Source organism: Podarcis vaucheri, assembly GCF_965113315.1.
Source record: "Podarcis vaucheri genome assembly, chromosome: 11".
Lineage (NCBI taxonomy): Eukaryota > Metazoa > Chordata > Lepidosauria > Squamata > Lacertidae > Podarcis > Podarcis vaucheri.
Window position 1 is genome coordinate 29,905,058 of NC_138749.1, and position 144,179 is coordinate 30,049,236.

The window sequence follows — 144,179 nt, forward strand, 5'->3', positions numbered from 1 at the left end:
GGTCAGATTCTTTCTTCCTTTCTTCCCTGTCTAAGGTTCGCTTTGGAGTTGATTCCTGACAGTCAAAATTATAATTTCATTTTATTCCCTGAGCTCTCAAGAATAAGCCTAAACCCTCATTTAAAATCACAGCCAGCAGTGTTATAAATGATTTTTTTAGTAGCTTCTCTGAGTTGGGAAGATCAAGGTGCAGATTTTTGATGGTTCGCTCTTCAGTGTTGCCATTTGTTTCCTTTATGCACCTTCAATAGAATAGCTGAAAAAAGTACAATGAAGTGGACAAGAGCATTAAAAAGGGGCACATTTTCCCTTCTATGACTCACCTTAACATTTTGCTCAGAAATAATTCACAATACTCTGTAGCTATTGCAGAGGTATAGAAACCTGCTTGTATCACACGCAGCTATCCAATACAAATATCTACTTTATTTACATTGCAATAGCCAACACTATATATTGATTAAAGGATTCCCTTATGTCTGAACCCTAAACTGTGCTAATTTGAAGCTATGGTTTATTGAAATAAGCTTTGATTTCTGATTTTTGTTAGCTGTGGTTTAGTGTTACATTCAAACCTGGACAAATCATGGATAGCTTTTGATCTTTTCACAGCCACCCTGGAGGAGTGTGTGAAATACAAGCCCACTTAGACTTGTTCACAAAATTACAAACCAATATATTATTGACAGGTTTCCAGGCATTGTATGATTCAAAAGCTGCTGTATATTGTGCCTTGTCTTCCATGCTACCTATGAACAAAGGAATCTTAGTGCAACCCAACATCGCATAACTTTTTTTAAGGAAATAAATTTACAAAAAGAGAGTAGGGATAAAATTACATATATTTCATATAACTTTTTTCTAGGTTTGTATTCCCATAATAGCCTTCACTCAGTTGCTTGCTCATATTACATTAGGCCTATCTCTAGCCGATACATCCATTTGTATAATTTCTCTTTGATTAAACTGTCCCATCTTCTCCAAAACCAATAAAAGATTCCCTGACACCTTCTGTGCCCATCAGCATATCAATAAAGGCTGCAACACTAGGCATGCTGCAGGATTGCACCACGATTCCTTCTGGGCAGCAGAAGTCCATATCGTTGCATCCAACTGACCTGAGAAACAGATCAAAGAAACAATATTACAAAGTCATAAGAGTAGCTCTATAGTTAAGGTGTCTGGCTTTTCTAACCTTATAACATTATGCAGTCTGAAAATCCTGCTCATTATAAAGATGCTTATATAGTCACTCATGCACACACACACACACACACACACACACACACACACACACACATTATTTCAATGTAAGTAACTTTTCCTTGATCTTTCAATCCCAATCCTTCACCTCTGCATCTTGGGGAAAATAAAGAAGAAGAAGAAGAAGAAGAAGAAGAAGAAGAAGAAGAAGAAGAAGAAGAAGAAGAAGAAGAAGAAGAAGAGTAGTAGTAGTAGTAGTAGTAGTTTGGATTTGATATCCCGCTTTATCACTACCCTAAGGAGTCTCAAAGCGGCTAACAATCTCCTTTTCCCTTCCTCCCCCACAACAAACACTCTGTGAGGTGAGTGAGGCTGAGAGACTTCAGAGAAGGGTGACTAGCCCAAGGTCACCCAGCAGCTGCATGTGGAGGAGCGGAGATGCAAACCCAGTTCACCAGATTACGAGACTACTGCTCTTAACCACTATACCTCACTGGCTCACTGGTTTGTCAATCTTTTGAAATATATACTTTTGAATTCTATGGGTGGAATGCAATGTAGCACCTAGTAGGGAAATGAGGGCCACTTAGTGGGTTTGGAGGTGCAGGGGAGGATGGGGAGGAGCAGAATTCATTCCATACATGTCACAACATAGCTGAATCCCACCCTTAGCTTTTTTATTCTGACAACCAACCTCCACATGTTGTAGAACAGGGATGTGTGTTTGTCATTTTCAGGCTGGGGGACACCTTCTAGACAGCTTTCCAGGGCCTGTATGCCAGTAATGACTGGCCACTTCAGTCTTGCTCCCAAAGTATGTTTACCAGAATAGGACAGGACTGAAAGATCAAGGAGAAGTGTAGGTGCAAGTAGCCTAAGCTGCAAGCAAATGAGCATAGGATGCAAGACTGTTGAGTCATTACAAGACACAGACAGTGAAGCACCTTAAAGAGTCTCTGTGCTTTTGGATACATAAGTGAATTTTGATTATCTTAATACTTCTCTTGCCCCCCCCCTTTTTAAGTACAACAATTTAGACAAACTGGAGGAAGAATTTGCTAGCTAGCAGCAACATGTCAGTAATATTCTACTTTTTAATAACTGTAATATGTACTGCATTAGTTTCTCCTAAATAGCAATTGTCCCTTTAAGAAACAAGTTAAAATCTAGCTTTGGAAGCTAAGATCACTTGAGGAAGTTCACAGAAGGAAAGTTCTTGCTCCCCTCCCCTGACAGACATCTGCACCACCTAAAAAGCTGTTTTGGAAGGTTATCATTTTGTTTGCTTATGCCCGTGATTTCCAGATGAAGGGCAGTATACAAATTTAATAAGAAACAAACAAAATATCCTTAGTGGTAGAAATTTGTTTGGGAAATTTAATCTGCAGAAATTCTTACCTGCTGCCATGCATTATAGCTTGTTGAAATAATAGTTTGATATCACACAGACTGCCTTCATGCAACAATTGGCAGACAATGTGTGGCAATGCGTACTAGTGGTCATCACAAACATCACTCTTTTAAGTGATTGTCTTCCCTTCAGCCTTGGCGGTTATTTCCTACAAAACCATCAGGTATGCCTTCTTTCCAGCTCCACCTGGTGATCAGACTGCAGACTGCACTCTGGAGCAGCTTCTTTCAAAATCAGGAATTATACGAAAGAAACTGCAGTTATAAAATGACCAGTGGCATGCGCTTCCACAAAGTGGGAGCATTCCCACTCATCTCCCAAATAACTTTGCACAGCCACGCCCCCTCCCAGGCCCCACATTCTCAAGCTCTGTCTGGTGGAGGCAGACACCCAAGGGGGTTACTGCTGTCGTTAAAAGGAAGAACCACAAGACTGTTTGTTGCTTTTGCTGCAGAAGACCACCCCCCAACTACCTTTCTGGAAGTTACTGCTAGCATGCATGGGGGAATGACCTACTTTCACAAGCGCCAAACTATATTGCTTCCAAATCATTAAAGAAACCAAGAGGGATGTAGAATGGACTTTGCCAGAGGCAACTAGTTATTTCCTGTACATGCAGATTAGAAAGATATGGGGAAATAGTGACTAAACATTTCCAGGGGTTAAGCAACATTATCAGGATCTACTGCTGCTGAGAATCAGGAACTCCTCAGCACCTGTGCTCTTAAAGCAATTTAAGCCAGAGAGCTGTCCAATCAGTAAACCTGGTTTCGAGATCTCGCAAGATCTCAGGAAGCAGCCTCAGAACCTCCATCCGTGTGCAACTATCTTTTTAAGCAGGTACACTAAATTAGTTTCTATTGGAGCCTATTCTGCCATGTACTAAATCCTGCACTGCAAGTGTACAGAAAATGGAAGTGGCTAGTTAGAAGAATTTATTTTTGTTTTAATTTAGACCATTTGTCTATGAAAAAAAGATACAGAAAGAAGTATACAACCACACATACACCTTTCTCTCCCTGGTTTCCAAAGTAAAGAGGGGAAACATTTTTGCACGTGCAGTAAGTACGTCAAAGTACCTGTGCAAATATATGTCACCATTTTCCCATTTGAATGATGGTACTTCAGTGACCCATGCACCTGGGGAAACAGCACCAGATGCACAGTTAAGCCTCCTGGTTTTGCAACGAAGGGACTGCCCTGAAGTTCCTCGTGGCTGCAGTGATAATGATGACGATGATGAATTGGATTTCTTATCTGCCCTTCACTATAAAAGTCCTGCAGGGGCAGCGCGTTCCATTTCCTAGCTTGAAGTGAAACAGGAAGTGCCACTGCATACTGCCATTGCTGCTCCATCCCCCCTGCTGAAGCATCCCTGACTTGGGGTGGCTGCATCAGAGATCTCATGCACTGGGTGAGATTTGGTGTCAATTTGGGTGAGATTGGGTGAGGGAAAGCTGAGGAAGCTGCTTCACCATGCCTAATGGGAGGGTCGGCTCTCAGGTCCCAATATGGATTCCAACAGTATAAAAATAGAAGATTAAAGTCAGTTAAACCACCTGCAATCAGAACAGTAGGGTGGGTTTCAGGATAGGAACAGCTTTTAGTATCACTGGCCCAGTCCTGTGGAACTCCCTGCCAATAGAGATTCTGCAGGCGCCTTCTATGCCAACTTTTAAATGCCCACTGAAAACTTTTCTTTTCCGCCAGGCCTATCTGTTGATGGATGGCCATCCTGACTCGGCCCCAGACACACTGACCAGATGTTTGGAAGCTGTGGCTGGATGGTTACGTGGGAGCCGGTTGAAGCTAAATCCTTCAAAGACAGAGGTCCTGTGGCTGGGACGGGGCGATATGGGATTGGGGGGGCAACTCCCATCTCTTGCGGGGGCGCAATTAGTGCCAGCACCGTCCGTTAAGAGTTTGGGTGTAATCTTCGACACCTCCCTTTCCATGGAGGCGCAGATTGCAGCTATAACAAAGGCGGCATTTTTCCATCTCCGCCAAGCTAAGCAGTTGGCTCCTTACCTCTCTCGCCCTGACCTAGCCACTGTGATCCATGCGACGGTCACCTCCAGACTGGATTATTGTAACTCGCTCTACGTGGGGCTGCCCTTGAGACTGACCCAGAAACTCCAGCGGGTGCAGAATGCTGCAGCGAGACTCCTTACGAGGTCTTCGCTGCGAGATCACATTCACCCGGTGCTATACCAGCTGCACTGGCTCCCGGTGGAGTACAGGATCAGGTTTAAGGTGCTGGTTTTAACCTTTAAAGCCCTATATGGCCTAGGACCCTCGTACCTACGGGACCGCCTCTCCTGGTATGCCCCACAGAGAAACCTACGGTCTTCAAATAAAAACATCTTGAAGGTCCCAGGCCACAGAGAAGTTAGGCTGGCCTCAACTAGAGCCAGGGCTTTTTCGGCTGTGGCTCCGATCTGGTGGAACACTCTGTCACAAGAGACCAGGGCCCTGCGGGACTTGACATCCTTCCGCAGGGCCTGCAAGACAGAGCTGTTCCGCCAGGCCTTTGGCCAGGGCACAGCCTGACTCCCTCCCTCGGCAATCTTCGCAGAGCTCTGGCCCAATGGTTGCTAGTGGCTTGAATTAATTAATTTTTATAATGAATGATTTTAGAATGTTGTTTATGTTGTACTTTTGTACTGTTTTATTGTTGTTAGCCGCCCTGAGCCCGGCTTCGGCTGGGGAGGGCGGGATATAAATAAAATTTATTATTATTATTATTATTAACCAGGCAGTTGTCTACATCCTTCCACAATGGTTAATTTATGTCTGTTTTAAACCTTTAAAGTGTGTTTTTTTATTGTAAGGTTTTATGTTCTGCTGCAGTAAACAGCTTTTATATAGTGATTTTTTAAAAAAAAAATGACACAGCAGAATACAACTTTATAAATATAAATAAATAACTTTAACATTTGTTCAGTAGCTTTTCAACAGTTGAACGCATACCCTTCCTAGATTGCTGGCTATCCTATTAACAGGAAAAATGAAAAGTGATTATGCAGCCCTACATAATAGATAGCTATTAGAGCCTGGCACTTCACAAGCCTGAAGTTTCTTGAGCAATTGTTTGCCCACACAGTTAATTAAAACTGAAAACTGCATTTGAATTAGTAACTTTTGGATCCTTTTGTAGATGAATGATGTGGCCTCTGCAAGTAAAATAAACAATGTTTGCTTAAGAGGCTTTTCACAGGGGTCGTTTAGCATGCTAAAAATTATAGAAAGTGATTGCGCTGGTAAATAAATACATATGTAAAGCAGTGACATCTGAAGTGTGCTCTGTTTATTCCAAGGGCAGCTTGGAGCAATTTACATTTTAGTATGTAATCCCTATGGTATAAATAAAAGGCACACCATAAACTTCCCACATTGTCTAGTTATGTCTCTTGTGGGGCATTTTGCAGATGGGATATATGAAAGAGATATGGGTTAAATGCATTTCAAAATAGTAGGGAGATATGCAGTTGAGGGAATAATTTCAGAACCCAGGTATATTTTGGACCACAGGATTCACAGCTCACATTGTCAGACCCTCCTGGAGACCAGAACCGGAAATATTAGTAGAGAAGATGGTCCAATCTTGATGCCTAAAAACAGCCACCCACAGAACTCACTTGGTTGATCTTCTTCCACCTCATCTCCATCTTCATCCAAGTTTGATTTTTCTTCACTGGGAGTGAGATTTGGGAATGTCAGCATCTGCTATGCTTCTTGCAAAAAAACTCAGAGTGATCTACTATCAACTGCTCCATGGGAAGGATTCCAGAAGAGAGAGAGAGAGGCAGGGAAGATCACCTCAGGGCACTAAAGTGATTTGTGTATGGGAGGTTAATTACTTTCAAAATGGCCGCAGTCCTGTAAAGTATTCCAACGAAGCTTTGTGTCCTCAATCAGGCATTTAAAATGTACTTTTGTAAATGTGTAAATGTCCAAACAAAATGATATTTATTATCCTTTTTTTTTGCAACAATGAAAAAGCAAACATTTAATTAGTAACACACCCAGCAGAATCTCATTTCAGAGAAAGCTTCTTTATTTGAATATAATGGAGCTCCTTTTTTCGATCTGATGTACGTTAAATATCTTTGCTTTTATTACATGACTAATAGATATCTGGCAGATAATAAATGTATACACACTTCCACATTTTATAGATTTACACTGTACATCATCATCCTACACAAAACATGCCCTTTCACAAGTATACAAACAGCTTTCCCCAGGGGACTTTATAAAAACACACTTGGCTTAACATTTTTTTTGGCAGTAGGCAATCTGACACAGAGGAGCATACCAGAAAGATGAGTTCACAATTGTACCAGCTGCATTTGGAATGAAAAATCCAGAAATCTGAAAGTGAGGTTTGATTAATGTACAGACATGTAAGCACACACACACACACATATATATATACACAAGTCATAAAACCAGAAATACAGGGAGGCGATCTTGCAAAGCAGAATTCTAAGGTGGAAGGAACTATTGCCAAGCTCCAATTCCACAGCACTTTGACCAGTGCTTATTCCTGTTTTTAGACGTACACACAAATTAGTGGAGTGCTGCAGTGTGCTGTAGCAGTTGGACTAGGACCTGGGAGACAAGGGTTCAGATCCTCACTCGTCCATGAAGCTCCCTGGGTGACCTTGGGTCAGTCAGCCTCCTCAGAGTAGCCTACTTCACAGAGTTGTTATGAGGATAAAACAGGGAGAGGGAGAACCATGTATACAACCTTTGCTATGTGCGTGGTGCTGTTCTGTCAGATACTTGCCTCCACCTATCCCTGTAGACAATTTAGAGTTATCAGTACCGTACAGGAAAGTAGCCTTGTAATTAACCCTAGAAAAGTATTTCAAAGCACCTATTTAACACTCCAGTGTTTATCTATAATCATGGCTTTGAAATAGCTTGATGTAGGGTGTACAAATTTAATAATCAACCTACTGCCTCCCCTAATTCCAAGCATTTGCTGATGTTGTAAGTCTTGAACTGCTAGTAAAGTTATATATAGGAATATGTACATATTAGCATGGCTTTTCCTTTTGGGAGTGCAAATCTTTATGCACACAACAGCCAGTGGCAATGTTTTGCTTTCATGCCTAGTTAGTTCCTGCACTTGCAGCGAAATCATTGGCCTTTTGTCCAAGGAAATAATACAGGCTCCATGGAAAATGTGAGAGGCATATCTGTTCACCACAGAGCAACTGACATCTTCCGACATGGAAAGAGGTAATGAAGACACGGGGTTAATACCATCATGGCTAGAACTGGTACTTGCAAGTCATGTAAACACAGTGCCGACATGAGCATTGGCACTTACAGCCATGGAATCCTTGCAGAATATGAATCAGCGAGGATCTGATCCTGTTATGGCACTACTAAAACTTGAGGCATCCTCCAGGAACCCATTCCTCTAGTGGGATAACACCAGTTGCAGGCACAGCTCAATTCTAGCTTGTGGTCCAATGCTAAAACCATACACGCACAAGACCCAGAAGTCTCAGACATCACCTTAAAGCTACACTTTTAACATTTATTGGTTCCTTGGGTAGACCTTTGGCTAGACCTGATATATGACCTAGATGCCTACAAGTCCATGGGAAGTAAATTGGCCAGGGCTGTGTGTCACTAGCTGCTTCTTTATTTGGCACTACTTCTGGTTGAGACAAAGCCTGCTAGTGCTGTTTCTTTAATGTGTTAATATGGGATAAAATTTGGAAGGGGGGGGGAGAGTATGCATCCAAGCCAATGTAGGTTTTACGTGGGCATTGGTATCAAATTTAAAACAAAGCACCCCTCAGATTGGTTCTTTATTGCAGGTGTATTCTGCAACTTGTCCTTGACACAGTAGTAGTGGATTTGTTGTGGGTTTGTTCTGCAGTTGAATGCTTTCCCAACACCACCACATGACTGCTGTCCAGAGGGACTATAGGGCAACAAAAGTGGGGCAGAAATAAACCAGAACATTTGTGCCATAATGTTGACTGCAGTGGGCTTGGGGGGGGGGAATGGATTGCAAACTTTAAAAGCATTTTTAAAACATTTCGTAGCACTGAAATTGGAGGTCTGAACCTCTTGTGAAATATCCGTTGCTGCGGTTAAAACCTTCTTCTTGTGTGAAAGCAGCATGTTTGCATTTGATAATCATATTCTATACCCACTGCATGAATGAGCCAGGGAGCTTCCTCTAAACTTCTTGTGCCACGTTAGCAGCTTTCCAGTTAGCAGGTGACTTTTCTGTCTCTGAGCCAATTCACATAACCACCAGCTGCTTGAACAGCAGCACTCTGAACCAAGATTTCTGCTAATGACCATGTTGCAAAAGCATAAACAGGAGGCCTGCCAGGCAACTGAGGAACATGGGTATCAGAACTTACTGGTCTGGACGGAAGGGTTCCAGTCCATAATTTGGGAAGGCCTGCTCTGGGTGCAAGTATCACAGAAAACACCTATCAATAAAAGTCTCTGCTTTAGTTCAAAGCTTTTTTGAACTATTTGCTATCAGCCCTGAAGTTGTTCAGGACACATCAAGATGCAACAAAACTCAGCTCTGGAGCGTAACCAATCACACAGCCTTGGTTCAAAGTGCTAAGTCCTTGGAAAATCATGTTCTACCCTTCATATTGCGTAGAGAATGCAGAAACTCCCCTCACCCACCAATCAGAATCACCCCCTACATGCATTATGCAAAAGGGTAGATTCTTCATTTGAACTTTAGTCCATAGGGCCTTGTTTATTCATGTGGGAGGAAGAAGAAAAAACTGCTGCTGACTCCCTTACTTCAGCAGTTAAGCACACCCACTCGGTCCTCGGTACACAGACAGCCTAAAGTCACTTGCATAAGGGAAAGGACGTGTGCAATGAATGTCAGAGTTTGAAATAATAAACTCACTTTAACCCCTGTTCTGTCTGGGTGTGTTTCCATTAAGCAACAGTAGGACTGCCAACATGCAACACTGATATACTGGACGGGGTTTTAGGAAAGGTAACAGTTAACTGAAAGGCAACTTGGCAATGGCTCTGTTCCTGTCTGGTCAAAGACCACTGAGAAAAGCACTAATAAGCAATTGCTAGCTGTAAGAACATTACCAGAACTACCTGGGAAGAAACAACTTAAATAAAGGACGTAAGAGACAGATATTTTCCCATATACTACACAGAAGCTACTTTCTGAGCTATACAAAGCATTAATTAGAATGTACATGTTGCATCAAATAAGGGGGGGGGGTATAACATTCTAAAGTCATATGTTTTTCTTACTTGGCTGGAACACAACTGATACTTTTTAATGGCCTGTTTCTTCATTGTTTACCAAAATGTATGGAGAATGATGTGTTCATGTCAAAAGATACTTCTTATCTATGAGGAGCTTTCTTTTTTGCAGCTAAAACAATAATGGCAAAATGCCACTAATGTCTTTGTTGCACCACCAGAGTTTCAAGGGCAAATTTGCATTCCAAGACTGCAAAAATTAAATGGTAATATGGATCAAACAATACCAAGAACCAGCCAGCCAAAGTAAAAGCACTTGTAAGTTTCATTGATTCAAACATGTGGCTAACTGAAATCAATGGGACTTAACAAGAGCTTATCTTTGGCCAGTTCATGCCCCTGATATATACACTGCCAAGGCAGGGGTCAGTCTATAAAATTATTTTGCTTGTCAAAGTCAAACATATGCACACAAACTTGAATGCATGTATGTACATATATAAAAAATATATAAAATCAACATACATATCTATACATCACATGTTCTTTACAATATACAATGTTTTATTATATGAGGGCTGTGACTAAATAATAGGAGGCTGGACAGGGGAGAAAAAATAAGTTCATGACAAAGAAGACTATTTCTCTTTTTTAAAAAGGTTCTGTAGGAACACAGGAAGCTCCTTCCTACCAGATCAATCCATTTGTCCACCTATCTTAGCACTGCCTGCTGTGACTGACATAGCTCTCCAAGGTCTCAGGCAGAGGAATATCTCCAATCACCTATTCCTGGAGATGCCACGGATTGAACAGAGTTGTAGGTACCACAACAGGTAAAGGCTAGATTTTGGCAGAACACAGAAGTAGGAGCCCAGGCTGGGACACCTCAGGCGCAGGGCCAAATGTGGCCCTCCAAATGTCTATTTGGCCCTCAATACTCTCCCCTGGCCATAGTTCCTTTTCCAAGGTCCCACCCCTCAGCAGCCCTGTGCTCTCCTTGAGTGCTTTTGCTTGGCTGGAGATTAAGAGATGTGGATGGGTGGAGGTGTGTTGAAACACCAAACCTTTGCATGGCTTTAACGTACCCTATTGCACATACAAAGGCAAGAGGCACAGGTATTGTCCTGCCCACTTCCACCTGCCCCTGCAGACACTAGCATGCAACCCTCCCCAGAGATGATTGATGAGGGAGCTGTGGTTCTCAGTCTGGTGTAGGCTCTGAATTGACATTCAGAATTGGTCTAATATAGAGGGAGCCATACCAGAGTGAGTCTCATGATGGATCTTGTTGGGATGGGGTGAAGGTGAAGGGGGAAGTTTCCTTCTGCTTCAGCACCAAATCTTGATTAAAATGCAATTAATGGGCAACCATACTAATGCAAAGAGTTAGCTCAGCAAAAAAAAACCACAAATGCTGTGCCAGGGATTATTAGGAAAGGGACAGGAAAATGCAAGATCAGACTATTGTAAGCAATTCTGGACACCCCAGTTCAGAAGAATTTCGAAGAGGGCTGAAAAACATACAAAGAAAAACTAAAACAAGGAGTGGATGAGATCTACTTCCTTAAGAAGGAAGTATTTCATTGCACAATTTACAACCAACCTAATGAATTTAGCACCAAAGGGAACTGTGATGGCTACTAATGTGTTTAAAAATGAATTAGATTGATAAATATTGTGGGATCCAAGAGCAACTTAAGACACATCAAAAATCCACACGTCAGCTTGTATGAATTTTGACTTTCCTCCCATTTGAATGACAGATCCCCCTCCATAGCACAACACAGAATGCTTTTGAAACTCAGTATGCCTTATACTTCATGCAAAGCTCTCATGATTGGTTCCTTGGATCCCAGCCCTGGTGAATATATTTGTGGCTCCTATGTGTTGCAGAACCTAGTCTCAAAAGTTGAGACATCTGACTAATATAAGTACAGAGATTGGTATCACCAAAGACCAAATTGGTGTACTAGGTTTAGTAATGTGTCACCCATTAACTAAATTAGTTGTGTTCATACCGTGTGCAAGAAAACAGAAATCACAGAACAGGGAGAAACGTTCAAGGAGAGCTGCTAGTAAATATATAGCTGCGTTTCCTGCTGTGTTTCCTGCCTGATAGGAACAGATGTTATTAATATGAAGCAAGGGCCTGTGCTTTGATAGTGGGGAAAGACAGGAAATTCAGGAGAAAAATAATATGAGTGATTTGTTTGCTCCTAGACTGAAATGATTCTCTTTCACTCTACCTACACACACACATTTCACTTACAGCAGCTTCTTTGAAAAGTTGCATTCTTTGTATTCTTATTCTGGTGACTCTTTTCTTCATGCCAAGACCTCTTTCAAAAAAACATTACAAAGCAAAAGGACATGTGTGCACGTGCAGGGTTTATGTATGCACTAATTTGGGAGAGAGCACGTGGGTTTGTTTGCACACAAGTGACACAATGCAAGATGTAAATAATGACTGGTGGGAATTGGGAGTCTAACAACCTGTAAAGGGCCACTGGTCCCTCCCTGCATTATTTAAAATATATAAACAACAAAGAATTTATGATAAGGCATTGGCAGAAAGGATCTCCAGCTTCATCCTTCTCACCGGAGAAGAAAATGGTTGTGGGCTGGACTAATTATGAGAAAGATTGCTGAGCCCAGTTGTACAGCAGTATGGGCCAGCATTCAGGCAGGAGCCCATTGTAGCTGTTGCTTGCCTGGACATGACTTGGCAGTGTGGTTGGGTCCACCAAGGTGCTCCACTGCTGCCATTCCATTGGTGCCACCATGCACCCAATCTTACTGGTATGGCCTTGACAGTGGCCCTAAGTAGCAGTGTCAGGAGGGTGACTCCACCCCACAACACATGTAGCTACTACAGCTGCAGTAGGCAGAAAGGGACAGTGTCTTCTACAGCAGTATCTGGAAAGCATAACTACTGAAGAGTGGTAATGTGCACTCAATGCGGGGGGGGGGGGGTTCAAAGTGATAATTAAAACAAAAATGCCTTATAATGTTGTAACACAGATTTCATACCAATTGGTTTCAGAATAAGCAGGCCATTAGAAAAGTGGTTCCTATGTTCTTATGTGGTTCTGCACCAAATAAGAGGACAATATTGAGATTCTTTGTAATCTGCCTTCCATTCGAGCGTGGAGAGGAAACCAGGTGAATATAACAGACTAAGATTTGCTGGTACTTCTTCCTGGCATTAAACACAGCAATATTTCCCCAACAGAAAATATACCTATAATTACACATGGTGAAAATGGGGTGTTTTAGCTATATCTAGCACAAGACAGAGGGATGACCGATTAGGCAGCAGCACTTCCAAGGAGGACTGACAAGCTGTTCATGAAAAACTGAACATGTGTCTGGAATAGAGTGTTGCGATATAAAGAAAGGCAAACCTTTTAAGGCTCTATTTACAGAATTGCTTTTTCCTAAAAGAATTCTTGCATGCTGCAGTTTAGAGGAGCTGAAGCACAACTGACATGTGGTCCTTATTTTCTGACTTCTGGTTTAATGTGAAAAATAGCACATCACACATCTTCCTTGCAGTCGGATGCACCATCTATATAATCTGTAACTCACCCATCTCCCTACAGGAATGATTCAAGACTCATAGTCTTTTTGTATATTACGCAGGAAAAGTGGAAAGACACGACAGACATTTGTGCATCCCTGCTTCACACTTGTTTACACTTACACGACATACAGTATTTTTTGCTCTATAAGACTCACCTTTTCCCTCCTAAAAAGTGAGGGGAAATGTGTGTGCGTCTTATGGAGCGAATGCAGGCTGCGCAGCTATACCAGGAGCCAGAACAGCAAGAGGGATTGCTGCTTTCACTGCGCAGTGATCCCTCTTGCTGTTCTGGCTTCTGAGATTCAGAATATTTTTTTTCTTGTTTTCCTCCTCTAAAAACTAGGTGCGTCTTGTGGTCTGGTGCGTCTTACAGAGCGAAAAATACGGTAGTGCATACGAGTTATGAACTGGCACGTGGCACCGAGATATAAACCATTCTGATTGCTCAGGGTTTTTATGAACTGAATGATAAGGACTATGTGAAAGTGGGAAGCACAGCTCAAGCAAATTTGGTTTTACTTATTCCATGTATAGCATCTGTACTGTTGAAGAGCTAATATTAGCAACTAAACATCTGCATCTAAGCCACAGCCTTGCATCCGGTTGGATTGTTTTCTCTTCTCCATTTTGTGTTTCAAATGTAATGTGCTGCAGTGGTGCACTATCCCCCTCCCAGCGTTTTCTAACTCTTCCTCTGCCGACTCAGATTATGTCCCTGACACTCGCTCTGCATTCTCTTTTACACTTTAGACATTTTCCCCTCAGGGTTGGCCCAAGACATGTTGCTGCCTGAGGGAAAGGATGAGATGGCACACGTATGTACCAAAACTGACCAGACTGGTTGCTGAATCTTCCTTCAACCCGGGGAACAGGACACCACTACACTGTAGGGTAGAAAAACAGGTTGGAAGGTGCAGTGGCACACACACAGCTGCAACATGTCATTACACCTGCCTGATCTCTCCTCTCCCAATCATCTGCTGCCTGAGGTGGTTGTCTCACTTTGCCTAATGGTAGGGCCGAGTCCTGTATTACCCATTCATGTAGGGAAGTGGGGAAATAGGGATACAGAGATGAAACCGATCTGCCAGTATCATGCATCACACAATTCATACAAAATGAATACATATGCCTTTGGTCATTTCTGTTAACTTCCCTCTTCATATCTTAAAACTGTTTTTACTCTTACTGTCTACATTCTGTCAAAGCTACATCCTGAATAAGAATGTCATCTGTTTTCAAAATATTATTAGATTCTGAGAAAGTAACACAATGATAACAGCTTTGGAGCTGGTGCTTACTTCCCCCCGCCCCCAAAGCTTTAGCTATGGCTCTAGATTTTTTTCGGTGATTACATTCATGAAGGCAGCAGACAAAATACCACATCAATTTAAGTGGACAGTGCATGTCAAAAGCATGATTTACAGCTGGCAGTTGATCATCACTCCCAATCTGTACAGAGGCTTCAGATTTCAATCTTAGAAGTCTTAATGAGGGTCCCTAATGACTAAGAGAGCATTGTTAAAAGGTTCCTCCCCTCCAAATGAAAAGAAAACTGTAAAAGATAAAAGGCTTTTTTTAAAAAAAACAAAAACCTAAACTGACATGAAGAGCTGTGATAAGGTGGAAATAATCACAGAACTCAACATAAACTTTGATACACTTGAAAAACCTGATATACAGCTAAAGCAATAATTCTGTGCTTAAATTAATATTACAACATTAATACCTACTTAGAAGAAAATCATGGAAATGTAAACATGATGGGCCCAATCCAGAGTAAAACTATTGTAAATCCCACCAAACTCGTTTGGAATGAAGCACATAGTTAAGGCAAGCATACATTTTTTTTCTGGATTATGCCTTATGTGTTTCTTTGGAAATATGTGATTATGAGTTTAGAGATGGGTTGGCAGTTGGGCAAAGGGCATTCTGCAGTGGAGGGGGAAAGTAGAGTATTTTTTCAGTGTGGGACCTGCTCATTTTTGTCTCTTTTTCATTGGTTTAATCCATATCTTACAGGAGGACTGTGGCTTTGGCTGTGTTTGCACATCACACTAAGCCAAACCATGGCTTACTGTGAACATGCTAGCTCCCAAGGAGGAGATTACAGTTGCTTTGTTCCTTCTTGCACTTTTTAGTTCAATGTGGTACAGCAGTTTAACCAAGGTTTAAAGCTTCTCTTTAAGCACTATCTGTAGCTAAGGTTTATCCTACGTTTACTGTAGTTAACCGTGGTTAACCTTAACCATGGTTAAGGAAGAAGGACCATAACTATAATCCCAGGCTTCACCACCAGGCTGAGCTAACAAGCCCAGGGAAGTGCAGAGGGGATCTAAGGTCCTCTTCAGAGGCCAATACAGTCACAGTATGATGTACTCTGGCTTATAGTGACATATGAACAAGGTCACCATCAGGACACTGGTGCGACAGAGTCTTTTATTTTGTAGCTTCTGCCTAGCTCAGGTTGCAATCACTCCTGTGTTGTCCAAGCAGGATGGAAGTATTACTGCAGCAAATCAACTGCAAGGTGATGGGACAGTTGAGAATGATGGCCTTTCCTTTCCCAAGAAATTTGTAAAGCCACCTGACCAAGAAAAAGAATGTAGTCACCCAATTTATATCCCACAAAATTGCAATTACCGTACTTTTCGCACCATAACACTCAGTCCCCCCCCCTTAAAAGGTAAAGGGAAATGTGTCTGCGTGTTATGGAGTGAATGCAGCCAGGAGGAGCCGCTCTTGCTGGCTGTTCGGCAGCCTCTCTTCCTCCTCTTGGCTTGCTGAGAAGCCGGCAACAGCTGAGCAACAGCTGAGTGTCGGGAGACAGCCTCTCTTCCTCCTGTCTGCCTGCTCTATGGCTTTTTGGCGAGGTGGGAGAAGGGAGGCAGCTCGGAAGCCAGCAAGAGCTGCACACAGCGTGTAAAAGCCAAGGTGGGGAAAGGGAGACAGCCTCTCTTCCTCCTGTCTGCTTGCTCTATGGCTTTTTGGCGAGGTGAGCGCTCAGAAGCCGGCAAGAGCTGCGCACAGCGTGTAAAAGCCAAGGTGGGGAAAGGGAGACAGCCTCTCTTTCTCAGTGTCTGCCTGCTCTATGGCTCTCCCTTACACAAATGTAAGCGGCTCTTACTCTGCTTTCTTTACAATGAGCTGGAAGGAGGGACAAAGAGGGCATCCCCTTCCGTCCCTCCCCCAGCACCTCACCGGAAAATTCAAACAAAGCGGCTTACAAGGCTCGTGTCCCTGAGTCTCCTCCTCCTCTTTTTGCTCCGGTTCGAGGCAAGGCAGCTGCACAAATGTGAGTTCCCCCTCTCTCTTCCTTCCCTCCCTCCCTTCCTCTTTCAACTTCAAAAAATATTGGGGGGACAGCCAGGTAAGCCCCACTCACATACCACAATGGGGGGTGGGGGATGACTCCCTCAAATATTTAATGGGGGGTGAAGGCACCTAGGCCCATAGGAGTTGGCTGCTTTGCCTAGGACAAATGTGAGCTCTCCATCTCTCTTCCCTCCCTCTCTCCCTCCCTCCCTCTTCCAACTTCAATAAAATATTGGGGGGGGGCAGGTACAGGTAAGCCCCATCTCACAGACTGCAATGATCTCAAGACAAAGTGCATGCACACTGGTACCTTATATGAATGGCAATGCCCATCAGCATGGGGGGAGGATGACTCCTTCAAATATTTAATGGGGGGGTGAAGGCACCTAGGCCTATAGGAGTTGGCTGCTTTGCCTAGGACAAGTGTGAGCTCCTCCCCTCCTCTTCCTTCATCACTGTATTGGAGATACCATACATTACTGACAGTTCCTTCATTCACGTGGTTACAAAGCATGGATCCACATCGATCCTTAGGATTTTTGCACTGGGTCACCCCAAATTCACCATCAGATCACATAGCATGTCCATGGCTACAGCTTGCACCAAAAAAAATCACGCACCCACTGTTGCCTGGGGCCGCAGTGATGCAAAAACGTGGTTACAAAGCACAGATCCACATAGATCCTCAGGATTTTTGCATTGGGCTACCCCAAACTCACCGTCAGATCACATGTCTGTGATCACAGCATGAACCACAAAAATCATACATCCACTGTTTCGTTTAGAATATTTTTTTTCTTGTTTTCCTCCTCTAAAAACTATGTGCGTGTTATGGTTGGGAGCGTGTTATAGAGCGAAAAATACGGTATTTGTTTGATTGCTTCCAACATGGGAAAGGGAGCAATGTTTCCATGTAGTGCAATTTTACAGAAACTCTTAACATCATTTGAGGAGCATGGCACATCCAGAAAACATTTCTGTTATTACACTTTTGCTTTACTTCCCTGTGAGGAGCTCAGCTGTGATAATGTAGTAAGTTATTAGATAGTTAACAGATTGAACAGCAACAGGCAGTTTGTGCCCAGCCTGAATTTGCATAAAAATGGTTTCTTATGAAAGTGGCAATGCCACTTCCCCCACAACCCCTTATTCTAAGAAAGCAGGAAATATGTGTTGAAGTACAGTCATGCAGCCTGTTCCATTTTATGTTGTATCTCCTGATGCAAGTTAGATTAACATTTACTACTAAGAAAGGCCTTGAAGTTTCTACTTATCATCAGCTTAATTAAAAATAGTAATATTCACTTGTGTGGCTTTTGGCACAGAAAGCATTAGTGTTAAACTACAGGGATAGTTTCATGTTGCAGTTTTAAAAGCAATTTTAGATGTGACATTTTCCCTACATGAGCAAACAAAACATTCATTCCAAAACACTTCTTTTTTTTCCTATTCAGAGATGACCTTGTTGTAGGAAAACTGTCACATATGAACTATTGATTTGTTTCAGCAAACTGTCCTCTTAAATCACTTAAAATAGATCGACTGGAAACAAGCAACTCTTAATGGGGCAATTCACATAATTCTTACCCTAGTGTTGTTCAGCTGAGGTCAAGGTGACTAATTCTTCACTGAACTGCCCTTTTAGCCTGAAATACAAGGGGCCATGTAGAATTTATAAAGGTTGAACAATAGCCCTCTTCAAAAGCAGAGGAGAAAGTGGGGGCATGCCTGCTTGACCTGCCCCCAATGTCAATATGTGCATGCCCGCCACACCCTCCATACATTTAGTAATTGTATGAAGGGTGAGCCACTATGCACACAGTTAAAAGTACTGTATTTTTTGCTCTATAAGACTCACCTTTTCCCTCCTAAAAAGTAAGGGGAAATGTGTGTGCATCTCATGGAGTGAATGCAGGCTGCGCAACTATCCCAGAAGCCAGAACAGCAAGAGGGATCGCTGCTTTCGCTGCACAGCGATCCCTCTTGTTGTTTTGGCTTCTGAGATTCAGAATATTTTTTTTCTTGTTTTCCTCCTCCAAAAACTAGGTGCGTCTTATGGTCTGGTGCTTCTTATAGAGCGAAAAATACGGTACTTGGGAATCCTGTACAACTAGAGAGTGGTATTCAATCACACAGAGCAGACTACCGATGGGGGTTTCCTTGCTGAATGTGTGAGAGTCAGAGGGTGAAGTGGGTGGGGCAAGCAGGCAGGGTACTGTCCCCCTGTTTGAATGAATGAAGAAGCACCTTGGAAAAGGGCTTAAATCTGTTACAGTGATTTCATTATGTTAGTGGGAGTTCTGCTATACAGTCACCTTCCATGCACTGAGAATCTGAAGCCTTTGCCCATCCAGCCAGGAGATCTGATACTTGGAAAGGGAGGAAAACAAACTGGAAATGGCTTTTGATCCACAATCCTTCCCAAGTTACATCAGCACTTGGGTTCTGGTGTCTGGGAGCCGAAGTCCTACCAAGCCTCCGCATACTAGAACCGAGGAAGCCAAGAGAATAGGAATTGATTTGGTGAGGATAACGAAGGAACCAAATATAAGGTTTCCAAGGACAGCTGCTGCTTTGCATAGTGCATTTAAAAAGCCAAAGCCTGTTGCCCTAAAAGGGAGAGAGAGAGAAAGAAAGAAAAGAAGTTAAAACCAGAGGAAAGAATAAAAGTTTTATCAGGGCAGAAAGCAGATGAGAGAAAAATGGTGCATTGGTTTACATACTATTCCTGAAAATGGCCAGAACTCAGAGGTCCAAGACTTTTCGCACTAAAATGACATGTGAAATATCCTTTGAACCTGAATATTTGCTTTGAGTTTTATAAAATAACAGAAGCCGGAGGGCGGTTTTCCTCAAAAAGGTTAGCTGAAGATGCAGCAACGACTAGAAAATTACTGAGCAGCCCCTAATGACTACAGATCTTATGATAAACAGGCACCATACCCTCCCACTGCAATTCAGTGACATCCTGGGATTGCAAAAGGACTATGGTATTCACTCACTTTCACGTCCCCTTAACATACCCTGTGTCAGCCGTGAGACTGATAAAGAGAACAGGGCCAATCCAGAAGCTCCTAGACCTCAAACTTGGAGGCTTCTTACTTCATGCCTTATAAATAAGTTGGGCCAGATGCTGAAAATTCACTTCCTCAGCAATTTATCTTAAAATAAGTTTATAAAGGTAAAGGTAAAGGTACCCCTGCCCATACGGGCCAGTCTTGACAGACTCTAGGGTTGTGTGCTCATCTCACTCTATAGGCCGGGAGCCAGCGCTGTCCGCAGACACTTCTGGGTCACATGGCCAGCGTGACAAAGCTGCTCTGGCGAGCCAGCACCAGCGCAGCACACGGAACGCCGTTTACCTTCCCACTAGTAAGCGGTTCCTATTTATCTACTTGCACCCGGGGGTGCTTTCGAACTGCTAGGTTGGCAGGCGCTGGGACCGAGCGACGGGAGCGCACCCCGCCGCGGGGAATTGAACCGCCGACCTTTCGATTGGCAAGTCCTAGGCGCTGAGGCTTTTACCCACAGCGCCACCCGCGTTTATACTGCCCTCCAATTGAGCTCCCAGGATTGTTCACAAAAACAAAATAATACATAAATAAAATATGACAAACATATTAAAATAAAAATTAATTCATTAAAAAGCCTGGAAGAATCAAGATATACTACGTCCATAGCATCCCCCTGATCCTCCAAGCTTGTAACTATAAAAAAAAAGGAAATGAGTTAGAGCATGTGCAGTTGCCACATACAATAATTTATATGGAGCTTTCATGCATTTTCTATATAAAAACCCATAACATAAGGATGGGGAACCTGTGGCTCTTCAGATGTTGCTGGACTCCAACTCCCATCAGCCCCTGCCATAAAGCAGCACTCAGAAGGTTGGAGAGAAAAGTCTTTTTAAAAAATGTTCAAAGTATTTAAGCTGCCATTTCTCCCTCAGCCTTTATTTAACTGACCTGTTAGCAAAATTTATTCTACATTGGAAGCAATTCAGCGCCTTCCAATACATAATAATCATATATATATATATATATATATATATATATATATATATATATGGTGTCTTGTTCCTTTATTTCCAACTCAAATTATAGTTTTAAAAACCAGTCTTAAATCAGAACACACTGATGCCCTTCCATGCTGAAGTCTCTTTCACATCTGATTTTTTAATTTTTATTTTGCAAGACTGCCTGATAAAAGTAGCCTCTGGCAATTAGGTCAAAATCAGAGGGCCAAAGATCCAGTTTACAGAACAATCTTTCAAGAAACAGAAAATATTTATGTCTTCAGGGGTCCACCTACTTAAGGGACCTGTGGAAATCCTGGTGAAACAACAGCCAGATAGGACATGAGCTTTATCTGTTCAAATGTACTTATATTAGGGGCTTGAAAAACCAGTACCAAGATGATGGAATATCCTGTACCCTTGTGAAATAACAAGGAATACGTGCTCTTTGGCAGTAAAAGCAGAATATTCTCTTCTAGACTCTTTCCTTTTTTAAAAAAAAAAAAGCATAGCTTTTTAAAGGACCTCCATGTGCTCACCTGCTCAACAGATGGCTGGAGACCCAAGAAGGTAGTATAAACTTAAAAGGAAGAGGTTCAAGTCTGCGAAACACTGCTTTAAAGGGGGGAGGGAGAGAATGAGGGTGACCTTATATTCATAAATACATGCAGATAAGAACAGGAAAGGCAAATATACTTCAGTAGAACTTGTTTACTTGAATCATTTGCACGCCTCTGAAAAAAGCTTCTCCCTGCTTGAATATGCAACACCTATGCTTTTATTCTCCAAGGAAGCATTGCCTCTGACTACTACTCTGTTTGGTCTCTATTGGCCAGTTGTGGATGACAGCATGGCAAGGTGCAAATGTGTCCACAGGAATCTGCCCTATACCAGGTGAAAGTACGTTTCCAGTACGTTTCCGAACACAATTCAAAGTGTTGATGCTGACCTTTAAAGCCCTAAACGGCCTTGGCCCAGTATCCCTGAAGGAGCGTCTCCACCCCCATCGTTCAGCCTGGACACTGAGGTCCAGCACTGAGGGCCTTCTGGCGGTTCCCTCACTGCGAGAAGTGAGGTTACAGGAAACCAGGCAGAGGGCCTTCTCGGTAGTGGCACCCGCCCTGTGGAACGCCCTCCCATCAGATGCCAAGGAAATAAACAGCTATCTGACATTTAGAAGACATTTCTAAGGCAGCCCTGTTTAGGGAAGCTTTTAATGACTGATGTTTTCATGTATTTTTAATCTTTTGTTGGAAGCTGCCCAGAGTGGCTGGGGAATGAATGAATGAATGAATGAATGAATGAATGAATGATTTGCCTATCTAACCCAGTTTTATCTACTCTGACTGGCAGGAGCTCTCCAGGATCTCAAGGAGAGGCTCTTTTTTAATCTCAGAATTTCTCAGATGCAGAAATTTGATAGTGTGCAGCACTTGATGTTTTTGGGATTGGCCAAGTTACTTAATATGAACTGTCGTGAGGATTTATCAAGATTTCCACCATCCAAATTTGCAGTTAATTTAGCATTAAGGAAGGCAAACTGCCTTGTAAGGCACCTAGTGAGTATTTATTTAGATCCCAAGGTTGGGGTTTGAGAGAAGTTTCTGGTTCCACATTCAGAAAACTGAACAAGTTAATAAAATGGGTTTCCCCTGTATTTTAAAGCCTTTAAAAGCTATACCTGCTGAGATTATCTGACACCAGCTACTGAGAGCGCAAGTTCAAGGAAGCAGATTGGGGGGAGAAAAATCAGGATTATATTACATATAAGTCTTCCCTGAGATCATATCTGAAGGAAAATACACTGCAGTAGCTTACAAATAAAGACAGCCAAGAAAGATTAGGAGAGCCGTGGACAGATAAGCAGGGTAAAATTCCACACTCTGTCTGACCAGAAAGAGAATATAATAAAATTTGAAAGAAAAAGAAAAAAAAAACCCACAGTGAGGGTGTGATATGATTCTTTAGTACTTCTAGTCTGAAACCACAGATGTGGAACAGAAGAAAATATGGCAATGTGTCAGCCTAGAATTTCAAAAGACTTCCCAAGACTATAGGAGGTGAGATGTAGAGTAAATGGAGGAAATAAATATTTTTTTATTAGATAACTAGCAAGACTGACGACGTTTTATATGTGTTTGGTGAAAAACTACAGCCAGGCAGAGCTTCTGGAACGCATTATTACAGCTTGCTTCACAGAGAAACAGGATCTGAGCGTTGCCTAAGCCATAAAAAGAGGCTAAAGTAAGGTTACCAGATGTCCCCGTTTCCCGGGGACAGTCCCCGGATTTACAAATCAGTCCCCATACAAAATCCATTGAAGTTGAAAAGTGTCCCCAGATGCATCGGGGGGAAAATCTGGTAACCTTAGGCTGAAGAATACAGGAGTGTCATCAGTTTTGGCTTTGGATAACATTATATGCCAGGAGTGGATAATATGATTGGAAACGGAGTTGGACACTCTTGTATTCCATCTCCACAAGGTGGCAGTAAAAACTCACAGTTCAAAATTATGACATTATAGGTTTAAAGACAGGGTTTATCATAGCCCATAAATAAATTTACAACCAAGAAAGGAGAATTTTTGTGGTGGTTTTTTAAAAAGAAGGTATTAAGGTGGGAGTGGGGAAACCAGATGTTGGTCTACCGATCTCATCAGCCCCAAACCAGCAAAGCCAGTGGTCTGAAAAGATGGGAATTCTAGTCCAGCAACATCTGGTGGGCCACAGTACTAAGAGAAGACTCCACTGAACAGCTAATACATTTGTTCTCTCCCTAAATCAAACAGGAAAAGGGTAGTCGTTGGGCCTACACCCACAATGAAAGTGTATCCCAGGGTTTCCAGCTGGTTTTAGACTACAATTTTCCAACCATCCCTAGGGACCCTAGCTACCAGGACCAATGGTTATGGATGATGGAAATTATAGTCTAAAACAGGTGGAGACCCAAGTTTGGGAAACCCTGGTGTATCCTAACACAAAATGAAGTGCAAAAACCCAATGCAAGTAGAGAAATGTGTTCAATTATTTAGCTTATTAAATGGTTGTAATAAAACACAAGCAAAATGCAGTATTTTTTTAAGTGCCAAGAGTCCATCAATTCATTCTCAAAACAGAATAAATGCCATGCGCCCATCAAATGGAGCTTGAGCTAGCCAGAAGAAACATGAAATAAATGCATCTGCTTGCTTCAATTCCCATTCTTGGACGGTTTGTGTTTATCATGTGAAAAACCATTTATGTATCATGGTTTATATCTGCAAGGGTCTATGACTTGCATCTGCAAGACAGCTCAAAATAGTTCAATTAAGGGCTGATCCAAACTTCCGCTTGTTCCACTGCTTTCCCCCATGAAAATCTGACTGTTACCACTTAAGCAGAGCAAACATCAATTGGGTTTGCTGCAGATTGACATTTGTTCCAAAGAAACTCTAAAGAGCGGGTTTTCCTGGGGAAAGTGGCAGGAGCAGCAGAAAACCGCTTGGACCCATGCCTGGGAAGCATGAGACAAGTAGAAAACATCTCAGGCCAGTCCTTTCTAGGCATGGGACATGCAGAAACAGGGATAAGTCTCTATTCTGTTTGTTTCATGAGCATGGCAAGTGAGCCTTAGATGTGAATGGATTGCAAACAACTCACATTTGGAAATATAAGACAATGGGCCAAGAAATAGACTATGGTTTTTCAAAAAGGTTAAGAGTTGAATGAGATACCAGTTAAAAGTTGCATGGCATGCCTCTACAGTAGCCTACCAGACCTGCCTAGTAATAGCTTCCTTCCCCATGCCTTGCCAATGGTGAGTTGGGGGTCAGTGGATACTGGTCTGCAGGCAAACAGGTCACTGCCTCACCAACCTCAGTCTGCCTACCTTCTTACAACCAGTGCAGAACGTATCCATGGCTACCAGCGTCCTCCTCCTTAGCTACAACTCTGCCCTTGTAGAGCTCAGATGGGGAGAAACCTAGAATGAGTTGACTCTGACTGTCATTGGTTCTGGCTCCACATGCTGGTGGCCTGTCTTCCACCCTGCTAGTCCCAATGGGCACCAGCCAGCACCAATTGTGGTAAAACAACAAATGAGTGCTGAGAATAAAATGACTTCTCATGTTGAAAATTGGCATATATCATTGTCACTGATGAAGAGTAGCTACTTAAAACATATTAGGCACCACATTTACCAAAGGGTTTGTTTGTTTTTCAAATGAATCAGCCTCCAGCACCTTGAGGTTTTCTTCTCCTATTTTGATGCTGAACTGTGTGAACATTTTTCTTAAATGAGAACTGCAAGGGCAATAGGGAGAGGAGAGGGGCTTAAGTGCTCCTAACTCTTTGATTGTGGCCATTATGTTCATAAATTCTAAAAAGGGAAAAGGCTCCCTTCTAAAGAGGGTTTATTTTAATACTACATTAAAGCTTGATAGTGGGACACTTTGAGGAAGTTTTATGATAACAAAGTGCTATAAAAGCAAAGTGCTTTTGATTTATAAATAACCACAGCACTACTAATCTGAAAGCAAAAGGTTGAAGTTTATCTGCTGCTGACTGTAACAATAGCTGCACTGGGGTTAATCCAAATTGTCTGTGCAGCTTAGTACATTGCCTGACAGTGGTCAATGTCAGAGGAAAGGCTTAGGAAATACACTGTTCACTCTAAGTCCAGATAATTTATGAATACGTCAAATAGCCCTGGTCCCAAATGCACACCATCAGGGGACCCAAGTACTTATTTGCCTCCATTATGAAAACTACCTGTTTATTCCTACCTATTTGTCTCCTTTAAAGACAAGCAAACCATTAATAAGAGGTTCTCATCTTTTAATCTGTGCCTAACATGTTTCTGAATTATGATTCAGAATGCTTTAGAAAGCCAAGTATTTAAGAGTATACCTCCTGTCTGAAGGATAAAGCTCCACAGTGATAACATCAAGGGAGTTCCACGCCGAGATGGTGAGGCCGTTGTACAGACACAGCATGCCTATCATCATGGATTCACTTGTACCAAACCACAGGAAGAAGCAGCTAATTCCAGAAAGAATCATAGAACCACCTGCATTCAAGGGGAAAGGAAAGAATCACTATTGATTTTGTCATGAGCCTTTCAAAGAAATGCCACATGGCTGTCATGACTCCAAATCACAAACAGTATCCTGGATATCAACGCAAAGTGTTGAGGCAGGCTGTGAGAGACAGAAGCACCTGTAGAATTACTGGACCTAGGCAAATAGCCCACGACATCAAGTCTGAACCCAACAGGTAGGAAAAGGCAAAGACCCCTAAATACAGCAATCCCTCAGCCAGATTCCCAAGGGTCCTGCACTCTTGTCACCAAGGTTCTTGCAGCCCCCAAAACATTGCTCATCGGTGCACCCCTCCCTGGCAGAAACTAACAGAGAGGTTACAGAATGCTAGGCTCCAGGCCAGAGGACTATCTTAACTGCCTTGGAGGGGCAGTTCATTTAGAGAGGTTATAAGGGCCCAGTTGGACCTAGGAACCCCAAGGGAACAAGTTCTGCGCCTTGAGAATGCTCTGCCCAGTCTGGAATGCCAAAGATTTGAGTACTAGTGACAAAGAGTGATTAGTTCGCCTATAGAAGTGATTTTAGAACCAATCTTTATATTATATATTTGTACTGTAAACCACACTGAGATCTATGGGTATAGGGCAGTATAAGAATAAATAAGAATAAATAAATAAAATAATATATTACATGCCAGACACCTCTGTAATAATCTCCTGGCTATTTAAAAAGGAAAGGGAGGAGGAGCCTGTGAGTTCGATCAAAGGAAAAGCAAGAAGGTTGTTGAATCATTTCCTCTCACCATTTTCCCCAGTCAATTACCCCGAGTTGCTTTCCCACTCACAGGAAAATGAAATACAAATATCCAAATCTTTCAGCATGCAAGTGAAAAAGCAACTTTTTTGGAATCGGCTAGTGTGGGCTGTGGGTTGCTATTGAATAGGAAACAAAGAAGAGAAAGACTATGTCTAGCTACCTGGAAATGAGTCCCACTGAACTCAATGGGATTTACTTCTGAATATACATATATAGGCTTGCACTGTTCATAGGACCATTCCCTGGCTCAGGCACACAACCTTCTGCAATTACACACAAACAAAACCATTGGCTTGTCCAATTTTACCCTGGACTTGTAAAGATAATTAGCTAGACTTCTTTCTGTTTATCTGCAGAGTTCATCAGTAGAGGATAGGGAAGAGTCACTCCCAACACCTGCGGCTATTGCTGCTTGATTGGACAGCGTCATGCATGTTCCAACTCTACAGGTCTTTGAGTCTGTGCCCCAGTGAGAGCGACAGATTCGTGGCAGTGCTTCTGTCAGTGCAAGGGCACAGCCCCAATTTTACCAACCACCCCAGTTCCCACCACACATGAGACTTCCAGAAGATTATGTTCAAATATTTTTGTAGGGTATTTCGAATACACCAATTAAGTATTTTTGAGGAAACAGTTATCCCTCCCCTCGCAGGAAATTCTTAAAAGTAGAGTTGTGAAGGATAATATTTTTTAAAACCCATTTTCATGCAAAGTTCATACCTAACATTGTTAAACGCCCAATTCTGTCCATCAGAAGAGCGGAGACAATATTCCCTGGTAGTACAGCTAAAGTCCCCAGGAAATTAACAAAGTAAATCCAATAGGCACTGTAATCATCGTCAAAGGATATTTGACATCCTGTCTTGTTGTGAATGAATGTGCAGTTTACAAATTGACTGCCAGGATATTTATATGGTTCAAGATCTATGGAAATGAAGAAAATGAACAATATCAGGAATTCACAATCTGTTCAAATTAGGAATTCATCTGTTTTAAAACATTTCAAAAACTGATAGAAAACAACAACAACAAACTTTTGTATGTGGGATAATGGACTTTTTTCAGATAACGAATTAGAGACTAGGGCCCTGCGGGACCTGACATCTTTCCGCAGGGCCTGCAAGACAGAGTTGTTCCGCCAGGCCTTTGGTCAGGGCGCAGCCTGACTCCCTCCTCTGGCAACCTGCACAGAATTTTGCTTAATCGGTTGCCATCAATTTGATTTTAACTAATTTTTATAATGAAATATTTTTAGAATGTATGATTATTTGATTGTTTATTTGATTGTTGTTAGCCGCCCTGAGCCTGGCTCAGCTGGGGAGGGCGGGATATAAATAAAATTTATTATTATTATTATTATTATTATTATTATTATAGATGTAATTGTCAATACTATATGCTTCCAGGAGAGTCATATGCAGAACCTAGTGGCAGATTGGTGTGATCTGCATCTCAGGGAGTAAGTCCCATTAAACTCAATGGAACTTACTCCCTGAGTAGATCTATATAGGACTGCACTGTAACATTATTCACACCCATCATTCACAAGTCACACTCAATGCCTTTTTGGGGGAGGATGTGCAATCTCCTTATTCAATGTAGGACTGCACATTCCCCTAAATAAAAATAAATAAATCTGCTGTTTCTGCTTCCCCGCCATGCCCCACCCCATCCTGCTTTTGGCCAACTAGAAGCCAGATATGCAATGCCACAAATTCTTTACTGCCTCACTGACCAGTACTGAATCATGTTAACTCTTTAGTTCTCTGCAAAAGTTCTGGTAAACCAAGGTTTTAATATTTTCATGGTCCCAATGCTTTCTCAACCACCCACAGCTGCTATTTACATTAGAAGAAAGGTATGTGCTGATTGCATTGATGTCCAGTTTGGGTCTCAAAGTGTCCTGCCTTCAAGAGCTCAAATGGATGGGGGTCCCAGAGAGGGCTTTTTCAGGTATAGGCCCCTGCTTATGTAATCCTCAGGCAGGCTGGAGAAGGCACCAATCCTGTTATGATTTAGATGACAGCTTAATACCTTTTTATCATCTAAGGTTTTGGATGAGTAACTGGTGGCTTGTCTTTCTGATTGTAGATACCTTTCTTGCTGCTGTTTATCTGTTTTTAAATTGTATTTTTGTTTTTTTAAGGAATCATTACTGTAAATTGCTTTGGAAAAGAAATGTGATATATAGACATTTTAAATCAAATCTTCTTGTGTATCAGAAGAAAACTGGGCTGGGAATTCCAGAAGTGGGGGGTTCTACCTCATAGAAGCCCCAAGTTCCTATTACTTTAAATGCACCTTCTGAAAGGAAGGAGCTCCCCAATAACCCAAAGGCACAGATGTCAGAATGTGCAGAGTGGTTTACACATTACACAGATAAATGACCACATACATGGAAGATAGATAGCTACACATTGCCCATTTGAAATCATGAATGTTCCCTCCCACTGTTGACTCAAATACTTCAGTGATTTGTAGCCTAATATATCTCTGAGCCTGTCTGAATTTTTGCAAAGGGCTTTGACCAGAAGCATAGAAGTTTGACCTGACCTGACCCAACCTGACCTCAGCTGCAAAGGTTTTACCCTTTCCCCATGATTCAATAAGCAGAGAGCCTCAGAAACTGCTTCATGACAGAGGGGCTCAGGGTTAGTTGGCTGGGTTCTTTCCTTCATTTTATACACTAGGTGCAGCTAAACCTCCCTCATTAAAATGGACATGGAAGCTTGGCCATAACATAGATGACATGGTAGAGTTTACAAGCCCAGATATCAATTCAACATAAAACACTTAGTAGGAACACAGAGAAAGTGTTTTTTTTTTTAAACTTGTTTTGTATTTCATTGCAATCATCTATAACCGCTTTACTCCTGGAAAGAAATGCTTGAGAAAATGGAACCCCCATGAATTTGGACAGCAAACAATGAGCTTCCTTCCTGCAAAGCATACCTGTGTTGAAGAAAATGCTCCTCACAAAAGTGCAGTTCCTGAAATACGTATTCAGCGTAGTAACATCTTCAAAATAACAGGTGTTAAAGAGAGTATCTTGAAATGTAACCGCTTTGAATTTCATCATTGTGAACCTGAGCAACAGAAGAGATTTTTACAGTCATCGTGAACAACAAGAGGCTATTCTCACCTGGTTTAGCTGGCCAGTCGAAGCCATTTCCTGGAATGGGGCCACTGTTGGATGCTGATAGCTTCTAGGAGCCACAGGTGAGAGCTCAGTGCAGGGTAGGGGCCAAAGGTGGACAAACTACCCCAGAAGGAGCACAATGTGTCTCTCACCAGAGGTATTACCCCTCCCCTAACACCTCATACACCCCTAAGGAATAAATACTACTCAAATATGGAGTGGAGTCCCTAAGACACTTGGATGGCACCTTGCATGCCTCCTTCTAGTAACTCCTGCAGCCAAGCTGGTGCCAAATGTATTGCTCTGCTTTCCTTTGGACCACATCAGTGAGGCTGAGATGGAAGTCTTGTGGTCTGGGCAGCCCAGGACCTCCATACACACTGCCCAGATTCACACCCCAGGGTTTACTTCAGTGCTACTGATGCAGCAGTTTGGCTTCACCCCAGAGGTGTACTCCATTGTCTCTCAAGACAGATGGATGCCAATAATTCATCACTCAATTCAAATGTTGCATGCTAGTAATTCAAACTATGGAAGTAGTATCTTCAAAGACAGCATGGTCAAAGGAACCATAACAACTATTAAGGATGAAGACTGATTGTAGGAGGATGGGGAGGAGTCTGGATATCGATGCACACTACTATTTCTTTATTTCATAAAGTTAATTCTGATTTAATTTATTTATCTCAACCTGTCATTGACGAATGTTCCATTGTAGTGAATCTGATTTTCCAAAGTAAAGTTGAAGTCAAAGTCTTTTATTATCTCATTTTCAAAACTCTTCCTTCTAGAAGCATACTCATCTGCTTGTAGATGCTTAATCACATCTGGAAACCAGACTGACAATCCATAGTATCTGTGAAAAGCAATAGATACAATTTCAATGAATCTAATGTCAAAGTGGTACAAAAGAATTAGATTTCTTAAAACTTCGCTGAAACACACAATACACTTGTGTTTTGTTGCATATACACTGATAAACAAGTGATGCTTTAAAATTGGTTGCATTTGGAAAAAATAAACTGCCATTTAGTGCTGAGAAGCCAAACTATTGGCTTGCACGTTGCCCCCAACATGGTCACGAGGAAATCTGAAGCTCAATTTCTATAAGAAAAACATCCATTATTTGACTATTGATCCAAACTCCCAAAATGTATTTTATATAGTTAACTTTTTACCTTTATCCTCTTTATACTGCATTTTGTTTTAATGCTATGGCTGGTGGCTGATGCAAATAAAGATTCATTAACCATAATTTAGCAGGTTGTCCAAACCTTAAACTGTGGTTAATCTTAACTCTGGTTAGTGAAAACAAACCAACTTCATCAAATATGTTTTGAAGTTGCCTTGTTTCTACTAACCAGAGATAAGAATAACGGCAGTTTCTTCTGGTAGGGATGACACAACAAAATTCAGCTAAGCAAAAATAAAAGCAAATGCTTCTGTATTCTGTCTCACAGCTGTGCCCCCCTCCCAAAGGAAGAACCATATGAGCCCAGTGCAGCCTAGGTATCATTCTTGTAACACTAAACCATGGTTTAATGCTACATCCAAAACAATCCATTTTGTGCTAATGTGTTTTTTACCTCATAGTTTTATATTGGAGGAAATGCTCTCTTTGATATCTGTAATTCTTTCTATGTTCTGGAGTTACTTTATACAACACCAAACTTAGTGTGTTTCAGAGAGAGGACTTGGTAGAAAGACTTCATATGTAAAAACATGTATGTTCCATACATGTATGTTCCAATAGAAGACATGATCTTCTATTGACAGCTGTGAAAATTTAATAGTTGACAAAAATTGCTCTATTTCTTTCTTTTCTGTTTTGCTTAATCAGTATTACAACCACTTCATGTGTGTCTTGTTGCTCTTACCCAAAAGAAAGAGTAAACCATACTACTGCAAGTTTGGTTGTACTGTCCTTGACGGGATAAGTGAAACACCTCATAAAAGTTGACCAAATCTGTGAAAGATGAAGAAAATAAACATTTATTTTTAAATTTCAATTTAGAGTACTATGAAAAGGATCATCATCATCATCATATATGCTAAATTGAAATTATTGGGAAGAAACATTGGATTAAAGCAATGTATTAAATCAAAGTAGACACCATCACCTTGAACATCCCTGGTGAGCATGGCAGCAGAGAGCATTTATTCATTCTTTTTAAAAACTAAAGCACATCGTCTTCAAATAATTTTTCTGAGGTTAACAACAATCTTCAATGGTTACATTTCTATAGTTCTGCTTTCATATTCAGTGCAAATAATATTTTTCAAATTAATTACTTACACCATCCAGCTCTGTACGCACTCTGACATAGCACCGCTTGTACCAGGTTCCTGTATCGCTTTCTATTTCTATAAACTCATCTATTTGCTTGGGAGTTTTTATCCTGTTAACCTATGTGAGGGGGAAAAAAAGATTTTTATGTTCTTTCCCCTTAGCAAACATTATTTGATATTATGCAAATAAGGATAGGCAAACAACTTCCACCTGTGATAGATATTCTTAATTGTCTTGTTTACCTTAAGAAAAAAGGGACACTTTCCATGCTTCCCAGTAACTATAACCATCTAAATTTTAAGTGATGTTGGGCTAATGAGGCATAATGGTGCAAATAACAACTTACTGTGAAAACTTTTTCAGGCTGACCACGAGCTCTCATGTTTGTATCATGAATTTGTTTGAGAATCATCCAAGCTTCATCATGTTTCCCAACCTACATATATGAAGACATTTGGTAAATGGACACATATATATTAAAATAGAAATTGAAGAGTAACGTGTGGGAACTGAGATTGCTGAGAAGTTATAATAGCTAAGCAGTTGACCTTTCCTGCCTCACTCACAATCATTATTCCCTTGGAAAAAACTGATAACCATACCTCCTATAGTCTCAGAATTCACCAGCTGCTCCCCTTTTTAGCTGACTTTAAACTGTGTGGTATGGTATATTGAGTGCTTGTCACATGTGTGAAATGGCATATCAGCTGCCACTTCCAAAGTCCTACTGGTTTGACTTTGGGGGACTTTGATGGATCTTTTTAAAAATTCCTCCCATTGGTTCAAATGCGCGGTGGGGGGGGGTTAGTTCCGACTTGCATAGGTGGTGGCCCCAATGCTGGGGTCTCTCTACCTTCTTCTGGCCTAACACAGGTGAGAGCACTGCTAGCAAAATATCTATGTCTTCAGAGCGTTCTGTGGGCATAGGTGGGGCTTTCACAGTATACAGGACTTCCTAAAAGGCAAAGAAGCACCTAACTCCCTCCAGCCAGCAGATCCAGGGGTTAGAACTTTTCTGGTGTACATAAAGCTATTTTACCTTTTCAGTTATTTTTATCCCATCTTTTAGAGCCATGCCTTCAGAAGGCAGTTTACAAAACAAGATTTAGAACCAAGAAAATTACAGTTTTAAAAAAATCCATAAAGTTTTGTGGAATCAGACCTTTAGAGCTCTTTTGAAAACCACCAAGGAGGAACCAAACGTTCTCCAGGGAGGGGGTTTCAAAGATGTGGGGCCACCACTGATGAAAAGACCCTGCCCCAGTCCCCATGAGTCTGATTTATCTTAATGGTCATCTAGACAGCAGAGTCTCCATGTCTGACCTGAAGCCCCAGATAAACTCAAGTTGTTTAATAATATAGGCATTTTACCTCAAGCAAGAACCTTGGACTTTCTGGCATGAAAGTAAGCGCCACCACGGCGGAAACACAGGGCAGAGCACACATAATAACAAACACTCTCCAGCTGTGAAACTGATAAGCAGATCCCATGCTGAAACTCCACCCTGGATAAGGGAGAAAGCACACGCACACATAAAAGGGCAATGCCTTAGAAACATGGCATATTTTGTATGGCTGACTTTGTTGATCATGAGAAATTTACTGATGCTCTGATATGGCTTATGAGATGTCACTTTAAAGAGAAGAGGAAAGCACCTGCTTTTTCCAGTGAGCCCACATTTTTGAAACTTTTTGAATCAAATATTACAGTATATCAGGAAATAAAACTGAAAATTAAAGGCTAGAGTGGTTTATCCCAAAATATCAGCATGCCCCCCTAGAAGCATTAAACAACTATGAAAGTTGCTGCTTAGTTGTGGTTCATAATTGCCATTAAGCATTATGTTGAGTTATGTTTGTTTCTCCTGTCTAGTGTTATCTCTATGCCATCACTTGCCCTTTTTCTTCCATGTACTAAGAAGACAAGCACAACAAGCTGAAAGCACAGAATGATTGGGATATACCGTATTTTTCGCTCTATAAGACGCACCAGACCATAAGACGCACCTAGTTTTTGGAGGAGGAAAACAAGAAGAAAAAAATATTCTGAATCTCAGAAGCCAGAACAACAAGAGGGATCGCTGCGCAGCGAAAGCAGCGATCCCTCTTGCTGTTCTAGCTTCTGGGATAGCTGCGCAGCCTGCATTCACTCCATGAGATGCACACACATTTCCCCTTACTTTTTAAGAGGGAAAAAGTGAGTCTTATAGAGCAAAAAATACGGTATAATAGCCATACCATGAATAAAACCGATGCCCTTTTTTGGCTATTTTGTTTCACTTTTCTTGAACTGATTGCAGTACTTTCTCAAGAGATCTCTCATTTAATATCCTGAACCAGAAATGAACAGTAAGCAGTGTTTCTCAACTGCGAAAGTTCCATGTTTTCCCTACAACTTTCCACCAGAATAGCTATTGAATCTTCAAGAAGAGTGAGCAACAGATAAATAAGACAACAATAGTTTATCAAATACTTTCCCTGTAGGTGTTATACTAGTAATGCACTGAATACCAATGCTAGAACTAATCAGAAATTAAAACACACCCAGACAATTATTTGTTAGATGTTGGTTTTGTTTAAAAGATGTGTTTGTGTGTGACTGAGACAAACTGTGTGTAAAGAAAAGGAAGGGAAGCTAAGAACTAGTTTAAAATAGGAGAATGAAAAATCTGAAGTATGTGAATGCGAAAAAGGAAAGAATTAAAACAAATGAAATGCTATTCTAGTGGGCTTCTAAATATCCTTATTACAAAGGCATGCAGTATTTGTTTACAAAATACATTGTTTAGCATCATCCAATGCTTCTAAGAATGCCCTTTTAAAATGCAAATGCTATAATCTATGGTACATTGTCATGCTGTTATGATTGTTCTGTTAATGCAAGCATTTCTGCTTGCCAGACAGATAATCTCTTATCTCCTCTCCCCCACCCACACCCCATGCACTGCTCTGGGGGTTCTCCTGATCCACCCCAGGCAGATTTGCGGGGTACAGGGGGAGGAAAGGGGAGGGAACATTCTGTTGCACTAGTGGGACTCATTGCACTGGCTCCCACTAGCAGAACTGTTTCATTGATTCCAGTCCTCTGTATTCATAACTACTTTGTTAGGATGTTAAACATCCACAGGGTCAATAGTTATTATTCAACAAATTCAACATATTGTTGCAGGGCACCCCAATCTCAGCTGAGTGGTGGTAAGATTACAGGGGTCTTGGCACTTTATCAGGGCTTGTGTTCCTTTGGAAGGAGGTACAGCAGAGGATGTAGTGTCTTTAAGAAATATGGTTTATTGACACACATTTACACCTGAATTTAGGTGGAGGGAGTGCAAAACATTACACCACAACAGCATCTCTCGTTGTTCCCATCATAGTTTCAGCAGGAAAAAGGAAGGAAGAGTACTCTTCCAAGCACTAGCATATGTAATGTAACGCCTGCCTGCCTGCCTGCCATCATGCAACCCAAGGTCTTTCATCCAGGCACTGACCAAACCTGGACATGCTTAGCTTCAGCAAATTGGATGTATAATGTGTTCTTAGACCACATTCCAGGCTTATAGTCTTTTACAAGATCATATTTGGTAATATATATGCTGTTTAGCTCATTCACAACTTCACATTCATTTTTTCTTGGCATCAGCATGTCATCACTCAACTAAAAGCAGCAGGTTTCATGCTGCATATGGTTTTTCTCATAGAAAAGATTGATTTCACTTTTTTCCCCCTTTTGTCTTCCAAAAAATTACTTCCTGCAAATGGAGATTGAAAGCTGTCTGGGAGCTCTGCATGTTCTGGTTTTTTACCATCATCCTTTAAGAAATTCAAAGTCAGGCTAAAGATTAAATTGACATACAGTTGCTTGTTAGTTGTCTGTGAAAAGTGAATCAATTATTTCTCTGCACGTTTGCCATGCACACATTCTCACAGAAAGTCTGATCTAACAAGCTATCATCAAAAGTGATAATTAGCAAAGATATTGATTGCTCAATCAGATGTGCACAAGAAAATGAAGCTGTCTTTCTCGTGCCAAACATCATATTAAAAATAAAGGGAATCACACTGGTTTACACACTAGCCCTAATTATCAATAAAATTAATCTTCATAGAAATGAACATAAAGGTTAAGTAAATTCTGAATCTGCAATATCTCTTTCCTGTGCTCAGCTCTTTGTAATTATTTAATAAAGGATAAGATCTAAATCCAGTCAATACTTTAGCTTTAACAAATCACGTTGCATGTACTTCTGTATCACACAGCCAATATGTACAAGTTAGCAAGGCTGTTTGTCCTGCAAACAAAATCCTATGGGAAAACTCTAAAACTGCAACTGCTACATTTATAGCACTTATCTTGGTTGCACAGGGAAGATATAGTCAGTAAAACAGAAGACCTGCATAAAATGTCTATTTTAGGCCCATGGTTTTCAGACCCACAGAATCCACAAATTCACTGGCACTATCACAGGAATTAGCCACACTGAAGTAGGTAAATTAGGATTATATCTGAGTGATTTCCAGACCAATCTTCATTATCAGGAATTTGCTGCCTTTGTTCATGCTAACTGCTTCCAGCGGGACGCATTATACCTGTCACAGACTTGCTGTGAGACATGGAATCTTTGTGGTAAGTTTTTGTTCTCTGTAGCATTTAAATATGTTCACTAAAAGTTGTAGTACCATCATTGTTTATGCCTCTTCTGCCACTGATAGAAAAACTCACAAAAGCATGAAGCCACATTACTGGGTTACATTATGGTCTGGTTTCTGTGACATGGTAAGCCAAACTATGACTTACTGGAATCATGCAAACTTGCTTGCACCCAAAGAGCCACTTGAACTCTGTTTTTTTCCTCCTTGGTCCTTTTAGCTCAGTGCAGTGTGGCAGCTAAACCATGGTTTGGCTTAGCATGTTGAGAGAACCTGGTCTCATGGTTAAGCTCCCTCTCAACCACAAGCTGTAGCCAAACCTTAGGAGTTCAAGCATTCACTCATCATCATGGTTTGGCTTATCATTACGTGTGAACACAGCCAGGGATTGTAAATAAACACTATGGGAGAATTTCCATGGGGCTGCCACACTGGTAACATTCCTCTATCAAGTCTTATTTCTATTTCTACTTTTAAGAGTGACTGCAGGAAAGAATCCCCTGCTGCTTCAGTATAGCTGGTCATACATTCTGATGCAAACATCGTAATTCATTCTAAAGCTAACACAAAGTCACAAAATGCAGCTAACATTCCACCTGACGGCAGATATAGAGAACATGAAGCAGTTGCAGATTTTTACCACTTCTTCAAGAATACCTGTTATTCCAAAAAGGCTTCGCTGTTACTAGACAGTATGATTTAAGAGAAAGTAGCATGGTCGTGAATATGTGGAAGGGTGGGGCAGGATGCAGGACTACAAGGTAGAGTGTGGTTAATCTTTAAAAATTGAGGTGTCATTTTTGTACTACGGAAGTTGGCAGCAACCTGGGATAAACCTGATTCCCAAAAGCAATTCCACTTTGCAAGCTGATTCTTTTATGTCAAGCAAGTTATACTGATATCAAAAGTGACTACAGATGAAAGCAAACAATATCCTCTGACTTCCTCTATAGCTCCACGATCCAAACAAATATAAAAACCAACCATTCAATACCTACAGACCTAGACACCTATAATTCCAAGGGCTTGATTCAGAGGATTCCTAATGATTGTGTCAGATGTTTCCTTCTTTCAGTTGTAATTAAGCTTTTGCTACGCTCCCAAGTCTGAAATGTTTCACTTGCAGTTTTGAAATAGTATAATTACACACACACACAAAAATCCCAACAGGGAATAACATTTGCCACTTATTCAATCCTGACAAGTCTGCTCTCCTTCATGTTTCCATATTACGGTAGGGTAGCGAGCCAGTGTCTTTTTTTAAAAGTGTTCTTTAAAAAGTATTTTTAATACAGAGAACCAAACATACATTTCCACAGGGTTGTGACTCTAGTCCATGAAGAGTAATAACAATAAATGTGTCACAATAAATGTGTAAGTCATTAAGGTGCCATAAGACTCTTTGTTAATTTTTGCAGCAACAGACCAACACGGCTGCCCTTCTTGAGACAGACATTTTAGAACTGATTCTAAAAATGTATGCCAAATGTATTTATTTGAAGATAAACTCTAGTGCCAAATGTAGATATGTTATTGGCTTCTGACCAGTTTGCATCCACCACCCTTTCACTATGACACAACAGGAAGATATATGTGTTCTTTGTCTGATTCATTTAGAAGGCAATGCAGCTCTGCAGACTTAAACTTCACCCTTGCTCTCTGCAAATGCTAAATTCCAAAGTCATTAATCTTGAAAACAGCAGCAAGTTCCAAGGGGCGACGGGTTGTTAAAACAATAGCCCAAGTGCATCCTGGGAACAGTTTTCTCAGGCTGTGCTGTAAAATAAAACCTACAGTAACTGCATTTTTCAGCCTCTGCAGCAGCTTCACATTGAATATCACCTTCTCACTCTACTGATTACAAGAAATGACCAAATGAATCACCTAACCTGCAGTGACAGATTACAGAATGGTATTAGCGTAGGACAGATCAATGGCAATGGGAAAATGTACGAAGATTCTAATTTACATAGAATCACTTACTTAAAACATTAAGCCAAAGGCTGTGAAAGTGGCATTCTCTTTAATATGGTTTACCCCACATTTTCAACACATTTGTTAAAACAGAGTAAGGGAAATTTCTGCAGAATGTACCAATATTTTGCAACAAAGAAATGGCTGTTACATGATTTCCGCAGATGAATATATGTGAAATTGTCATGTCATAACAGATCCAATTTAAATGTTTGTGCAAAGAAACCAAGATTTGGAAACCAATAACAAAACGTGGCAGCAAATTGCGGTTTGTTTGGAGTGATACCCACTTCAGATATAATGCTAAACCATATACAGTGGTACCTCAGGTTAAGTACTTAATTCGTTCCGGAGGTCTGTACTTAACCTGAAACTGTTCTTAACCTGAAGCACCACTTTAGCTAATGGGGCTTCCCGCTGCCGCCATGCCGCCAGAGCACGATTTCTGTTCTCATCCTGAAGCAAAGTTCTTAACCTGAAGCACTATTTCTAGGTTAGCGGAGTCTGTAACCTGAAGCGTATGTAACCTGAAGCGTATGTAACCCGAGGTACCACTGTAATTGCGACATTTTCCTCCAGTACGCTAGCAAGAAGGAGCTACCTTCACAGTAAAAACAAAACAAAACATTAATTATGGTTTAACAAGTCCAGCAAACAAAGCTATTGAATGATCTGTTAGGACTGTGCCAGAGGTTCTCCTGTGAAAATTTTCGGGGTTGAGAAAGGACCTTTGTGGGCTCTCAAAACATTTTGTGAAAGAACAGAACACCAAAGGCATAGGAAAACCAATAACAGCAATACTTCTCTTGATTTGGGCAGGTTAGGCTTTTCTGCACCTTTTCACACTAGCTTCATAGATTTTACTATACTTTAGATACAAGGCTAAATCAAGCCTGTGTGCCCAGGCTTGGAAAACTGGTCAACATCAACTGGTCAAAGCTGTTAGTACTGCTATTTTTACTGCTATGTACTTGCACGGTTTAATTTGTTTATGAGTAATTTCTTATTTCTGATTTACAGTATGATTTATGAAGTAGAATTTGTAAGTTGCGTTGAAAGCTAAGGAGAGGAGCTAAGAGGAGATAAAAAATATTTAATCAATAAATCTTAACAGAGCTGCATGTTTTAATTATTCCTTCATCCACCCACTCTTCATTTAGGAAATCTGACCTGAAATATTTTTATTCATATTGTTATCACTATGAGGGTCACAGATTGAAGAGAGTTATTAGAAAGAGCAGAACTACAGGATTAATGTGTGTGTTTTTTTAAAAAAATGATAGTCAGGGAAGTTTGCTGAACAGCCACTGGGTGGCACCCTTAAAGCATTCAGATCAGTACTGATTCTGACTCTTTAGTAAGGGCTGTGTACACACTCCAGTTCACTCTGCATCCAGTGTGCTTCCACCACTGGTTTGGGAAGCTGTGTAAACACAACCCAGTCACAATCCGTATCCATCCTGTCATTTCTTATGAAATACGTTTTAAAGCATTTGCTGCCAAACAACCTCAACCTGAACTGAGAAAAAGAATGACCTAAGCTGCATTTTAAGCCATTAATATGTACACAGCTTAAGATACGTTGTTGGGAAAACAACTGGTTTATTATAGTAAGTCAGCCTACATCCTGAGTATACTAAATAACTAAACTTTTTTTGGTTAAGGTTGAAATACTCTGGCACGGACAGAAGCTGAGAGACACTGCTGATGGAATTAGAGGTTTCCATCAGTATCTTAAATAATACTGAATTACAACTAGAGTGTTGTCAGCTGAATAAACAACTGGAACAATACTAATATTCTGACAGATCAGTTATAGTATAATTGAGGTTTGCTCCTTGGCTACAGAAAACTAGCATAGCAGGAAAAAGGCAAGGCTGGAATCTATTTCTCTGACATAACTTTCTATATACGTACAGGTTTTATTGTATCATGGATCATTTGCTCATTTGAGCACACACCTGCTGTCTGCAATGGCACAGTCAAGAAACAGGTTTACCTACTCCTCAGATGTTTATGAAAACTAGGGCTGTGTCTGGCTCTCTTGTTACTATTAGTTTCTAACGTTAACAAGCAATGGCAATGCAATAAAAGAAGGCAGTAATGCTTTTAAACGTTTGCACTCATCTGGGATTATTTATAAAAAACATATTGAATTTCTACTTCAGGATCAGTTTGCTGACATTTAAAAGCAATTACGACTTTTGGAAACATTTCCCCAGAAATCTAAATTGGATGCCTCAGCTATTATTAAAAATTGAGTGCCAGAGCTATTGCTGATATACAGGAGAGAAGCTGGAGCCACTTAGATTTAAATCAGGTACTCATTTAGTACTTTGCATTCAGGACTATGAGAAGCCCAGGAGGACTCCCATAGAGGCCATGCTGCTCTCAACGCAAAGGTAATGAGGGTAACTATGTGAATAACCCTTACAAGTGTGTTTGATGTTATTTAGCCCCACTGCGATGGTGTCCAATGCCTCAGTGTTCCACATTCTACACATGGGGAACTGGGGCCTAGAACTACAGTCGCCAGGAATACTTGAGCAAAACATGAACCCATGTCTCTCAATCCAACTCTAGTGCCCTATCTACAACACTGCTGCTGATCTGATGTATCTTTGCTTGAGTCAGGTGTGGATATAATGAGCCATGACTGAGTTCCTGGTTTGCTGAGCAGACATGCATATAAAGCACAACTGCGTGATTTCCATGCCAGGAAATCACTGCAGGCAAGCACTCCCACAGTAGAAAATGATTATATGGGAACAGAGGCAAAAGAACAGCAATTTACTAACCAGCTTGTGAAACTACTTGGCTTTGTCATTACGATTCTTCTTTTTTATCACCTTCAACATGCAAAATTCTGCACCATCTATTCCCTGCTGTGCTCACCTTTTCTTTAAATTGTATCTTTTGCTCTCTTAATTCTAAAAAGGCATATCCCAGTTCAACTACCCAGGGCTGTAGTTTTGGGGTTTATGTGTTATTGTTGTTAAATTCCACTCCAATTCAACTCATTGTAGTACATTAGTCTTCAGCTGGTAGGTCACAGCCTGACCTAAGGCGGGTCATCACAGGACTATACTGTACAAATTTATTGAACTTAATAAACATCTCACATTCATTAAGATGCCTACAAGAGGTTGCATTATATTTGAGATTTGCACTCCATAACAAAATGGGTTATGACCATGCAATCTTACTGCTGTCACTGAGAAAGTGCATTGAACCCAAACTGCTTTATCTGCAGATGGGAAGATGCTCCACTTTTAGAAGTATTTCCTCCTCTGCAGATATCCTCATAAGGACAAATCACCTGACTGGCAGATATAGAAAGCATTTTTTGAAGGCATGCTGCCAGCTCCAATGAGCACAGAAAGCACATCTTTAAAGAAGGTGGCTGTAACCATTGACCAGCAGTTGCTGCAACCTCCTTTGAATGTTGACATGTGTTAGTCACCTGTCATCATTATCACATCAGGTGATTGACAGACAGATGTTCCTGCCCATCCATCAATGTTGACAGGGGGTGGATATAAGGATCCACTGCCTGGATCCAATTCCCCATCCCTGCCTTACCTCTAAGCTATAGCCCTTCCCCTAAATAACCTAGACAACTAATAATGTGCAAATTAACACACCTAAGCACACGTAACTTGTTCGGAATTATCCCTCACTGCTTTTCTACTGGTCTTTGCATTTGTGCTCAAAAATGTGAAAGGAGCATGGAAGAAACAAATTAGTGCAAGTGGAGTCAATTCCACTACCAGTGCTCAATGCAGATATACTTTCAGTCCATTTCAGTAGCTTCACTTGATGATGGCATCTGTTCCTCCTCACAAAATTTAATTTAAAAGAAATTGCTCACTCAGTAACTGCACATATGTAAAATGTATTTTATCCTACAACTTCAGCTGAGAAAGCAATGTCACAATGAGTTTTTCTCCCAACTTGCTTTAGGGCAGGGAAAGGGTACCTGTGCCCTCCACAGATGTTGTCAAACACAACTTCCATCAGCCCCAACAAGCATAACAAATAGTCATGGGAACTGTGTTTGAACAACACCTGGAGGGCTAAAGGTTCCCCAACCCTGCTTATTGACTCATTCTCATTAAATGGAATCATCACCAGTAACCAAAATGGTATTGCACGCCACCCCAATCTCCAAGCGGTACAAATTTCCAGGGTGTCTAGGTGCTTATCCAGGGTTCATTTTTCCTTTGGAGATATGAGATACTGCAGAGACTGTGGTGTCTTTGGGTATCTATGGTTTATTTACGCATATATATGCAACCTGGGGTTCACAGCATCAGCACCCCAAGAAGGTCTTGTTTCATTCACAGCCACAGCCTTGGATTCAAGCAGAAATCAATCTTCATGTTCTGCCTTCTCTGGCTTTCTAGCCTGCAGCTTTACTCCTCCGTCACATCACAGCCAACTCCTAAATTCTCGACTCTGGCTTTGTCCTTCTAACTATCTAAGAGCTGGAAGAGATGCCCCATATATTTGCCATCTGGCACAGAGCCCTGACTCTTCTGCTCTCTTAATAGCAGATCACTTTTCCTTTGCTTTCTTAATGGCCTTTCACCCAGGCAATTAGGTACCTGAACACTGTAAGCCAGCCTAGCTTACATTTTAAGACTGGCTGGGTCCCTGGGTTAGAATGGGTCTGGCACCCACAAACTCATAACAATATATTTTGGGGGGGGTGTTAAAAAAATTGCCCAAACAACCTCCTTATGGGTTGCCATCCTGCTTTGGAATGTCATTTCCTGTGAAGTGTGATTGACCTCTTCCCACGACCACCACTTTGCTGGCTTTTAGTAGGATTTTAAAGGCTTATTTATTCTACTCTACATTTGGTTAAACTTAGAGCCGCATGCTTTTGACTGAAGTTTTCATTGCTACTTTCTTGTTTGCTATTTTAATTATCCATGTGTTGGATGTACAACATACAACAAGTAAGTTGTAATCTGCTTTGTGAAGGCTTTTACCTTTAAAAGTTGGCTAGAAATCTAATTGATGGATTGAGTCATTTTCCTTTTTTTATATTTTAGCACTGGAGTTGGTTTTGGTGTAAACATGTTCATTTACTAGAGGGAAACTGATCCCTTAGAGAAAGCCAAGTGTACTACAAGACCCTCTGGAGAAAAAGGCTGCCATCTGTGCCACTCTGGCAGGTGTAAAAGGTGAAATGGTTGGTTCATCAGGAGGCTATTAATGACTAGAAAACACAAGGTCCTGCTTCCCTTACTAGAGGAAAATTAACACGGGGGCGCATGTAATTGGAGAGTTGAGCTACAACTCAGACACCACTCTAGTTTTCCACCTCTATAGCAAGTCTTTAACCAAAGCAATTCTTTCATATGCAGATTTTTCCAAAGACAAAGAAAATAAGAGTTGCTCATGAAAACTAGTATGGAAGAATTAAGAGATTTCATATCACCCCCCTTTGGGGCTGCCTGTTTTCATTTAGCCTCAACAGTACAGAGAATGTGGTAAAAGCGTAATCAACACAAAAAAATCCTAATGTATCAAAATCCATAATTGGCCAATACTTTTTAGGAGGCTAACCAAAATATTACACAATAATGAGCAAGGTTTGGAACTGTTACCTAGGTTTGATGTTAACCAAAATAATGGGTCAGGAAGGGGAAGGGCAGGGGGAATGGCAGTGTTAAAGTCACAAAGTCTGCGATGTCCCACTCTTGAGATGGGGTTTAGAAAGATGTAGCAGACTTAATAATTTAGGCTCTTCTACATGCTATAGATCATTGTCAAACAAATACATACACAAAATAAAACCAAAATAAATAAACCAGAAGTATGTGAATATATAGAAGGTAGCACCTGAAACTATTTACAGTGGTACCTCTGGTTACGTACTTAATTCGTCCTGGAGGTCTGTTCTTAACCTGAAACTGTTCTTAACCTGAGGTACCACTTTAGCTAATGGGGCCTCCTGCTGCCACTGCGCCGTCGGAGCAAGATTTCTGTTCTCATCCTGAAGCAAAGTTCTTAACCCGAGGTAATATTTCTGGGTTAGCGGAGTCTGTGACCTGAAGCGTATGTAACCTGAAGCACATGTAACCCAAGGTACCACTGTATAGCATAGACATACAAGGTTATACAAGACAAGGCTGCAAAACATGAACCCTATTATACCAAGGGAAAGTAATTATAGTATTCAAATGCCCTGAGTCACTATATCAGCCATATTTGTTCATAGGCCAAAGGGGGGTCCTTGGCCATGCTCTTCCTAGCTTACAAATTAAATAAAGCCAGACCACAAACTACATACATGCATATTTATATCTGTATGCCACCTTTCCACAGTTCAAACCCTGCTCAAGGTGGCTTACAACATGGGAGCATGTGGCGCTGTGGTCTAAACCACTAAGCCTCTTGGGTTTGCTGATTGGAAGGTCAGCGGTTCGAATCTGTGTGATGGGGTGAGCTCCCATTGCTCTGTCCCAGCTTCTGCCAACCTAGCAGTTTGAAAGCATACCCGTACAAATAGATAAATAGGTACCGCTGTGACGGGAAGGTAAACGGTGTTTCCGTGTGCTCTGGTTTCCATCATGGTGTTCCATTGCGCCAGAATGCTGGCCACTTGACCCAGAAAGCTGGACAAAAGCTGGCTCTCTCGGCCTGAAAGCGAGATGAGCACCATAACCCCATAGTCGCCTTTGACTGGACTTAACCATCTAGAGGTCCTTTACCTTTACCCTTCATAACATGAAGAATATCTACAACATAACAAAAGCAGTCATAAACAATAAATAAAATATTAAAGTATACACAACCAAACTGAACTATTTCCACATCAATCACAACAAAATCTAAAATAAAGTTTAAAAAGCAGCAACAGCAACAACTCCCTACCCAACCTCCCCCAAACAACAACGCAACCCAAGTCTGTTCAGCAACCTCAGCTTTTTGTAGCTTCAGTCAGGGCCCTGCCCTCCCACACCAGGTGGAATAATGGCCTGCAAGACACGCGGTGGGTCTTCCAGGACTCAAAGCCAAAATGGTTTCAAGAGCAAACAGGTTAGGTACCAAATCATTCTTTTTTCTCTGGCCACTGCTGAGTCTCAGCTTATTTGTTAGTTTTTCCAGCAGGGCAATATCCCACACTTTAGTTTACCATGTAGTAAGATGTTATTTTTATGATGCTAAGACTCTGAGGCTGCATATACACCATACTTTTAAAGCATGTGACTTGTCCCAGAGAATCCTGGGAATTGTAGTTTACTCCCACAGAGCTACCATTCCCAGCACCCTTAACAAAGAAAAGTTGCCAGCATTCTTTTGAGTAAGTCATATAATGTATGGTTATATATGCAGCCTGAATCTCCAGTTCAGTATCCCTAGCAGAATCCTAAATTGATGTTCTCTGGGTAGAGCAATTCTGTTCCCTTGCAAGTCATCATATTATTATTTTCTTTCAAATAAATAACTGAGAAAGGGTAGCCTGCTATATTCCAGGAAAGAAAGCTAAGAATATAAAGAACATGCAAAGACTAACTTCAAGCATGTTGTATTTTAGTTTTCTTACTCTCTTTCCTACATTATAGCAAGAACATTGACTTTTGAAAATTTTCTGCAGAATTAGAGAGAGAGAGATTAAATTACACCTACTCCCATCCCAGGGTCCCATTGTGCTATTATTGGCCACAGTCCAACAGGGAACTTAGCAACTCAAGTCAACTGAAATATGGCTATGACATACGTTAATAGGCACTAACTATTCTGTTATTTATCTGCTGGTCTTAGTCAGAAAACAAGTTGTAAAGAAGGCATGATGATTAATTTTACAGGGGTTCATACCTGTTGATGATCACATGTAAGCTTTTAAACTGCACCAGAAGTTTAAGCAAAAATATGTACAGCATACCTGCTCATTAAAAAACAAACAAACAAACAAACTTTATTGGCATACAAGGACAGGAACATATGAATCAAAACATATGCTTTGAGATCAAACTATACAGCTTTAATAAGGTTAAAAAGTACCACTCAGGTCTTATGATGACGTAGTTTCATGGCATTGCTCAGATATTTTGCTACTTTCTCCATGCTATCATGCCTTCAGCTATTCAATAAAATGGAAACCCTGTAGGAGTCATAACACCCTAACCACTCCTTCAACATGGGGCTCAAACATTTATCACAAATTACTGCATAAAATGGACAGTAAACAAGGCATGTGCAAAGGTCTTGAACTGTCCTAGACCACAAGGACAATACCTCTCTGAACATGGAACCTTCAAGAACCTTCCCTGCAGAATGGCAGGTGGCATAACGCTAAATCTTGCAAGGGAAAAAGTTCCACATTGGTGAGGATTATATAGGTAGATATGGAGCGATCTTGTCAAACCAAGGTAGGATCCCTAACCCCAGTGGTGAACAAGATTTGTCTGGGTGTATCAGTGAAAATTCAATCACTATGCGTTAGGTATCAGTCTAGACACTGCACCACACAGGCTAGTTCTAAAAAAGCAACTGGGCTGTCATTATTAAATATTTACACTGAACTTTCGATAACAACAGTTCAAGGCAGATCAGAGACAACATGAACTTGGAAAGGTAATGCTCTAATTATACAACAAAAAGGCTGAACAGGCCACTGTGGGTTAATGCTAAGCTGATACCATTGAAAATCTCATTACAAGGATTGCAGCACGTAATTGAGCTGGTTCTATGGCTGAGTGAGTTAGCAGCCCCCGAGATTTATATACCCACAACATCTATGGAGAGTACGTGATTGGGTCTGGCTCAGTGCTGTTCTTCAGTCACAGCATTTTAAAATGCATAAAAATAGAGATGTAGGAATCAGCAGCAAATCGAAACTCTCTGACAGGGTCCGTCTCCTGCTCCTCTCACCCCACTACAAAACACAGGCTTTTGGGGAAACATGGTATACAACCAACAACAATCTGTAACAAGGAAACAGTGACTGGAATAGAAAACTGCACTTTGTTTTCAAAAGGTTACTTTCTAATTCCTTTGTTTGGCTATCCTTTTAGAGCGGTGTGGGGGGTGGGGTTAATGTAATTTATTTTTATAGGCATGCTCATTAAACATACCTTTCTCATCTGCACAATTACACGACATGATTGGTTTGTTGTCTTGCTTTGCTTTTAGTCTTAAGCAAATACTTTGATCATTTCAAATGTAACAATTTTTTCCAGTAGTAACTTTGCCTTGATTTCACATGCTCCAACAAAGAGATTCATATGGTTAGGACAAAGCAAGTACAATCAAAAGGAAACCAATGCAATTTTCAAGTTGTCTGGCCCCATAATGGCATCTAGGCATTCCGTCTTGGTGACTGTAACCCTGGTTTAAGGAGCCATTTGGTGCCCAGCTTATATATCTGAGTTTCTAACACTGCCTGAAACTAAGGGTGAGAAAAGAATCACATGAACTGTCTTCCCTGAAACTTAGGTGAGCATGTGGAACTCACACCAGAGAACATCAGTATGGTGGAGGGACATCCGCTACTCATTCACCCACACAGTTTCAGCACTGTCCTCCAGCAGAATATACAAATTGTAGGGATGTTTAATAGCTCTGGAGAAGTGAAGAACTTTAAGAAGCTGAGACAGCAGAACTGACACAAAAGGGAGGATTTTGCTTTGCACCTAGTTTCAAACATACAGTATCTGCAAAACAAAAGAGGCTGTGGAAAGACCTTAAATATCACTGATTTTGCAAAACAACAACAACCCAATAATAAGAAATGTGTCTCAGCCATACCTCAGATTCTTTCCTTATCACAGATACCTTTAAAACATTGTTAACATCTTTGATTAATCACTTCTCTTTTCTTGATCTCAACATTTATGCCCTTCAAGACATCCTGTGTTTGGATGCCCATAAATCACTTACCGTATTTTTTGCACTATAACACTCACTTTTTTCCTCCTAGAAAGTAAGGGGAAATGTCTGTGCGTGTTATGGAGGAAATGCCTACGGGTGGCATGCCTAAGGATTTTCCTCCTCTAAAAACTATGTGCGTGTTATGGTCGGGTGCGTGTTATAGAGCGAAAAATACGGTACTTCCAAATCAAGAATGAAACACCCGTTTGGTTGACATATACATTTAAAACTCAATGAATAGTATTTGGAAGGGATACATATGTAGAATTTATGGCATGACAAGCTAAGAACACTCCTGTCATACAAGCCTAGGCATCGTCAGGCAGCTGCCAAAGACCAGCTTTCCAAGAGGGGCCAAAACTTCCTGGTGCAACCTGGAGTTGAGAGGAAGAATCAGCTCAGAGCTGCAGCAACAACAGACTTCCACTGTTGTCACAACACACACATGCAAGCAAAAACACATAGAAGTTGTTGTTTGGCCCACAGGCAAAGAATGTAAATACCATAAGGATAACATCCTCCAAAGGGAAAGCAGCAGGGGTTTTTTAGGGTGGGGGGTGGGGAGATGTTTATATCAACAGCTCTTGAGTCTGATTTCTCCTTTTAAATGTGTGTGCGGGGGGGGGGGTGAGAGAGGGGGGTAATCAATGATATTCCACTGTCCCATCTAGTTTGACTTTCGCACTGCCATATATACTTTTATTTTTAGAGGATTTCCACTCCTCGTTTACCATCTCTGGGTAAGCAGTTCCCCTCTTTTATTTCCTATCCAGCCTATAGAATCACAGGAAAGGGTAATTACTGCGCTTACAAATGAAATGTTTTCAGTGTTCATTAAGCAGATGTGCTAAAATGCTACTTAAGCTACTAACCACAGAGAAGGCAAACATTTAAATGATTGGGGTGGGGGGACACACAAAAAGAAACCCTTTGCATCATGGTGGAGAAAACACCACAAACAGATAACCAGGGGATTTAATTTGGTTTGCTTATCCTAATTTGCACAAGCCTCTGTTCAAAATTCTCTAGAACTTTGTCATTCTTGTTGCTTTTAGTATTTTAAGTATACACTCTAATGGTGTAATCCTGCACTGAAAATCCACTGGATCAGGGGCTCTAAGGTTTGGCAGAAGCCGCCAATGGGCGTAGCCAGGGGGTACAGGGAGGTGCAGCTCCTCCCCCAGATCAAGTAAAACAATAGAACTAACTAACTGACCAATCACATCGGTTCTGCCCACCCTAAGAAATGCCCTGCCCCCCCCAACAAAAATCCTGGCTACGTCCATGCCCACTGCACCAGTAAGTGTCAGGAGTGCGTGCAGGAGCCAGGCCCTGTGACCAGTAGGGCTTCGCAGGACTGGGGCCTTCTTAGTTTGTTCTGGAGAGGCAAGGCGTGGCTGCACAGGTGAGGCTGCTTAGTAACTCGCTGCACCTGGTTGGACTCGATGGCCCTTGTGGTCTCTTTCAACTCTATGATTCTATTCTAAGAGCCAGGAAGGGATATAAGGTCAGCATTTCCCTTTGCCGCAGCAACACGTTTCCTGCCTTGCTGCGTTTGGCTTCTTGCTTCCAGATCCTCAGACCTTGGCTTCTTGACTCCTTGCTTCTTGACCCTCGGACCCTTGACTTCATGACTCCCTGCTTCCTGACCCTCGGACCCCTGGCTTCTGGACTCTCGTTCCTGCTCCCACCCCGCCATCTTGCCCCCGGTCCCGACGTCCTCAGCCGGGACTTTGATTGCCCGTAGACCAGACTGTGACAGTAAGATGTGAAATATGACAGATTCCCCAGCAGAACTCAGTGTCTGTTCTAGAGAGTATGGGGTAGATCCCTTCTCTTTCTGTATCCCCCACCCCTGTTTCCTTTACTTCTATCTGCATTGGAGATCATTTCCCTAGAAAATTCCATAGGTTGTCCATCAGAGTGTACATGATTCCTAGCAAACAGCCTTTAGAAGTAATAATGACCAATGCAATTTACGGTACATATGTAGAGGCTTCTGGCTGAAGTCTGAGCTGACAGCTTGCAGAGGGCCTCAAGTTGCCCACCCTTGCTCTACAGTGTGTGACAGGATATTTGGAATTGGCCACCAGGGGGAAAGAGAGGGAGTAGTTACTCCTTCATTCTCTTCTAGACACTCACAAACTAGTGGTATTATTATTATTTCCTTTATATCTTCCAATAAAGTACTCCCTTTTCCTGACTTCGTTGTTTTTTTTTAACCTATTGTGGCCTGAGCAATTCCGTGGGACACATTTTCTGCAATAATGTTTCAGAACTCTGTTGTCCATCTCCCAGTCAGCATCTCTATTGGAACTCTTAAAAAAAACAAAAACCTACTTTTATATCGGCAATTGTTTTTTCATTGTATGTTTAATTATTGTAACCTGCCCTGGGATGTCACAGTAAAGGGCTGATGAGGTATCTAATAAAATAAAATAAAATAAAAAATACAAACTGCCCACCCCACATTGGATATGCACTTGTCCATGTGTTTACGACACACAAAAGATGTCTGGTTTCAGCATGCTAAACACATGTCCAATGCCAGTAAGAACACAGACCTTCAGTATTAGACAAAATCAAGACTGGTTTTTTTTTTTCCTATTCTTCATTTTACTGATATCCAATCTGGTGTTGGTGCAGCAGCAGCAACTTCAGTAAATAATTTTGGAACACTTCTCCAAGGTGTGAAATAGTTTTGGCTTCTATCTCTCAAGAACAGTCTGCTGTTGTGACAGCAGGGTGTGAAATCATTTCCTATTCTTTTATTATGGACCACTGTAGGCACATCCCTGCCTTATGAACGACGAGATCTACCATATCAGAGAGATTATGATCTCCCTCTAGGGACTGCAGCAGGAGAACAGAAAAAGTACAAATAATTTAACTTACAGTTTCCACCTAAAATCATGCAAATTTTTCACCAGTGAACTGCAGCCTATCCTGGATAACGTCAGTTCTCTTCCACAGGCTGTGGTGGCTCACTCAGTTTGACTATTCCATCGTAATATTATCACAGCTAAAATCCCTACCACCTGCACCACATACAAGGATTGTAGTAGCTAATTCCATCCCCCTACTTTCCACCGCCACCATTATTTTTCCTTTATTCACATATCGACACACACACAGGGTAGCTGGGGTTCAATATGGAACAAACAGATAAACAGACTAGGAGTATTAAATTCTAAAATTCTAACAAATGTATTATTTATTTAAAACATAACATAACGTAATATAAAACAATACCACAATACTGTATTTTGGAACCCCCTGCCTATTGAGATCAAGCAGGCTCCTTCACGGTACTCTTTTCAGCGCCAGTTAAAAACATTCCTGTTTAGACAAGCCTACCCAAATGCTTAGAAAATTGTGGTAACTTTAATCTGTTTTTTAAGTTTTGTATGTTTTAAAATAAGGTTGCAATTTTTAAAATTGATTTTACTGTTTTATATTGTGTAAACCACTTTTATAAACCAAATTTTATGGCATAAATATACAACTGCTTAATGAAGTGATACAGTAAGATACACTACACATTTCTTCTGTACTTAAAGATAAATCCTAAGGTGACTTGGGCCTCTAGCAACAGTGACAAACCCAGGAACACTCCAAGACTGTGCACATGTTCATTCAAAGATAGTGCAACCACATTCTGAACAGGCAAAGTGCCGAATTCCCACACTTGGGAGCCACCCACCCACAGGATTTCCATCTGACAAGGATTCAATTTCAGTTTACTAGCACCCATCCAGCCCAACATTGCATCCAGTGTGACTTGGTACTGGAATCTCTTTAGCTCAAAGAGCTACAAGGAATGATAACATACCTCCATTAAAAAATTCAAACTCCAGTATAAATAGGCTTCATCTCAATATGTACCTTAATTCATGCTAAGTGAGAGATAAGCATTTGTGTTATTATGTATTGCGTAATTATTTTCATTGGAATTTAGCTAGAACAAGGACCTTATAATTTGCTGATACAGTTAATGCTGAAAACAATGGAGTGCCTTATTTTTCCCAAGGGAACTTCCAGGTGGAATATTCCTCAAGAGGCAAGCACATGGATTCACTACACCTGATGCCATAAAGCCACATGAGAATTGTGCAGATTCCAGTGGTGATTCTTGCTAGGCTGTGCAGCAGACCAGGCATTAGCATGAATGACACAGTCCAAGGGACGGAGGCATGTGATCTTGTGCAACTGTGTTGCTCCTCCATCTCTTTTTGTGTGTGGAACATGATTTCAAATCAGGACCATCCCCAGACATCTTGGCCCCTGGGGCGACCCCTAAAGTGGTGCCCCCTCCCATCAGGGAAGAAGTGATGAATGAAAATCTACATCAGGAAGAAGTGGGGAATAAAGATCTACATCGGGAACAAGGAGGGAACAAAGTCTACATCTGGATCAAGGGGGACGGGTAAAGATCTACATCGGGAAATGAGAAAATCAAATCAATGTTATCAACTTCAGTTCCTTGAAGTGGGAATCAAAGGTAATCATGGATGGTAAAGGGTCCTGCTCTGAATCACACCAGGCAGGTGAAGAGTCCAGGAGACCCCAGAGGGCAACTCCTGCCATTTCATCTGTAGGGATGGGAGGAGACAGCATGGAGGCAGCTGATGAAGAGGCGACAGATCCAGCCTCCAAGGAACACACAGCAGTAGCGGCAGCAGGCAATGCATTCCTTGCCTCATGGATGGGTTGTCCTTTCCAATATATATGATTCTCCCCTAAACTGCAAAAGCAGTATTGCCTGTATCTCCTATCCGAACACAGCCCATCATTTACTGCATCACCAAGGTCTTTAAAGCTATGTCTGTGTCCAACAGCCAATGTCTATGTTATACCAGTTATGTTCGCTCCTGAAGAGGGAGTCAATTGAATGAATCATTATTGTGGCAAGTTTTCTGTATCCCAGCTTGCATTTTATTATGATAAGGAAGCTACATCCTTTGTTATCCATGATCTGGGGTGGCCAGTTTGACCAATGAATCTGCCACAACATTTGGAACTACCAAACAAAAAAACACAGATGGGCTCCTAGATATGAAACTGAAGATCAACGATGAAAGGTTAAATTAGGCTGACTTAGAGCTGTAGGATAAGCCTCAGATTCGTCCAACGAGAAAATTAGTTCAATGCATTGCAGAAAGGTATTTTAAATACTTCTAGGCTACAAAGTACTGACATTTACAAGTTAGAGGACAACATTGCAATAAAAATGCTAAGTTATCTACACTAAAATAAAGCAAAGTAACCTTTGAAAGCAATTTATTGTAATCATGTATATAAATACCTTGCCTTAAGGTAAGTTTTAAAAATGTATATTTTGTAAAAGTTAGCAACCGTTGTTCACTCTTGATAATTTAAAAATGACTTTTAATTTTACTTTTATGCTCAGCTTTGCTAAAGAAAAGTATTATTGCAATTATAAAATATATAAAACTTGCCATCACACCTTAGACTATTATAAAATATCCTACACTAAAAAAGTATAGTAAATTAAACTGTTATGAGTATGCATATTTATATGACCTCATGCATTTATAAACCCCTTTCTCTGTCAAATGACACTAGTAGAAACCAGATTTGAAAATATATATTTGCATGGTCCTCTATGCAAGTGAGATATACCTCTAAGCGATTGGGTACGACCAGGCCTTTTTTCCAGCTGGAACTGACTGAGCAATTATCAATATATAAGAGGCCAAAACAAAGGAACTCTTCAAAATAGCTCTCATAAACACACCCCAATGTCTGTTTAGAGATTAAGTTAACCATATGTTAGGAACATAAAATGTGTGGACAAGTCGAATCACAATAGTACCACTACCTGCTGTAAAGTGTTTGCCCCACATTCTGCTTCTTTAAAACAATCAATTCTGACACTGAAATGCCTTGTAATTGATTATGGCTTAGGATTTATGTACATTGATAGCAGTAGCTTTATGCAACAAAAAATATGCTTCTTACCATAGTGAGGGATGATTGCCCAGGCCATGGCGGATGCATAGATGCCCCCAATCATCCAAAACATGCAAAGCCAACTTAAGTGTTCTCCACGTTTTTCTCGAGCAAGAACTTCAGCAAAATAGGAGAATACAACTGGAACAGCTCCTCCAATCCTAATTGAAAACACAGAGTATAAATTGAATACAACCATAATAGAAACTATGAACAAGCACTGTCTTTATGTGTGTCTTTAACGGGTAGCATGCAAAACAACTATTTCACTACACCAGCCTAGTGTGTATGTAACACAAAGTTATGGTTTGCCTACTCAAAGTGTGGTTTGCTTCAGTGTTCAAACTCAGCCCAGCACATTAACCATTGTTTATTTTCTAGCAACCAACCATAAGGTGAAATGTTTGTTTTGGCTTACAAACCATGGTTTGTTTTGTCTAGTTTGGCGTTTTGACTGAATGCAATAACCTTGCTTGGCCATGGTTTATTTGACAATCCCACCCCAGACACTCACCAAGCTACAGTGACATGAGGTAAGAGCATTGTGGGGGGACCCAGCTTGCTGAAGAAATGAGACATTGTTTGTTTTTCCCTTTGTTTGAAGATTTGAGGCTTGTTGAAATTAACTTAGCAAAGAAGAGAAGCAAGAGAAACAGGCTTAAAACAAATCATGCCTTTGCAGCTTGGAAGAACACAGCCACTAAATCTTTTGCTGCAGTTATGACTCAGGATATAGGCAAACAAAATTCAAATAATGTCTGAGAATTATTGGACTAAACTCTGGTTAAGAAATAAACTATACAGTTTAGTTGTTATTGCATGGTCCTCTGTTGCATCAGGGTGTTCTTAGACCTCATATGTTGAATTTAAATGCAGAAGGCAATACAATCTCAACTGTTAAATCATTATCTCTTAAGGAACTCTATCATTCAAAACTGTAGAAATGTTGAAAGGTTATAATATACTGTACTGTTTCTCACATCGTTTGGGTGAATTTTACTCCAGTTTATTTTTTTAAATTCCATGGGCAAGTGCAGTGCAGTTGGTACCTGAGCACTTTTATTCATTACTACTGTGTTACTTCTGAGTTTCTGTCATCACTATACAAGAACTGATAAGCAGCTCCCACTCTACATAAGCTGTTCTTCACATCTAAAATTAAGCCTTTGATTACCATAAGCTTTTGATTTCTGATGTCAGCAGTGACCATAATGCTTAAAAAGACATGTGGGACAACAGAATCAGGACTGGGACTGCATTAAACATTTACCGCTGTATATCTGAGGAGCTTTTGCTATTTTCTGTTTTAATATTTAGTATATTTCATGTACCATTCAGCTGATCAAATTATTACTCCAGAGCCACTTTAAAAACGATAATGCAGGGGTATCTGATGTAATGTGTTGGGTTACTATGTCTGGCCATCCCTGACATTGCTGTTTTTAGAGGTTTTCAATTGGTCACATCCATACCATACATTCAGAGCACATGTCTTCCCCTAAAGAAGCATGGGAACTGTATTTTACCTTTTACTGAGCCACAGATCTCAGCACACTTAACAAACTACAGTTCCCAGGATTCTTTGGGGGAAAGCTACATGCTTTAAATGTATGGTGTGGATGTGGCTGACATTTGTAAATTGCCTCGACACACACGTAGAAGGCAATTCATAAATAAATAATAAAAAATGGCAATGTTTGCTAGGGCTTAGGGGAGTTGGAGTCCAGTAACATCTGTAGAGTAGCATAGTATTAGGTAATGGAGTTTTCCCAAGGTTTTCGTATTGAAAATCAACTCTCCAAGCAAGCATTTGCAGCACTTTTGGGGGGCAATTAGCAAGTTAAAGCAAGCAGCTTTCAGTAGACAGGGGAGGACTTTGGCAATATGGCGCCCTGAGAATGGACAAATTTTTACACCCCACCTAAGTATTTCTATTTTTCACAATGATTCCTTTTGGTACATTTTGTACTGATTACTGAATACTTCAAAATGTGTCTTGGCTCTCTGGGACTAACGTTGGGTCCCTGTATTGTGCAAAAGGGACAAGTTCCTTTGAACTGTTATCGAGACCCTGGCTGACCCAACGTTTGAGAAAGTACTCCTGCATTAATTTATACAAGATTGATTCATGCACTTGGAAAAGTATGCATGGATGTCCCTTTTTGCAAGATTTTGTACTCTGCTGCAGCTCATAAACACAAAACACACACGCATACCACATCACTCTGTGGTTTTAAGCAAAAGCATTGCATAATCGAAGACCAAAACGATGTGTGTTCCTCCCAGAAATAAAGCACCCCATTCTTTCCAAACTCTGGAAATTGACATTAGAGAAACAGAATGATTCCTGAAAAGAAAATGGCCAGAAAAAGAATGGATCCTGGTGTGTGTATGCTTGTAAAGACAGATCACAAGGGACAAAAAGGGACATTTCTCAATGCTCTTTGTGGGGCAGGCATCTTAAACAATCACTACTACGAAATAGGCATATACCCTTCTTTAAGTTGTAACCCATATCCCTGCTACTCACTCTCTGTAGTGAAGGTTAGTATAATGAAAAGACTTTGGAAGCAACTTATATCAGCCATGTCAGGGGACTACCATCAGCTCAGAGACGAGAGGTGGAAGGGCAGTTGTGTTACAGGGAGGAGGAGTGTGTTACAGTGGGGAGGAGGTGCAGAGACCAGGGGATGCTAGAGAGAGCTTCAACACCGAGCCTGAGCAAACAGGAGAGGAGGGAAGTACCCCTTTGCCAGCGCCCATTCTGCGCAGTAGGTTTTGGCGCAGGGAGGGGCGGAGAAGGTTGAGGGTCACACGACTGTTATGCTGGGGGAGGTACAAAAACCCACCACTTCCAGAATCTGCTAGTGATTCAGCCAGACATGAACTTATGACACTCTTCATTGTAAATAGCTTGCACTAAGAATAAAGACAGGTCAGAGTCTTGCCTGTTTGCTCTCGAGCAACCACATCAGCATCTGACAAGCTATGATAATTAGATAGAACCCTGATGTTCATAAACAATGTATCTTTGCATACAAGATATTGGGGAGAATCAAATGGGAGAGAAAAGCTGCTCTTGTGCCTTACTTGTAAGCTTGTCAGATGGCATTTGACTGACAAGTGTGGTAACAGATTGTTGGACTGGATAAGGGAACTAGGGTCCCAAGAGGCTGTTGGACTCTAGCTCCCATGAGCCCCAGCTAGTATGGCCACGATCAGGACTGAAGTCTTCCCAGAGGGGGTTACAGGTTCCCCATCCCTGGACTAATGCTTTGATCTGATCCAATAAGGTTCTTCTCATTCATAACATTTCATGAAAAATTTTCCATCAGTGTGTTTGGCAATCCCTGCTAGAACCCCTATGATTTCGTGTGCCACAGAAGTTCTACCAAGAATTAGTGAACACAATGATGGTCACATTTTGCAAAATCTGATAACCACCAAACTACCTCTCAGCAGTTCCCTCCAACCTAGTGCCAAAATTATCTTTTCTATTTCCCTCCTTCCTTCCTGGCTCAGCTTTGGTTTGTTATTCAGAAAACCCAATGCATATGTACACGATTTATCATTCATCCCCTTTCCATTTTCTGCAGGCATCAGCAATATGCAGCCAAAACAGCAGTTACAGATAACATTACTCAGTCAAATCCACACCAGACATTGAAAGCACCTTTATACAATTTTAACAGACATTGAGAATTTGGGGACTGTAGGTCTGAGAGGTCAGCACCCTTAGCAAAATACAATTCCCAGGACCTTTTGGGGGAAGCCATGAAAGTTAAAGTGGTATAAGGGTGCCTTAAATGTATGGTGTTTCTGTTACCTTATTTAAGAAGACATTCTCCAATACTTTTTCATATTCCAGTCACCCCTGTTTATCTAACACAAAAGTATATCTTATTAATAGTTGAAACTGATTTGCTAAGCAGTCTAAACTTATAATAGTGGAATATTTTCTTCACATAAATTATATTTTCCCAATTCAAAATCCTGCTCCAAGGCACAGCTGTCTATTCTATTTGTACATTACTAGAGGCAAGCTATAATGTTTGAAATCAAATGTCCTCCCCTGCTGCAATTTTAACAACTACTTAAATCCCACTGTTACCACCCTTGAGAAATTACTTTACAATGTTATAATATTTTCAGATATGTCAGTATTCCACACAAATCTTTAAGCAGGTGAATAAATCGAGGTATCACACTGGATGGAAAGAAAGCAGTAACTTCTAAATATTTTGGGACTCAAGTCCATAAAAGAGCACCTCCCCCAACATCAACCATCAGCAAGTGAGATTTCATTGGTGGTGCTGCCACTGGGGACATGCAGTTGATGATGATCTGTGACAGGGCCTTTTCAGTGGTGGTTCCCCATTTGTGGAATGCCCTCCCTGGTGAAGTGCACCTGTCTCCCTTATTATATATATTATTTGGGGACTGTAACTTACTACTTTTCTGTTTTATTTATTTATATTGTGTCATAAAATATGTTAAATTTAGTGTAAAATATTAAAAGTATACTCAGCTCTCTGCATCTATCACCACTGATAATAATGCAAGGTGGTTAAATCCTAAGCTATGCAGTGTGTGAATTTTTCTTTCAGGCATACAGTGACAGATGTGCAAGTGTGATTTTCAGCCAAGCCATGCCACTTTAAGTACCCCAATGTGGATCAAAGGATAACAATATTCACTTTTTTTAACCACTGACCCCTTCTTTGCATGGACTTTATCCATACAGGGCACCCTCACAGCACAACAGCCTAGAGTCTGGACAGCGAGGCACAAGAGCAAATGCAGATTGAGAAAGTCTAAGTAAACACAAAGCCCAACCACAATACAGTGGTACCTTGGTTATCGAACCTAATCTGTTCTGGGAGCTTCCTGCAGTCGAGCAGAAGCCATGTCGGATGTTCTGAAAAATGTTCACAAACCAGAACACTTACTTCCGGGTTTGCAGCGTTTGGGAGCCAAAACATATGAGTACCAAGGTGTTTGAGAACCAAGGTATGACTGTACCCTCAGTGGTTCTTTGGGTTCTTGACAGCAGGATGGGAACAACAATGAGCAAGCTTTTCCCCAAAACAGAGAAAGGTAAAGTTAAATTAGAAAATGGAAGGAATAAAGGAAGGGCTTACCCAAATCCAGAAAGTAAACGACAGAAGAGAAAGAAGCCATAGCCCTGGACAAATGATGAAAGGAAGGCAAAGAATCCATTGACAGACATACATATGAGAAGAGACTGTCTCCTTCCCACCTTGTCTGCCAAGCCTCCCCAGAAGAATGCCCCCACCATCATCCCAAGGTATACTATGCTACCTGCAACACACAAAAGAGAATATGTTACATTAGGAAGGATTGCATAGTTCTCAATATCAACTCCTAATTCACTGTTCCTCCTCAGCTCCCACACACGGCACAATTTACTTGCAAAACAACTATGTACATTTATTGTAGGTGAGTAATTTGAGTACAGATTTGCAAAGGAAAAAAACACTCCTCTCATATGCATCCTTTGTTTCTGACTTACTGAAAATTTTGTACTTTTTTAGTTATAGGCACACAGCTGCAAGAAAGTAAAAGAAAAGGCAAGCAAATTTGGGGGTTGAGAGGTTTACAGCCTACCTTTTCTTACAAGGAGCTCAATGTAGTGTGCATGGTCTGCCCTCTACCCATTTTGCCCTCAAAACAACCCTGTGAAGTTGACTGAAGGGCTGTGCCTGACTCACTGTCACTCAGTGAGCTTCATAGCTGAGCAGAGATGTGAACCCTGGTCTCCCGGATCCTAGTTCAACACTGGCCACCTCACTGGCCCTCTCCATCTTTCCACTGCAACATCCATGCAAGGTAGAGACATTATTACAGTTCAGGGGGACATTAAGCTGGGGGGAGGGTAAGCTGGAGCAGAGCAGGTGAGGGATGTGAGCTGAGGAAAGTCCCAAGAGCCAGACAGAGTGGCCAGGGGGGCCATATTTGGTCCCAGAGCCTACGTTCCCTATCCCTGCTACATAGCATCTCCTACCCAAAATTTTTCCATAAACAGCAGGCTAAAATTAGTTATGTGGATAAATCAATACCATGCAATTAACTAATGCAACTACGTTGCAGGAAAACTTTGTTATCAACAGGATTATTTTCCAAATCATGTGTGCGCTCTCAGAATGTGACCCTTTATAAATGGTTTCAGAAACTAGGATTATTTAAATTGCTTTAATAACAAAAGGGAGGAAATGAACAAGAGAGGATCAGGTTTCTGTATGCTGGGAAACTTGATAGGTCAGTGTACAAAACTCACTACAGATCATGCTTGCTTACAGCTGTTTTCTCTGATAACAGTGCACATTATAGTAATGACTCTGCAGCTTTATCGCTTGTGCTTCAAGAATATTTTAATTTCAATAAACATGCCTTTAAAGAGGGGGGTTCCAAAAGTCTAAGGATGCAGCCAAACATATAAAAGTATGTTTGTGTATATATAAATTTATTTTGTTTATTTATAAAAATATTTACAGACTGCCCCTTCATATAAATTATCAGGGTAGTATACAAGAAAATTGACGAGTACTATAAAACATTGAACAGGCTGCTGGCATAAAAAGATCTTCAAGAGGCATCTGAAACATATAGTAGCAAAACTATTGCACAGCATGGAACTGGTAAAAGTAGATGGCTGGCTTCTAGTTGAAGCTAGCTGGGCTTCTGAAACACAGAAGAATGGGAACTAACAGTGCTCGTCCACATAATCTCAGAGACTGAATTGGGATATAAAGGCTCAGGAGGTCACTAGGTATACAAACAACTCTCTCTCTCTCTCTATATATATATATATATATACACACATATGCATATGTGTTTATGTGATAAATATGCATGTTCATAGCTGCATGTGCACATATTCTTTATGGCATTTTAAAATAATTTTTACCTGCCTTGCAAGTTATCCACCAGCTCCAGATTGCCTGATATTTGGAAACTGAAATGGTGGCACACAGAATACAATGCATACAAGACCAATATATCTAATTATTAGTAGGGGGTTGCCCTGATCCCTTTTATGCATTGTGTTTCGCTCCAAAGTGACTTACAAATCAGAATCCAAAGCGGCCTTAAAATGAGGTGGGTGAGAGCTATTCTAATCCCACACTGTGAATAAGTTTGGCACAGATAAAGCCATACCTGAATGAACAGTTTATTGATTTAAACACACACAATGCCACACTTCAGTCTCTTCCCTACTGCTCAAGTAGCCAAATTAACAGGTAGTTAAGAGACTGTAACATTTAATTGGATGGACACAAATATTGATTTATGTCCAACTTTTTACAATTAAGACAACTGCAGAACAGTAAAAATAGTATTTCTGTCTCTATTCTCACCCTGAGTGTAAAAGCAAAACCATCCCCTACTACGTACTATAAAAATGAGATACTATGATGCAGCAACTACAGAACAGGGTTATCGAAAACCTAGTTAATCCCAGGTAATGATATGAAGTCACTGATGGATTGCTTTAGTACTAGCGCTGAACGTATTATTTTGAAGGTATCTTCTCTTATCCGATAGTTCCCTCTGGCATTAGAGCGAAAATCCTAACTGACAAGCCTGAGATAAAGCCTACTTTGTTAAGTCTTTGTAATGCCTCTAATGCCTGGTTTCACTTTTCTCTGAAACTGAGGTGCCTCTGATACGTTTTCTCCCTCTCAGACTTTTGATGTGAAATGCAGCAACAGCATTCACATAGTTCTCAATTGACCCTGTCATGGTAACAAATTGGTGTGACTCTGCAATTTGAAGTGCACTTTTTATGGCAATACTCCAAGCTCAGAGTGATTATGAATGGTGCATGTGACTGAACAACACAATGTGTTTCCCATGCAATGTTCTGGGATTAATTCTACTCACAGACAAAAACCCTACAGCCGGTAATTGGCCATAGGATGTCTCTACATCATATCAGAAGCCCCTGTTTGGCAAACAGGGAAAATTCTGGATGAAGGACCAGCATGTTCAGGGGTTGCATGAGGACAACTTTCTGCTGACAATTGTCTCTTCCTACAATGCTTCCTACATTGCTTTACAATGCAAAGATGCGGATGGCGCTGTGGGTTAAAGCACAGAGCCTAGGACTTGCCGATCAGAAGGTCGGCGGTTCGAATCCCTGCGTGAGCTCCCGTTGCTCGGTCCCTGCTCCTGCCAACCTAGCAGTTCGAAAGCATGAAGTGCAAGTAGATAAATAGGTACCACTCCAGCGGGAAGGTAAATGGCGTTTCCGTGCGCTGCTCTGGTTCGCCAGAAGCGGCCTAGTCATGCTGGCCACATGACCCGGAAGCTGTATGCCAGCTCCCTCGGCCAATAAAGCGAGATGAGCGCCGCAACCCCAGAGTCGGTCACGACTGGACCTAATGGTCAGTGGTCCCTTTACCTTTACCTTACAATGCTTTCCCACCTGTGAGTTGCTGAAAAATAATAGTGGCTTGAATCCCAACAAAGGCAGCATACACACCATTAATTAAAAGCTCACCCCACTGCAAAAAAATCCTGTGAAATGTAGTTTGTTAATGGTGCTGGGAGTTGTAGCTCTGTGAGGCATAAACTACAGTCCCCGAGATTTCAGGGGGGGGGGGGAGGTAGATGTGTGCACTGCCAAAGTTGGCAATAGCATGAAATTCAGTGCATTAAATGTGTCAAAAGTAATGGAAAACTTTTATTAGGTGACTAGCTGTGTGATATAAAGAAGAATTTTTGCACAGGCAGCCAACTTGGCTGTCTTTGATGCAAAAAAATGAGCTTTTAAAAATGTTGCCTGATTTTGCAGGGGTGGGGTGGGGAGATCTTTGTGTTCTCTTATGCCAACAGAAGTTGGGTCTAGTAAACGCTGACACATTCATTTTCATCAAAGAAAAAAATCATTCCAGCACAAGCAAACATGGGATTTCCTTAGCTATCAAAATGTGCTCCTCTAGGGAAAATAAAAAAATATTCACTGGAACTGAGGTCGTAATCCTTGGCCTCAGTAAGACAAGCAAGCAGTATAATCCAAAGAAGCACAATACACTGGGGATCATTCACATTTCAGGGTAGAGCACATAAAGCAGGATAAATTAAATGTAGCACTGTGGCAATCACCCTGCCAATGCAAGCTTTTCAGCTTGCCAGATGGAATTATTCACCTCTCTGCCCCTGCTGCTTTGGGACTTCCTCTGACCCCACCCCAATTTTGGAAAGGTGTAGGAATAGGAGGGGAGGGGAAGTCTCGTTGTGCTACTGGGATACGTTTGTTGAATCCCAGTACGTTTCTTAGCATGTATATATTGAGGTAGCTCATCTAGATGAATATAATGCCACATTGTTGTCGTACATCTCATCCTTTTCTGGACAAGAACACCTCATCCCTTGACAGAACTTTCTTTATTTTAATCAATTCCTTTCCATTAAAATATCTGTTCTAGACCAAAAAGTGTCTGCCTGAAGATTTCAAGCATGGCATTTTGAAGCGCTGCCTATTTATACTGTGGAGCAGTGAGAAATGGAAGAGCCATAGATCAGTGGTAAGAACAGATGCTAGAGGTCCTGTATTCAAGTTACTGCCACTCTCATCAGGTAGCAGGCATGGGAAAGACCCTGACCTGGGATCCTAGAATACCACAGCCAGTCAGAGCAGATGAGTTAGATGGATAAACAGACTGACCTAGTATAAGGCACCTTCCAAAGCTAAAAACATCATCCAGGCCTCAGTGAGCCTCTCAATTCCCCATGAAAAAGAGGGTTGAAGCCTCAAACACTTTAGTCTCTCCATTTTGAAATGGGAGTATATACACATTAATGGCTTAAGATATGGCAATGTTGTTTCCCTCAGCAGCGTATGAAGTCACATTTGCAAGCTGCTGTAGACATCAGAGAGAGGGCTCGTGTCTCTTCACCAGATGCACATTAGGGCTGTGCAATAAATCGCCAAACCCTTGAGTATCGTTATTGAAATAACATTGTGGTAAGTGTTTCAACAAGGCAATATACCGGTGAACAAAAGTCTTCACCGGGTATCTTTCTACTTAAAGCTAAAAGTATCCCTGACTGTAAGGTCCAGTCGCAGACGACTCTGGGGTTGCGGCGCTCATCTCGCTCTATAGGCTGAGGGAGCCGGCATTTGTCCGCAGACAGCTTCCGGGTCATGTGGCCAGCATGACTAAGCCGCTTCTGGTGAACCAGAGCAGCACACGGAAACGCCGTTTACCTTCCCGCCAGAGTGGTACCTATTTATCTACTTGCACTTTGACATGCTTTCGAACTGCTAGGTTGGCAGGAGCTGGGACTGAGCAACAGGTGCTCACCCCGTCAAGCCCTACTGAATTCAACGAGGCTTATTCCCAGGAACGTAGAAGTTTAGTTGAACTCAGTGGGACTTATGCATGCACAGGTTGTACTTAGACCTCTGAGTGGGGAAGCAGATGCAACTTGACTAGTATATTACTTAAACTACTCTTAAATTGGTTGGAAATATATTAAATATAATATATGGAAGTTTATTTAATATTTTGTATTAAATCTACTACTTCTTTACCATTTAAGGCCCTCCTCCGCCACAGGAAGCCTCGTTAAGGCCCTCGGCTGCTGTGAGGAAGTGCAGCACACTCTCCGCCATTGTGGGGAGGTATGGCAAGACCCTCTGCCACTGCAGAGCCGTGGCAAGGCTCTCTGCTACGGGGAAGCCCAGTGCACCCTCCACCACTTTGGGAAGGTATGGTGGGTCCTCTGCTACCGACACAGATATATGCATATATCGTGATATATCAAGATACCATGATATTTAGCTGGTGATATATTGTGATGTTGAAAATCAGATATCTTCCACATTGCCTGATTTGTTTTCCTGCACCTGTAACTCCTGAACTGAAAGTTGTTATCTGCACATGCACAAAGGCTGTCTGAAATGTACACACCTCAGTTTATTCACAGCTTGCATTTTCCAATTAGATGGAAGCTCATTTGAGGAGAAACACATCAAAGGAGTATTTCTTGAAAAAATGCAAGACACAGGTAGATTGTGGGCAACTCAGAAAGCTGTGGGAGCGCACTGGAGCAAACGGCAATGTGCATATAGCATGAGAGTGAATTAATATGACAAAATGAATGGGATACACGTTAACAATTGTTATAGATGTTGTTGGACTCCAATTCCCATCAGCCACAGCAAGCATGGCCCACACTTAGGGGTGATGGGAATTGGAGTCCAACAATTTCTGGAGGAAACTATATTGGCTACCCCTAGTCTAGAAGCAACTAGAAGCTGAAGCAAAGTGGGCAGGGACCTGAAATATCTCTTTGATGGGAGGCAACTAGGTGTCCCATAAGAGTACAGATAGTATGAACATTTGCCCTCTAGCATATTTTATTAATAAATGTTTTTATATGTGTGACACATTTTCTTCCAAAAGGGGCTTCGAGTCTCAGAATTTTGAATTCCCAGGAGCTGCGAAAATCAAATAAACAAGTTCAGCATCTTGATAGATGAGGTCTTGTAAACCATGATTTATCTATCGTGCAAGATTATCGAAACATGATGCCTGTGGAGAGCTCAATGATGTGTTAAAGATCTTCAGCTTTGTTTCAAAAGTAGATGTGACACCTAATGATTTAAACTGTGATGTATTTTCAGCCAAAGAAACCCAGACTGCTGAGGTGCCCACACACACAAAAATGAAGACAGAGACCTAATTAAGTGTGCAAAGTCAACAAGGCTTTTTTCTATTTTCAACATATTTGCATTTCTATGAAACATGACCATTGGTTAATGGTATTATAATTAAAGTGGTAGTCGAAGATGGAAGTTTAATACTGGCATAGAGCAAATGAAATTTTGAGCAAGTTACATATCACTGGAGTGGGAAAGCAAGTAGTTCGCTCTTACTCAATTGCAGAGTTGGGGTGTTTCCCCTGGTAACACCGTACTACACAGATTTGTATTTACTTATAATCCACCTGTCCAGTGCTTTTTTCTGGGAGGATGCAGGGGTACACATACCCCTAAACATTTTGTGAATCTAAGTTTGACCTCATTGAGGGGCAGTATTTCTATATGAGTAGGAAAATGAGAGTACCCCTATATATTTTTTAAGAAAAAAAGCACTGCATTTGTCTCCCCAAGGGAAATGTCCAAGCTGCTCATGAAAAAGGCATATTGTCTTAAAACTGCAGTATAAAATCAGTATAATCAAATACCAGAGAAAAGGAGAATAATTCCATAAATACAGCTAAATGGGAATATAACCACATCCAATGAAAATGTTATACTCTGGTGAGAAAGGGACAGACTATCCTTTTTTCAGAAAAGCAAAGGCAGGGTTTTTTTTGGGGGGGGGACTGCTCATGATGTGTATATGCACCTCTCTGTTATTTCACAGAGCTTGGTATTGATTTAAAACACTGACTGGAAACCTTGTCCTCCCATATGTTGTTGGACTACTTCTCCCATTATCCCTGAGCACTGGCCATGCTGACTAAGGCTGATGGGAGCTGGAGTCCAGCAATACTTTGAGGGCCACAGGTTTCCCACCCTTGATTTAAAGACATGTTTTACAAATGTTAGCAGTGGGGCCAAACTCACTATGAGAAACAAAGCATCTCTCAAGAAAAACCATCTCCAGCCTTAGTAGCTATGGCTTTGCTTTATGCACTGAGAAGCACAAACATGTGTTCCATTTCTCCAGCCCAACTTCTGGACAGAATGGCTCAATGCAATGCTGGACCTGCCCTAAAGATATTTGGTAGCAAAGTGCTTACTCAAATGCTCTCTGATTCAAACTCCATTGAAGTTTTGAAAACTGTGCAGAACAACTGTTTTGGCAAAATATACTGTCTACCGTCAGGAATATCAGCAGCTTTTCATACAGCACCCAGGTGGCCAACAATTAAGACAAGAGCAAATTGAACTCAGTTAAAGTATATCTTTAAAAATTGCTGCTATGCCTATTGAGTGTTTTCCTGCTATATGAAATTGGGTGATAACCAGCTATGGACAGCAGCTTGCCAATTATGTTTTGGACTATTATTATTTTACAGAACCGTGCTCCGTTTGACCTTGAATAAGAGTCAACTAAGGAATAGCTCAGTTGGTAGAGTATAATTTCAGGGTCGTGGGTCTGAGCCCCACATTGGGCAAAAAAGTTCCTGCATTGCAGGTGGTTGCCCTAGATAAGCCTGGTGGTCCCTTCCAACTCTACAATTCTAGGGATTGGCTCTTCTGCATAGAATTAGAAACACTCACTCACCAGTGAATCTCCCCCCTCACCATGTACAGTCATTTTGTAATTGCACACCATTTCAAGTACTTTTGTAACACATCTCTGAACTATTCCTGCACAAGTCCCATGGAAACAAACCGAGCTGAGATTTCTCAAAACAGATTTTTCTGAGAAAATTTATGGGATTTCCTTTTTCTTTTTCACACACCCCACCCCTTGAAAAAAAGCAAATGATATTCTCCAATAATATTTTTTGTTATTGCCACCAACATTCTTCCAGAATGACACTAGGGCCAGGAGGATGCAAAATGGCAGCCAGGCTGCCAACACACTTGGCTGCAGTTGCCACTTGTAGTGTCAGAGGGGGAGAGTGACAGAGTCGAGCTACTGCCACTACTAATGGAAAGCCCCACTCCCATAGAAAAGTGTTCAATAATTTCTCCTCCTCCAGGTCCACCACCACCACCAATTTCTTTGCCTATAACTACAATAGATAATTTTGAGAGGCCACTTGCACCCAGTTCTATTCAAACGCTCCTAATGATGAGGCTCTTTCTTCCATCTCTTTGTTACACAGTATTGACATGTTTTCTTGATACTAAGCTATGCAGCACGTTATCAACATATTATATTTATTCTGGATTCAGTTTTTTTGCGGTTTTTTGTCCTATGATTTAGGAACAGCTACTTATTTTTATTGGTCATGACGAAGGGCAGAGGAAAATCTTTTCTTTTTACACATACAACAAAACAAAAGAGAGCCATGGTGGTATCTTAAAATACATTTTGTGAACCTCACACACAGAGCTAACAAAGCAAAGATAGTTATTTGTTTTCATCAGAGGGAGCACTGTCAAATACATACTAGACAATATCTGTCTAATTTATGACACAAGCCAGGCAAGGATGTAAATAATACTCACCAAGCCATCCTGATCCAGAATTAGGAATACACATGTCTGTCTCAGCACTGGGCAATACAAATCCAACCACAAAAACTTCCACCCCGTCAGCCATCAGCGCCATCCCAAGAACAAAGAAGAGGGCCCACTGAAAACGTCCATGCCCACATTCTTGAATGATGAGCTCATACTGCTGTGCCAATTCTTCTTCATCAGCTTTTCTCTCCGTTTCCAGTTCAAGACGATCTTTGTAGTCGTCTCGTACGGGCTGACCTAAGGCTCCGATCCCATCCTTGTTCTGAGTCGCATTTGGGATTCCCTGATATTCCCCCTCATAAATCTCATCATCTTCATCATGCCCTTCAGTCGCGTCACTTGATCCTTCATCTTCATTCGCCTCCCCACCGTAATTTCCTTCTTGGGTATAGTATTCATCATATTCTCTATTGTAAGATCTTTCCGTATATTCATCTTGAGCCTTCTCTACAACTGCATTCCCTTTCCTCCCTGTCTGTTTCTTGACTACCTTGGCAATGTCCTGAGCCCCTCTCACTAATGAAGTATTATCTTCCATCTTGTAAGCTCCATCCATCTTGTGTTAATCAATGTGTGACTGAACTGATTCCGTGTGCAAGGGAACTATTATGTGCTGGAGAGCAGCAGCAAGAGACTCTCAAGACACATTCGGTTCCAAAACAAGATCTAGGAGAAGAAAAATAAACACAAGAAAATATTTTAAGTTTTGTTTGTTCTGCATAGAATCACAAAACTAAAAAAGAACACAGGATCTACAGTCACCGTTGCTCAAGAGGCAAGACTATCTACCACCAATTCCCCATGGATTAAGTCACACTATTGCTAACCAAGAGTGCACCAAAAGCAGAGAACTGGTGCACTGCAGAAAGGCTCCTGCAGAGTAAATAGCTCCTGATGACACAAGGAAGGAACCCGAAAGGGGAAAGCAAAAAACGTTCAGGTATTTTTGCTGGCTTCTCTCACTTACATGCAGTAGCGTCACTTTCCAACACACAGCTTAAGACACATGGGTTTGTGTGTCACGAACATATTACAGATACAAATATGTATTATGAAAGGTAACTGAAGCATTTCCAAAAAGAAAACAGTAGCTTGATATATAGTACTATTTGCTGTTCCTCATTCATATCAGTCCTGCTGTTTATAATGAAGAGCGCTGCTGAATTTTGAAATTCGTCGTTCGGAAGACCTAATAACAGCAACTGGTAATGTTTACCTCAAAATACAAGGTGAGGATTACAGCCACATTTCATTCTAAGGTTTGGATTTCAGTCCAAATGGGAGAAGACAGCTTCTTCTTCCTTCCCTTCCTGTCTTATTTCAAATACCCTCCCACTCTCTTGAGAGGGAAAAAGCTCTACGCGCCCCCCCCCCAGCTCCCTGATCTTTCTTTCCTTCCACCTACCCAGCATGTAGCTATGACTGCAAGGTAGCCACCAGGAGTGCTGGAAAATGTAGTTTCCCCTTTACTATTTCCCAGGGCTTCTATTTTCCAAGTATTGGGGGAGTAGTCCATTTTCCAAAGTGTATTTAGGAATGTAAACATAATCACATGCTCAATGAATACATAGAGGGATAGCAAAAGCATACATGCTGACTCTACTTCTCTTGACCAAGTGTTCATCCAAACATGTAGAGCACTTGTAGATACAAAATTGTGCACCTTTTGTGTCTTTTCAAGCTTTCAGATCCTTAATTTTAGGGTACAAGAAGATTGCATTCACTGAATGCCCTTCTGTTCATTCATTTAAAGCAATATTGTTGCATAAAACTGTTCATCCACCTCAAATAACATGGCACACTGTGGGGATTTGGTTTTTCCTCTGTGAAGGAAGAGTGGGGAACTGCAAGCTTGCATGTCGGATTCATTCCCTGGGGCTCTCCTGCTTACGCCTCCCCTGCTACAATCAGGCTTGCAAAAAAGCATTTATTCGCTCCTATCAAAGTCCTGTTTCAAACAGCAAAAGGGAATTAACAGAAAGAGATATGCAGCTGGGAAGGGGAGGGTTTAAAGCATAACTGTTGCAGAGAGATGGGCCAATCTTCCCAAAGAGTCCATTTGGGGATGGCCAGGTGAACCCTTCCCTCCACCCCTCAGGGACAATCTGCCAGAAGATCACTCCTATTCTGGCTGCTAGAAAAAAAGTTGAAATGCTTTTTTCAAGCCGAATTTTATGCATATTTGTATGCAGTATTTGTGAGTGTGGCAGGATTCTGTGTGTGTGTGTGTGTGTGTGTGTGTGTGTGCGTGTGTGTGTGTGTGAGAGAGAGAGATGCAGGAAAGTGTTCACACTCCATTTTGTCTTGGCTATGCACACTGTTGGCCTATGGCTCCCAAGCAGTTAGCCATGAGGGAATGCAGCACTCAGGTTGAAAAAACTACCCCACACCTTCTGTGAAGTCTTCACACTGTCTAAGGATTCCAACTTGTGTTCTTAAGTGTTTCATCTACAGTCGTACCTTGGATCCCAAATGTATTGTGAGTCAAATGTTTTGACTCTTGAACGCCGCAAACCCAGAAGTGAGTGTTCCGGTTTGCAAACGTTCTTTGGAACCCGAACATCTGACACAGCTTCTGATTGGCTGCAGGAGGTTCCTGCAGCCAATCATAAGCCTCGCCTTGGTTTCCGAACATTTTGGAAGTCAAATAGACTTCCAGAATGGATTCCGTTCGACTTCTGAGGTACAACTGTATAAGAAATTAATGACACTTGAAGGCCAACACACAGTGAAGGCAATCCAATTAGAAAGAAAGCCACACATCTTTACAGGCACTTAGACCTTCCTCCCAAACACTCTTATCACAATGATTTAGAATTCTGCTAAGACAGGAAAAGGGAGGAATTGCAGCCACACAATAACATTTTCCAATGATTAAGTGATAGTGTATTATGTTCTGAGAGCAGCTCATGAGTGAAACATCTTTGATTTAAAATCTGCCTGACATTTCCCAAAACATCTCATGAAAACGACACTGTAAAGAAGGTGACCTCAGCAAGCAGAGTTTGCGTTGTGCAATATATCATGTAAAGGTAATGTGATTTTGTGTAATTCGTAACTGAAAACTTAGCCTGACAAGAAAATGCTGGAAGTCAGGATAGGGAACAAGAGAACTGATTCTATCCAAAGCCTACATACAATACTGATTATTAATTTTGCCTCATATTCCCTCACAAAGCTAAATCACTTTGTGATCCTTCAGCGTTTCATTACAAGCAGTTCTTTCTTCCCGTTCTTCTCTGTTGTTGGGGGGAGGGAGGGCTGAAATTTTTCAGGAACTGGCAGGGACAGTGCCCCTCATTTCCCACACCTGAGGCAAAATGGGAAAGTGCCTTCTACCCTACCGAAGCTTCTTTTAGTTGGGTTGCATGGCAGTGCCTGCAAAGCAGCAGCAACGGATTCCAGCTAGTTTCACAAAATCTCATGCACGGTGTGAAATTTCTCAAGTTCTCAGCAACATCTCACAAGAAGCCACCACTGCTGCTGGTGCTGCTTCTCTGCACCCATGGAGGTGCTGCTTCTTGGATTTCTGTTGCCAAAGGCAGCTGCCTTAGCCCACCTTATGGGCAGCCAGGTCCTGGGAACAGAAGATGTTTGGGGAGGGGGAAATAGTGCTTAACAGAGAAGCAACAGAGGCAGCTTCCTGTCCTCCACCCCACACCCATTTTGGACCTGTTTTTCTGGGTCTGTGAGTGGCAACAACCTTTAATCTACTCTACAGTGCCTCAAAAATGAGCTGTCATGTGCAGGCTGCCTTAATTTCTAAGGCTCTTTGAGGAAGGAGCAATGCAGTAGAGATGGACAGACCTCAACTCAGGGCCCTTCCAGACATCCTTTTTATTGCATATTCATAATTATCTGTGCTCATGATATTATCAGGGCATTCCACATGATCGCTCTTTCAGTCTTGCTTGTGCCTGCAAAACTTGTCACACTGCTTCATTTTCAACCAGTGCTTAACCCATAACTCCCAAACTCCACATTGCAGCTTTGGTTTACCAAGAACTTGAACTTATTTCTTAATACATTTTGTTTGGATAATCTTTGCAAAATTCAGGTGGTGAATACTTAATGGCTCCCTGAGGGGAAGGGTCATCTTTAGGCCCAAAGTGCCTCAGTACTCATGGATGCAAAGTTATAGGTTAGTCTTGCCTGCTTGTACCACACCTGATAATTTAGTATGACTTGGCCAGAAATGTGAACTGCCTCCACTAAAAGTATAATATTGAATATTGATATTGAAAACCGTATATTGCACTGCCCTAGTATACAGTTCTTAGGATGAAAAGGTGTTTTTCATAAATTGTGTATGAATAAAGGTGTTATGTTAGTATTAAGGGTGTACTTTCAATATAGTTGGTTTTGAGTTCCTCAAGGTATCAAGCAACAGTATGCACACTCTATGTTAATTGTGTGTTCCTTCAGTTACAAAACAGACCCTTTGATGCTTTATCTTATATTCTGATAAGAAGGATGGATAGGAAGGAATCCTCATAAGGATGGCACTTATATGTAACAAATGATACAATATTAATACAATATTAATGTTCAGGTATATGCTGAATCTCTTACAGAATATATGTGATTTACTAAGATGTTTTTAAGTCACAGGAACAGTCTGAGAACCAGATGTAAAGATGATCTCATTTTATAATTGATGTTATATTTAGTATGTCTGCTGGTATGAATGGATATGAATGTCTGAAGTATGAATGAGAACCGGATGATTAGTGGGTCTGAAGAATAAATGAATAAATAAAGGTATTGAATCAAAGATAAAGAACTGCTTAAATTAATTTAAAGGACTATTGCATTGAAAGGGACGCGGGTGGTGCTGTGGGTTAAACCACAGAGCCTAGGACTTTCCGATCAGAAGGTCGGCGGTTCGAATCCCCGTGACGGGGTAAGCTCCCGTTGCTCGGTCCCTGCTCCTGCCAACCTAGCAGTTCGAAAGCACATCAAAATGCAAGTAGATAAATAGGTACCGCTCAGGTGGGAAGGTAAACGGCGTTTCCGTGTGCTGCTCTGGTTCACCAGAAGCGGCTTAGTCACGCTGGCCACATGACCCAGAAGCTGTATGCAGACTCCCTTGGCCAATAAAGCGAGATGAGCGCCGCAACCCCAGAGTCGGCCACGACTGGACCTTGATATCCCGCTTTATCACTACCCGAAGGACTCGAGCCCAAAGTGGCTAACATTCTCCTTTCCCTTCCTCCCCCACAACAAACACTCTGTGAGGTGAGTGGGGCTGAGAGACTTCAAAGAAGTGTGACTAGCCCAAGGTCACCCAGCAGCTGCATGTGGAGGAGCGGAGATGCGAACCTGGTTCACCTGATTATGAGTCTACCACTCTTAACCACTACACCACACTGGCTGGACTGAGATAAAGAACCATTATCAAACTATTGAATATTGAGCCAGCTAAACAGGATGGATGAACAGTGAACCAGTTACTGGACTGTGCAAGACAGGATGAGCAGTATGACAACATGTCTGGGTGAATCAGGGGACAAAGTGAGAAGATGATTGAGATAAATGACTGTTCTTACAAAAGACATGTTGAAAGAAACATGCTATTCATAAAGACAGTACGACAACATAACAGAAAACAGACTGTTTTCAACTATAACTATTCTTATCTATTTGAGGAACCAGCATGATGACAGCTATCAACCCCCTTCAATACAAGACAATGTAACCATACGGGGACCTGAACCTTGGGAAGGCCTGGTGAACTTTGTGTGCTGTCCTACCTACAGGGGGATGCCGTCCATAGACTCTTAAAAGAGACTGGCCATCTCTTTTAGTGGGTCCAACCATCTGGTAGGTATGAAAGGAATGAATGAATGAATGAGTGAATGAGTTCTTATTGCTTATTGCTTGTTAAATAATAAAGGGTTGTACTCTTATGAGATTTGTGTCATTTTGTCTTTCTTGAAAACGCTCTGATAAAAAGTAACTTAACTCTGTTTTCATTACACAATGGTAAGCCAAACAGTGGCTTACTGAGAGGAGAAACATGTTTGCCTACAGAGAAGAGTTTGCAGCTACTTTGCTCCTCCCTGGTCTTTTTCACTGCTATAGCAGACTACACTGAGCCAAGGTTTGGCTTAGCAGGCTATCCAATCCAAGACTCATGGCTAAGCTCTCTCCACACAAACTATGAGTGTTAGAAGGAAGAGCACTCCCTGCTGCAAGGCCCATTTCCACCTGGCCTAGGAGGCGGAGCCCACACTCACCCTAAACAGCTAAAAGGCTCCTGGGAGACCAGAGGGACATTGCTGGAATAACTCTTGGGTTGGGGCAACTGGCTGAAATGCTTTAAAATGTTTTAAAAGGTTCTAATTTTGGTTCCTCTGCTTCATTTTTGTCGGGTTGGGGTTGGTTAAATTGTTTAGTTGGGGCTGGAGGTTACTTTAATTTGGGTATAATGGTAAACTGTTTATTGTTGTTGTTGTTGTCATTGTTGTTATTGGTTTCTATTGATTTATTGGTTGGTTGGTTGGTTTGTTGCTTGTATAGGATATTTTGTTTTCTAATGTTTGTTGTGTTTTTATATATGTTGTAAGCTGCACAGAGTGGGGAAACCCAGCCAGATGCGCAGGATATATGTGTGTGTGTGTGTGTGTGTGTGTGTGTGTGTGTGTATGCGCCAAAGTTTGCTCTTGGCTTTCAAATTTGGCTCACTGTGTCCTGTGAACCAGCCTAATTCCCCCTAATCACATTTTAAACATCATTTAAATCAAGAATGGGCAGTCTTTGGATTTGTGGGATCCACTTTTTACTAGAATTCTGAGATCCACTAATCAGAGCCAGGTGCAAAACAAGTCAATCAGCATTTGCATAGATCAGATATTCTAACACAAAACTCTTGAAGTGGCTAGCATAGATGCACAAACACCTCATATTTTACAAGTGAGGAATACTGTCACTAAGAGGTAAGGACAAGGCCAGCCATCATGGGGACCTGGATCTTTTAACAAGTTATTTTTGCCTCAGACCCCAAATTTCCCCATCAAGCAGGTGCAGTAATAGGTGTGTCTTGGCATGGCAAAACAGACACAGCAGCAAATCTGCTTTTATGGAAATGTAACATCTGGCTTTGAACAGTGCAATAATTCAATTTAAGGTAAAGGTAAAGGGACCCCAACCATTTCTAAGCTGAACAGAGCGAGCCTGGAAAACAGCAATGGGGCAAGTTCAATGCCTCAATGGCATGAAGAAGAAGAAAAAATCTCAATCTCTTTGGTGTTATATTATTGTTTCTGCATCTCTGCTATGTTACCTGCCATGAATCTGTTTATCTGGGATAAGGTTTCTATCTTTTCAGAAATTACACTAAGCATTTCTGACATGGATGCAGTATTTCCAAATATATATGTTATGTACTGAAGTTCTCACCCAGCAGCAGGGGGATACTGTAGATAGTTATGCATATAAGGGATCGAAAGTGACGTTCAGTGATTGGATAGTTTTAGAAAATTGTTACAGTTATGTTGTACTGGAGCTCTATATAAGCAGGCTGACTGAACCCTTCAGTTCAGTTCTGTTCTGGCCTGTGAATAAACAAGAGCTGTTTGAATAATCGCTGTGTCGTCTGATATGTTCACCCACAACTTAACAATATATGTATTTTCTTTCTGAACATTTCCCACATTTCATCTTCCCACTTTTAAACGCATTTCATAATTTATGTTGAAGAGGTAGTGAAGCAAAAGAGCAGCTGGTTTACACATCTGCCTATTCACACCAAGAAATGTGAGTTGTTAGAATACAGTAGTGCTCCCTAACGAATGTTCCTTCATTTGGATGAAAAACTCCTCATTTCAACTTCTTTAAAGCAATAAAGCAACTTCTAGCTCACACCTCAACTCAAACTCCAAACTCTACTTCTGTTTCAGTGTATCTGAAGAAGTGTGCATGCACACGAAAGCTCATACCAAGAACTAACTTAGTTGGTCTTTAAGGTGCTACTGGAAGGATTTTTTTTATTTTGACTATGGCAGACCAACATGGCTACCTATCTGTAACTCCAAACTCTTTGTCATTGTAACTGGCAGACAGTCGAGGGAGAGAGGCCTGCCCATTTTGTTGTCTGGCACAGAGCCACTTCCTTTGCTACCTTAATGACCCATACTTAGAGGGCCATTACCTCACCAGGAAGCTCACCTGGCTATTCCAGGAATTGAATCCATGATGGATCCAAGAATTAGGAGGCATACAGCCTACCCACAGACACACAGCCCACAAACTCATAGCAGTATGTTTTCTCATCATAATTCTTTCCCCTACACCAGGGGTCAGCAAATTTTTTAAGCAGGGAGCCAGTCCACTGTCCCTCAGAATTTGTGGGAGGACCGGACTATATTTTGAAAAAAGAAAGAAAGAACGAGTTCCTATGCCCCACAAATAACCCAGAGATGCATTTTAAATTAAAGGACACATTCTACTCATGTAAAAACACACTGATTCCTGGACTGTCCATGGGCTGGATTTAGAAGGCGATTGGATCGGATCCGGCCCCTGGGCCTTAGTTTGCCTACCCATGCCCTACACTTTTAAAACAAGCTTTAAAAAATTATTTCATCATTTAAAAAAAAAAACAATTGCCAGATTTGTCTGGGGTCTGTCTGTTAAGTGACTTAGAAGTTTGAAGGAAGGAACTGACTGGCAAACACGTAATGCTCACTGGAAGGATCAAATGATGCTCATGGCCCGTCAATGGTGAACTAGGAAAGAAACAGCAAAGCAAGCACATCAGAGAATGGATCAGTGGGTCTGAGCATGGAAAGGAAGGCTACATTTGAAAAGAACAGAAGAGCTTCCTTTTGCTTGGAGGAAAGAATGGCATCAGTACTAACAATGAAGTTACATAACAAACGGGTAAACATAGAGCCAAGTAATGGGTAGCTTTAAAAAATAACAACCAATGCGACAAAGCTTCTTCCAACATTTTGCTGGCTGCGCATATAATGTGATTTATTCCGATTGTGTCAAAATTTATTTCTAATTGATTCTTGAGTAAGGAACAAACTAGAGAGCATTCTCCCCAAACAGCTTTGTAATTAATAGGTCTTCACTTTGAGGTCTATTCATGTTATCCATATCACCCGTGAAATATATATGCTCTGCATGTTACTATAGCTGAAATTGGATTTCTTTCTTTCATTTTGCTATGACTATTAGGAATTGCAGATCAATCTTTGAGTTTTTGTGCCTCCCCATTCCGATCTGCATTATGCAGCATGTTATCACAAGGCAGCAAGAATCATGTCCAGCTATGTCTGCTGCTGTTAGATAACTGAGCTCATTTGTACAACTACCCTTCCTACATTCCTACTGTAACAGGGGTTTCCTTACAGTAACTGCATGCCTTCAGTGTGCAAAGAATGAGCATCATCTTTCTTTCTTTTTTGCTTAGTCATGGAGATGAATTGTAACTGCAATTTTAAAACAGTTGCTAAAGTAAATATGAGAAAAGAGGAAATGCTATTAGTGAGGACTTTCTCACAGATACCAACTGTTATTTTTAATTCTTAACCTATCTTTCCTGGTGTCTATGCACATATAAGTTGTGCTGTGTGTTAGGAAAAGAGCAACAAACAAGTTAAGAAATCACATCAAAAAGTATGCATAGGCTGAAACTGGAGTACTAAAATGGAAAATATTACATTACTAGTCACGACGTACATACCTTTATAAAATAGAAGCTGAAATACAGCAGATGTGTCAGATCTAAATGTTTTAGAAAAGTGATCCCACTGTTTTTGCTGAAATCAACTAGTTTTAAATATATCTATACCTGGCCATCTATATAATTACATTTAAGCAGAGGTTGCACCATAAGGGGAGAGGCTTTGAAGTACTGGGGACCTGAACGCCACCTGATACATTAATCCTTTACATCTAGAAATGCAAATTAAAACAGGTACACACAATTCTGAGAAGATGACAGCTGAGTAGGAAAGAGCTATATGATTGCTACAACAGTCTCTCCATAGGGGAATACAACACATGGAAGTGGATTTCATGTTTTTGGGTGTACTACTACTACTACTACTACTACTACTACTACTACTACTAATTTATTTATACTCCGCTCATCTGGCTGGGTTTCCCCTGCACTTTGTCATGCTTTCGAACTGCTAGGTTGGCAGGAGCATGGACTGAGCAACGGGAGCTCACCCCGTCTCGGGGATTCAAACCGCGACCTTCTGATCAGCAAGTCCTAGGCTCTGTGGTTTAACCCACAGTGCCACCCGCGTCCCTTCAGTGGGGCTTATTTCCATGTAATTTGAATAGGGTTGCGGCTGTACTTGTGCCCTGACTGGGATAAGGAGAAGCTGCTATTTAGGAGTTATGTCTACCTTCACAATAATATTTGGGTTGATTTTTAATAGTAGCCACACTAGGAGCAACTGCTGCTGAAGCCAGAAAAAGTCTTCTTCACCAAGATCTTGGCAGGACACATACAGTAGAAGACAACAGAATCTTAACGTGGTACGGTAGACTGCACCACTTCAAACTCCAAGTGGGAGATATAAATAAACATGTCCGGAATGTTTGGGGTTGTTGGATGACCAGGACATCTCACTTGTCAATCATGTGATATCATAACGACATCAGGTGATTGACAGCACTTCACAAATGCCTGGCAGGCAGTGTATTGCTTCCAAAGAGCCAAATGTAAGGCTGGCAAAGTTCTTTGCACAGTGTTTCCCCCAAACCAACCAACCAACTGGAAATTGCTGCACCTGCAAAACCCCTTTCAGTCAAGCCCCACCTGCCGCACACCTGACATAATATACATAGGGCAGTGGCCGTGGCTCACCCACAACAAGCTTGCAGGTCAAACGGGGAGGCCTGGTGAGCCACCTTAGAAATACATCACATCTCATCATAGCTGGAAACAGCTGGCTTCTTTGCCTGCACATTCTCCGATTCTGAGCTTTTGATGGGCAGCTGAAAAATCACTGTTCTCTCTCCTTTATCTTTAAATGAGACTTGGACCAGATTGCAGAGGGCCTTCTCGGCAGTGACGCACTCCCTGTGGAACACCCTCCCATAATATGTCAAGGAGATAAAGAAATACACAATTTTTATAAGATACCTGAAGGCAGCCTTGTAGCAGGAAGTTTTTAAAGTTTGGCATTTTATTATGTTTTTATATTTTTTCTGGAAACTGCCCAGAGTGGCTAGGGAAACCGAACCAGATGGGCAGGGAAGAAGAAGAAGAAGAAGAAGAAGAAGAAGAAGAAGAAGAAGAAGAAGAAGGAGAAGAAGAAGAAGGTCATTCTAATAATATTGTCCTTCTAATAGAGGACACCTTCTGACATCCTTTCAAAATAGAGGGATGTCCTCAATAAACAAGATCAAAAGGCCACTTTAATGAAAGCTGACTTAATAACTCATGGTTTGAAATGTGCTTGTTTCAAACAAACCATAGTTAAGTTTAACCCAAGTTTGCCAGGTTCAGACAACATGGCAGCATGTGATTAATCAAATGAACACTTCCAAACTTCTCAAGGCTGCGCTGAAGAAAAGCACTCGTCTGAATATGCCTGGGTTTGTTCCTGTCATGGTTCATCATGACATCTAAAGATAGTAACTGTGTTATCACAGTCTACCTGTGGACATATCATCATGGTAAGTTACCTATAGAACTGAAACCTTTCAAATGATATATCCATAATTCATTAGAAATGGTGTGGCAACAAAAACCTTGTTAATAACAGCAGATTCTTCCCTGTGGAATATGATTCTGGCAGAATAGGGAGATTTCACAGATAAGAACACGCTATGCCAAATATATAGCAAAAGGAGCAATCTTTCCAGTGGAATAGAAAATAAAAATAGCTTGATAAGGGAATAGATCAGAAACCTGGCAAACAAATATCTTACCTATTTTATTTAAAGTGCTTTCTGAAGGTTTAGACAGCATAAGGTTCAAAAGGCAGCTGCAATTCTAACTGAAATGGTACACCATTCAGCATTTCTCTACTGTACTTACAGATATCTATCCTGTAACACTAGCTACAGATGTCAATGGTGGTAAAAACAAACCACAGCTTAGTGTTATGTGTAAATGAACACAGCCTAGGCCCTAGATCTTTCTCATACACTTTTATTGATAGATATTTGCCCTTTTTTCAGATGCGTAGCATTTGGTTCAAAGAAGAGTACCTGATTTTATTAATACTAATGTTGCATACTAAGAATTCAATAGTGGAGACCACATACTCAAGCTGGCTGCAACACATATCCCATGTTTTACACCATAAGCTCATCCAATGAGATTATTTAGCTTGCTCGTTAAATAGCATATAATAGTTGCAGGGTTTATGGGAAAGTACTCAAGTGAGTTCATTTTATTTTAGTATCTAACAATATATGATATTCTCCTTCAGCATCTGTGTAACAAGTACAAACAAGATAGCCTTTTCCCTGTTGTGAACAAGCTAATTTGGCTTCTTAATCTTCTTGGCTTTCTTCTGCTAGTCTTAATTGCTGAGCCCAGGGAGTTCAGCTTTCTAAATTATTCAGTGTGTGTAAATTTGGTTCAACTATAATTAAATGACCCATCTGTATACTAATACTTTCCAATTCAACTCTTACAGTGTAGGAGCTTGAAATCATATTTTCAGTCAGCAACTCTGTAAAAGGGGCTCTCACTTCTATAACTTCCTATACATTTTTGGTCAAATGCTAACTATGGCACAAAGACACCTCATCATCTTGGGGCAACACAAACCAGTCGGGTTCGCACTTAATGCTAAGCCAAACTATGGCTTAGTGTGAGTGAGCATGCTGGTGCAGACTTAGAAAATTCTGGCAGCTTCACTTCTCTCCACTCCTGACATACTACCCAGAGTGTGCAAAGCTGGGCTCATTGATTGTCTTGCTCAAAACAAACAACAAGTTGCTGTTGCTAGTTTTTATTATTATTATTTTAATAAATATAGTTTAATTGATTTCCAATATATTAACAATTATTTTAAAAAATATATTAAAAGGTACAAAAACAAAATCCCACCCCCTCCCCCATCCAGGGCATATCAATCTACATAGTTAGGTTTGCCAAATTCCAATACAGTGGTACCTCAGGTTACATACGCTTCCGGTTACAGACACTTCAGGTTACAGACTCCGCTAACCCAGAAATAGTACCTTGGGTTAAGAACGTTGCTTCAGGATGAGAACAGAAATTGTGCTCCGACGGCACGGCGGCAGCAGGAGGCCCCATTAGCTAAAGTGGCACCTCAGGTTAAGAACAGTTTCAGGTTAAGAACAGACCTCCAGAATGAATTAAGTTCTTAACCCAAGGTACCACTGTATGTGATTTTGATGGTTGCCATTTTTCAGGGTTATCAGTAAAATATTTTATAATTTTATATTTCACCATATTTCAACAAAATCGTCTACATCATCTATATTATTCAATGGATGCAATCTCTTTGCTAATTTTTTTGATACAGCAATAGACCCTACATTCTGTTTCCAATGAGAGATACACATATGTACCAATGCTTTCTAATTCTGTGCCAGTAATAGGTGTACTGCTACTAAAATAAAAGTAATTTGTTCTTAATAACAGAGGTCAAATTGGCCTTCTTTAAAAATAGTTAACAATCCAAAACTTGAGGTACATTCCACATGTTGAATGGTAATATACCTTCTTTCTGTAAATACCTTCTGCCAGAAGGGCTTTATATGTTTACACACACGTCCACCACATGTAAAATGTTGTAGCTATACAATTGCAGCCTCTCCAGCACAGGGGTGGGATGGACAAACCACAAGTTGTATTGTTTTTGACATAATAAAAAAAATCCTTCCTGTAGCACCTTAAAGACCAACTAATTTTGACTATGGCAGACCAACACGGCTACCTATCTGTTTTTGACATATCACTCATGTTTTTTTCTTGGGAAGACAAATCACAAGCCCAGGTTCTCATGCAATGCTTAGTCAAACCTAGGTTTAGCTACCAATAGCATGACAGCAGCACAAACAGGGGAGAAGCGAAGAAGCTGCAATTTTCTAACTGCACCAGTACACTTGCTTATGCATGTGTAACCTTGGTTTGGCTTAGTAGTCTTGTTCACATGTGGAAGCAAATGCCACCGATTCCTTCACCCAGAGTTATTTTAATGTATTATGTTCTTAGTGGTTTACATGTCAACCCCCTGATATTGGGGGGGGGGGTTAGTCTACAGTACTTTGCATCCTGTTAGCTCATTTAGATGTTATGAAAGCAAACATTTTTTGTGATCAACTGTTCTTCTAAAGACAAGTAAGTCAAACAACTTATCTATGTTATCAAGAAACAAAAAATAACATGTATTTTATTCTTTTGGGCAAACATGAAGAAGTACTTTTCCATTAACTGGACCACTTCAGCCAGAAAGTGAGGGATCACATGTCCTCCCTTTAAAAACAAAATAAAAACAAAATCCACAACCTCCTACAATTAAAAAATCCTACTACTCACTTTTCTTTTGCATATTTTAACCTCTTATCTTCTTCTAGTACCTGCCCTATATTTGCTATAATCCTGATTCTCCCATACTGAAGAAACCTTCTCTTGACCCATTGACTCTGTACAGTGCCTTTTTGTTTATTTCTTATTGTGTATTTGGGTTTGTTTTAATGAATCTTATTATATTACGTTAATTATGTTGTATGCCCATTTGCATATTATATGAAAAGTGATTATATGAATCCTTTAATAAATCAATAATAAAATAATTTTTGTCCTATTTCTGTTGAATGCTGGGTTATTACTCAGTATTTCCTCTTTTGCTAATTCGTTGTTAGATACCCATCAACACAATTTCTGTTCCTCCCATTGCACTGAATCTGCTTTTCTTACTGACCTCTGCCTTGCTAAATCACACGGGTCAGTTTTCTGTTTTGCTTTTTTTTTACTTCACAAGTAGCACCAATGGTAACTGAACCCCCTTGAGCCATGCAGTATCTACCTCTCAAGCTTTCTGTGAACATGATGGGTAGTTGGATGTCAGCAGGAATTAACATCCAGGAATTCAGAAGGTATAGTCAATACACAAGGTGTTTGTGATGGCTCCAGAGGTGTGCAGCTGGAGTTCAACTCTGACATTTAAATTACGGTAAGTGATTCATCCTTGATGGTAAACTTGAGATGTGGTAAATTACTAGGATTAATCAAGGTTTAACACAAAAGGTCTGCCATGCTTAATCTGAATCTGTATTCACTAGATATCAGCCACAGAACTCTTATTTCTTCTACTTTGAAAATTAAGGAGTTACCTGACAGCATATGCTGTTTGACTGATAAAATTGGGAATTAAAATAGATAGCTTCGACCAAACATCAATAAACTTATTCTCTCAGGGTTGTGGGGGGAAGTGTATTATATAAACAAGCATATACATACATGCAAAAACAAAACAAAAAGACAAAAAAAGAAACATGTCAAAAGGACATGAGGCTACTGGGCAACTATTCTATAACCGTACAGTAATTAATTACCTGTACAAAGCTCTCTACTATTAAACTCAAAGGGGCTGACACGTCTGCCAACAGCTGTCTCCAAGCTTTCATTTCAGCAATCAAAGCTGAAACCAACAGATAAGTACCAAGACAGATTTAATTACTTTCCCCTCTTACTTTCATTAATTTTATTAGATGGAACATTCAACGTCCCCTCAGAATGGGGTATGCTGCTATGCTGCACATGAAAACAAAAGAGAAATGTTGTGGTGCTCAGAGACATCTAAAGTGAAATCTGTCTGGATGTCTGTACCAGATATAATTTCATGGGTGAATTACGGTATTCTAATTCTGAATGCATAAATTGTTATTGCAATTTCCAGGGAAACGTAAGTTGCAATCTTAAACATACTTGCTTGGAAACAATTTCATGATTGTGCTACAATGAGGCTGTCTGGCTGTTTGAAACTTTTTTCTATTTTAGGAACAACCAATAATCTGTAGGCAAGATACAACTCCCAAAGCAATTTTATCTGTCCCTGGAATCCCTACCAAATTTTAAACAATACAAAAAAATAATTAAAAATTGACCATTTATAATTGTAAATAAATGTTTTCAAGTTACAAGAAATAAGGATGTTCTAAGGATGACTGAAGTTATACACCTGTCCTTTGAATTTTATATTAAAGTGTGCATATTTGTATATAACATTTGTGCTTGAACACACATGGTCAATAACTGTGTAAAACCTAGAGATGAAACTATTAGGTGGTCACTTTGTGCTTCAAAAACCTCTTCTAGCCTTTGACCAGTGTCTAGTGGAGAACAGCCACCCCAAAACAATAGAAAAGTCCACAAAGCTCTGCCTTTGAGTTTTCATTTCTTTGCTTTGGCAAATAGATATTTGAACAATGGCAAGTTATAGATATTGCTGTGGAATAAAACCAGTTCTGCTCCTTAGCAATCCCTTGGGGACACACACACACACACAAATGGTGTGCAGTCATAATTCATGCTCACCTCAAGTGCAGCTTAAAAAAAAAATCCAACTGCAGACAACATGATTATCTGTAAATCAAAGAAACACTTCCTCATCAATAATGTCCCCTGCATGCCATAGATAAGGTGCATTGTACTCTTATCAACACCTTAATTATACAAGCTCAGAAAACACACAAATGTCTACTATTCACTAAGCTCTTGATACAATTTCTCATTTGTTGTCATTGCTGCCATATTACTTTGCCTATTAACTATCCCACACATGAAATTTTTGTTTATAGAAATCCAACTTCTTTGTGCATCCTTATATCAGACAAACTTCAGTACCAGTTGCACTGGGGGATGAGCCAGAAGGAAGATATACAGTACTTCAATCTCAAGGCAACAGTGAAAATAAGCTATCTTTTACAGACCCGTATTGCTGACAAATGGAAGGAGAAGCTTGAAAGAAGGCTTTTTGTCTGTCACCTTACATTTCTTGAAAGCCTGGCAAATACCTTTGACCAACCAGAGAATTAAACTGACTATACTGATCACCCCTTTTGGGAGATTCAGTTTTTAACACTTCCCATTTGGAATCGCAAGTGCTCCTCTGAAATAAAAAGAACTCCTCAAACATGAAAGGAGTAATTGTATTAGTTGATGGTGTCCTAATACATGACACATGAATGGAAGCCCATGACAAAACACTGGTCATTGCCTTGAATTGGATCTTTTAATCCGGACTCAAACTAAACAAAGTGTATGTTATCAAAGTGAAATGGAATTCATGGGGCAAAGCCATGCTTTGAAAAGGTAAGTGCCATTAGATAGAATCCCAGAAACATTATATAGCTAAGATGCTCTTGGAGAATACTGAACTATTTATGTAAGTATTCACAAGACATCTCATAACCACTAAACCTGTTACTAAGGTCCAGGGAGGAATCAGGAAGCTTCCATTATAAAGATAAAGAACATGATCTCCAATGTCCCGATTTTGCATATTTGTGATGTCAACAAACCTACAATGGTTCATGGAGATGCAAGCAGCTAGTTGCACTAGTTGAAGTGCTACTACAGCTACTACAAATGCTCCCACAACATGTTTCAGAATGGATGCCAGCCACATTCTGTCCAATAACTCTTAATGAAGCAATGAAACAAAATCACACTGGTTTTTTAAAAAAAGATATTTTCCAAACCTTTTTCAGATAGTTATGTGGTCAACCTTTTTTTTAAAAGACTCCTCATAGACCCATAAATGCTTGGTAAAAGGGGGGAAATGAATCAAGTACATTACTATACCAATGTCTTCTAATAAGACTGAGGAGATTCAACATGATAGGAAAATTTGTTTCATGGGACGGAAACTTAATAGCAGACACCTTGTCAAGAAACTGCACTAATGCATACAAGTTAGAGGAGTTTCAAAATTATGTTATCAGATCCAGAATTTAAGAAGTAATTAGAAATACACATTGAATGTAGCCCAGCAGATTTGCTAATGGGAAATCAGAACACTCATTCCAGCTACAGAGAAGAATCTCATTCCAAAGTAGCCTGATCTGGAAAAAGTTCAGAATATAAAGCTAAGTGAAGCTATTAACATATCTATAACTGGCACAATTTGGCGTGGGAACTACTACATTTAGAGCCATGAGACTGAGCTTATAGTCAATAACAGAGAAAAGACATGTCACACTCCAACACCATTTTCATATTCTCCTGACCACCAACTACTTAACAGAAACAGATTTTTTTCTATTCCTAAGAATGAACAAATGGACAAGTTCTTCTGGAAACTGAATCTACTAAGACTCTGCCTGTGCCATCTTCTGATAGCATTACTTAGTCTTGTTGAGTTGTTTTGACTAGGACCAGCAAAGCTAAAATTTGAAAATATTACACAGTGCACTTAGTTATTAAATCTAGTTTGTGCTTTTGTCTCATGTTCTGCCTGCAATTACACAGGAAAATATTGTTTCAATAACCATGCTTTTAAGAAATACTACCTCTATTAAAAGAAGCCTGCACTTACCAACATGCCCATTGCAAAGTAATATTTGCATTTGAATTACATCTTTGTTATTCCTTAAATCCCATTAGATTTCTTTTAGAGTAGGCACTTACATAAAAGTAAATGTAGAGATGAAAGGCATCTATCTTTTTGAAATTTTAACAATTTAGAATAGGGGTTCAATAAATAAAATAATTCCAGAATGAGTTAGAAATTGAGGTTTCTCATATTTCTACTTAAAACAAATGCAGGGACTATGAAGCAAAATAATATGTCACAGGTTATTTTAATAAAATAGGATATGGCTTTCAAATTACTGAAAAATGTATTACAGTAAAGCTACAGCACCGTAATACTCAATAATGTATCTAAACTCTGAGCATGAAAACATTTCTTCAGGCTCTTCAAAGTATTATAATTCTGGTCATATTTATATTATGGGCACAGCTGCGAGCTGATGCCTGTGGCACAAGTGACTTCCAGGGAGTGCTGTGATAACCACCCTTTCCACTATGTAACAATGCATTGTATATGAATATATGCTTCATTTTATTAGGTAGTGAATGAGCCAGACTGGACAAACTAAATTTACTGCAGAAAGAGAAAATAAGTAGCATTAATCATTTTAGACAAAACTCTAATTCTGAACAATCTTCTTTGGAAGTCCTAACCATTAATACCAATGAGTTCAAGGGGACTTACTCTTGTGTAAACATGGTAACATTGCAGCCTGAGGCACAACTAATATTCTCTAGGTAGGCCTAATGTCATAAAATTGGGTTAAAAACATCCCTTGATGTTCCTAGTAACCTAATGATGTATTAATATATATATATATTTTAAGATGTATGAATATATTTTTTTAAAAGTAAAGGTAAAGGACCCCTGACTGATAAGTCCAGTCGCAGATGACTCTGGGGTTGCGGCGCTCATCTTGCTTTACTGGCCGAGGGAGCCAGCGTTTGTCTGCAGACAGTTTTTCCGGGACATATGGCCAGCATGACTAAGCCGCTTCTGGCGAAACCAGAGCAGCGCACAGAAACGCCGTTTACGTACTTTCCTGCCGGAGCCGTACTTATCGATCAACTTGCACTTTGACGTGCTTTTGAACTGCTAGGTTGGCAGGAGCTGGGACCAAGCAATGGGGAGCTCACCCCGTCACGGGGTTCGAACCGCCGACCTTCCGATCGGCAAGCCCTAGGCTCAGTAGTTTAGACCACAGTGCCACCCGCGTCCCTTATGAATATATTAATCATATATTATTACAGGCTGGATCTAGACACATCAAAGAAGTGTTTCAGTTTAAAGTGTTGTAAAACAGGTAGAGAAAAATGAGACTCCACATCACCATCTGGTGGCACAATGTTATATTGCATATACAACACATATGAATCACTTCTCTCTTTTTACCAGTTTAGCTGAGTCCACACTTTGATCTTAAAAATACTGACTTGGAAATAAATCCCATTGATTTTTCTGTAGCATTTGCTTTTGCAATATATGTTTATGGTTGCAGCTTTAAACTACTCATCAGCAAAGCTGATTGCTTGGGCTTGAAAAACGTTTTAAAACTGTCTATGGCAGCAGGCTCAAAGTTCCAACGAAAAAGGAAGTAACATGTAAAAATCAGCTAACAAGAAAAGAAGCAGATGGTGTTTTTAAAAACAAAAACAAAACAGAAACCTGAAATGAATGTTGGTCAGGTTCACACTTCATATCAAACCATAGTTAATGTTCAACTATGGTTTCACGAGAAAGTCCCCAATTCACTCCTTTCCGGCCTAACTATACTGGAAGCAACAAACTACAAGTCTTGGCTTGTCATGTTATCTGAACTCAGGGTTGTGGTCTCTTTCTCTCTGGTTGTAGCCTTTCAGGACAATGAGACTAGGAGCCAGGGAGCAGTGAAGCAGAGCCGCAAAGCATGGATTTTAATGGTATTAAACAATTAACATCATCTTATGCTAATTGAGAACACAGTGAATTGTTATTTAGGAGCACTTTCCAGAGGGGTAGCCATGTTAATCTGTTGCAGCAAAAACAACAAAAGAGTCCTGTGTCACTTTTTAGTACATTTACACCAATGTATTTATTAAGCCATAATATTTATTATTAAGCCATAGAGGAAAGAATACTATTTTGGTTGTGAACACACAATACACTTTCCAAAATGGGAACACCTAGTAGCTTCCAGCTGCACAGCTGCCCTCCTGACACTGGGGTCACTGCAGCTTATTTGGACAGCGTGGGGGGAGTCAGGGAGGAGAGAAGTTGAGACTGCATTGAATTACTGGCAGAGCCACTTGGGTACTTGCATACAGACCCCAATCTCACTGTTGGCCCCCTGCCTCACCCCTCGTCCATCCAGTAAAAGTGGCAGCAACACCAGTGTCGGAGTGGAAGTTCCACAGCATTGCTGCTAACCTATATTAGTAATTTATAGTGTAAGTTCAAACAAGTGAGATGATAAGTTCTGCAAGGTAGTAACTTTGATGGACCTATTTGCAAGGTTTCCATGAACCATAACAAAGTGGCTTTTACAGCCAACAGGTCAGTCATATTCCTCGAATTATAGCTGATTTCCTGACCTAACTTTGTAAGCAGTTTGAGTATCTAGATTAATCAATAGTTATTATTGTTTCTACTGAAGAAATTAAAGCGTTTCATTTTCTTCCTGAAATAATTTCCTACACCAGTACATTGAATTATGAGCACAGGACCACCATAGCTTTTTCATATGGTTTGCAGGAAATGTTGCCAAACCAATTGCAAGCTTTTTTTTTTTTAATGTTAAGATCAAAATATTTTATTGGTTCTCTTTTGTTGTACCTATTACATAAATGAACAGTATCTCAGTAAAAAAATGATGAAAGAGGGAGTTTTGTCGATAGAAATGACTCCTCCCTGCAAAAAAACCACACCCTCAGATTCAAGATTAGCAGTTTTCAAGTCCTTTAATTAACTGTTTTCCTATATTACAATAGGCCTTAAAAAGCAACACAATAGATTCAAGAAGTTCTTACACTTCATCTGTTATTTTTGTTGTTGTTGTTGTTCTTTTGTACTAGCAAGAAATAATGCAATAATCTTATGGCTGCTTTCTCCCATCTAACCACTTGCTGCAGTTTCCCTACCTTCCCAGGTTGGGTGAATGGCAACTGATGATCAGTGACATGACTTTGTCAGTGGTGGCACCCAGGCTTTGAAACTGCTTCCTCAGAGCAAATTATTGACTTTACTGTCAATGCAAGATTAAAACAATGTGTCTGTCACCTTTGGGGGTGGAAAATCAAAATGCCCTTTGATTACCATTTCCTTGCTGCTACTTAATTTTATTTGATATTTTAGTCTGGTTTATTGCATTTTATACTTTCACCCAGCCATCTTGGATACCCAATGTAAAAAGGTAGGGAAGAAAAAAATTAAACAAAATTTTAAAAATTGATACAAACAGTTTTAATACCTTTTTTTTAAAAAAAAATTCTGTGGTCTCCACTTCAGAAATCAGAAAGGACCTTGCAAATCCATATGGCATTGCTTTTCGATAATTTCATTCCCCCTTCCCAAAAAGCCATTTATAAGTCATAAAAATCCAATATGCTATTGCTTTCTGTTTCTAAAGAACGTGTTTCTAGGCCCTATGAATGCAAACCTAAGGCTGGAATTGTATGATCACAATCTTAGACCTGCTGGAGATGCTTATTAGGATCTCAAGATGATGATGTTTTATCACAGAGTACACAATATACCTCCTTAATATTCAGTGTTCTAGCTTATGCTGCATATGAAAGCATTCCTGTAGACTGACAAAAAAACACCTCTGATGACCCCCCCACCTTTTCATATAATGTAGTTCTCTTACATATAGCATCACCTATACATTTGCAGCTATTCTTTGGTGAAGAACAAACTGAATGTATTCTTTAAGAGTTTACACTAATTTCAAATAGGCTGTCAAAACGTTAACTACCACAAGATTCTATGCATTTGATAGTTTGACATTTAAAAAAGCTAGATTGTACATAAAATTTAAAGTTATATGCAGAAATGGGCAAAACTTCATTTTAATGAATTATTTGTGATGCAGTTTTTATGAAATACCATTTGAAATCCTGCCTCCATATTCCAACTTTAGTCCTAAAGTAGGATTTTGTTTTCAGAAAAATGCATCTTTCATCTTAAAAGGAAAGCCTAGCACACAATTTTGCATTGTTCTTGGTGCCCTCCAGCACATAAGCTCAAAATATCCAATGCACTTTGACAATAAAAATGTATTTTGACCTAGTGCGTTACAGATAAACACTCAATAAAATTAAAATACAAACACAACTGCTGTGACATTTTAAACTTATTCTTGATCTGTTCTAGTATATTAAACACTTTGTGCTACATAACACCAAGAGAGCAGCTGGTACGAGCTCCCTTTCATGTTTGCAAATTAATTTAACCTAATGGATGTGCTTTCGATTAAGCATGCATTGATACTCGGTTTTTTATAGGCATGATCGTAGAGTTCTCCTGCAAGATTTCGTCAGTGTAAGCGGCTTGCTGGGCGGGAAAGGAGCAATCCTAAGCATATTCAGTGAGGTTCTCCGTTAAAGTAAACAATGGTTAGGATCAGGCTGTTTTGCAAGGTTCTCACACTTCCTTGGAACTAAATTCTATTGAATCAGTCAGGCTTTCTTCCAGTTAAGATTTGTTAAGGACTGAATTTAAAAAAATAACACATCTTTTTATTTCGTTTTAAAGTGGTACAATTCTATTGATATTTATATTGGACAGAAGCTCCACCCTGCTTCTAGTAAGGTCAATTTTTCACGACTAGTAGACATTTCATGAGCAGGTTCCCTTATTACATTTTGAACGATAAGCTGGTTTTCAGCTCATATTTAAAAAAAACATTTTAATATATCCTACATGCCTACGTTTTAAATATGACACATTTATCAACCTTCCGATCACTCTTATCACATGCCATTTATTACATCTGCAATCAATGTCCGGTCCATAATGCAGCCAAAGGCTGCCCAAGATGCTTTTGTCCTTTCTTTCTCTTTCCTAATCTATTTGTTCAAAATCAAGGGGAATGCATCACATGTTCGTTCTAGAATGCTGTCTTTTAAAATGGGTTTTGAAATATATAAAAAGGAAACACTTGGTGTAAACCTAATTTAGAGCTACTCATCATGCTAGAGAATAGAATTGCTTTGTACGTGCTTACTGATGCTATAGATTAGCTTTATTAAATTAATATACATGAAAAGTAACTGTAGGAGCGTCCAACCTTATGCTTCTTTTCCCACAAAATGTTATTTCAGACACACCAGTACTCATGAAAACTACTTGCAAAGTTATTTGACAAAATGTAACTTTATTATATTATCATACATAATAAAAATCACTTTAAATATTTAGAAAGGCTTCAGAATTTCATGGGCCAAGATTTTGAGATAAGCAAGATTTTATGACATATTTAAATGAGAAGGAAACCTTTTTTAAAAAAAAATGGTCATAAATCTTATTTTCCAAGTTTACTTGCATTCTTATTTTCAGTGTTGCGTTTGCTATAGTAGAATCTGAGAGGTTCTTTTATGGAAGCAGTCGTTCATATCACCCAGCACAAAACAAATTAAAATCAAAACACACAAATAGTGACCTGTTATATGTATTATCTTTTTTTCTGGTAAATAGGGCTTCGCAACAAATACTCAAATAATTTTCAATAATTCTTGGAGGGTGGAAAAATACAGGCTTTCTTCAGCAGCTTCTTAAAAAAATAATAATGAAGCATGTTGATTCTTTTCTAAATTCCATTTACAGCCCTGTAGTGCTTCTAAATCACATCTGGGTACCATCTCTCTCTCTCTCTCTCTCTCTCTCTCTCTCTCTCAAAACACACACAGAGAGAGGATCATATGCACACATCTAGTTGTTGTCAGCTCCCTGCACTGCAGTACAATGCAGCCCAATACAGGTAGGGCACTAGGAGCTAGATGGAGACTTCTCTCCGCATTCTGCCCCTTCTAGGACCATCACTCATAGCTTATCTGGAGGGGGGGAGCGAGGGCTTGCAGGCTGAGAAGGGGAATGCACCCCACAGCTCCATACAACTCTATAGAACATTGGATTCCACAGGAATATGAAGCCACAGGAAGCCATCATTATCGGCATCATACCCTGATGCGGGAAAGAGTCCTGGGTGCTATTGCTCACCAAAGGCCAAAGTATCTCAACGTGGCTTGGCAGAAACAAGGCGGCGAGCTCTTTATTCTGCATGCCTCCCCCCCCCCCAATCCGGTCCACCCCACACACCCCGTTTTCTGCTCACATGTCCAAGAGGCAACCCCCAGTAAGCCCACCCACCCCGACCACCGTCAGCATCCAGCCATTCGTTTCGCGCTCCCCAGGCGCGCGCGAGGGGGGGGGGGATTCCCAGCAGCGACTCCGGGGAGACGCACGCGCCGAGCTGGAGCACACACGCGCCTCCAGCCCCCTCGAAGTCCCCGGGTGTGCTGAGTCAGCTTCGCCAGCCCCCACCCCAACAGCCCTCCCGACGACCGTCCCTCTTTGCCCCGGGGGCTGCAGACCCGCAGCGGAGAGGAAAGGGAGGGTGGATGGGGGCGGGTAAGCCAAGAGATGGGAAAGAAAGAGGTTCCGGGACGGGATTCCCTCAACGGCCAGCTGCTCGTTCCATTTCGCCCAAGTATGCGGCGATTTAAGCAACAACAATGCCCTTTCCTTAAAGTATTTTCGGATCCTGGCGCCTAACCAACCCCCCAAGAACTTTGCAAGCTTCGGAAGGAGGGGGGGAGAGAATCTTGCAGATTCATCCTTCGGGAAGCAAGTGCCCAGGTTGTCGTTTCTCCCCTAATGCACTTTGCAACGCCTCGTGGCTTTTCCCGACGCATCGCACTGCAAGAAGTCTGGCTCGGGGGTTTTTTTGCAGCCGGCATGCACACATGCACGCGGCACCTTTTGCATTTCCCCGCGTTCGAGGCTTCCCCGCCACTACCACCCGCATCTGCCTTCCGCAAACACTCTCTCCCACCTCGGAGCCTCCCCTCCCCTCCCCGCGAAGTTCTCGTGGGGTTTTTCTTTGCGGGCGGAATCCGTCAGAAAAGAAGGGGAAAGGGAGCCTGACTAGGGAGCCTGGAGAGACAACGACTGCAGGGTGGCAGGGAGGGTCCTGAACGAGGATCAGGGCAGGGTCGCGCGCCAAGCTGGGGGGGCTTTCCCCCTCGGGGCCCCCGTGACGTGGTCCCCCCAAGGGCCGCGATCCTACTGCGCACACTTCCTTCCGAGTAAGCGCGCCTAGGCTGGGGCTGCGAAGCCGACGCCCGCTCCTCCTCCCAGGCAAAAAGGTCCCGCGGAACTCGGCAGAACTTCTGCTTCCCGGAGGGCTCGCCGCTTCCCGCCATCTTGTCCCGCCGCCAAAGCGGCCCCGTTCCCGCCACAAGGGGAAAGTTCGACGCCTCCGAGGCGGCTCCTGCCCCAACCGTGAGGCGAAAAAAGTTCCTCGGGACGGCGAGCAGTTCCCGAAGAAGGGAAGCCTCGCTCACTTACCGGCTGGAACTGCAGCCCGCAGCCGCCTCCCTCGCCTCACGCCGCCGCTCCGAGCGCGGCGTGGTAAGCGCTGCTGCGGCTCCACGGAGGTGGCGGCGTATGGCGGTGTTTCCCCCCACTCAGTCCCGACGCGCCGCGCCCGCCCTCTGCTCCTCTCTCCTGAGGCAGGAGCGCGAGGCGTGACAAGAGCCCGAGGAGGAGGAGGGAGGCGGGAAAGTGGCTGGGCGCGCGGGCTCCCCGGCGCAGCGCGCGCTGCCTCTTGCTGCAGTGGCGAAGAGCGCCTGGCGAGAGGGGAGAGTCACGGCGAGGGCGGGAGGCAGGCAGGCAGGCGACGCACCGTCAAGAATCGGAGGCGTGGGCGGGGTGCGGCGGCTGGGCAAGCCCATTCTCCCTCGCCTGGAGAAAGCAGCGGGGAAGGAGGGGAGGGAGGGCGGGCGCCGGCGGAGAAGCCGTGCGAAACCAGCCTAGCGCGCGGCGGGCAAGAAGACCATTTCCCGAGAAAGGCGAGGGAATGCAGCCAGGCAAATGCAGCGTCCATTCTTGCCGCGCGCAAGCCGCGAAATAACTCGGACTGGCATAGTCAAAAGCTATTGACAGATTTGAGTACTCCTTGCGGTCGAGCCAAGCGTTATACTATGTATGGCATCCACAGGGTGTGACTGTGACTTCTTTAATGGCAACACACGTGCTGCTTTGATGGTCAAGGCATAGAGTTGGGGAGCTAGCTGCCGGGGAGGGGCGCTAAACGGGGCTCTGCCCCCTCTCCGCCCTGTATCTCTTCCGAGCCCCGATCTGAAGCGCCGTGACACGGGATGCAACAGGTGAAGCTTGATGTATGATTTTCAGGCGGAATAGCTGTCCTAGTCTGCTGCAGACAGAACAGCAGAGTCTTGTGGCACCTTGAAGACGAAATCTTATGCCACCGTACGTTTTAGAGGGTGATCAGGTGTTTATGCAAAAAAAACTAGACTTGCAACTGATTTTAAAGGTGTTACAAGACACTTTTAATTCGCTTGTTGAAATTCATACAGTTTCTAAAGACACATAATAACTCAGAGAGCAGGAATACTGTGTACAAACTTGTCGCAACCTGGACTGTATCTTAAATGGGATATGTTTGGTGGAAACATGTAGCACGCGCACAAACTAGCTTTCAAGCCAGCTACAAAGTTAGCCAAATGTTACATCTCACACCAAGAATTGTAAATCTAATAAGATGCAAGATGCTCTTAAAGCAGATCAGAGAATACATCTGAACAGTCTTTTCTTTCTTTTTCACAGGAAAAGACAGGTGTCCAGGGGTCATAGGAAGTTGCCCTCTACTGAGTCAGACCAATGGTCTGTCTACACTCACTTGTGGAGGATCTCCAGGGTTTCAGACAAGGAGTCTTTCCAAGCCCTACTTGGGAATGCCCAGGAATTGAACCTGGAGCTTTCTGCGTGCAAAGCAAGTGCTCTGTCATGGAGCTGTGGAGCATCCTAGTGCCAGTAGACATCTCCACCAAGCCCATGACAGAGCCTAGATCAAATAAGGGGCCCCACCAGCTCCAGCACCTAGCCATGTTTTTGCCAGGCCAGCTAGGCAGTCCAAGCCTCCGATGGCTCTCTGCCTATGCATGCAGATGTCAAAAGCAGTGTTGGAGCCTATTATGTTTTAGTTGAATCATACAGGCACAGCAGATTCTGACTACATTGCCATTTTATGTAATTTACTTTCTCTAGTGAAGAAACTGTCAAAGCACTATTTGCACCAAGGGTCAAACTAGAATTGACATCAGAAGCATGATCAGCCTTTCCTTATTTCTTCTTCTTCACTAAATAGCAGTTGTGGGCGATGGAGGAGGGTATTAATTATTTGCCCCCACAATGTCTATCGCCTGCAACTCCTACTTGTCCAAACGGGTTAATCCATCGATTTCAGGTTCTTTCCATTTCTCGTTTTTCCAGTTTTCAGTTCTCCATATTTCCACATCAGTTTGCAATTTTAAAAAAGAACATCTCATGAAAATCCATCACCATTTTAGTGTGAATCTTGCCTAAAGTACTCATTTTTTATGCACAATTTTGCCCAATATACACATTTTCACAATGCAATTTTATCTAATATAATGCATTTTTGTATGTTAGTTCCAGTAATATATGCATTTTATGGATAATTAGCTTAGCTTAGCATGTGCCCTTTTTGTACACATTACTAGGCTGGAGAACTGCATTGCAAAACTTGGAGAAGTGTGAATTTTGGAAGATGGCTGTGTTTCAGCCCACATGCTGTTCAGAAAGTGCCAGTTAGGTTCATCAAATCCCCCCCCCATCCCTATAATGCAATCTCAGTCCAGACCCCCTGCCTCCAACACACAAACACACGGCTGCTATTTAGTAAATTAAAATAAAGCAAAGGGCAATCATGTTATTAATGTCACATCTGGTCCTGCCCTTGGAAGGCAGTAAGAAAGATGGTGCAGACAGGGTATTTGAATTTGAAATAGAGTCTCCCTTCCCCTTCTGCCAAATGAAAAACAACAATTTGTACCTTTAAGAACAGTCAGTGTAGCCCTTCTCAGAACCGTTTGTTTCTTCAGCTGTGACATGCTAGCTGGACTATGACATGTTGCAGTCCAAATAAAAATTGTGACAAGATAGACCTGTCACTTTCCTGACAGCCAGGCCAAAGAGTCGCACTGAGCACAAACTTGCCTCACATCTTTAAAAGGTTTCCACATGCCATTGGCATTCTCTCACATATGTAGAGTAACTTGGTGGTGAAAGGCTAAATTAATTGGGAATATTTATCAATCTACGATTAATGCAAATCAATTAACTTTTGAGGGAATGTTAAGGAAGGTAGGAGAGGGTATATTGTTTTGATATTATCCCTCCTCACTTACGCTAGTGAGTAAACAGGAGAGCATATTCCCATTGCAACTTATTGGAAGCAAGTTGACGATTCGTTAGAATCCTTTAATTAAGCAATCCAGTCCATTCTTTAGCATCCCATCAGAGTTGCAAAAGTATCAATTTTGGGTCCTAGTGACCCTAGGAAATAGCAAATTATCTGCTCTTCAACCAAAGGATACTGTGTCAATTCAAGTTTCTGAATGATCGCTGTAAACTCATTCACATGTTTGAGAAAGTCTGTCTTTGAATCTAATTTTAATTTGAGGGTGCTTCACATCAACTTTCTGTGAGACTTTTTGCTGGTACTTCCATATGCAATTTCCAGAACTTTAAGAATCTTGGCAGCATCATCTAATGTATTAACCTGTGCCATTTGCACATCTGTAATTGCACTTAAAATGGTAGCTCTGCCTTTGTGGTTCTGATCTACCCATAGATTAATTGCTGCAATGGAATCTTCCTCTTCACCAGTAGGCTTTTGATTAGTAATTGCATTTAAAACGTTCTTTGCCTAAAGAATTGCTATCGAACACTTTTTCCACGAAATAAAATTTTCCTTCTAATTTGGGCATTCCAAAGAAGATTCCATTTCCCATCTCAAAATCAAAGTTTGAAAAATATTCAAAAAATTAAAATTTGAGAAAATAGTCAAAATTCATAATCAAAATCTCAAAAATCAAAATAACTCTTCACTGCCTCAGCTGCTGTGAACTCTGAGGGAATGGGAAAGAAGCTTAATCTCCTCACACAATAGAACAATATATCCCGCAATTTTCCATTCAGTTTGATCTGTGCTCTTCAGAAAAAGGCTAAAAAAATAATGTGAAAACACTAAAGAGCGGGGGGGGGGGGGAACGGACCAAAAACCCCACTGTCTGTTTTTCTATCTAAGGACTATTGTTTGGCACATTCAGGGTTAAGAAGGAAGGTTCTCCTTGATGCATGAGCTAAGAGCTGAGAATCCTGTGGGCCTCCAGATGTTACTAGATAAGAACACTCCTCATCTCCAGCCTTCAGCCAAGCCAGCTGCAGATGTCAAGCTCAGCAGTTGGTAGCTACCGTACCTAGATCTCTCCCTGCCCCCTTTTGAAGATGGGGACAAAATTTGCCTGCCTCCATTCTGCTGGGACCTCACCTGTTCTCCAATAATTCTCAAAGATTCTAGACAGAGGCTCTGAGATTTCACCCACAAGCTTCTTTAGTACCCTTGGGTGCAGCTAATCCGGCCCTGGAGATCTGAATTCATTTAAAGTAGCTAGGTGTTCCCTTACCACCTCTTTTCCTATCTTGGACTACAGCTCCCTCCTTGCATTGTTTATTCTGTCAACACCAGGTTGGGCACTGCTTTACGCCTTCTCTTTGGCTCCCAATAGCATTTTTCAATCTTCTCCACACAAGTGATCTACTAGTTGTGGTCCAGAGGTGGAGGATACTGTGGAGCAGCCCCTAGTGGTGGAAATGCAGCCCCGCCCCCCAATCCGGCTGCTGTAACCCATGAATAAACAAGAGACAAGAGTTTACCACTGAAAGTGTTTGAACTTTATTGAGCACAATTTGGGATGTGGCGAATCTCTTAGTAATTTACAGAATATATTATCCATCTTTCTTTCGAATGCTTGTTTCTGATTGGCTGATACATGCTTTGACCCTACTTGCTGTGGCTCTCAAGGGCTGGCTCACATCAAAAGTATGTCGGCCACTTCCTCTCCAGGCAAGCCTGTTTCTGTGCAGTAAAAAGGTGGACCCAGGAGATTAACCAAAGTTTTAACAAAATCCAAATAGCTTCTTCTTTCTGTAATGAAGATAAAAAACCCTATTAAGACTAGAGTGGTGTTGTGGTCTAAACCGCTGAGCCTAGGGCTTGCTGATCAGAAGGTCGGCAGTTCGAATCCCCGCAACGGGGTGAGCTCCCGTTGCTCGGTCCCTGCTCCTGCCAACCTAGCAGTTCAAAAGCATGTCAAAGTGCAAGTAGATAAACAGGTACCGCTCTGGCGGGAAGGTAAACGGCGTTTCTGTGCGCTGCTCTGGTTCGCCAGAAGCAGCTTAGTCATGCTGGCCACATGACCTGGAAAAACTGCCTGTAGACAAACATCGGCTCCCTCGGCCAGTAAAGCAAGATGAGCGCCACAACTCCTGAGTCATTCCCAACTAGACTTAACTGTCAGGGATCCTTTACCTTTTTTTACTCAGGAAATAATGGGGTGACTTTCTGCTTTCCCTCCGACTCTGTAATCTGTTACCTACATGTGATGATTTCCAACTGGAGATGAGGGTTAAACAACTGATGAAGGAAAAAGTACTATTGCCTGGCATTGGGGCATGCCTGTAAGGCAAGGGGTTTATTTCAGCCAAGCTAGTTTCATACCTACAGGAAATAGAGTAAGCACCAGGCACAAGATTCTGTATCTGCTCCTTTTCCCAAAATAAGTATGCCTGTGCAATGTGACTGTTCAATGAACAGATAAGGTAATCTGATTAAATATTCAAAAATACATGGAGGATAGAGAGACTGCACAGTTTAGCTGTCTGAAGATTTTCCATATACCTGCTAAGTTGATTAGGTTAGTTGTTCAAAGACACCAAATGAGTCAGCCATATAAATCCCAACTATTCAAATATCCTTAAAGACAGCAGTAATCTTAGGCATGTAGAAGTTCAACATTATCCGTTTTCTATATAAGGCTTATCTATAAACAAATTAAGTTGTGTATCTCTGTGAACAATCACAGAACCACAAAGCCATGTTCTTTAGAGATATATCATGGATCCCCAATCTATCTGATCAGTTACTCCCTCAGTAATCTGAATGTATTTTTACAAATATATAATAAAATATTTTTTAATGTTCATGTTTAAAAAGGCTTTTCTCTTCTCTTTCTCCTCTGCTTTTATTTTGAAGCATTATACTACTCTTATTTTATATTCTATAAGTATAGAAACATTCCTAGTCAAGCTAATAATAATAATAATAATAATAATAATAATAATAATAATAATAATATAATTGTAGAGTGGAAGGGACCACAATAATAATAATAATTCTTGCAAATTGGAACTAAATATGCTCAGCAGGCCCTTTCTAATATAATTTGTCATGCAATTGAATACATGATTTGAGGTTTCATATTATATTAAAATGTATCAGATTGTCTAGCAAAAATTTACCATTTGCCTGATAATAAGTGTTGGAAATGTAAAGAAACTGAAGGGACTTTCTACCACCTTTGGTGGACATGCCCAAAGATTAAGGCTTTCTGGGAAATGATACATAATGAAATGAAAAAGGTACTTAAATGTACTTTCCCTAAGAAACCAGACACCTTTCTCTTGGGCATTGTCGGCCAATTGGTGTCAAAGAAAGATAGAAATTTTTTCATGTACGCCACTACAGCAGCAAGAATACTTATCGCAAAGTATTGGAAGACACAAGATCTACCCACTCTGGAAGAATGGCAGATGAAAGTCATGGACTATAGGACACTGGCTGAGATGACAGGCAGAATCCGTGACCAGGGGAAAGAGATGGCGGAAGAAGACTGGAAGAAATTTAAAATTTACCTTAAGAACTATTATAAAGTTGATGAATGTTAAAATGCCGAGGTTTTGAGAAAGAAAAGGAGATTACAGCGATATAAGATTAAGTTGAAGGAAAGATTAGGAAGACTTATATTTGATAAAATTATTTAGAAGTTGCTGAAATAATTTTGGACATTGGGATGCAGGAAGGGGAGGTATGGGGGAGTCTGAGAAGTGAGGATTATGAAAAGAAAAGTTATGAAATTATACATGTTTGTTTGTCTTTTTATATGTTTGTATTGTTTAAATTTTTTTTGTAAAACCAATAAAAAATCTATTAAAAAATGTATCAGATTGTTTTATTGTTCAGCCAAATATCCTTCAAATGAGTATGTCTTGAACAGTCCTCTCTACTGCACTTTACTAGCTTCTTCCAATTAACATGTTTTCTTGATCTCATTGTTTTAATATAAACCATTTTGTATTTCCTGAGATGAAACAACATACATTTTAGAAATTACTATAATGTAGAAAGTGAATAGGGCCAGGTAAAGTTCCAGGCAACTCACTGCTGAGAAAGGGGAATCTAAATACTGCTGAAAAGACTAAAACACCTGTAGAAATTACAGCCAGGAAGCAGAACTATAAAATATTTATATTTTCTTTTGCTTTATGAACCACAAAAGCCTTCTAAATAGTAGTTTGGATTCAATATAAAGATTGTCTATCGCATAATCATAATAAGCAGCTATCAGATTCTTAAGGGTGAGTGTGTTGAAAACTCTGTTTAACATTTCAGACCAATTTACAGCCAACAAACAAAATGACAGTAGAAACACTAAGGCTGACTTCAGTAGTTTTATTTGTAGCTCCCCAGACAAATTTTACTTGAAACTCTTTATTTTTAATTTTAGAGGGGGTTGCTTCCTTTTCCTTCTAAGCTGCTCATTTTCAATCAATATTTGTATGTTGTATTTAAATGCTGCCACTGGTAGATGGATATAACCTTATATATAACCTATACCCGTGAAAATCTACGAAAGCAAACCTTATATAGCTGTCTATGTCTATGCATATACTTCAGCACTCCCAACCAGCATTTTAGGCTGGTTAGTTTAATAACTGTTCTGGCAAAAGTGGTGGAAAGCATTTGAATAATCAAGCGTCTAAAATGAATATTACTGAAGCAGAACAAGGCTAGTTTTGGTAAGTCCCATCTTGCTAACCTTTTAAAGTTCTTTGAGAGTGCATTCCATGTGGCTCTCAACAGCAGAATAGTTCTGCTGGGGAGAAAGAACAATTTCACGACACTGATTGATAGCAGTGTAAGAATTACCTTGCTGGGTCCATTTTGCCCAGGAATTCTGTTTCAAATACAAAAAGGAAATCTGTATCCTGTACTCAAGTGTAAGTATTGTAACCAAAACTCCACACTTCATCACAAAGAAAAAGACAAGTCTCTGTAGCCAACAACACGAATCACTCGTTTTCTAGCTCTGCACTATAGCCTGGTTAAACTGTGTTGTCTACAATATATTAGGCATGTGGAATATTTATTACTTAGCACACATGTTCACAGATGTTTTATACCACACACACACACACACACACACACACTACACAGAAAAAGAGAGCAACATCTCTAGTTGTACACATCAGGATACTTTAAGGGAGCAAAGGGCAATGCAAGGTTAATTACACTTCTTGACATTTGGAAAAAATATGGCTTCTTGGTGTAGTTCAAGCATGAAGGAGCAGCTGGCAGTACCAGCAAAGGACTGCAGAGCAATGAACAATCAATACACTGTCACAATGGGAAAACTATTATTTAAGCTTAAATAGGAAGGCACTGTAATTGTTATATACAACATCAGTTTAATTTTTTTTAAGGAGAGAAAACAACCCAAGTATTTTCTGTGTGTGACCTTTTTTCTTTTTAAAAGGTCATTTGCAATGTTGGGGGGATGCAGAAAATAACTACAGTGGTACCTCGGGTTAAGAACTTAATTTGTTCTGGAGGTCCATTCTTAACCTGAAACTGTTCTTAACCTGAGGTACCACTTTAGCTAATGGGGCCTCTCGCTGCCGCTGCACAATTTCTGTTCTCATCCTGAAGCAAAGTTCTTAACCTGAGGTACTATTTCTGGGTTAGCAGAGTCTGTAACCTGAAGCGTCTGTAACCTGAGGTACCACTGTAATGTCTTTTGAAACAAAATTTGAAAGGAAATGTGAATTTACAGTTAAAATAATTAAATAGCTACAGTATATTTTCCTCACTTTCTGAACTCTTATCCTTTGAGTGCTCATTTTCATCTGAATGTTGATAGGATCCTCCATGTGATTGGGAACCCTCCATTATCATGGCTCCTAGTCATGCAGAGACCTCTCTGTGTGATCATCCAGACACACTTAGGTCTGGTTTGGAAGACATGGTAAGCCAAGCTATGGCTTTTCAGGACTGCGCAAATGTGCAGTCTCTGAACTAACAGCTTGCAACTGCTCTGCTCTTTCCTGGTCCTTTTTACTTCCCTGCTGTGTTGAGCTAAGGAAAGTTTTGCTTAACATCTTAGTGTATCATCTGAACCTGGACTCATGATTAAACATCCTCCTTACTAACCATGAATTGTAGCCAAGAACAAATACTGGGGACTAAATTTAGGAATATTGAAAACTACCTTATATCAAGTCAGACTACTGGTCTATCTAGCTATTATCTGCATGGAGTTGCATTAGTTCTACAAGATGTATGTAGCCCTACCTGGAAATTCTGGGCAGGTGAGGAGGCAGAGGCTTTGGTTAGCCATAAGCCAACATACTCCAGCCTCTCTTATCTTGGCCAGGGGAAGACTGAAAACAAGGGAGAATTGCCCCAAGGAAGGAAATAAAATATGGATCTGATTTCTGCAGAAGGAAGTATGGTTTATTGGTTTATTGCCTGTCTCTTGACAGCAGTTTCCTCCTAGACTGTGCTCAGGCACAAATTCAATCCTATGGGAGGAATTAAATACTATACCAAATGGCCTACTATTCCTCAAGTTGTCTTCAATGGTGAATTTGTGGACCCTGCAACATATTTCTCCAGATGCATCCAAATAGAAACTTAATGGAGTTAAGAATTTGGTCCACACTTCTAGATTTCAAGAAAGACCATGGCAATAATAATAATAATAATAATAGTTGTTTTGACTTTGACAGAAAGCAGTTTTTGATAACCTGGTACCAGAAATGTCTTATGTAATTTAACTCAAACAGTTAACTTTTTAACTAACAACGAGGTCTATCACTAAAACCTCTTGTTGCCCATTGTACAGTATGCAAAGCTGATGAGCTGATGTGTGGGTATTTGCATGGAAATATTTACAGTCACAGCACTATGAATACAGAGTTTTGCAACTAAAGTAAAACAAGTAGGTGGCTTCTATTTTGCAGTACTTTCGGGTGCATTTTATTTTTGTTTATTTATTAAATTTGTATACTGTCCTTCATCCATAGATCTCAGGGCAGTTCACAACATAAAATACAATATAAAATTCATGATAAAAATGAGAACAAAAACCACAAACCAATAAACCTCCCTCCCCTTCCCCTTCCACAAATACATTTAAAAGTGGTATGTTAATATTTCTTGCAAATTGTGTTCTATATATAATGCATTTTGAACTTGTTTAATTACTGTAATACCTATTGTCAATTTTACACTGTTCACTGCCATGTTGTTGTTGTTTTCTTAATTTGGCAGTATAGAATTTTTTGCTATCCCCCACTACAAAGGCTAGATATTTTTTTTATTGCAAACTGCCAGCTCACAGCTTGGCAATAAGACTGCCTTTTGCAGCCCTATTTCCTTGCCATATGCAATCAACACAAAGGCAAAGCTTCTGATCAGTGCCTGCCATCATATTGGCTTGGGTGTACAGCTATTTAAGACAAATAACATATGCTAGCATTGGATTTAACTAGGAAACATTGAAACTTGTCTCACTGTATATATTACATTTTCTCTAAAAGCATTTAGATATCCAGATTTCCATGATAAAAATAAATCCAGCGCACTAAATATACTTCCAAAGGATGACCAGGGAATAATGTAGACAAACAGGTATGGTGACTGCAATTTGGAATCAAGTTATGGATAGAAAGGGACGCAGGTGGCGCCGTGGGTTAAACCACAGAGCCTAGGACTTGCCGATCAGAAGGTCAGCAGTTCGAATCCCCATGACGGGGTGAGCTCCCGTTGTTCAGTCCCTGCTCCTGCCAGCCTAGCAGGTTCGAAAGCATGTCAAAGTGCAAGTAGATAAAGAGGTACCGCTCCTGCGGGAAGGTAAACGGTGTTTCTGTGTGCTGCTCTGGTTTGCCAGAAGCGGCTTAGTCATGCTGGCCATATGACCCGGAAGCTGTACGCCGGCTCCCTCAGCCAATAAAGCGAGATAAGCGCCACAACCCCAGAGTCTGTCACGACTGGACCTAATGGTCAGGGGTCCCTTTACCTTTACCTATGGATAGAAATACTGTATGTAGCAGGTGTCAGGATTCTCGTTTCCTATAATGCCCCTCAGGGATGCCTCAGAGACCTAGAACTGTTTGGGATTTCACCATCATAAATACTTTTGTATCACTCTCAAACTTGACAACTGTTCTGTTCATCTCTGACCTCGTCTCAGTTCTGAATGCTAAACAGCATCAATAAAAATTATTTGGGTAATTACAATATACATATACAGGGCACCCACTATTTATCTCTCTCCATTTATTCCTAACCTCTGCTTTTTAAAACAACAACAGCACTTTTCCTCTCTCTTCCTTGTCGAACAGAGGATTAACCTCTTTATCCCATGATTCCTGACTTTTTTTTGTAGGAGCTCCTCCTCCTCATGCACTGCCTCATGCACTCCAGCCCCTGCTGCCTATAATTAATTAAGGATAAGCATGATATGTAGTTTCATGCTACAAATTGAATGAGTGTCTAGTTTTGCCCACAGTTAGATACAGGAGATGCCTGCTGATGAGCAAACACAGTTTAGAAGAGGAGTCTGATGTCTGGAAAACAGCCAGTATAATCTCATTATTAAAGATAGATCCAAAAATACAACTATCTTTTTTAATTTTAGTAATGGACCAAGTCACAGGAATTATTTGAAGAGATTAACTACATAGCTAAGGAAGGTCATACTTTGCCTAAAAATAATAGAACTACTGGAGCAAACATGCAAAAGAAACACGTGATGTTATTTGTCCTTCAACCTTCCTTCAATTTTTTTAATGTATATGAGAGGCAGCTAGACCGCTATATTGCTGCACTTATGTGGAAACGTTGCCTTATGCCAGGGATGGGGAATCAATGATCTTCCAAAAGTTGTGGGACTATAACTCCCATTATCTCTAATGAACCATGCCAAGGAAGGCTTTTAATCAACTTAAGCAAATCTGCATCTTACATGGAAGCCTAGCCACTGGATAAAGTTTACCAAATAAATAATTAGCATATTGTCATTTAGTTACAGGTAGGTAGCCGTGTTGGTCTGCCGTAGTCAAAACAAAACAAAATAAATCCTTCCAGTAGCACCTTAGAGACCAACTAAGTTTGCTATAGGTATGAGCTTTCGTTTGCATCCAAACTTAGTTGGTCTCTAAGGTGCTACTGGAAGGATTTTTTTTTAATATTGTCATTTAGTTCAGTGTAGACTACACAAACTGACAGTGCTTCTCCAGAGTTTTCTCCCAGCCTTTCTTGGAGATGTGGGGGGGGGGATTGAACCTGAGACCTTCTGCATGCAAAGCAGATGTTCTAACACTGAGCTATGCCTTCCCCCCTTCTGAAGCTCAAGCCCCTCCGCTTGAGGCAGAAGCCCCTGCGGTATTAACCAACCCCAAGAGGCAAGGGAGCACCCCCCGCCTAGTTTGGAATAAATCTGCCTCCTATAACCAACATGCTTAAATCTAATTAATACATGAAGGGGTTAAGAGCATAGAGTAAGCTGTCCAACCAAGTTTATCTAAGTCACACACCCTTACCTTGGGAGGAAGGGTTACCAAACTTCTTGTTCTCTCTTTTCTACCATGTGAACCCTACCACTAACAGTTATGGCTTAAGCAAGCCATCTTTGTCTTTCTATACAGATAATTTAGGAACCCTTACCATTTTGGGACCTAAGTTATGCTACCTGTCTTTTCTTGTTGATGTATGGAAAAACACATGAATCTGACCTTTGAAGAGTTTGTAAGTAAACCATTTTTAACATACCAAATACATTGTCTCTTTGTATGCTAAGGAAAGTGGGGAACTTTGGAAGAAACTTAGAAAGGGATATTTTAAAGGTCTAACACCCTATATTTCACACTTTATTTTGCTGCATGTTTTGTGATTTTAAACATGGGGGTATTTCATCAAAGAGTACTTGCCCCAAGCCTGGATCTAGGCATCCAGGGAATTCTTCTTTTATTTTACCTAAAGTATCTTCCCCTTTAAAGCAAATACCAAAATATTTAAAACCAACACACAGGACCAGGTGATTTGTTAAGTGGTACAGAGTCTGTCATGACTGGACCTAATGGTCAGGGGTCCCTTTACCTTTTATTGGGTCTGCTTAGGTACCTTAATTCTACCAGGCTCTTTACCAGAAGTGAGCTCCAGAACAAGTTCCCTAATCACCCCTTTGCATGGCTTTCTGTGGGCCTTTGGTCCCCACTGAAACCACAGAGGATTTTTTGTGGAGAGGGTGGCAGAACACATTTATGCTACAGTGCCAAAAATCACTACTTCTGCTGCTCCAACTTAAACCGATATATGGAACTGGGGTGGAAACTGAGCTGGAAACTGACTTCATGAGTCCACAAAGCCTCTTATAGTTGTCCCTGTGCACCATATATTTCTCCAGCTTTCAAAACAACTTTGTGCACTGTTTGGGGGCTATTTCTGAAACCACCCTGCACTTGGGAAGCAGTTTGCCTGCAGCATGGGGGTGGGGGTCCTTCCCACAGGGTTGCCTACCTGGATCCATTTGCATGTACAGAGTTCACTGGAAACAACTTTTCCTAGTCTGTGCTCCATGGCGTCACAGCTATTCCATCCCCTAAGCTTGCAGTTCCCTGAGCTAAAGTTGGGCTGTGAAATATTGAAACTTCAGAGTCTTAATAAACAAGAGAATTTCCGTTTCCTGGCATTGTGCACTTGCTTCTTTGGGGAGTGGGAAATCTAATTGAAATTTCAAGCATGCTCTTCAGAACAGACAGAAAGCAGAACTGAATCTTAATTCCATTACACCACTCCTAGATGTCTCTTTTTAGAAGTCTTTGGTAATAAAATAAAATAAAAAATAGCTGTGGATGATGTATGCAAATAGCTTACGTTCACTTGCAGAGGTGGGGGCGGGAATTAGAGTCGCAAAGCTGTTTCACAAGCTAGACAAGTGCTTGGGAAAATGTTAAAAAGATGTAATTCCACATTTCCTTCCCACTGACACTTCAGGGTGTACACTGCATATTCTTGTTATCTCTTGCTATGAATACTGAAATCATGAAATTAGTAACTCCATGGTATAAAATAATTCTCTCTGTGACACCGGAATAGGTTTCCTTATCACCTGCTTCTTGTTCATTAAGCAACACAGGCATAGACATTCTGTACACTTTTTGAAATTGGTAGCACGTTTCTCATTCATATATATATATATATATATATATATATATATATATATCCTTTTAGCAGCCTCAGTGAAACATTTTCCTACAGCTTAGATTCTGGGTGGATTTGTCTTAATCTTATATGTGATAAATATGCTAATCTAGGCTAACAATCCTATGAGATGGGGCAAAGTGTTCTTTTTAGCAGAAGACGTGAGACCAGTTAGAAAGCCCACTTTTTATTGGCATTGCTTTGATGTACTTAACTCTTCCACTGAAACCAATGGAAGTAAAAAGCGCTTAACTTTGGTCAAATCATTAGCCCAGCAGCGTAGAAAACTCTCTTCAGAATTCAAGGATTCTTCAATCAGCAGAACTGTCAGAGTTGAAGTGATGATGGCAAATCCTGTAGCGTATCTAGTACTACATTTATAAAATAGGCTGTTTCTCTCACCCTTCCTTTAGACATGTCCGTTTATCTTCCTACAGGTTTTGCTGAAGCTAAGCAGGTTGGGATCTGGTCGTTACCTGAATGGGAGACGCTTCACAACTGTACCTTCAGTGATTCAAGTTCCATCAAGGCAAAATAGAAATCTACTGAATTAATAAGTAAATGAATAGAATAGAATAGAATAGAATAGAATAGAATAGAATAGAATAGAATAATTGGAAGGGACCACAAGAGTCATCTAGTTCAATCCCTGCAATGCAGGAATCTTTTGCCCAACATGACCCCGAAATTAAAAGTCTCATGCTCTACCAACTGAGCTATCCAGCTATTCTAAATGGACTTTTATTAATTTTTTTAAAAGAAACTTTCATCCTCTCCCTGCAGTAAAAAAAACAAAACCTGGAGTTCACCGTTCCTAATTGCAACTTTTAATATAAAAATCATTTAATACATAAACCAGTCTGAAAATGCCACCCACATTTTTATAATAATTCTAGCTGAAATGAATTAGAGCTGTATTAAAAGCAACAATACTACATTTTATGTGGTGTAGAACATAAAAGATAATGCCCCTGGCCTTCATGCATTTAGGATGCAATCCTGTAACTACTTACTGGGTAGTAAACTCCAATTAAACATAGTGGGATTTACTTCTGAGTAAACAGATATAGGATTACACCATTCCTAATCTCTCAGCAGGATGAATATGAAGTTGATCTGAATGGATGGAGGATAAGAGAAGCTCATAAGTGCTTTGAAGGAGGTCTGTATTTTTCATTGCATTTAATCCATTGTTTTTCATAGTTTTGTGAATACTCCACAAGGGTGTCCAATTTTTAGCTTGCATGCTGAGGGACATACTGGAGTCACAAATTAATAAAACCCTGACAATCTTTTCTTCTTTGGAGATCTACCTTAGGTTGGGGCAATTACCAGATCTGTGCTTCCTCACAAACATGGATGTCAAGCTGATGCATGCCAAAATTTCCCAAGGGCAGAACTTTCAGTGGAAACGTGTTAAGCACATTCTAACCTTCTTATCCTATTCCTTCTCTGATGGGCAAGAAATTAATTATGTTTCCGTCTGAATGTACACCTAATTTGCATGTCCGAAACCATAAACAAACTGAAATGCAACTTTCCTTTGAAATTAACGCTGGTCCAAGTGGTGGCACACAGTGCTCCAGCCAAACATCATACATACCCAAAACAGCATATATTTGTGAAAATAGCATACCAAAAATGCATTATATATGGGGGAAGTCATGAAAAACTAAGAGAAATCAAATTGACAGATACAGTATGTCCATTCCTACTGGTGAAGATAAACCGGCAGGGATACACAGCAGCCCTGATCTCTCCTCTGTCTTCCTGAGGGAGTTTTGCCAATGAGAATGGTGCTTTGCAGCCTCCTTAGATACAGCTGTACTATATATAATGTGTACTTTGATTTTCCCTAAGATGATTTTGCACAGACACTTTAGCTACGTGCTGGCAGCTTACCCAAGGGCCTCTACAACAATTGCATAGACTAACAATTCTTTTCCAATCATCTACAAATATTCAGGAGGCTTTCCCAATGACTGTAGCTTCAGAGATGGCTGTTCCTTCCTCTAAGTATGCACATCGAAAAACAATCTCAGAATCCCACAATTACATGTATTGTAGCAATGTTATGTTCTGCAGGCTTGACCTAGCTACAGAGATATGCATTTCTGGCACATCATGAAGAAGGAATCTGCTGCATAAAATAGCCTTCACCCTGAAGCCTTGGCTTACTCCGAATCTATGGGCACTTGATACCTGTGTTGTAAACAGGCCATTCATCGTGTGAGGGCACTGTGCCATCCAAACATATTGTGATGAACATCACTAGCCAGAGAGTCCTGCTATGAAACTCTAGACTGTTGACTCGTGGCAGAATTCCCAGCCAGGAAAGACTATCGGCCATCTGTTCCATTGGAATCAGTCGGTGTCTAAAGAATGGCCTGTCACTCATCAATTACTTGACGTGAGCACAATCCCTTGAACAAGCCCCATTGAAATGAATGAGAGTTATGCAAAAGATGTTACTACTTTTTTGCAGCTGGCATTCATTTCAGTGGCACTTGAAAAGGAGAACTGCTCAACAGCTTTCACCTTATCTGTCCAAATCTGCTGATGCATCATCTGTTGGATATTGTGAACAATGTATGCAAAAATGCAAAATTAGGAATATTTATTAATATTGTCATTGTTCCACCTCCTTTCTCCAGCAGTGTTCATTTCTTTGCACATTGCATTTGGGGATTTAACAAGTCATAGGGAAAGACTTGTTCCTTCCCAACATTAAGAACCTCATCTATTCATAATTGTCCTCAGCTCCACTCAGAGCAGTGGCAGCTTGGCTGAGCCAGCACCGTTGGATACAGAAGCTCCCAGGCTCCAAAATCACACCTGGGTAGGGATGTAAGATGGGCTGGGGTTCATCAGTATGCAGATAATACCCAGCTCTACTTCTCTTTTAAATCAGAACCAGTGAAGGCGGTGGAGGTCCTGTGTGAGTGCCTGGAGGTGGTTGGAGGATGGATGGCAGCTAACAGATTGAGGTTGAATCCTGACAAGACAGAAGCACTGTTTTTTGGAAATGGGGGCAGGCAGGTGTGGAGGACTCCCTGGTCCTGAATGGGGTAACCTTGCCCCTGGGGGACCAGGTGCACAGTCTGGGGAGTCATTTTGGACTCACAGCTGTCCATGGAGACGCACGTCAATTCTGTATCCAGGGCAGCTGTCTACCAGCTCCATCTGGTACACTGGCTGAGATCCTACCTGCCCACACTGTCTCACCAGAGTGGTGCATGCTCTGGTTAACTCCTGCTTGGACAGCTGCAATGCGCTCTACATGGGACTATCTTTGAAGGTGACTCAGAAACTACAACTAATCCAGAATGCAGCAGCTGGATTGGTGACTGGGAGTGGCTGCCAAGACCATATAACACCAATTCTGAAAGATCTACATTGGCTCCCAGGTGCTGACCTTTAAAGCCCTAAACAGCCTCGGCCCAGTATGCCTGAAGGAGTGTCTCCACCCCCATCATTCAGCCTGGACATTGAGGTCCAGCTCTGAGGGCCTTCTGGTGATTCCCTCACTGTGAGAAGTTACAGGAACCAGGCAGAGGGCCTTCTTGGTAGTGGCACACGCCCTGTGGAACGCCCTCCCTTCAGATGTCAAGGAAATAAAAAACTACCTGACTTTTAGAAAACATCTGAAGCAGCCCAGTTTAATGAAGTTTTTAATGTTTGATGTTGTATTGTGTTTTTAATATTCTGTTGGGAGCCGACCAAAGTGGCTGGAGAAACCCAGCAGATGGGTGGGGTATAAATTTATGATGATGATTGTATTCACTTGACTGATTTTTGTTCCTGAACACAGATAAGTATGCAAACTACTGCAAGTCCCACTTGCATGTCTACTTAGCGTTGAATTCTCTGACTTCCCCAACAGGGACCTGTCAACCAGGGGCCCTAAGCCAAAAATCTCTACAGTGAAACCTCTAGTGATTCCCCTAATCCCTTATGAACTAGCCTCCTCCACACCAGGCTCCTCCACACCTTTCCCCCATGTCTGCCTGTTAATGTAGGCAACAATCCTGGAATGAATTAAGAAAAAGGAGGCGAAGGACTAGGCTGCTTTGCGGCTTCCTCAGGGAAGAGATGGAGCTTGGGAGGCAGGGCCAGCCTGCCCATGAGGCAGGCTGAGACAGCTGCCTCAAGTGGCAGAACCCCAAGAAGAAGCACCCCCATGATCACCCCACCCCCTCTGCCAGTGGAGAAGCGGTGGCAATTCCCAGTGAGATCTCATGAAATACTGCAGAGTTCGCAAGATTTCCATAAGATCTTGCCAGAACCTGCTGCCATCGCTGCTGCTTCATGGGTACTGCCACACAACCCAGGTAATGGAGGCTTCAGCAGGGGCAGGGTAGGGTGGGACAGCACCTTCCTGTTTCACCTCAAGTAGCAAAACAGGGTGCACCACCTGTTGGGAGAGTTGATTTGGTTAATATGCCTCACGTCATCTGCAAATCCTGTTGGAGCAAGCTGCTCATTTGAAGGTATCTGAGGTCTTCGACACATATCCCATTGTTTGGGTGGCCATGTGTCCTATTTTAAATAGTGTACTTTTCTATTTGAAAGGGTCCTTTATTTTAAATGCTGACTGATCCAAGTCCAGTTTAAAGATATAGAACCTAGGAAGGAAGAGTAAGATGCTCCGAGCTGCCCATTGAAAGCTTGCACCTGGGAAACAGACTGAGCAGGAATACAGCCCTCCTGGTCACACGCTTCCCCGCTATTGTGAGATATATTGTCTTTCTATTTAAATTATAGTAATTGTTTCTAAATGTGCATCCACACATGTGTCAATCAGCATAAGTAAATTTGTGTCCTCTTTTGTTTTCATTTTTTTAAGGTATGAATTTTCTCCCTTTGTTTTGGTGGTACATAAAGTGGCCACTCTACTCAATGAGGTCAGAACAGAACAATACTGTAATGAATAATGTATACCTTATAGAACTGAGATCAAGTTAAGAGACATAAATAAATTTCCAGTGGGGGAAAATGTTATATCTTCTTGATAGCAAAATTATTCTTCAGATCCCATTGCGGGGGCAAGAAAGCACACTACAGCATGATGTTTTGCCAAGTTTCTGATTTTCCCCATTCCTGCTACATTTTAAAGCAGAGCAGAGATCTCTAATTATCTGTAGCTGCTTTCCATTTGCACTGTGAATCAGTTTGATGAGAATTGTTTAAGAGCATAATCATTTCATTGAACTGCCTCAAAAACAGCACACACTGTTTCACAGCTAATGAAAAAGGAACTGTGTACACTCCTAGTCTGAGTCTTTCTTGTTTGCCATGACTATGGATTAAAAAATATTTAACTGTGAAGCATTTAATTAAGTTTCAAATGTATTATTTGAAAACACAATACAGAACAGTACCTGGGTCATTATCAAACTGGTAGATGGTGAGGAAGGGAGCATTGGCACCTTGTATGACCTAAAACTAAATGCCTCAGATTATTTCACTCTTTGCACTTGGAACACTTCCAAAAACTATCCTAGGCCTACACAATACAGTTAAGCAGTCATGGCTTCCCTGAAAGAATCCTTGGAGTTGCAGTTTGTTAAAGGTGCTGTTAGAGAGTTGTTATGAGACCCCTATCCCCCTCACACAGCTCCAATTTCCAGAGTTTCCTAGGAAGGAGGATCAACTGATAAACTACTCTGGGAATTGTAGAAAAGGAACAACAGCTTTAGTTTTTGTCCTCTTTTTCAATAGTTTATATCCTCTTTTTGGCAATGTGTAAGTATCCCCCCCCTTAATTCCATATATATATATATATATTCTCCCAATAGTTATTCTGCGATTTTCTTCAATTCTCCATCAGTTTTTTCCACTTCTTTTGTTTAAAAAAAGATTTTGCTGCTGCTTGCATTTCTTTCTCTCTTCCCATCTGTTCCCAGATGCACTGTATTCAGCAAAGCCAAGATATATACATCACTGAAGTCTAACAATACAAGTTTTAAACAGTGGTGGCCACCCTTTTTTGCAAATTGCTGTTGGCATCTGTCAGTCTTGGGAGACAATGGAGGAGTGAGCCTTTGGGGGTTAGGTCAAACTATTGGAAGGCTGCAGCGCCTGCTGTGTCTGTAGAGACTGATACGGGAGAGACATGTTTTGTTGCAGTTGGGGCAGATGAGGGAGTCCTATTGTGCTGCTCCAGATGCACTGTGGCATTTAGATGTTATTAGACTTCAACTCTCATCAGCTCAGCCAGCGTGGCCAGTGACCGGGTATGATGAGAGTTGTGGTCTGGCAAAATTGTTGTTGTGGTGATCAGCCCACAATCATGTACTGTGGGGTGGGGAGAGATACCACTGAAAAGGTCTGCTATCTTCTTGTCATTCTCCACACCTCATTTTGAGTGGACACATGGAAAAGGACTTCGGATGTCTGAGTTTTGGTTAGATTCATATGGGAGAGATGATCCTTGAGGTAATTAGGTCCCAGGTTGCATAGGTCAAAAACTAGCACCCTGAATTCAGCCTGGAAGCCAGCTGGCAGCTGGGCCGGAATTGGTGTAATATACAGTACTCAGACTACCAAGTCCTAGTCAACAATCTGGCTGCTGAATTCTGCTTTAGCTGCAGTTTCTGAATCATCTTCAAATGCAGTCTTATGTATAATGCATTGTAGTAAACTAACCTAGAGTTTACCAGACCACAGACAACTGAAGCTAGGCCAATCCAAATAAGCCACCACCACAGTAGTGAATATAGAAGTATAGGGATACACACCTGTTCCTAACCGGAGGGTGGTCTCATCCAGCTGGAACCCCAGTCATCCCATCTAGGAAACCACTAACAGTCTTGCTGTTGCCTCACCCCTCTCTCTCCTAGTAATATGCAGCAACGCCATCATGGGAGGCCAGGGAAAGGCTGTCACTCCACCCCCCACTGACCACTGCTATTTGTTGCTATAACCCTTTACTTTCCAAAGACATTTAAATGTCCCATTTGCAATGCACACGATGTTGTGATGCAAGGCACTGTGATACACAGAGAGGAAAAGAAACCTTATTAGGTCCGTCGCATTTCCAAGATGCACTTTAGAGATAAGGACCCCTGACCATTAGGTCCAGTCGCAGACGACTCTGGGGTTGTGATGCTCATCTTGCTTTACTGGCCGAGGGAGCTGGCGTACAGCTTCCGGGTCATGTGGCCAGCATGACTAAGCTGCTTCTGGCAAACCAGAGCGGCACAGGGAAACGCTTTTTACCTTCCCGCTGGAGCGGTACCTATTTATCTATGTGCACTGCGCGCTTTTGAACTGCTATGTTGGGAGGAGGGGGGGCAAGCAATGGGAACTCATACCGTTGCGGGGATTCGAACTGCCGACCGTCTGATCGGCAAGCCCTAGGCTCTGTGGTTTAACCCACAGCGCCACCCGGGTCCCACTTTAGAGAGCTATGTGCAAAAATGTGAAAGTATTTCAAAAACTCATGATTTCTTTCATTCACAATTATAGCATTAAATTTGTAACTTATTTTGATTTATGATGGGTTCAGCTTGTTCAGTATGTAGTTTTAAGACCCATTGTAGGCTCCATTCCTCATGGATACTCAACCAACTGTGTGTATTAATCTCTTCCCACCTAACACTCCGCTTGAGTCAGGATTCTTGTGTTCCTGCTGTAAACAAAGGGAATGTTTTCTCTCTCTGCTACCACTGACATGGACTTTTTAAATCAGTATGGGAAGATTATTATTGCCTTATGCTTATTTTTTCCCCTTATACAACTGAGTCTTGTTCTGACTGTGGGGAGCCCTGTTTTGTTTTCGGAGGAGATAATTCTGTCTTCCTGTAACGATGAAATGTTTTACCTAACACAAATCCTCACTGGAAAATGGCTGAAGCAGAAATCTAAGAAACCAACCATCAGGTCCTGGCTACTAGCCAAGGAAACATGTGCTCCAGTGCATTAGGCAGAGAGGTTCTCATTGTGTATCTGATTAAGTTAGCATGGCCGACTTCAAGCTAAAGAGGGAAAATTAGTATTGCAAAGCATATTGGTATAAAGGGCTGATTACTGGTTGTGGGATGTAATTCACAGATGAGAGCAATATCCCGTTGTTGTGATACAATAATGGTCCAACAAACCAGTATCCACAGAACTGGAACAATGCAAAAGCCTTTTCTTTTGAAATTAAAAAGCAACAAGGATGTATTTGATTTTCAAAAGGGTGGGGGGATAGAGCTGTCTTTCTACCAAAAGAAAGCACTAATCCATTCAGTGTACTGTTCTTTTCTTGTCCCAGAGGATAAGTGAGCAAAAGAAATAATGGCAAATTAACAATATATTAACTACTGCACATGCACTGCATTTTGTAAACTCTGGGGCAATGCATGGATTAAATTCTAAATACCACTATCTCCCATCATTGCTCTAAGACCTGATGCTGCAACACTTCTCAATAAATCTTATTGCCATTGGAGATTGCCCCCTTGTACCACCCTTCAGCATAAAGAAATGCCTAAGGAGTCAACGCATTGCTTATGGGAAAAGACATTTACTACCAAGATAGAGACTTGGAACCTTTAACAGACATGCACCTAATAAACTCAAAGAGTTGATACTTATTATTCAACATCAGCCATGAGGGAAGACAATGATGAATCTGAAGTGTCAAGTAGATGTTAAAATCAATTCTTAGTGTTGCCTGAAACAAACAGTCGTATGCAGCTGAATTTATTGCCACAGGACACTCAAAGTCACCATCTGTTGGCTCCTACTGGAAAAAAATATTGCTGGTTGAGACAGTCCATAATACTGATAAGTTTCCTTCTTTTAAAACAACTGCATTATATTTTAGCCCCCCAAAACAATTTAATGTTTCAAGTAGGCACTTGTTAACTTACCAAAAAGCACACAGCAGTGAGAAACGAGTACTTAGAACTCATTTCACTTCTCCTCTCAATACGGTAGATGTAAAAATGAAATAATTTTATTTTGTAGAAGCTGCCCCCCCCTTTCCATTACAGAGTTAAAAATGTTTCTCAGCTAAAGTATTAGCTGCTAATGGAAGCTTTTAACACTCAGCCCTGGCAAGCTTCCTAGGAGACAATAATGAGACATGAAAGCTCTAAGATTTATTTAAAAGGAGACTTTAGAGTTGACTGCTGAAGACCTCTTTGCTCAGAATAATGGAATAAATAGCAATGCAGTTTCCCCAGCTTTGTTTCAGTCACGTTGGACGCATTCCAGTAAAGAGATCTGCCTGCATAAAAGCAGCTGACATGCTGAATAAAACTAATGATCTCCATATCTTATGGTGCCATCTATCAGCTGCATTACTTAACATTTTACTAGCACTGGGGGAGATGGAAACTCCCATTCACTTTAACAGGAACTTTTTTCTCTATGCAAATTGCAGTCATGGTGCCCTTAATTTGAACGCAGATTATGGGGGTCAAGTGCTAAATGCCCTTTAAAGATAAAGGTACCCCTGCCCATACGGGCCAGTCTTGACAGACTCTAGGGTTGTGCACTCATCTCACTCTAGAGGCCGGGAGCCAGCGCTGTCCGCAGACACTTCCGGGTCACATGGCCAGCGTGACGAAAGCTGCTCTGGCGAACCGGCACCAGTGCCGCACACGGAAACGCCGTTTACCTTCCCGCTATAAAGCGGTACCTATTTATCTACTTGCACTTAGGGGTGCTTTCGAACTGCTAGGTGGGCAGGAGCTGGGACCGAACGACGGGAGCTCACCCTGCCGCGGGGATTCGAACCGCCGACCATGCGATCGGCAAGTCCTAGGCGCTGAGGTTTAACCCACAACGCCACCCGCGTCCCAAATGCCCTTTACCCTCCACTTTAGGGTCCTGATCTAGAGGAGGTGGTCCATAGCTCTGTGATAGACCATCTCCTTTGTATACTTAAGATCCCAGGTCCAATCTCCAGCAGCTCCAGTTAGGGCTGGAAGGGCCTCCTTTTCCAAATCCTTAGTAGCAACCACTAGTCAGTGTAGACAATCCACAGCTCAATGGCTCATTCATCAAACTCAGTATACGGTAGCTTCCTCTGTTCCATGCCCTGGCATTTTGTGTCAACAAAACAAAACAAAACCCTACTCTCCACTATGCAGCTATTCTGACATGTCATTTGACCCTCATCCATTGCTGTGCTCTGTGATCTTCCACGCCCTGCTGAGGAATAAACTCCATTGATCTCGGTGGGACTTGCTTCCAAACAATAAGGTGGGAGACGGTGGTTTATATGGAAAATGTTTGTATCAGTGCTTTCTTCCAGACATTATTGTCTGTGGACTTTAGAAGCAGGCTTCTACATGCAGACCTCCTTGATCATTTGGGTAGCATAGGGAGGAAGTTGTTGTTTAAAATAGAAACTCCATGTGCAGCAGGTAAACATTTGTGGCACTACCAGAGCTTCATTGGGCTTGCACCCACAGTCGCTTTGCATGGTCAGTGAGATATACTCTGATTCCTGTAGTGATTTTACTGCAGCTCTTTACTGCAGCTTGTAAAGCAGTGAATGAATTGCCCCCCCCCCAACCTCAGGCTTTTATATACATTATTTACACAATGCATCCTGTCTGATTGGCTGATTCTGCTTCCCTCCTGAAGCCTGATTGGTCTTTTCCTGCAGGCCAATCAGTTGTTGTTGCATTCTACGATCCTACCAGCCTAATAGGCTGATTAACTTCCTTCTGGAGCCTGATTTGTCTTTTCCTGCAAGCCAATCAGTTGTTGCATTCTAAGATCCTACTTGCCTATTGTTCTAGGATCCAAGCTTAGTACATAACAGTGCTTACTATCTGTGCAGTCCAAACCCAAGATCCACCAGGATGATCAAGACTGGAACAGGTGGATTTGGGGCTGTCCCAGCTGAGCTGGGGCTTAGCCAGGCCTACACCACAATGACTCCCTCAACCTGTCTGAGGCATAAGTCCAGAGGTCCTGTGGGCAGTGCAGGGCAAAGAGAGCCTTACACAAAACCTATTTCAGCTCTGGCATGTGACCTAACAATGCAGTGGAACTTAGGCCGGCATAACAAGTGCTGCAAGTCAAATTCTATTTTAAAGGTTTGTTTTCCCTCTGTGTCATGAACTGGCAGATTAGCGGGGAGGAGGAAGAGGATTCTGGTGAGGGCTGTAGCCATGACTGAGGCACTCCAGCTGGGGATGGAGAAGGAGAGGTTGGTGTAGAAAGTACTTGCAGGGGTGATGGAGGATGATGTGGGTCAGTGGACACACTGGAAACAGAGCAACAGGACCCCTCACCAGAGCCAGAGGGGCCCCTGTCTGCCCAAACACAGCACGCTCTGAGGTGTAAGGAGCAGTGGGGGAGAGGGCAAGGCTCTGGGAGGCTGAGGGCCCACAACCCTGCTCATTAGCTGGCCAGATGGGTCTCATTACTTCCAGGAGGAGGTGTGTGATTCCTCAGCTGGAGGAGGCTCAGAACAGGTGAGGGTCACCTGCCTTGTCAAGCCCAGATGCTGCAGTCAACATGCAAGGTATAATAAAAGGGAAGCAGAGATGAGGTGCTATGTCTGCTCAACTGCCCATGTTGGTTGGACCACAGCCTGGATGTTCCAGGGAGCTTTTTGGGACTGTGCATATGTGGGGTTGACTTCTGGATCGGCAGCAGAGATGGGAGCCTAACCCTGGCAAGACTTTGGACCTGTTGGCCTGCCAGACTGCATGCTAGCATCTGCTGTGGGATTGTGCACCCCAGCAAGAGTTGCTACCAGGTACCCTGTAGTTCAAGACCCTCTATCAGGCTGAGGCTGGTTCAGTGGGTAGTAGCCCTGCTCCTGAATGGAGCTTGGAATAAGGATAACTTATACCAGTTTCCTATACTTAGGAATTGCTCTGTAATGGTTTGGGGGATGATGGCTGCTGTTAAAGCCGGCTGTGTGTATCACTGGGCACAACCGACTGATGTTTGCACAGATGTGTGGATTGGGACCCATGTGTTTGGATGTGATATATATTCACTTGGGGGGGATGCTTTAGTAAAAACAAGACAAAATAAAACAATCTTATTTGACCTGAAACATTTAAAATGTTTTGCTGAAATGATCTGGCACCTCTATATGTTGAACACCTCTGTTGATATTTGACAGAGGAATCATGGAGAACAGGTTTTGGTGTCAACTATCCTGTAAGGAAAAAAAATCACTTAAATTTGACCCTAATAATAACCCCCTTCCTGCAAATACAATCTATTTAACTGGATCTGTGATGGTTTACTGTTACTGAGACCATGAGCAACAATTAGAAACATTTATTGTACAGTACTAATCAATTCAGTTGACTTAAAGCTATGAAAATGTGAAGTTTCCCCTCTGTTTAGTTCTGTATGTCAGCCATATGCAATCCATAGAAGATGCAGTGTGGACATCAATCTTCCGTCTCACTTTGCAGTGAGCAATTTGACAGCTAGTCTTTTGAAACAGTGCAGCAAAATAGATTATTCTTGTTTCCCTTGTATAATCGCAAAGGTAATCTTCCAAGCGCAGCAGAGACCGAATGTTCCACTCTTTGTATCCTTAGCAACACAAGTTCAGTCCTCTGCATCAGAGTTCAGTGGAAACCAAATGGGTCACATATTTCCCAAAGGGAAAAGTATTGGTGAGTCAGCCCCACAGTATAGCAAACACCGGAAGGAGGTGAAGGAGTTCAGCAAATCATTCGAACTGTGTGCCACTTCAGGAGGGAGAACAGGAGGTACACTCCTCAAATCTATCAAACTGAGACTCCATGCATAACCTATTTGGTGATGTCATGACAGCTGCTGGTGAATAATACTATATTCAAGTTTGACATAGAGGGGCAACACATGATATGCATATGTAGCTGTCACCACAAGGGATTGGGGAGAAATTCTGTTCAGTTTACACTTAAAGGTGATTTCCAAAATAATATGCAAACTGACACAATCATCCTTTGGAACTTGCACTTCTCTGAACTGGGCAATGACGTTTCCCAGCAAGGTTATGTATAAGAATGCATATACTAAAGTGTGCATAAAAATGCATACAGTATATTAGTGAAAATAACATTAGAAATGCATTATATTAGGGAAAACATAAATATTAGGGGAAATAAAGTGTTGCAAAAAAATATGTGTATATTGGGAAAATCTGCATACAGGTATTTATATATTAGGAGAAATTTACACTAAAATATTGATGATTTTTCCCTGAAGGACTTTTAATGCAAACCAATGTAGAAAGGTGGAGAATTGAAGACAGGAAAAATTAGAAACTGAAATTGACAGATTCATCCAGCTGAAGTCACCACACAGCATCCTCGGGCAGCTACCAAGGCCTCAGCAGCTCAGCAATGCCCACTGCAGCTATCGTGCCCATCAACTCATTACAGCATGGAGGAAGGGTAGGAAGCTTGTGGTTATGCTTTGCATATTTTCACGGAATGTTGATATTCCCATTAAAATGTCGTTATGTGGCCATTTTTGCAATTAGACAGGAATTTTCTTCCATCAAGAAGTCTCATTTCTACTCAATTATCTCAAGGAATAAATTAACATATGGGGGAGAAGGAGAGGTAACAGCCACAGAACAGGTTCTCTGGTTGAGAAATAAGCAATATTGCCTAAAGCCAACAAGAAGGAAGAGCTTTTTGACATTTGTGGTTTAATATTCTTTCTGCATACTTCGAATACTGGCAGCACATAAACAAAAAGCTATGGATGCTTTGAGCAGAGTAAAATTGTTTTCTTTTCTCTTCCCATATAAAAAAGTAGGGTGAAGAGGCCTTAACAAAAGGGAGACCTAAAATAAACATGGAATCCAAAAGTTCTGGGAAGTAACTTCAAAATGAACCGTTTCTTTTCTTGTCTGTTTATTCTAATTAAATTTTTGCGTTGGACATAATAAAAAAAATCAAATAAATGCACAATAGCAATCAGAGACCATATCCAGAAAATATAAAGATTTAAGGGGAAGGAATGCCACTGGTCAAAAGGGATATTCTGAACTTTCCTTCTGGAAGCGGGAGTGTATGTGATACAGTTAGCAAAAGAGGAGAAAACCATGTTAAAACAATGTAACTCATTAATAATTATCTAATTATGAACCTCTTACCAATATAAAATAAATAAAATGTAAAAAAATGGAGGAGCAATGTAAACCAATCTGACTGGTAAAATATAGGCAGGTTAGGAAATAGATGGCCACAACTGTGTACAAAAAAATAAGGTTTAACCAAATCTCTTGACAGTTAACATTGGTGGGTCAGTTTCTCCAGCAGGACCAGATGCCACACACTGTGAGTTCAGTTCCCAGGGTCCTTTAAATGCATGGTGTGGATGTGACCAGGGTACCAACCCTTTAAGCAGTGCTCTTTTTCTAGGCAAAGAGCTGCTGGAGCTCACTGTGAACTTCTCCCTTGTTCTCTTAGGATGGCAATGGTATCCACACGAGAGGTGCCGGACCTGAGCTCCAGTGAGCTCCGTCTGGGGGGGAAAGCCGTACCTATAAATTACATGAATTTGTCACTTTCCAAACCTGTGCAGTTTCCAAGCATGCAGCAACCAAGAGGGAAAATTATAAAATCCTCACATAGAACCATTTTGTTCACCAAAAAATCACAGGAGCATGGATTTAGCATTGGGTATAATGATTTGTTGAATCATTTTAAATACTTACCGATAATGCTGATTCTGAAAATTTGAAAAAACCCTCTGTCAAGTCCTGAGGAGGATGAGCCCACACGAGTCTGCAGGAAGCAGGTCAGGCAAACAGAGCAGAGACTGACAAGCAGAGACAGTATTCATGCAAAGGTCAAAAAACAGGGTTAGAAAGCAAGAGCAATCAAGTTCTTCAGAAAACTAGAGTGGCAAACCCTCTAAGTGTCCCTATTTTCCAGGGATGTTTCTGATTTAGAGAAGCCATCCTGGTTTCTGATTTGATCCTGGAATGTCCCTCTTTTCCTTAGGATGTCCCTATTTCCACCAGAGAAATGGTGGAGGTTATGGAGTTATCTGACCCCTGAGCCATTTGAAGGCAATCCTGTTTAGAGAAGTTTAGAGATGTGTGGGGTATAAATAGTAATATTATCATTATGGAATGGGACATCCCTATTTTCATCAGAGAACTGTTTGAGGGTATGGAGTGGTCCCAGGGAGGAGCTGACTTACCGTATTGGCCTGATATAAGCCACACCTTTAAAATTCAGGGGGGGGGGAGAGAAAAAGGCAATACCTGAATATAAGCCACTCCCTTGAAATTCCACAGGCATTCACACCTGTTCTGTATTACCGTATGTCTGTTTCAGCAGTGATATTGCAAAAGCCAATTTTTGTAAGGTCATGAATTTAAGCTGCACTTTAACTTTTCACGGTTGGAATTGGGGGGGGGGAGTGTGGCTTATATTCGGTCCAATGTGGTACTCCAAAAGTGTTGAGTGCAGTGACTGAGTCCTTACACAGTCCCTTGCATTGACTAGGCTTTCAGGTCCTGTCCCCTTGCTGGACATCAGAGCTCCTTAAAGAGTTAGGTCCTCTGACCTAGAGCCTGGTGATCCATCACCTTTCAGTTACCGGTATCTCTTGCTGGGCACACCACCAGCTGGTGAAGAAACTCAGTGGGACATGAGATCATTGGAGTTGAGGATGCTGGTCCCTTGATGGTGTCTGGTTCAGAGGCTGCAGAAGCTGGGAGTTCAGTGTCTCAGGTCTTGCTTGAGGGTGCTAGACTCAAGGTTATTATCGGGATCAAAAACCAGCCTCTCTGTAGGTTGAGCTGCTGGGTCTTCTGACTTGGTGGCCCCCTCTCCCTCTGAGTCACCATCTAAGTCACTGCTGGAAGCCTGATCATCATGGCACCCACCAACACAGTAGGAATGACATTGTGCTTACATGGCTTAAGGTACAAAAAAGTACATGCATCAATAATGATTCTCTTAATACCCATGGAAATGGAGCTGAATACTTGCTTCCATAAGAGAGAGCAGCAGGTGGGTTGGATATTCTCCCACCACCGTGTAGGTTGCTAAACTGGATTTTAGATTTATTTGAAGTTAAAGTGCTTGCTGTAGTATAGTCTGGTTTGTCATAAGGTGCCTGATTATGTGTATCTAAAACCAATTCATGCTGTGTCTGATAGGCTTTTTCCAGAATTTGGGCCACGGTGAGTGGGTGTCTAATCACAAGTTGCAGGAGACCACCCACAATGCAGAACTTGAGTTCCATATTGTGCCTGTGAAGATGCAAAAGCGTTTTATTCACAGTGATGACCCTCATATGAAGATTATCCCTAATGACTATTCCCAGTGACTCAACAGAGACTGCAAACAGGAGCAGTGGAAAAGGCATCGCTGCTTGGTGCCCCAGAACATCCTATGTATAAGCTTAGAGAATTATAAAAATGAAAAACCAAATTTAGGAATCTAGGGTTATCTCAATTTTTTGTAATCACATCAGCTAAAACGGCCATTTCAATTTATCAAATGCTGGAATGTTTGTTTCCAAATTTTTAAAAAATATGATTAAACAACATCATGGACCTATGCATTTGGTAACATCCGTACCTCCAATACTCACTGCTGCCCCAAAGGAACTCTGTAAACCCTGGCACACTCAGCCCTTTTGTGCCTGGATTCTAGCCGGGCAATATAATTTTTGAATGTTTCCCTTGCTGCTGTATGTTTGTATTTTATAACAGCACTTGACTCGTTTATGCAATCACCTCTTAGGATTATCTTCATAGCATCCTAAATTAAGGCATGCAATAAAGTGGGACAAGTGTCCGTATTCAAACAGTCCAGGATTTCTTGTCTACCACTATCTGCCTGTATAACAGAGGAGAATTCAAGCTCCAAATAAAGGTGGCAGGTTAGGGATCGTGATTTTTAGGTGAATGATCTGAAACAGTAATCAAGCCAGTGTTTGAGTCCATTATAGTCTTGGACAAGGTGTACAATGTCAGATGTAATCTTTTCGGAAAGCATGTGCCAGACCCAGCTGGGTGGAACATAAAGCCCCTGTACTTCAGAAGTAAAGAATCTCTAGGCATCAAGAAAACAGTATTTGCCCAGGATTTGGGAGAACTGCAAGGAGTGAGGTGGATGATTGTGGCTATCCTTTCTCATCCAATTTGCTGCCCAAAATAATGTTCAAGTCTCCCTCATTCTCCCAGCAACTGCTTTCCCAATTGAAAGGTATCCAGTTGTCCATGTTCATTTCAGTAATGGTAGCTGTGCTATAGATAGATAGATAGATAGATAGATAGATTATATATCTTCTCCAGTGTCCCTTAAAATATATTTAATCTCTAAGTGAAATTGCCTAGCTAAATTTTTTTCTGCTCCATGTGTTTGAGGGTCAAGCTAAACATGGCATAATTTGCACAATTATGAATTGTTTGAATGTTTCTTTAAGCAGCAGTTGGGGGGGGGAGCAAAGGATTTAACCCTTTCCCCATACATCCCAAATACAGATCAAGTCCCACTGAGGTACTGACTTCACCCCACCCCAAATTTTAGATCATGCACGCAGTGGTAATTGCATTAACAACATCTTGTTCACCCCCTAGCAGGAGCTGGGGCTGCCCTCCAAACTATGGGTGTATTAGCAGTCTATACCCTTTGTTTTTATAGTAGCTATCCTACAAAAAGACTAACATTGCTGGAGAGTTAATCTGGGTCAGCAAGGACCTGTTCTCTCCTGGCCCCAACAAGGGGCCCATAAAGCAACACAGTGGGATAGTTCCTAGTGAGCAACTTGTTCTGACAAAGACTCACCTGAGACCTATAACTTTGGGTCTCCAGTCAACTCATCCCACAGTCTAACCCCTTTGCTCAAAGAACAGACCCTTAATGTGTCAACCGCCTGGTCTGAAGATGGGTGCTTCACTCCACAGCCCCCCAGCTGGCATGTCCCAGCACAACTGGAGAGAGGAATTGGGTTTCTTCATTGCAGGTGAAGGCGCTCATGAGGATCTTGGCATAGGTTTGGCAGGCTCTGGTTTGGCATCATGAGCCCTGGCCCAGCTCTTCAGCTAACAGCGCAACAGCTTCAGGCTGAGCCTGTCCAGGCCTCCTCCTTCAAGCTTGTGACTGGGGCTGTGACATTATCTTCTTGTTTTATGTTGTAAAAGAACTTTACCCAGTTAGATGGCCTTGCCTTCATGTTCACACCAGAAAAATGTGAAAACAAAAGGGAACAAACAGTGGTGTGTGGCACAATGGGTCAGTGCATCTACCTCTTAATCAAAAAGTTGGTGGTTCAAGCCCACCCAGGGATGGCTGGGAGCAGGATTTCTGCATTGCAGAAGGTTGGACTTAGATGGCCTTTGGGGTCCCTTCCAACTCTGCAGTCCTGTGACTCTATAATTCTATACCTATGTTTGGGAGGAGGGACCATTGCTTGTGTTGCATAGCTTCTAATCGAAGAAATGTGAAGATCCGATTTGACTGAACTGTACATAATCCAAACTTTAAGAATGAATAAAACTTTTACTGAGATCCAAAACAAACAAAAAAACAACCACCACCCTCTACTTAAAAATGCAATTGTAAATGAGTATACACATTTGGTGTAAGTTTGGCCAAATGTATGGAAAAATATTATTTCTCTCTACTGCATGCTGTCCAGAAATCAATACTAGACTTTCTTTGAAATCAATATGTATTATAGTAACCCAACAGAGTAGACATTTATCCTGGAATGGCTCCATCATCTTTTAATGTAATTCAAAGAAGGTTCATTGATTATTTTTTTCCATTATTATCATTCTGTGGTTAAGGGGTGAATTTCAGTATCTCTGTGCATTCTCTTTTTCTTGGATGAATAAATGAGTGAAACACATAGTGTGGACACATTTGTGAAAAATTACAGTGTGGCACTTCTAAAAATGTTAAGTTAACCTGTGCAGCATAATCTTTTATTGTATGTCCTTTTCGGTTCTACTTTGAGGTCCAACCAAGGAGTACGAGGCGCTCCTTTGGATTGCAAGCTGGCACATCAAAATCACTGGTGGAAATCCAATTAGGAGATGCTGTGCAAAAGAAACCAAATTTGTTGCTGGTGCTTAAGACAACTACCCACTCTTCAGCAAAAGTTTCATGTGTAAAGAGTAGCACTAGTACAAGTACAATTGTACATCAGATTGATGTGGAGTATATTCTGTGCTATGGCAAACCCCATTCCAATAGGACACCAAGTACAGTAGCTGGTCCAGAATGAAAGGTGAACCCTCTGCTAGTGAGAACATCACTTCCAAGCAACTGGAAGAATCCTTTATAAAGATGGGAGGATCTGTCCATATCAGTTCCCTGCTTCTCATTTTTCAAATCCAAAAGTCAGTTCTTCACATTTCTACAGTGCTTTGCAATTAAAAAACAACACTCGTGGCAATTCTGCAGCATTCTAATGTGCAAATTCCTCCTAATACATTTTTGTATGCAGTTTTGACTAATGCACAAAATTTTGCAAGCTATTTCTCCTAATGTAATGCATTTTTGTATCCTATGTTCACTAATATGCTCATTTTAATGCGCACTTTCACATGTTGTTTTTTGAAAAGCTGGTTAGAGAACTGCAATGCAAAATTCAGCTAAGTGTGAATTTCAAAGGATGGCTGCCTTTTGTTCCTCAAATTGTTTGACATTTAATAGATTCAGCTTTAAATGCAAAGTGAATCAGATCCTTCCCCCACCCCCACCCCCATCCCTGGTACTGTACAATACAGTGGTACCTCAGGTTACATACGCTTCAGGTTACATACACTTCAGGTTACATCATACTCCGCTAACCCAGAAATAGCGCTTCAGGTTAAGAACTTTGCTTCAGGATGAGAACAGAAATCGGCGCAGCGGCAGCAGGAGGCCCTATTAGCTAAAGTGGGGCTTCAGGTTAAGAACAGTTTCAGGTTAAGAACGGACCTCTGGAATGAATTAAGTACTTAACCTGAGGTACCACTGTAGGTTCATAGCCAGTCTTCAATAGATTTTTCTTATGATTTCAGCAGCGAGATTAAAACAATTGAATAGGCAGTGAGTAGCTTGGATTATAGAAAATTGTCTCCAAAGCATTTAACTATGCTGGACTTACATCAGTATCATTAAGGCCAGAGCCAGCCCCCACCCCAATGTAGGATGAAGTGCCCACCTTAGGCAATGGAAGTGCAAGAGGCAGTGTTCTGCCCACCTGCCCCACTGCTGCCACCGCCGAGAGGGAGGTGTTCCAGTGGGTTCTAGTGCCACTGGCCTTCCCTGCCTCCAGGTGGAGAAGCCGAGCGGCAAGACTTGGAGGAGTGTCCTAGCTCCTGCTAAGTTTGCTAAGAGTTGGGGCACATCAGAACAGTGGTACCTCAGGTTACATACGCTTCAGGTTACAGACTCCACTAACCCAGAAATCTTACCTTGGGTTAAGAGCTTTGCTTCAGGATGAAAACAGAAATCGTGCAGCAGCGGCACAGTGGCAGCAGGAGGCCCCATTAGCTAAAAGTGGTGCTTCAGGTTAAGAACAGTTTCAGGTTAAGAACGGACCTCCAGAACGAATTAAGTACGTAACCAGAGGTACCACTGTAGCGGAATTGCAGGGCAGTGGGGGGACCAGAAGGCTGCAATTCCGTTTTTCCCTTCTGGTGACGAAACAGGACAGGTCGCCCCTGATTAAGGTACCTATTTAGTTACCTGGACACAATCTATATTGAAAACAGTGGGGCTTATTTCCAAGTAAATAAGCATAGGCTTTCACTGTTAGGTTCCAATATAAAGCACATGTTGAGTCCACTCCTAAATAGGTTTAGTAAGACTTCAGTGGAATTTAGGATTGCAGTCTTATCTGCATGCAAATCAGTTTTACCCACTGAAATTGAGACTGTATACAAAATATATGTGATTAGGAGTGAGCATCTACTTAGGAGTCATTTCCATTGGGGGGGGGCAATAACATGCTTCCAAGAAAAGATTGTTAGGGTGATGGTATCAATGCACTGCCTTCTTAAGTGTGGTAGGAGAATGTAATCTTTTGTGGAAACACTCCAAGAGTTCAGTGATTAATGACTTCAGAATTTCTTGGACCAGGAGAGATAGTACTGTATATTTTGCAAACTGAAATACCTTTGGGGACTTTCGTTTCTCATTCCAGCAGAGCTGTACTCCAGATCATTTCATTTGACATACTTGTTGCCAGAGATGATTCATGAGCAGTAGATCTAGCTAAAGGTTATTTCCTGGAGTTTATGGTGCTCAAAGCATCAGATGAGATAGATTTTTACACTGAAACTCCTCGTATTATTATACAAAGGAAGGTTTTTTTATTCAGACTTCATTTAGCTGTACTTCATTTGGACTTGACACAAATGTAACCATGTACCAAAAAATAGACAAAGATCATGCCACTTTTAATAACAATAATTTTGTTGGGTTTTAGAAATAAGGAACATAAGAACCATAAATGATACCAAGTCTTCTCACGTCTTTTGTATATCACATAGTTCAAATGGCAAGCTATCAGTGCAGAGGCATCACTTTAATTTTCACTGGATTAACCACCAAACCAAAAGTCTTTTAAGAGATAACAGAGGGGAAATGTGAGAATCCTGCAGCTGCCTTAAAGATTTATATAGTTTTACAGTGCAGTTTGATTAACGGTGAAGTCCTCCTTGGGCTGTAGCTGGCTGACACTCAAAGCTGTCATTATGGGAACTAAATTAATGGCCAATACTATGATTGAGAGCTCCATAGCATGAGGCTGTGATGCGCGCACACAGGTGCTCCATGGGAGTTTGGGCTGACCCATCCCCTTAAGCAACAGCAATAAATCTGCTAGCACATTTGCAAAGCTAAGCAGGGTCTAGTATGGTTTCAAATTCGACGGGGAACTGCATGTTGAGATCCCTGCATTGTAGGAGGTTGAACTTCCAACTCTAAAATTCTATGCTTCCACCATCAGAAAGGATGGACCAGTAAATAGGAAGAACAATTTGGGCTGTTACTCAGTGGGTTACAGCTGAGCCTGGGGGAAAGCTATTCCTTGAATTAACTGAATACTTTTATGTATCAATATAATTTCTGACTATTTAAAAAAGCTGTGACCTTCACTGTACCTCTGACATAAAGGTAAAGGTAAAGGTACCCCTGCCCGAACGGGCCAGTCTTGACAGACTCTGGGGTTTGTGCGCCCATCTCACATCTATTGGCCGGGGGCCAGCGCTGTCCGGAGACACTTCCGAGTCACGTGGCCAGCGTGACAAAGCTGCATCTGGCGAGCCAGCGCAGCACAGGGAACGCCGTTTACCTTCCCGCTGGTAAGCGGTACCTATTTATCTACTTGCACCCGGGGGTGCTTTCGAACTGCTAGGTTGGCAGGCGCTGGGACCGAACGACGGGAGCGCACCCCGCCGCGGGGATTCGAACTGCCGACCTTGCGATCGGCAAGCCCTAGGCGCTGAGGCTTTAACCCACAGCGCCACCCGTGTCCCCCGACCTCTGACATAGGTAGGTTACAAATTCCAGTAAACATGCTGGTGAAAATAGAAGAACAATACTAGTCTACTGATGCTTATATTTATTTGGGGGGGGCAGTAATATGGAGCAGGCCTTCTCCTAGTAGGTGTAAATTGTGAGCTGTTAAATGATTGGCATCTGCTGAGACTTTGATTGCTATTTTGACACCATTAATGTTTTATGCAGTGGTGCATAAAGTTGCAAATGCTTTTGATGAGACCCATTCCTCTGCTTATACTTCTTAGGGCTTGTCTTGGATTAGCCCAATGCAGAGGTTTCCAGGGCTGAATTGATGAAGTGAAAAAGGAAAAGAATACAAAAATGCGATTACTTGACATGCACCCTTAGAACCAACTCCTGACCTCCCAGACATTATGGCATAATGGAGGAGACTGCATGGGACAGTCTTGCAATCTAGTTTAAAACAAGGGATACAGATAGGGAGAAAGCAACATATTGCTCCAATCTCTGTCTCCATTGGAGTGGATAAATGCCATCAGGAGTTCAGTTCTGTGAATGTTTAATTTTTTAAAATATGTAAACATATTTAACATTATTACCTCCCATGAGAAGTGGTGGACTCTCCTTCCTTGGAGGTTTTTAAGCAGAGGTTGGAGAGCCATTTGTCATAGATGATCCAGTTGAGATTCCTGCATTGCAGGGGCTTGGACTAGATCAGTGGTTCTCAACCTGTGGGTCCCCAGATGTTGTTGGACTACAACTCCCATCATCCCTGAGCTCTGGCCTTGCTAGCTAGGGGTGATGGGAGTTGTAGTTCAACAACATCTGGGGACCCACAGGTTGAGAAAGACTGGACTAGGTGATCCTCTGGGTTCCTTCCAACCCTACAATTCTATGATTCACTGTCAGAAGCAGTCTGCCTCTGATTAGCAGTTTCTGGGAATCGCAAGTGGAGAGAGTGCTGCTCCGCTCAGGTCCTGCTTGCAGGTTTCCCAAAGACATTGTATGAAAAGGACTGAGGCATAGGGAAGGCCTATAGGCTCAGTGGTAGAGCTTCTGTCTTGCAAACAGACTCTTCCTGGTTCAATCCTTGGTGTCTCCAGGTAGCACTAGGGAAACCTTCTGTCTGAAACCTTGGAGAGTCAGAGTAGACTTTACTGAACTAGATGGACCAATGGCCTGACTCACTATAAGTCAGCTTCCTATGTTCCTATATGGCTGGCCACTGTGAGAACAAGATGCTTGACTCGATAGGTCTTTCACCTGATATGGTTGGAGAAAATAGCATATTGGGGTCTACCGTATTTTTCGCTCCATAAGACGCACCAGCCTATAGGACACACCTAGTTTTTGGAGGAGGAAAACAAGGGGAAAAAATATTCTGAATCTCAGAAGCCAGAACAGCAAGAGGGATCGCTGTGCAGCGAAAGCAGCAATCCCTCTTGCTGTTCTGGCTTCTGGGATAGCTGCACAGCCTGCATTCGCTCCATAAGACGCACACACATTTCCCCTTACTTTTTAGGAGGGAAAAAGTGAGTCTTATAGAGCAAAAAATACGGTATATGGTGACTCCAGATCTATGAAATGCCTTTCCAAGGGATATACTGTGTTGGTGTAATGTGAACAGTGGGTTAAATTACACAATGCCTGGTCTCACTTCTTGACTGGGAGCAGGATATCTCTGAATTATAGTAATAATTTTATTATGTATACCCCACCCATCTGGTGGAAGACTCGGTTGGGGCTCTGCATATTCTGTTGATACATCGCACTAGCTGAGGTGCAGTGAACTACCAACTGACTTCCACAAGCAGTTTGTTAAGGGTGCTGGGAATTGCTGCTGTGAGACCAGTGCTCTTAACAAACCACAGTTCCTAGGACTCTTTGGGGGAACTCATGATGCAATATGCTGCATAGTGGGTTCCTCCTGAACATTATTCAGAAACTGCAGCCAGCAGAAAACATTGTTACTTCAGTTGCCCCTCTCCGCTCCTCTTTCCAATGCACTTCTTAATTCTGGAAATGGAAAATGAAGTGATCATTGAACAATGACTGACTAATAGGTTAATTTGAAATTTCTTGTCTAAAATATATTTAATCATTTTCCATGCAGCCCATGGTGCAGTCCGTGAGAATCTATCTACATCACAGAACTAATTAGGGAAATCATTGATTCAGCAGAAAATCCACGGGAATCATTAATAATGTCAAGTCAGGCACAGGCCTTTGAGATTCACTTGACACAAGCAATGGGACATCCTGGCTGGTAATGAGCCGCCATGGTTTTAAAATTTCAGAAAAGAGTTTACTAACAAAATGCACTGAAGCAAGAGTGCATGGTGTGGCTGAAGTACAGCAGCTATAGAAAGCTTAATAGACATTTGGAAGGGAAACACAAGTGCTTCTCTGGGTTTCTGCCTATACTTGCAACAGTGGGGGGAAATGGATGCTAAGCACCATCTAAACTGAAAGCAACCTCAATGCAAATCTACTAAAACATGGTAGATTTTCATGCTGATATTATGAAGACTGTTCTTGAACTCACCATCAAAAAGCCAAGTATGACGATATCCAAATATTATTGGTTGTTCTGTTGGTTGAAGCAGTGAACTTCATTGTCCCTCTATATTATATTTTTAAATATATGTATATTATCATGGCTGCCAGACTGCTTTGTTGTTGAATTCTTTCTAACATAAAAAATGCATGCAGAAATGGGAGACAGGGTTGTTGTGTCCTCTTCACATAATACACATCACAAAAGGTTCTGTAAAAAATACCTACTTGTACTGTCATACCTGGGTGAATCTTACGGAAGCCCCCTGAATGTTGAAGAATTTCATTCTTGACTAATCTGAAATATTTATTGTGAAATTCCTAATATGGGTTTTGTATATACACGTCTCCAAGATTATTTTGCTGTTTGTAACTCAAAGAAGCATCCTTAGCCAATACAATGCTTTTGCTTCCTCAAAACAAGTGGTTTCACTGGAGATGGATGCCACTCAAGCTTAGTTTGGATTTTGTTTCTAAACTGGGCTCAGTTTGCAGCGTCAAGGCCAAAGTGCTCATGTTCCATTTATGACAATGAAGTGAAGATGTATTTGAGAAAGCTTTTGTGGTTAGAGACTCCCTACCAGACAACAGCTGTGTCAAGATTATTGTTTTTCAGAAATGCGAAGGAGTGATGATTGAGCTAATGTTGATTGTGAATATTCACTTTCATTTATTTTCTTGTCCTATGATTGTCTCAGAACTAGAAAAGTCTACAAAAGCTGTTTAGCCAGAGATGACCACAATAGTTCTATTATACTTCCTCCAGGTTTCTGAAAAAGGTAAATGTAACGGTAAAGGACTTCTGGACAGTTAAGGCCAGTCAAAGGCAACTATGGGCTGTGGCGCTCATCTCACTTTTGAGGCTGAGGGAGCCAGCGTTTGTCTGCAGACAACTTCTGGATCATATGGCCAGCATGACTAAACCGCTTCTTCTGTGATAGAAGTCAGAGCGCATGGGAACACCATTTGCCTTCCCACCACATCGGTACCCATTGATCTACTTGCTCTGGTATGTTTTCGAACTGCTAGGTTGGGAGAATCTGGGACAGAGCAACGGGAACTCACCCCATCGTGATTGGCAAGCCCAAGAGGCTCAGTGGTTTAGACCACTGTGGTGCTGTGGTCTAAACCACTGAAAAAGTATGATTCAGATATACCCACCCTTACCTACTGGTGCTTAGTATTAGATAGGGATGAACTTTAACTATTCATTTCCCCATTCCTTCAACTCTCCTCCACCCATTCCCCTACAAGTCTACATTTCCAAATGTGTACTGTCACTGCCTTCCTGGGCCAGTAATATTATTATTTATTAGATTTATTACCTGTTCATCATAAGGTCCCAGGGCTGGTTTTAAAATAATACTTTAAAACCAATTGAAACAAATGACAGTGGAGAGAATAGGGTGGATACTACAGTGGTGCCTCGCAAGACGAAATTAATTCGTTCTGCAAGTCTCTTCGTCTTGCGAGTTTTTCGTCTTGCGATGCACGGTTTCCCATAGGAATGCATTGAAAATCAAGTAATGCGTTCCTATGGAAACCGCCTTCAGACCAGGTCCGGGGACAGTCTGTCCCCGACCTCTTCTGAAGGCTGGGGGGGGGGACAAGGGCTTTTCTTCCCACCCTCAGCATTTTAAAAAACCCCGGGACATTCCTGAGATTCCTGCATCTGAAGGCGGGCAGGGGGCGAAAGTCTTTGCTCCCCCCCCCGCCTTCAAAAGCTGTCCTGGACAGGCTTCGCGGACCTCTCCCGCTGCTTGCGGAGAGTTGCTAGCATGCCGAAGCCTGCGCGCTTCCCCGCTGTCCCGGAGATTTCCCTATGGGCTGTCGTCTTGCGAAGCAAGCCCATAGGGAAATTTGTTTTGCGAAGCGCCTCCAAAACGGAAAACCCTTTCGTCTAGCGGGTTTTCCGTCTTGCGAGGCGTTCGTCTTGCGGGGTACCACTGTATAATATTTTTGCAAGCCACTCCAATCTCCAAGCACTGTGAGATTCCAGAGGTTCCAGGCACTTACCCACAGTTCAGAGATTGTGGTGTTTTTATGACATATGGTTTGTTTACACATATATGCAACCTGAGCCTACAGCATTAACACCCCAAGAAGCCTTGCTTCTCCCATAGCCAGCCTTGGATTCCAGCAGAAATCAGGCATAGCTCTGTCTCTCGGCTGCCCAGCCTGCAGCCTGCTTCTAGCTTCCTAGCTCACATATCCCACTCTCACCTTTTGACTTTCTAACTACCAGACAGTTGGGGGGGCACTTTTTTGTCCTGTTGTGCAGAGCCACTTCCTTTCTTACCTTAACGGCCCATACTGGGGGGGGGGGCATTATGGTACTTGCCTGGCTAATCTAACAATTGAATCCGTGCTGGATCCAGGAATTAGAAGGGACTCAGGCAAGACAGCCTAACCCCTGCACCCCTAAACTCACAATAACATTTATTTGAGTTCAGCTTCTGCCCTTCCTCCAAAAGGGACTCAGGCTGGCAAACGATTAAAAAACAAAAGCAGATATAGATGAAAACATTTTAAAAACTATTACAATTAAAATCACACTTCTCCCCAGTGATCTTGAGGTTGCCAGAAACGGTATTCTTCAGCAACAAAAATGCTTGGATAAACAGGAATGTTTCCAAATTCAACCTGAAAATTAATCATAATGGAGGCAGGTGCACGTCACTAAGGAGGGCATTTCACAACCAAGGAACCACCACTGAAAAGGCCCTATCATGAGTCAGCACTAACCTGGTGGCACCACCACCAACAAGGCCTCACCTGTCAATCATAGGCTCCAAGATACTTGGTACTGGGAAAGGCACCTTTTTAGATACTTTGGTCCCAAGCAATTTAGAGATTTATATGCTAGAGCTAACACCTTTATTTTGGCCCAGTAGCACACTGTCAGCCAGTGGAGTGCTTTCAGGACTGCTGTCACATGGGCCACATGGACTTTTGAAGTGATGCAGTAAGGTTCAGTTGTGCTGCTCTTACATTATTATAACTGAAGAAGAAAGAAAAACCTTCTCTATTCTGAACTGAAAAACCTTCTCTATTCTGAACCAAGTGCATGCAGACAAAAAGCTAAGTGAGTCCATTTAGAACTTCCATTACAATCCCATGTGAACTGGGGATAGGCATGAAAAACTATTCAAAGCCAAAGAGTTGAATATAAAAAGCACCTTGTAACCAATAGCTCTCGCACTGCTGCTATAATGCTATGCTTTGATGAATACATCTCAGTGAGCCCAAATCATGTACCTGTCATTCATACTATGGCTTAGAATCACTGAAATATGATGAATTTGTGCCTTTGCTTTTAATTGACAGCCACAGATACTACTACTACTTTCTTAAAAGCCAATGCTCACAATGCACTCCTAGAGCGAGAGATGAAGATCACACACATATCCATACACTTCTGGTAGTTAGCTACAGTGGTGTGTTGAATAGTGCACTTCGACTCCCCCTAAAATGAAGTTTTCTCACTCTTTACCATTCCAATTCTTATCCTTTTCAGAAAGGATAAGAAAAGATAGAGCTTGCCAGTGGGAGCTAGGTAACAATGGAACTGATCAATTGTCACAATTAAGTTATTCATTATTCACATATAGTGTGGAATCTTAATAACAAAAGTTTGATTCTGAGGTTGGCACACCTGGCAGGCAGAGAAGAGGGAGAAACTAGTTTGTTTTGCATTTTAATCTTGTCGGTATCCGTCTGTCTCCAGAGACAATGGAGGTGTGCCTCTGGGGATGAAGTCAAACTGCTGCCCTCACCCAGTTTAGCAGGCCAGTCAAAGCTGTTCTTGTAATGTGGCCGCTGTCGCATGCTGACAGCTTCTAGGAGCCACCTGTGAGAGCTGCGTGCAAAGCTGGACAAAGTACCCCAGAAGGGGAATGGCATGTCCCCCACCAGAGGTCCCCCACCCCTAACACCCAATACACCCTACAGTTTAATGTAAACTTACCTAATTTTCACTCCTCAAACCAATGTGTGGACCATGATGAAGGTATCCTTCAAAATTATATGCATGCAAAAAGGCATATTTTCAGGGAAAGAGTGTACACACACAAAAATGTATTGGTGAAAATGGCATTCAAACATGCAATATTAGTAGAATTTGCTTGCAAATGTGCGTGAAAATGTGTACAATATTATTGTGAGGATTCTTACAGGGTGATGCAGAAATGGGGGGAAATGAACTTACGTTGGGGGAAATGAGGAATTGAAACTGGCAGATTCATCCATCCCTACTGGGGTGGGAAGGGTCTCCTGTAAAACTCTTTTCTGAACTTTCTGGTCTCTCTCAACTTTCATGCAGCAGGGACTGCATAGCCTGCCAGCTAAAGTTAGCTGGAGTTTGTGACAAAGTAGTGGAAAAGCAGTGAAAATAAAAGCAGTGGAAATGATTTTCAAGGTTTATCTGTGCACAACTGATTGTTAATTTTAGGTTAATGAAAACAGCCACCCCTCCAGCTGGTCTGCTTCTGTCCTTTTTCCTAAAGGAAGGAAGCACTTACATTCTGAAACCACTTTGAAGAGAATCTTAGCAATTTCAGGTTCTGCAGGCCAAGTTTCTCATAAATAGGAAATTTTAATATTTCAGCAATAAGTCAAGGAATTCACCACCTATACTCTAAAATTGCCACTGCACAATATTCCAGGAAATAACTGAAATCTCTCTCTATTTTGCAGAATTGGGCAAAAATAAATTACAGTCTAGGAGGCCCTGTCTTATAACAATAAGAGGGTCCAGAATTAATGGTAGCAGCTGCTACTTTTTCCATGATGAGCAGGTCAACCTTTAGTTGTTAAAAGTGATTCTAGAAGACCTTTATAGCATTTATTCTTCCATTAAGGCACTGCAGACAAGGACTCTGGAATCAAATTAGAGTTTACTAATGCCTTTATAACTGTTCCACACAGACCTGGATTCCTGCAAAACATCTGACTTTCACTCCTCCAATCTTTTGTGGATTTGTAAAAAAAACCTGCAAAAGAAAAATAACTATTTCAAATTTTAAAATGCATCAGAAACTTTGAACAAAGAGAATTAAGAGGACAAAAGAGAATGGGTGAATTACCAGGAGGAGGGAATGGATGAAAACAATCAAGACAATTTATCATAGGTCAAAGAAACTTCCAGCAAGCAACAATAGAGAACAAGGTATCAAGAGAGCAGTCTTTCAATAGACTCAGTTGCAACACATATTGTTTGACCTTCAGATTGTCTCATTTAGTGGATCAATGGATACTGTAGAAAAAGATTGTAGCTACATGCTCCAAAAGAAGCAACAAAATGTCACAACAAAATGTGATGTGAGCATGGGCATGAGCATGAAAACGTGCTTTGGCATAACCCAATGCATATGGAAGGGACGCAGGTGGCGCTGTGGGTTAAACCACAGAGCCTAGGACTTGCCGATCAGAAGGTTGGTGGTTCAAATCCCCACGACGAGGTGAGCTCCCGTTGTTCAGTCCCTGCTCCTGCCAACCTAGCAGTTCGAAAACACATCAAAGTGCAAGTAGATAAATAGGTACCACTCCGGCGGGAAGGTAAACGGCGTTTCCGTGCGCTGCTCTGGTTCGCCAGAAGCGGCTTAGTCATGCTGGCCACATGACCCAGAAGCTGTACGCCAGCTCCCTTGGCCAATAAAGCGAGGTGAGTGCCGCAACCCCATAGTCGGTCACGACTGGACCTCATGGTCACGGGTCCCTTTACTATATATGGACACTGGGCATATTTCAGACAACAATCTCTTCCTGCGTTATATACATGAAGGAAGTCCATTCGTTGAAAGGGGGAGCAGTACCACTCCATGAGCCCCTCTCTTGAGTTCTCATCTTCATTCTCTTGTATCCGTGCATTGGGCATGGGTGTCTAAGCAGCAGAAGCTTTCATTGATCACTTCAGGGTGAGTCTTTTAAAAGAGGCCACCTGGAACATGTGTACTCTGTATCTGTGGGGCCTCTTTTAAAGGACTCACCTGTACATGCATAGGCTTCCAAGGGAACTGGAACCTCGATTGTGCAGGGTTCCAGCTTCTGTGAAAGCTGAGACACATAGAGGTCTATGCACTGCATTTCTGATGAAAATCACTTCCTCACCCGACCCCAGCTGCTGCACATTCTGAGAGGAGAGCTGCCATAGTCAGTGCTAATCACTGACCATTAGCAAGCAATTCAGAATGCAAAACATGGTCAAGTAATCAACTCATACCTTAAGTCCATTAGGACAGTCTTCTGAATTCTAGTGCCATAGTAAAGCTCCAGGTACATTACAGTGCAGTCCTATTCTTGCTCTGCTAAGAAGTAAGCTCCAATAAGAACACAAGAAGAGCTCAGCTGGATCAGGTCAAAGGCCCGCCTCGTCCAGCATCCTCTTCTCACAGTGGCCAACCAGATGTCTAAGGGAAGCCTGCATGTCTCAAGAGAGGTGGGACCAAGGGTAGTGCCTCCCCTTTCGCTGCTTGAGGCCTCTCTTACCTGAGCACGATCTTGCTAGAAACCAGTGCTGCCATCGATGCTGCTTCTCCACTGATGGTCAAGGCGAGGTGCACACCACCTCTTGGGGTTCTGCCACTTGAGGCGGGCAACTCACTTTGCCTCATTAGTGGGCCGGGCCTGCGTAAGACTTGCTTCCTGGTATGGGATTGCAGCTTTACTGCCACAGATCTCAGCCAATATATGGAAATACATTGCATTCACTGCACAAGTAAGTCCTTTTGAAAATGTGCTTAAGTTCATGGTGGCAAGGTTACTTCCACTTGAAAGAGCTCCTTGTGCAATGAAGTCTTGTATTAACACAGATCACTTCTTCTGTGCATTTGTATTGATATGAAGTTGGGAATACAGCAGGGCATTATAAATCCATTATGTTGGGTCAATGGGACTCACAGAAGCAAATCGAGGTCAATTTTCTCCCCTCCCTCCCCGCCTCCCCCCTTGCTTTCACATGAGCATAAAGGATTAAGCTTGGCCACACTAACTTTCTATTGAATTATTAATTATGCCTACTCGGTTGGAGTAGGTGAACAAAATGTCAAGGCATGAGATAACGGTAGAATACTGTATTGAACAGTGGCGCATACTCGGAGCCCATGCAAAGATGGCTCAGTGATAATTAGCCACAATTTAGAAATTACCAGGGAAGTCCAGCTACAAAAGAATTCACATCCATTTGTGTGTGTGTGTCCCCAAAAGTGACATTTGCAATTTCGCCATTGTTTTTTTAATAACTCAACAAAATGACAGCCAGTAAATTACAACATTGTATTTTGATAAATTACAGCCAGCTACAATAATGATTATAATTGCATCCCATCAATTGTGTCACTCGGGAGCCTGTGAAGAATGAGCCAACTTAACTGGAAATGTTATAAACTTACCATTCAGTGTATAGCTGACATCCCAGCATACCACTTCTCACTACAACCAATGGGCACATGCTCCCTTGGTTGGAAGACAAAAGCCACAGGCAGCTGAATGGTCCATGTTGGTTCCTGGGGATGATGATGATTATTATTATTAGCTGCCCTTTGTCCATAGATCTGAAGTCAGTTCACAACATAAAAAATAGTAGATCAGGCTTCATGATTCTTCTGTCTTGCCATATTTTAAAACAAAGGTATGTCTCTCTGTGAAGAAAATGTATTTTTATTAGAAGAAATTTAAATATAGGAACTGTTCTCTTCTAACAGTTAACCTCACTCTTACTGAATCAGATTAGAGTGGGCGGTCAACGTTTCGAATCCGCATAACGGGGAGAGCTCTTGTTGCTCTGTCCCAGCTCCTGCCAACCTAGCAGTTCAAAAGCATACCAGTGCAAGTAGATAAATAGGTACCGCTGCTACAGGAAGGTAAACGGCGTTCCCCTGAGTTCTGGCTTCCATCATGGTGCCCCATTGTGCCAGAAGCGGTTTAGTCATGCTGGCCACATGACCCAGAACCTGTCTGGACAAACGCCGACTCCCTCGGCCTGAAGTGAGATGTGTGCCGCATCCCATAGTCATCTTTGACTGGACATAACCATCCAGGGGCCCTTTACCTTTTTACCTTTACTGGGGTTCAGCTGCCAGCCTAACAAGAACAGATAGAACTGCTACTGTCACTGAAGAATAGGTAACGTGTGAGGTTTTAATAACGGCTATAGAATTCGGCTTTTATATGATGCGGTACGATTAAAAAAGTTTGTGTGAGTGTAGATGAGACACCATTTGCGCAATAAGCAACTGCATTGATAACTTTTGAGTGCTGGAGCACCAGTTCCTGTGGCTGAGCTGTTTTGGGGCCCCTCAATATTTTTGGGGAAGGGACCGGGGCCTCCCAATGCAAAGGGAATGGAGGTGGCTGAGCATGGAGCCGAGCATGTTCCCCAGTGTGGCGCGGCTCCCATGGCCGGCTCCTTCTCATCCTGCTGCTGGTGCTGCTGTGAAGAAGGTTAGAAGCAGTCTCCCACCAGTGGCACTGCCAGGAGGAAACAGAGGAGGAGCCACTGGCCATTGAAGCCATGCGGCCACCACGTTTGGCTCCGCCCCCAGCTCTTCCCAGCACCCTGACATCACACGGGTGATGTTGGCCCCCTCCCAATCGCCCTCGCAAGCTGGCACCTTTGTTTTAGTGACTTTCTAAAAGTAAATTGCAGGTGGGATGAGGGTTTAACCCTTTGCTCTCCACTGCAGTCCTGACAGACTGGGAGATCCATGCATGTTGTTGTACAGTGGTACCTCAGGTTAAGTACTTAATTCGTTCCGGAGGTCCGTTCTTAACCTGAAACTGTTCTTAACCTGAAGCACCACTTTAACTAATGGGGCCTCCTGCTGCTGCCACGCTGCAAGAGCACGATTTCTGTTCTTATCCTGAAGCAAAGTTCTTAACCTGAAGCACTATTTCTGGGTTAGCGGAGTGTGTTACCTGAAGTGTATGTAACCTGAGGTACCACTGTGTTGGAAAAAGAACTTTCATCCTCTCCAGCAGGAGGTGTGCCCACCCCACCCAGAGGCCTGATTCAGACTGCAACATGGCCCTTAGCACGTGGTCCCTTAAGAGTTGCAAATGTAGTTTAATAAATATGGGTTCATGGATGTGAGTTTACTGTATGAGTCTGTATGACAAGTGTGAGCCTATATGACAAGTTTTTGGTTTTTTTAAAAAAAACATTTTGCTCTTTTGAGGTGAGACTTTTGCTAGGCGTCCCTTCCCAGTTCAGCTGATCAGCTGTGCATTGCAGAGGCAGACTCCATCAGTGCTATTAAATCATGGAAACCTTGAAAGAAGCAGAGGTTTCACAGAAGAAGTATGCCATGGATTGTCCTTTATGACAGTGACAGCAAGAAAAACCAACAACAGTTTTTAATGCAACATAATTTTTATCTTGCTTTTCAGATGAAAAGATTGCCAAATAGTAATAAATCTTAAATGTGATTAACGAAAACAAAGCCTGTGTTAATTAGGTTTTCAAATATGAAACTATGTATTCTCATGATAATTTGGCTATATAAAATGACCAAAGGGAGCAAACGTTGCAATTATCAGACAATTCCCCACTTTTAAACATGTATTTTGGATTCACTAAAAGAAATAATGAAAAGGTAGTATTTCATTGGTTTTATGGCACCATTAATAAATGCTTGACTTTTGAGAAAGTGGTAATTTTGGAAATGATAAGTGGAGGCTGCTCACAGTTTGTTTGTTTGATTGCACTACAATTGCTTTTAAGCTATTGAGATCAAGCTGTGCATGATTACTTTAATTCTCATAATAACAAATAATGCATTATTGCTTTGCTAACACAACGTGGTATAAAGCTAACATACTTGTGTTAGTAATAATTGACCATAATATTAGTTAACCATAATCATGGAGTTGCATGAGCTACCTTGGCTAAAATTAAAAAAGTTCTCTTATGGAGCAATCCTATACAACAATTATGCTGGAGGAAGATATATGCTGCCACAATGGCCAGTGGAATGGTTGCTGTATTGCAGTGGCGTAGCGTGGGTTGTCAGCACCCAGGGCAAGGCAAGTAATTTGCGCCCCCTAACCCGTGGATTTGCGCTCCCTAACCCGTGGATTTGCGCCCCCTAACCCTAACCCCCAGATGTTGCGCCCGGAGCGGCCGGCCACCCCTGCACCCCCCACGCTACGCCACTGCTGTATTGTATAATCACCCAGCCTGGGAGGGGAAAACACACAGCTTGGAAAACCCTCCAGTGATGGGAAAATGGTGGATGAGCCTACTTTTTACATAGAAACACTGCCAAAGCCCACCAATCAGGAACTGTGCTGAGGAGGCTGCCCACACACAATACATTTGAAGCTTTCCTGTACCACTTTAAACAGCCATGGCTTTCCTCAAAGAATTATGGGAGATGTAGTTTGTTAAGGGTGCTGAAAGTTATCAAGAGGTCAGTGTTCCC

At 41.5% G+C, this 144,179-nt stretch overlaps 1 protein-coding gene and 1 long non-coding RNA gene across 2 annotated transcripts; both read right to left on the reverse strand.

The window, feature by feature from the left end:
* Window positions 1–463: 463 nt before the first annotated feature.
* SV2C (synaptic vesicle glycoprotein 2C) lies at window positions 464–95,330 on the reverse strand. Its single transcript, XM_082191916.1, has 13 exons — window positions 94,720–95,330; window positions 68,669–69,349; window positions 59,646–59,826; window positions 54,514–54,665; window positions 33,394–33,527; window positions 32,369–32,458; window positions 32,029–32,139; window positions 31,610–31,698; window positions 30,424–30,588; window positions 29,546–29,679; window positions 27,314–27,517; window positions 25,647–25,806; window positions 464–1,118 (listed from the first exon to the last, which is right to left on the reverse strand). The coding sequence occupies exons 2-13, from the start codon at window positions 69,237–69,239 to the stop codon at window positions 962–964; spliced, it is 2,148 nt and encodes a 715-aa protein (XP_082048042.1). The 5' UTR covers window positions 69,240–69,349; window positions 94,720–95,330; the 3' UTR covers window positions 464–961.
* Window positions 6,651–16,066, reverse strand: LOC309514593. Its single transcript, XR_014212079.1, has 2 exons — window positions 13,486–16,066; window positions 6,651–13,415 (listed from the first exon to the last, which is right to left on the reverse strand). It is a non-coding gene; the product is annotated as an uncharacterized lncRNA (long non-coding RNA).
* Window positions 95,331–144,179: the final 48,849 nt, after the last annotated feature.

What these genes read in the sequence shown, in the direction of transcription:
- SV2C (XM_082191916.1), bottom strand. Translation starts at nt 69,239, where the DNA reads ATGGATGGAGCTTACAAGATGGAAGATAATACTTCATTAGTGAGAGGG. An exon ending in TTCTGGATCAGGATGGCTTG is followed by an intron (nt 59,827 to 68,668) that starts GTGAGTATTATT and finishes TGTGTGTTGCAG; the next exon opens with GTAGCATAGTATACCTTGGG. An exon ending in AGCCTGAAAAAGTTTTCACA is followed by an intron (nt 32,140 to 32,368) that starts GTAAGTTGTTAT and finishes CCCCTCACATAG; the next exon opens with GTTAACAGGATAAAAACTCC.